We start from the raw sequence: 131,142 nt of genomic DNA, 5'->3' as shown, positions 1-131,142 counted from the left end.
TTATTATTATTTATTTTTTAAATCTTATTTCAATGCAAGCTATAGGTAATAATTTTTTTTTAAACTTGGATACATATAAGTAATAAATCTAAGCACGTTAAATATGAGTATTGCCACACGCGTCTCCGCGGATGTTTCTTTTCTTTGGTAGATTGTTTGAAGAATGATAATAATGGTTAGTACATGGCGCCAGTGAGACAAGCTGTGCACATAAATTCACGTACGCGAATTTTTTATGCCGCTAAAAGCGACACTTTGTGTTATAGAGTAGTAGAAAAGTATATTGTACATATATATAGATATATATGAGTATAAAATCGTGGCAGACTGCCTGGAGATGGATGTTTGGATGCTGAAATGTGTAATATAATGTATATACATATACATATATATACATATATACAGACTGAAGGCACTACGTTATACTTTAAAGGGGATGCAAAATTTTATGAGCCCTTTCGCTCGAAGAAATATTGTTAGAGAAATTTTTTTTATGCATCCACGAGAATCAACAGTTGTATAAAAATGAAATTAATGCTTGTTGCAAGCCAATACCCAAATCCTTTTAATCTGCAATCTTTCATTTTATACTGCTTATTGAATTCAATTAATAAAACTGCCATAAAAATATATACATGTATAAATGACTGTCCTGTGTGTTTGTAAAGAGACTAGACCACTCGTTAAACAAATTACAGTTTATATTTTTTTTTTTAAATTAATTTGATTACTAGTATTGCCTTTAAAGGCATTAACACTATAGACACGCATAACTATATACATATGATACATGTATGTATAAATATATGAGTGTGGCGCAACGCAGAGGTACAATCGATCGGCTTCCACGTCTGTTCCTCAACCGTAATGCACCTTTAATTCGATTTCTCGTAGCCCATTGTGTCAAATTGGATTGAACAGCGCGTGAAATATTTGCTTAGGACCGACAGGTATTGCCGACGGGCTTCCAACATCACTCTATATTATTATACACACATATATTCTTGACCTTCACACACATATCCGTGTATTTTTAATTATTTACGATTAAAAAGTGAAATTAGAAAATAAATATAAATGTAGCCTATTTTCTTAGCGTATTTGTCTACGTCACAAACTTTTATACAGTCTACAGTTTTTTTTTATAATACTGAAAGGAGCGAACGGTTGACTACCTGAAGGACCAAAACTGTGCATACATTTTATAATGGGCACAAGCCGTGTTTCACGAGCAATTTTGTCCCCTCATATATTCTTACTGAGCATTACAAAACACCTAATGTATATAAGTGGTATGTGGGACCCTCGTGAGCTGGTTTTGGCTCCTGAACTTACAAATCCTGACTACTATGAACCAGCTCAATGGTGGTCTGCTCTGCCTGCAGTACATAGCATTGCTTGGTTTAGTTACTACTCAAGAGGGTGCAAAAATATTTGCCATAAACATCAGAACGTCTGCCAGGTCACTCGTACTAAATATACTAAACTCTATAGATTATCTCTCTTATATATTGTTATTATATAATCTCTCTTGGTTTTTTGTTTACCGTAAGGACTAAAAACCAGAGATTTAAGTGAATAAATAACATATTTTATCTTTAAAATCTCTATTATTTACAGTACGTATTACGTAATTAAAGTTTAAAAAAAATAATTTTGTTTAATCTTTAAAGTACATTTTAATATTTGTAAATAATTCAATTTCATTCACAGTAATTTAAATGCCGCAATGATTTCATTCGTTTGTAATGGTAATGCTGATGATAATAATGCTCATAACAATTATGTCTACTGAAGAAGTTTAATTAGGTATTAAGATGAATACATTACGATGTAAAGTAAACAAAAATTATTATCAATTGTAAATAAACAGCAATGGGAATGAAAATAAATATATGTATAGTGTCACTATTTACAAAGGGTTTTATTTGATTGATTTAAAATATTTTTAAACGTGCGGTAGGTCGGAAAACAGAAGGTTTTACATATAAAAAAAAAGTGTATGTATTTTCTAGAGTCTAAAAAAAATAAACGAAAGAATAAAAAAAGAGTGAAAGAAAAACGAAAAAGCGATCAGAGTGTACGCACGCTTGTACGTGAATGGAGAGTTAACCGTCGTAATTTGACCGCTTTTATCGTAGTGAATGAATATTTTAATATTTTAATACAAAACACTATGAGGGATTTTACGTCGTCTGCTTTCCCTATTGTACGAGCAACGAAAACTCGTATTTCTTTCATTATTTTTTATTTTTAATATTTTTTTGTCTATGGGTCCAGTGCTAGAGATAGAGCATAGATGAGGACTAGTATATATAGGTCGTAAATGTCCCTTGGCTCATCACCGAGACACTCTGATGCGCTGTTCACCGGTTGTAGTTTATAGTGGACGGACGTGTGTTTTATGATTAAGACAGTGGGGATGAAATATTAGGGATGAAAGAGGGGATTTCATTTTTTGAAAATAGAAGGGAATATTATGGAGAGCTGGTGTATGGTGGAGGTGACGGGAGATGCGCGATGGGAGGTTGGTTCATAAGATTATAGTGGGAGACCTTAGTGTGAGGATTTGATACTCGGGGGCAGCACTAAACGGCTACGGATGAATAGAAAGCAAAAATTTCGTCGACTTCAGAGGTATAGCGGTTACTTTGATGTTTTATTATTGACCAGAGCTGGGTTCCAGCATACTGGCGCCATCTGTTAGCTAGTTTTCTAAGCAACATCAGACGTATTGAATAATTTTTAAATATTTAAATAAATTGCTAGTCAATGAAAAATCATAAATAGAATCGATAATTTTGAATAAAACAAAATTTCATAAAAATTTGGAAATTTTAAATATTTGTGCGATTGAAACATTTACTCAAAATTTTGAATTCGAGATTTTGAGTTTAAAAATAAAAAAATTTTTTTTTCTAGGTACAACATAAAAATAATTATGTCTTAACTATTTTAATCTCGTAAAAATCAGAGTAAGAAGATCAAAAACAAAGATTGAGAAAAAAAAAATTTTTCATTCAGTTCGTTATGAAAGCAGATCTAGATTAAAATAAAAAAAATTTCCTTTTTCACCGAAATTTATAAGTACCCTTTTTGGCGCCTCTTTTATTTTATTTATTTAGCTTAAAATTTATTATTTGTATATATTTTATAAATTAATGAAAGTTAAATGTGAAGGTGTGTGAAATTCGTGAAAATTTATTGAGATCAGATAAGAAAAATTTTCCATTGAGGAGTTTTTTTTTGTGTTCGTATGTATGATGAAAAAATATGTTTGACAATTTTATTTAGTGTTATATCTCATTTGGAATCAATGACCCCGACTTGGAGGTGAGAGGACACGTATAATTCAACTTGAGAGAAGGACGAACGACAGTGGTTTATTTACTATCGTAGTTTACGTGACTTGAAATTTTATTGTCAGTGGGCCAAGTCTGGACTGCGATTCTTCAACGTCTTCATACTCCTATTGTATTATTATATTACATATATATATAACTTCACAAAATAATAAACATCAAACCGTAACATTTTGATAAAGATCTAACTAAAGTCTTTTTTTTCGGAAAATATTTCTTATCATCACTCTATATATTACCGCATAATTTTTTTTTATTTTCAACTCATTCGATATACCTTCAAATGTTTTAAATTTATAAATTCTTTACGAGTTGTTATGTACAATGTAATAGTCAAAACAAAATTGAAGTATACTAGTAATTCTAAAATTATTAGGTCAATCATATAAGATTTAGTTAACTGTAAAACAAAATAATCCATTTGAAATTCTAGATCTCAAAACTATCAGTATCGATTCATAATATTCTAATTTTATCAATAGCTACTGACATATAAATTCAAATCAACTAAATGCATTTGATGTGGAATAATTTATCAAACACTGGATAAAAAATAAATAAAAAATAATTAAAATTTGAAAAATACTCTTGTTAAATTTTATCGGAATAAGTATCTAAGTGAATAAAGTTTTTTTTTAGCTATTCAGGGAGTAAGATGTTGATACACTCGATTAGGCAAATAACAATTACGGTAGCTAGAATTGTAGTCGACCATAAGGCCCGGAGGGAATAATATTAGGGAGCAGTTGGATCTCTAGCTACCTCAACGACACGAGTAATGAGGACGGATTACACGGGTGTGGTGGACTCGACACTAACTTCTGGTACCACAATCGCGGAATATAATGGAAGAGAGCTCGAAACTACTCAACAGAGCTACAGCTGATATGCCGGTTGTACATTAAATTTGACTTGAAAATCGCTCACAGCACCCACAGCCGGCAATTGGTTAACGTTGACAGTTTAACACTATATATATACATAGAGAGGAAGCTCAAACTATTTAACCCCCTGTGCATCAGCGCGTCTCTCACTACGTTAATATAACTTTATCGTCTGTCCACAGTTATCATTATTCAATTATCTATTCAAAAATATACGCTACTGAACAATATTATAACTAGATCTCGTCTACCCTCTGGAAACTATCAAAATATATTTTCAACGTGTAATTATCGATAATTCAATCTGAAGACATGATTGAATGGAAGAAGAATAATTTTATTTCTTCAATAATTAAAAATATTTATCTGCAATTGTCTTTCTTTAAATAATTTTAAAAAAATGTATGCATATATTTCATCATCTACAGCAACATTCCATCCAGACGATGATATAAACTGCATACACGTTGAGAGGTAGTTGCATATATATATATATAAATATACGCGTATAGGTACCCAAGAGAGAAGAAACAATGTAGCCTGGGGCACCGCAACAGAGAGTAGTTTCAGCAGCCGTCGCTATCTTACTACTTCTTAGTCTCTCACTTTCCTTCATCTCCTCTTCTTCTACCTCCACCTCCACCTCCACCGCCTCCTTCTTCACTTAATACTTCTCTCTCAGACACTTATACACTTATATACCGACTTCATTGTCTGATGCCACAAACGAGTACTACAAGAAGGCCCGAAAGTTCCGCGAGATAACGATCGATCCCGAAATATGCACAACGCCAATTTGCCGATCAAAATTATTATTAAGAGGTACCCATCCACCAACTCATGATATACCCGAACCCAAAGTTACGGCCCCCACTCTTTCATCCCCGAATACAACTCACACGAGATACATAAAGCATAAATATAATATACTATGCACGAAAATCGTAAGAGGGACAAACTGTAATAAAACTAAATAAAAATCAATTTTTGTCTTCTTTTTTTTTTTTTTTTTTTTTTTAATGAGTGAGTCTGTTATAGAGTATAGAAAACTATATGTATATATAAAAGTAATATATATATCGTAAAAAGACGGCGATGAAAAAGAGTATAAGGTATAAGAAAAGACTGTGTATAGTGAGGACTGATGAGGAGAGTAACGGAGGGTGTATAGGGATACTCGTGGGGCTAAGCCTGTAATCACGAGATTGCCAGGAGCTACTGCAGCCTGATTGTTATCTTGTATCTACACCCACCACTTTATCGCCGGCCATCTTATTACTCCCGACATATTGACGTCACGCACGTACGTGGAGTTTTCGGGCCCCAAACGCCTCTCATATCTACTAACACTACATACTCTATATCTACGTCTCTTACATCTATATACCAACATATATATATTCAAATTTCTTTTTCGTTTTTCTTTGGGGCTCCGAACGCCAACGAAAAATCCCAGGCTCTCTTCTTAACGTTAATTCCGGAGGTAACCCGATTCTTTTGGCTCGTAAACTCCCGGCACTTCCGATTACTTAACAAAAATTATCAAAAAACAATATTATCCATAAGTATAACGTGAAAAAAAATTAATTAAAATTGATTTTATGGATTTTTTTAATTTATATATAAATTACTAATTGATAATGAATGATTGATGTTAAATGACATTTAAATGAAACGTGTTGGATAAATAAATATAAAAAATTATAAATGATGATTAATAGACTGTCAGATGTAAAAATCACTGACAAAGTATTACAATGTCATCGTCGACGACTATTAGAATTATACACACTTACATAATAACCGCCTTCGTCGTACGAACCTATTAATTTACGTATCAATATGTATTTTTTATATTTTCCGCGCGACTAATACTTTAGACTGTCAAGAAGTGACTGACAAGGTAAAGTTACTCGATCATTTAATGATAAATAAAATACGCCCGAAAAAAATTATATTTAAAATGAATAAAATTGTTATACATGTAAAGTAGATGTAAGGTAATTGGTTCGACAGTGGTTTATTCCCGAGCCAACATACCCGCATATGTTTTTCAATCAATTGTTTTCCATTACGAAACCATCTGATAAACTGTCGTCATGCACATGTGATTAATAGTTTACCCAGTCAATATCCTGCTATAAATTTATTGCATTACACATTATCTTTCAACTTTTTCTACTCCGTTTTATTTAAATTTTTTTATCCTCATTAATATAGTTAATTTACGGAAAGTAGATGAAAAAAAAATCTGACAAAGTGGGTATTAAGTAAACGTCTGTCATTTATTAAATCAGCTGATGATGCAACATTAAAAAAAAATTAAGGTATGGTATTGTGCATCAGGAAGGGAATGTAGAACACGGTGGGATGAATTGAAGCACGAGACCCAGAGCATCTTTATCTCATTTTTATTTTTTTCTCTTACACTAGTGTATATAGTATCCACTTGGTAGGTTGGTACCTCACTCAGTAATTTTCTAATTATATACTCGAAAATAATTGGTTATTATCCTTGTTCCTGCTGATGATGCGTCAGTCTCCTGCGAGCCTTCGGGATATCACGACCACGACCACGTTTTTCTCACTAAAAAAATAATCTTCCTACAATGCTTCTCTTTATACATATATGTATGTACAATAAAAAATTTATTTTAAAAACTTTGAAGGTAAAAAAATTTTTCAAAAGTAAATTAAATATTTTTTAGCCATTTATAAGTTAAAAAATCAAAGTAAAAAATCTAGTTCTACTATAAGACATTAGTTAAGTTGTAGTTGGTAACATTCCACCGGTGACTTGTCAAAAGTAGTTTAAACTTTTTTAAACTACTGAGATGAAAAATCGGTGATCTTAGGTAGATGAAATCAGTCATTCTCGTTGTCGTAATCATGAGCAACTATCACGTGTTCATCATCCCTTGTCATAGTAATAGATGATGAGTATTTTTATCTCCGACTTTTTAAAGCCGTTTTAATCTTTTTATCCTGTATCCATTGCTCTGAAACTTGTAACACTGGAAATAGTATAAATAAAAAAAAAAAAAAAAGTTAAGATCAGGGCGCCATCCCTTCACGTCTTGAGCAAACTCTTGAGCCTTAAATCTAAAAAAAGTATGCAGAGCAGTATAGAGTCTTGAATTTTCTCAGTTGTCCCACCGTCGACACGTATATAAACCCGTGGATCGATTCTCTCGCCTACAAAACTCAGCCGAGTCCTTTTATGCTAATGCCGTGTTTATGCGTTGACAGTCGGTTCGCTTCCGAGCCGGGGGAAAGTATGCAAATTCCACGAGTCAAAGATTGAATTTCATTTGGATATGGCCACGGGACCTCCAGCAGCTGGACAAGACTAGTCTTATTTTCTCCATTTCTTATTTTCCTTTTCGTCTTCTTCCTCAAGGATCCTTGATCCTGGTGCTGCTATTGCTGCTACTGCTACTGCTACTCCTCTCTATTATCTATACTGCCAACACTACACTACTGAAGATACTGATACCTACTAGTAGCTGCTTTTCTCTTTATTCCAGCTATTCAGCTTAACTCTTGCTCGTTCCAACTACAGACACCAAGATAACCTCTCAGTACTGGTCGCTGGACAAACCAACAGAAATCCAGTCTCATATCGGCTCGCGCCATTCCCATGCTTCCTGCTTCAATATGCAACGAGTTCACGTCGAACGAACTCTTGACTTGTTTGTATATCCACTCACACGATCCTCCTCATGTCTTTATACTCACAAACACACATACATTAAGTACAAGATTTTGACCTCATGATCATACCAACAGGAAGACGACGCAGTCAATATGATACTTATGACCCCGTCACACACACACTTCCGTTCGTTCTTATATTGTTTATTTTTTCGTCGTTAGATTTCGTCATTTTTTTATTATAACTCGATAATTTAATCAATAAAAAAAAATAACAAAACCGAAAAAACATTTTAAACTCTTGTTAACAATCAGTTCGGAAAAAAATTCTGGTGTCAATTTTATCACTGGATATTTTTGAATTTTCTAACAGTAAAGACAAAACAGCCACTATTATGTCACAACAAAATGTCGTTATGTTAAGCATGAAGCGGCAACTCTTAACTATATATACATTAAATATTTCCTATCCATCCGTCACGGATCATTCAGAGACGACCCTACTGATACACACATACAATCGATAAAGATAATCTACGTGAATTGATTCCCGTTGATGTGTCAGCGGACGTAGGGAAAAAAAATCTAGCGTACCCCAAAGAAAATATATAAATACATATACGATTTTAGTGAGGATATTATGCAAGCAGTAATTCTGACATATTTTTATATTAATGTCCACGAAGACTAGTTGACTGGTCGATATATTACTCCGTTAATCTGTAAGGACATTTATATTAATGTCTGTTAAAAGTATACCTGCCACGATATAAATAAATTAACAAGAAAAAATACATAAAACATAAAATTAGGTGCAGTTAAAAAAAATGACGTGAATTATTTCTTCGATCTAAAATAAAATATAAAAAAAGTATTTGAAAAAACCAATCTCAAGATTTTTATCAATCGGATGCGCGACTACTGAACACAATTCATGTTTTCTCAACTCCACACTCCCAACATTTGACTTGATAATGCGTACATTTAAAATCCGTTCGATCTTTCGTTTCGATCAATCGTTTGACCTTTCGTCGCTTGCTACCTGACATTAAGTCAACCAATTTTTTAGGTATTTTATTATGCTTAGATCGCGCGTCGATCGAAATCATTCACAAAACGCCCCAACAATAATCGATACGTTTTGAATTTACAAAGAGAATAAAAACGCCGCGGCCTTACGACATCTATTTTTATTACTTTTTTCTTTTACTACATACATATTCTTTCATCAAACTTGCGATAAAAAATAATAAACTGCCAGCGTTCGTGATTTCTTTTATTTTATAATTTTCTTGCATAATTTGTCTACACTTTTAAAAGCAAGCGCGTCGAATCAAAAATTTATCTCACACAAATTTTTCAAATGAATATTCATATTAAATCCTAATAAAATATATTTTATTATTAACTAATTATAATAAACATTAATTATAAATTTATTTTTTAAATTACGTAATAACAAACGTTATAAATAAAAAATTATACAGACATAAGTTAAAAAATTCTCAACAGTTTCACGACAATTTAAAATTTCAAACATAAGTAGGCGGGTTATGATATAAAATAATGAGTAAGAAAGATTAGACTTGTTTATAACAAACATTTTTCGTCTTCTCAAATATATTTATTATAATGCTTATTTATATTATAAGTACCTATATATGATGAAGAGGCCTTCTTGTTATCCCCAAATACCAAACGCGGCTTATGAGTAAACACTAGAGAGCACACACGGCGAGACAACCCGCGGGTTAACACTGCCGATGGCCGACGGTGCCCTATAAGACCCACACCTTAGGGGGGCCCGAGCCCCCACTGGCTTCTAGCACCCTTGTTCAACCCATTACAAACAAGGCCCGACGAGAGACCCCAATGCATTATCTTCCCTTCGTATTATACTTTTTATCATACACCTTCTTACTAAAATATTATTCTACAGCTTTCTCTTCTTATCCTCTAAAACCGACACACTGTATTACATCTAATATGTTTGTATCACTATGGACCGGCAGTTAAAAACTCATCCTAAAATGGACTCAAGAATGCACGAAAGCGTTTATTAAATACGTTCACTAATTAAATAATTTATTACGCTAGTTTATTTTAAAATTGATGCGTATGATTTAAAAAGGCTTTTAATATTTTCTTATATTTTGACTGGTGGATCATCATTTTTTAGACTCAACTGTCTAACGAGAATAAATGTGTCTACTCAAACGTATTTCTGACCAAAAATATTGATGATACGTTAATGATAGTTGATAGTATATTAGTTTATACCGTTAATTTTTAAAATAGATTTTTTATCGTCTTCAAATTGAATTTTTTTTTCTAAACTATTTTTTTCTTCCGAGAGACAGAGTCGAGCTGAAAAAAAATAATTGAACAGATGTAGAGCTAAGACAGCCTGAGGTTATATCTAAACAATTGGATCGTTGACAATCGGTATGATTAAGAATTGAATTTAAGTATCCCTCAAGGCAATACGACCCATGACAATCACTTAATACTTTGGTTTACCTCAACAATAATATTTTTGACAGGACAAAAAAAATAAAATATTTTTTTTTATTTATTGATGCTCGTGAATTAGCAAAAATAAGATCTATATATGCATTTATAGATAGCTTGGTCATGCTGAGGACAATAAATAAGGGTGAATGGTAGCGAATCTATACGCTTGCGCTACTGCCACACTGAGTAGGTATATAGAGATTGAGTCGTTTCCGCTGGACGTGTGTTACCCTCGACGTATTACTAAGCCATTACCCCCTTCCGTCGTGCTAAATCTATCCGTCTAGGACGACAACGTGGTCTCTCAAACTCCTCTACATCACTATTACTACATCTCCATCTACAACTAGCATACACGCGTACAACCCTTAGTTCTACGTCTATATGTATATATATATATATATATAGACTATGCATTAGACTATAGTCGAGGAGGACATTTTACTGAACAACAACAGCGGCAATAACAACCACCAACACCGTGCACGACAACAACAGCTAGGAGAAGACGAAGAGACACTGGTCTGTCAGGAAGCCAAAATGTACAGAATGGTGCTCCACGTAGTCCCCTTATTCAGCTAGGCACCGGATCAGAACGAATCATTAGACGTACTCGAGGACAATGGGTGATATAAGCACACGCGGACCCCGCCGCCGGAAGTTTTGCGAGGAAGTGATTCTTTTTTTTATTTATCTCTAGCCCCTTCGGCAACTTCATCTGTCTTTTGACATTGCGTATACACTAAAGTATAAGAAAAAAATTTTGATGTCTAAATCCTACTGAAATAATAAAACTCCCTCTTCAATCTTTGTACAATACAAATATATAACCATGACTTACAAATAGTTCCTCCTTCTCTTAATATATTACCAGTAATTGTCATAAAACAAACTTTTTTTTAAACACTAATTACACACTTTAGTCTTGTGTTGTTAATAAGTTGCTATCTATTGTAAAAATTCAATTCTAGGCGCCGGACAAAAAAATCTGAATATATTTGAATAATTTAAAGAAAAAGATAAAAGTAATCAACACAAGCTTTGTTGTTGTAATTTAAAGAACCTTTTATTGTAACTATTAAGAGCAAATGACGGTGAGTTTTCAAAAAAAGAAGAAAAAAACCCCAAGACGTCTTTCTATATTTAATATTTGAGTGGACTCTACATAAGTTAAAATATTAGTAAGCGAAACCACCCTCGTTGTTGGACAGAGACTATCACAAAAATATTATGTCCATGTTCTAGTCAATGTTTTTTTAAAAGCCACAAATGACACCGATACCTCATTGTGTAACTAAACGTTCTTTTACAGAAACTCGAGAGATACCGCAGTCAAAATTTTCTTTGTCCCAGAGTACAAATTTCATCCCTAAATACGCAAATGGGATGAAAATATTCGGGGTGGCTGAGACTACTCCACACGATAGTTGGCTGGTTTTTGTTGTCGTAGTGGTTGTATTTGTAACAGAGGTGTAGTAGGTCTCCAAATTAGACCAGTGAAAGCGGCATAAATCAAAATATTAGAAAATAGTATAACATAGTCCGCAGTTTGAAGGATTTATGGGGTTTCCCGGTGTGTGTAAAAGAGGGCGTGTCATAAACCTCGTACACATTTTATATTTTTTACTCTCTTATGCCCATCTCCATAGTGCTGTCTCACTCACTGTTGGTCCCTCTCTTGTCCACCAATCTCACACGGACTTTTGTTTAAAAATATGATCTATCGCTTAAATACCTAAACTCGACAATTTATGACCCGGGATCTCCGCTTTACTTTTTACGTTTTTTATGCCCAAGTCCACCCTCAAGTGAATCCATGCGTGCATTTTTTTCTATATATATATAATATTTCATATATGTGTTATTATTATATAGATGATATTTTTTTCTATCCCTCGGATGGTGTTTCAGTCGTCAAAAAGTCGATGCAACTTTTTAGATCCTCGAAAAACCACTCGAACTCTGTATATATATATATATGATATATAAGAGGGTACGTGTGAGTGTTATGACTATGGCTATTGTAATTCAACTAACGACGCTTTTATTATTTCGACACACTTTCTATTTTCCAACTGTGAACATTTTTTTTTCTCTGTTTAGTTCTCGTTCGCGCATCAGTTTATGATTGTTCGCAAGAATAAATCATAATAGTCTATTATACATAGCCACTTGTAAGGTGGTTTCTTCCAGATGAACAGCTCCGGAATCTCAGAGAATTCTATATTTATAACAATAAAGTATAACAGGTTCAATTTATAATATTGAATTTTTAGTATTTCTTTTACAACATGTGCTATCGTTTCGTTTTTTATTTTTTGTTCACGGTGGGAATGAATTTTGATTTTTTTTTCAGGTGTAAAAAGATAAAAGCTGTCTCTAAAAAATGCTCTTTCTTTGGTGAGAATTACGTATTTCTTCTTCTAATGTCCAAGGGTTGCACGCACTTAAGATTATAGGTCAGATACACGTCGGAATACGTCGTCGAGATACGACGTGCCGAAAAAAAAAAAAAAAACAAAACCGGTTAAATAATATACAGCTGATTACATTTAAGATTTTGTTTAAACTACAGAAGCTGTGTAAAACATGATTTCCTTAATTTTTTGAGCCCTTGATTTTCTTGTTAACTCGTAAAAAAACAAGATTTTATTTTTGAGTAAACTAAGACAAAATGAGTAACCAAAAGAAAAAGTTACTTTCATTCAAGTAGGGAAAATGAGCCACTATAGAATTTTTTGGTTGAAAAAATTTTGTGCATTCACTATGTTTTTTTTTTTTTTAGATTTTGGAGCAAAAAAAAATGTATCCAAAATAAAATGCATAATCTAAAAATACTTTTAAGAAACGAAAAAAAAAAGCTAGATCTTTCAATAACGAATTTTTTTTTTAATTTCTAGTAAAATAAATGAAACTTTTATTTTATAAATAATTCATCACTTTCTCCGTTATTAAAAAAAGATAATAAGTTTAATTAATATTAATTGCTTCTAAAATTATTTATATATTAATTGTACTGCATTACAAAGGAGGTCAAATGGCATAAATAGTACATCATAGTATTATTAAAATTATCTAATTTGTTAAAGTCTCTAGTCGAGTAATATCACCCATTAATCAAATTATCAACGTGTTTTAAAACAAATGAAAAAAAAGTAATCACGCAATACTACTAAACTTAAATATTGCATTGAAAAGCACTTTAGTTACAATCGCGGCACTATTAAAGCCAACACGGTAGTCTATTACATTCCTTCAATAAAATAAAACGTTCTTAATTAAACAGAAGTAAAAAATCTCACTATGTTAAACAAAAAGTCAAATCGAAGTCATATCAATTCAGTGTTTCGCGAATATTTTATGTTAATTCAGCATATTTGTTTCAAAATAATCGGATTAGCACCCTGGTCAACAGATAAACGTAACTCTAATCAACCTAACTTAAAAAAATATAACAAATGCAATTTTTCATATGCTGGAACATGTTATAATATTTTATTTTTCACATTTAATATTTCCTTAAATTTTAATTTTTTAATTAATAAAGCATATAAACCATTTGACGATGAAGAAGCATTGCCATCAACATTGAGAGAAAAAATTTCATTTATTTTACCACTTATTGTAAACATGATTCCATTAATTTTTGTTATTCGTCAAAAATCTATGATAAGTATTATTAATCGATTCGAAATTGTAGATGAAAAATTAAAGAAATGTGATAATTATAGGAACAATAGTGATTACACTAATTATTTTACATTTATTGCTAACTTTGTACTATTCAATGGCCTATTTATAAAGCATATATATTATTTTTCATTTACTGTACTATTCATTCAAATTTCATACTCTATTATCAGTAGTGGTGTAATGATACAATACACAATATTTTTAAACTCGACTGCTGAACGATTTGAAAAAATTAATTCGTTAATTTCGAACCTCTATAATACTAGAATTGATGTGGCTCCAATACATATATTATCAACGATTCAAACACCGTTATCATACGAACAATTAATTCTTTATGATATCAACAATATAATACATGCCTATATTGAACTGTGTGAAATATGCGATAATCTTCAAAATTTCTATGGACTCCCCATTTTAGTAATAATTTTGTTTCTTAGTGCGGGAGGTGTTTTTATTTTGTACTTCATAATCTTAGTTTTGATTAGCATACTGCCATTTTCTAATCATCAGGTATACATGAATCTAACGCTTGTATCTTGGATCACTTTTTCACTGATAGCGCTGACTTCTAGTGTCACGAAAACAATGGAACAGGTGAAAATATTTAATAATAGTTATCAATTTTTCTTAAAAGAATTTTTTCAACTCTTTCTGCCAAGTGGTTAGTAAACTAACTTCTTTTCCAAAATCATCATAATAGAATATTTTTTCTAACTATTATAGTCCTGTAATAGTTTTGATTGTAGACGCAAAAAAATGTCAAGTAAATATGCCTATGCAGTATAGTAATAATTACATTAATCTGTAGTTTGTATGAAAAGCGGCGTGACACAAACTATAGAGTAATGAAATTATTACTATGTTACATTGGCATATTCACTTGACATTTCTCTCCGTGTAGATTGTGTATATGAAAGAGTTAAACAATCCAGAAATATAAAAAAGTGTATTCCTACTGAATTAGCCACCATTTTGATTAAAAGAGTCAATCTCTGAACTGTATTTATTTATTTCAGAGTCAAAAAACAGTTAAGTTGGTAAATATACTTATGCTGCGTCCTGTCAAAAATAATAAAATCAAGGAACAAGTAAGTAAATTTTTAATTGTGATACTAAATTTATAATAACTGAAATTGGAATTGTAATTGATTTGTTATGTACAGTTAGCTCAGTTTTCAAGTGCAATCGGGCATTTGAAGGTTCAGTTCACGGCTTGCAATATTATGCCACTAGATCGTTCACTTTTAGCCATCGTAAGTAAAAATGTATTTTTAATTCATTAAACTACATTAAAAACAACTTTATTTCCTATCGGGTTTTTTAGATCAGTTCTACAATCGTAACGTATCTCGTAATTGCTGTACAATTCCGTATGAGTTCAACTGCTGATTAATTAATTTATATTTTTATAAAGTATTTTAACATATGTGCAAATTTCTGTTTACGCCGATGATTTTATTTCCGACAATCAATGGCAATTGTTATTTTTTCGTTTTTTTTATGTTTTAAAAAATTGTAAATCGAAATTAATTTTTTTTTTAATTAATTCTACATTAATGTCACTGAATAATAAAAATCACTAAATAGAAGAAATGTATTATAAACAATGAGCTAATTTATAAAAGAGAAAGTCCTCACTCTTTATCTTCCATTAATTAAATTAAAAATGTAATGAAATAAATGACAAAAAACAATCACGCTATACTGTAAAACCTAGATAATACATTGAAAAAATTTTAGTCGTAATCGCGTCGTTAATAAAGTCATCACGGCAGTGTATTATGTCTTTTTAATAAAGTATAACTCCCTTTATTAAACAAGACTAATAAACATTGATATGAACAAAATTTTCAAGTGTGATCTCGTTAAACGTGTTCAAGTTAAATTTACTTCCTGGGATATTATGCCACTAGATCGTATACTTTTAACGACAGTGAATAAAGTTTGTTTTTTTAAACCATCAAACTAAATTCAAAAATATTTTTTGTTCCTATCAATTTTTCCGAATCACTTTCACAATCGCAATATATCTTATTATTGCTATCAACGCCATATAAATTTGACCTCTCCATTAAACATAATTAATTATTTTATTAAGTATCTCATCACATATGTAAGTGTACTAATTTACATCAAAAGATTTCTGTATAAAATAAAGACAGATTTATATTATTATTATTATTATTATATTAAAAAAAAAGTGTATTGCTAATAAATAAATAAAAGCCTAGCTTATGCTTTATATATAATATGTATGACCTATGTGTTAATAATTCAAGTTTATGTATTAATAAAAAATTATTGCATGATTTTAAAGCATAGTCAGTCAATCTACATTTGAAATAAGCAAAACGAACAGTTATCACGTAAAATAGAATAAAGTTAGATCTTTAAATCAACTATACTTCACAGGTTTAATTATTTTTTTTATTGCACGCCTTGAACGCAATTCTATTTAATGTGACCATTTGCAAATTTCTCATTAATTCGAAATTTTTGCTTTGATATTTTACTGTTATCAGTTAATAAGTTTGAATTTACTAAGAGGAAATATATATAAAAAAAAATCTGGAGATTTACGTAACGTATATGTGACATTTATTTTCTTTGAGCATAAATATATTCAGATATATGATTATGTATCGGCATAGATGTCATCTTTTACAAAGAATTTATTTGAAATTGTTTCTGCCACATTAATATTTTCACACGGGTTTTATACGAATATTTCGAAAATTTCGTTTTCATATTTACGACAAAAGTAAATACTGTGTACTGTAATTTTATTTAAGAAAATATGAATCTAGTAATGGAGTTATCAAATTTTGGCAATTTGAAGCATAAATCAAATTTTAAACGACACAGTTCAGTGAGTTACCGTCGTTTTATGTTTATTCAACATGTTTGGTTTAAAGTAATTGGTTTGTCGCCATGGGCAATGGACACTTCTATAATGTCACGCAAAAGTCGAAAAACAACTAGTGATAAGAATGACATATACAATTATTCATGCGCTGGATCCTGCTATAATATTTTATTTTTCATAATTAATTGTTCAATAAATTTCATAAACTATTTTAGTGAAGATGAATCATCAATAGAATTGGAATTTCAAAACGCGATATCAGCGTCATTAAATAAAAAAATTTTACTTATTTTATCACTATGTGCAAATGTAATTCCATTGATTTTTATTATTCGTCAAAAATCTATAATAGATATTATTAATCGATTTGAAAATTTTAACAAAAAATTAAGAAAATTTGTTGAATATGAATCAGGATTGAGTTACATGATGTATTTAATTTTTTTTTCTAATTTTTTAATATTCGGTAGTTTAGTAATAGTTGAAATGTATCAAGACCCATTAACACTAATACTCGAACAAATTTTATGGAGTTTCGTCAGTAGCGGAGTAATAATACAGTACATATTGTTTCTTCATATAATTACTAAACGATTTGAAAGAATTCATTCAACTATTTTAGAGTGGGATAATATGAGAATACGTGAAGATCAAGGGCAAGTATGTTGTGTTATAGAAACATCAGTATTATCTGAACCTGTTTTCAATAACATGGACAATATTATAAACGCATACATCGAATTATGCGATATATGTGATGGTCTGAAAAATCTTTATGGATTACCTATTATGCTAGTTATTTTATTTCTCAGTGCTGGAATGGTATTTATGTTATATTTCATAATTTTGGTTTTGATGAGTTTTTTAAAAGTTACTGATGAGACATATTTGTATATAACACTTGTATCATGGATCATTTTTTTAATTATGGTCTTGACTTCTACTGTTACAAAAACAATGAAACAGGTGGAGCTGTATAAAAACATACATATATTTTTATCCAATAAATCTTACTAACTTGTGCACCCAATTTTTTTTCAGAATAAAGAAACAATAAAATTAGCAAATCTACTTAAGCTGCGAGCCTTTACAAATAATAAAGTAAAAAAAAAAGTAAGGAAACTATTTTTTATAATGCTATTTATAATTACAAGATTACTCGAGATTATAATTCATTTACTATTCAGTTAGATAAGTTTTCGAGTGTTATTTCGCATTTAAAGCTTGAATTTACTGCTTGTGACATCATGCCATTAGATCATACGCTTATAGCAATAGTAAGTAGAACTTTTTTTTTTTTATTCATTATTATATTAAGGTAAAAGACCCAATACCCGATCACTCCATGTATATGTATATTTATATTTAATAAAATTTAGTAAATATAGATATACAAATAGATGGACTGACCAGGTACTAGTCTCTGATCGAGTATTAAATCTTTTACCTCATATTAAACTATTTTTTTTCCTATTGATATTTTTAGATTAGTTCCACAACTGCAACGTATCTCATAATTGCTGTACAATTCCGAATAAGCTCACCTCCTAATTAATTAATTAATAATGTTGTAGAGCATGTACAAATATGTGTTTGTTGACAATCAAAAATTTCTGATGTACTAAATGTCCGTGAGTTTATATCTGACAATTAATCAAAAATATTATTATTATTGTATCACGAAAATGATGATTGTGTTACTGATAAATAAAAAAGTACAAGTAGACGAATTTTTGATTTTAATTTAATTAATATGATCGATGTTAGTAATAATTAAAATTTCTATTGGATATTAGTATGAAAATTATTGCATGATTTTTACAGCAAAGTAAAAAAAATCGATTTTTCAAAATATATTTAATTAGAACGGATTTTATTAGTTATTTACTGTGACCGTTTCTAGAATTATCCGAAATCAATTCGAAATTTATAAACAAATAAAAAATAAATGAAAATTATCATATTCACTGTGATTAAATTATTTACCGAAATTAGATGTTTATTAAAATGATATTCAAATTTATTATTTTATTTTAAATCAGTTGTAACATCAATATCCCTGAGCTGAAAAAAGCAGACATACAGGCAAGATAATCTTTTATCATTAATCTGCTAATTAATTTAAACTTTTTACCCGAGTTATATCTTTTATTCATCATATTATCAATATAATGAAATAAATGAAAAAAAACTGCGCTCTATGAAGTAGAACTTGGGTATTTAATCGCAAACCTTTGGTGAAATACTTAGCATTCGGAATTGCGAATCTGTAAAGTGAACATGTTGATTGCCATACTATGTATGAAAATACATATTCAATAATGGAACTATTAAACATCAACAATTCGAAGCGAAAATCGAATTTCAATCGATTCAAATCAGCAGTTGACCGATATTTCATGATTATTCAATATTTTTGGTTTAAATTAATTGGATTGTCACCATGGACTTGTAAATTTTTTTTAAAAAACAGAAAAATTAATAGTGTTAAAAATAAAATATGTAATTATTCATACTTTGGATCACTTTATAATATTTTATACGTCATAATTAATATTTTGATTCATTACTTAAATTATATTGCGGCAACTATTGAATCGGAAAATAATGAAGCATTATCTAGAAGTATTTTCATTATTTTATCATCATTTCAAAATTTAACACTACTGATTTTTATAATTCGGCAAAAATCTATGATAAATATTATTTATCGACTCGCGGATGTGGATGAGAAATTGGAGAAATGGAATGATAATGAAACGGAATGTGACTATCACATTTATTTAACATTTATTTTAAATTTTTTTGTATTTGGTAGCTTAGAGATATCTCAAATGCAACAGTATCCATTAATAACGATATTAGATCAAGTTTTTGACAGTTTCTCTAGTAGTGGAGTAATAATGCAATACACAATGTTTCTAAATATGATAACTAAACGATTTGAAATGATTAATACGACTATTGCAGAATTCTATACTATGAAAATTAGAACAGATCGAGCACAAACATCTTATGTTATAGAAACATCAGTAATACCGGAGTCAACTTTTTATAGTATGGATATTTTTCATGCATACATAGAATTATGTGACCTATGTGATAGTCTTAATAATATTTATGGATTACCTATTCTAGTAACTATTTTGTTTCTCTGTGCCGAAGGTATATTTTTATTATACTTCATAATTTTGGTGCTGATTAGTTTTGTATCAGTTTCCGAAGGGACATATTTGAGTTTAATACTTGTCTCGCGGGCCATTTTTTTAGTTATGGTCTTGACATCTAATGTCACAAAAACAATGGATGAGGTAGAACTATATTTAATCTAATGAATCTATTTTCACCAAATAAATACTTTTTAATGTTTACGTTGAAATTTTTCAGAGCAAAAAAACAGTTAAACTTATAAATTTACTTATACTGCGATCTTTCACGAATCAAAACATAAAAAAACAAGTCAGTAAATTCTTTTGTGCAAAAATATTGATTAATTACAAGTAAAAGCAAGATTATAATCAATTTTTTATTTACAGTTAACTCAATTTTCTAATGCCATCTCACATTTGAAGATTGAATTCACTGCCTGTGATATTATGCCACTAGACCGTACGCTTATAACAGTCGTAAGTGAAGTTTATTTATTTTTTTTTTATTCTTAAACTTTATATATTAATGATTTTTTTTTCTGGTTTTACTAGATAAGCTCTACAGTAGTAACGTATCTCATTATTGTTGTGCAATTCCGTATAAGTTCTCTTTCTTCCAGTAATTCATAATTTTATGAAATATTCCAACTCGTTGCATTAAAAATTTCTGTATAAAATGTACGCGAGTTTATATCTAACAATCAATCACAATTATTATCATGTTGCTTATGAATAAGTAAATAAAATTTTAATTTATGCTTTATATTTAATGCATACGACCTTTGTTAATAATTAAAAACTGCGACATTAATAAAAAAATCACTATTTTATTTCAAAGCATATAAATATCGATTGACGTTTTAAAAAAGAATAACAAACATTAATCACGCGAAATGAGAAAAACTAGGTTTCTTTCAACTGGTTTTATTTCGAAATGTTTTTCTAGTGGTTTATTGTCACCATTTATTGAGTTACCAGAAGTTAATCCGAAATTAATAAAGATATGAAAACATCATAAAATTATTATGATTACTACACAGAAAAAAATAATTTCTTGGTGCAAATAATTTTTGCTCGGTTAAAAAAAATTTTTACTTGCCCTGAGAAATTTTTTTTGATTACGAATTGAAAACGAAAATTCATTTGAAGCGCAAAAAAATTTTCTTAAGCCGAGAAATCCTTTTTTTTCTGTGTTCGATTTAATGTTTCATTGAAACTTTATACACTATAAAAAATCGGGAGTGATTACGGATTTTATTTCAATCCAAATTCACTCTGTCAGTCGGAATTCCGGAGTTTAAAAAAAAATCAGTCTGTATACGGAGTAAATAATGAGCGTATATTTTAACCGGAGTGATCTCATTAAAATAAACTCCTTTTAGGAGCGAATTTCACTCCAACCCGGAATTTTAATGTCAAATTGAACCCTTCAGGGTCAATTTCACTCCAAGGTGATTAAATAAATAAATAAACATTCCTCCTATCCGCATTCATTCTGTATAATCTCGCGTTCATTATGCAATTTCTTTACACTGTATTTATTATAAAATTAACCGTTCAAAGTTATTGATGTGTTTGTTATATCATGTAACTGTAAGTATCTAAAATGTAGATTCGATTTATTGAGAGTAGATCAATGAAAAATTTTCAAGCAAGAGTTCAATGCACTAAACGCTTTGCGCTCCACATACTTAATGGAATAGAACGTTTTTTTTATGAAATAATAAAATTACTAATAGAGACTATTCTCGACTCATTTATATTTACGAGACTCTTATCGGAACAATTGTCAACAGGACATGTCCACAAACTAAATGCAAAGTAGCTCTTACGATAGTATTAAAAAAAAAAAATGACAAAATAAAATTATTCAACGTCTATTCCTAATGTTGACACGTGTGCGTAACCGGCTTTACGTAAAAGTATCTTTGCTGATAGGGTATCACGATAAGCCTCATCCAATACTCTGTGTATCATGTTTTGCGTCTCGTCATTGCGTTGAGCAACGAGAAGCTTACGTGAATAATGGATGCATTTTGGAGTTTTATCGAAACAAAAAAAGATTTAAAAGGAAAAAATCAATTCTATAGAACAAGAAAGAACGGCACATCAGTCACACTGTTGTTAGTTCATATATATATTCTTGTAAACGCCAGTGACAGATATAAAACACGAGTAGATATAAAATGTATACAAAAGGTTTAAAAAAAATAAAAAACTATGAACAAAAACGATCGTGTTGTAAATCTGTTTTAGAAATGGATTTATGTATCTTGGCGATCGATACCAAGCGACTCGATCATCAGGACTGAGGATGATAATGATGATGACGATCGTCTCGGAAAAACGAATGAATCCGGTCTGACCTCCAGTACGACCCCTTTGAAAAGTCACACACACTACAGTGTATATTAGTAGCGTTCTCTACCCTACGGCCTAACTAAAATAGATATTGATCGTGATCTCACAAACAGTTACGTATATAAAGTATAAACGAATATATTTAATTTAAAAACCAAATTTCAGTCCGACGCAACGACTAATCGATCGATCGGTGATCATCGTCCTGCTCATATAAAAATAACTAAAAAAAAAATTTATTTTTAAAAATAAGAAAAAAATTCTTTATAGATAACTCAATGACGAAAAAAAAAGAAGAAATTTTTGTTCGTCTAATAAATTGAGACAAATGGTATAGATGAAAGGAAAAAAAATGCATTTCTCAAAAAGTAAAACGAGATGTCAGAGAGAAGTTAGGGAAGAGGTACCTGGATATTTTTTTACGATCTCCCGCGGCACTTTTTTTGGTAAAAAAATTTAGTCTAGCGATCATGTTAAGAACCGAAGTTGCCTTGTCGGAACTTGTATAGTACTAGGAATTGGTGATGATCACTAAAGTCAACGAGGACGTTATTTTAGATTATCTGATCATCTTATATATGTGTAGACTCATCGATGATACTAGTATATGAAGAAAATTTAGAAAAGTTGAGAAAACAGAAAATTAAGAAAATAAAACACAAGGTGTGTTAAAGATTATTTTAAAATCTTAAATTTTTCTTTAAAAGCTATCCGGTCACGATCAATGGTACACGATCTGTATTTCTGTCTTTCTATATTCTACGCGTCGTTATCAAAAGACTCATCGAAAAAGATTATTATTGTTTACGGTAAAAGACGCGACAAAATCATCAGCGGCTCGTGCTACCGACCAGCATGTGTTACCATCGGCGACAATATTTTTATTTCTTTGTTTTCTTATTCTTGATATCTCCTTTGTTACTTTATCTTAAACAATTGTTTCGACATGTAACATGTTACGCATACAACCTTTCGAGGAAAGATCAACTAATATAATCTCTTACTTTTAATTTTAATTTACTAAATCACATGGACTTTGCTTTTAGTATTGTTTTTTCGTTTTACTTTGTACACATGTAAAATCCATTGAAGAAAAAATGGTTAGCTTATAGATGAAAGTGACGACAGATTAACCAAAAAGAAGCTCGTCATGATTCGACACTTAGAAGGAAATATTTTAAGATGAAAAACGTTTAGTGTCCTGGGGAGAGAAAAACGATCTTTATAGAATGGGGCGCGACATGTCTCGTGTCATGAATTGCGCGATTTAGTGCTAGCAACAATATTAAGTATGTCTACTTGATTCACGCCTCTCTCAGCGTGTTACAAAATATCATTTATAATGTAACTAGTTTTATTTTTTTTAAATTGAAACTTAAATACTTAAAAAAACATGTTACTCAGTAAATTGTTTTATTTTTAATAGTGAACTAAATTATCTTAAGAAAATTTTTTTTAAGTCTCACTAGTGACTGACTTTTGCGAATATAAATTTCCATTTGATGTCAATAGCTAATTAATTTTACAGAAGTTGAAAAAAATTATCTATATTTGAGTATCCAACTAAATTTTAAAATAAGTGGAGAGTTTTTGAAGTCTCAAAAAAATTTAATAAAAGTTTTTTTTAAATTTTGTTCATGTACCTGAAGATCGGAACTTTTTTCGCGCAACTGATAATTGAGTGGCTGAAATTTTCGGATGACATACTAACATCTATACCACACATTTCAGAAATTTAGATGCAGAAGATTTTTTACTTATCATTTTATTTTTTTATTTTTGTCCCGCGAAAAACATTCCGATCTTCAGGTGCATGAAGAAAAATGTTGGCTCAAAACTTACCAATTTTTATTATGCTGTCGATCAAACGTGAAACAGGGAGTGAAGCATCCAAAAAATTATTATGCTGTATCACAATACTTATTACTACGCGCGAGAACTTTATCGATAAACTTTAGTAACAATTACTTTCATACATTATTATAATAATTTTGATGTGGCATAATAATTATTTACAAGAGCAAAATAACTTCTTGGATGCTTCACTTCCTATTTCAAGTTTGGTCGACAGCATAATAAAAATTGCTAGGTTTCAAGCCAACATTTTTCTCCGTGTGCATTTTTGTTTTTTTTTTTTTTTTAAATTAATGGAAATGATTAGAAAGCATTGTATAGACCTCGAGCCCTAGTTATTAGATATAAAAATTGTACTCCAATAAATGACTTTTCTTTTTTCAAATAAATTTTTTATTTTTCGAGCAGGAAATAAAAAAACAAAAGTTTGAATTAATTCAAATAGTATAGTACAGCCTAACAATCGTAAATTCCATGGTAACATCTTACTTTTGCCGATCACGGTCTGTGAATTCATTTTTTCACCATTTTTAAACAATCAACAAGTTATTACATTATTACATACATTAAGCTGTCATGTTTTGCCTCGACGAAGCGAAAAATTGTCGACAGTAATCACAATCACTAAATCGACTATTTTTTACGATAGAAAATTTGTATCGCAAAACATATAACAAACACACAAACAAATTTAACTTTAGAACCCATTTAAAAAAATCCGAACAATAAAAACAATAAATGATAGTTTAAATAAAAAACCCACGAAATTGACGTTAAAAATTTTGAAACCACGTTAAAATTGATAATTAACAAAACATTATCTCGAGCGTGAAATTCTTGGACAACTTGGGCGTCAAGTCTGTGTATACTCAAGCAAAAAAAAGGTATCTCTGAAATGGACGAATACAAGTTTAAAAACACACCACAGATACATTTTAAGTTAAGAAATTTTGTAAAACAATAAGGAGCCCCGTAGCCTACTCTCTTTGAAAATAATATTTCACTGTCATGACATTTGTACCTCGTGCCCAAATATATATCCCGTCTGTTATATACACAATCAAAAAATAAAATAGAACAAAAAAACTAGCTTATAAACTCTCTATATCTAAAGAAGAACGGGTAAAAAAAATAAACAAAACTATTTAATTCTTATTATTCAATTTTTTCCTCAATAAAAGAGCACACACAAGATTCAGGTATAGATGCTAATAGAAACCATTGTTTTTTCTTCCACCGTTCTCCATTGTTTCTCTCATCAGTCCTTCATTGTTTTCACCGTCTCTCGAGTCGAGTCCATACCGAGTCCGACTCCCCGAGGAATATTTGCGGATCCCAAGAAGAACAAACGAAAAATAAAAAATATAAATAAAACAACAAAAGATCTTAAACTATGATACGCACAGGAGGAAAAAACACTTGTAACGAATTTTTAACTTCTAATGCAAAGAAACCTCCGATCTTTAATAATTATCGTTCAACCACTAACAACTTTTCGGTGATAAACACGTGTTTAAATTTTACACGCATTGTTTTCAGAATCATTATCATTTAATCTTTTATTTGCTGACAATAAGTGACTCTTAATTATTTCTACTTTACACAACTTTACTTTTTTTTTTTTTTAAATTTAATGAGAGCCAGACAAACTTAGAACGAAAAATAGGAAATACATATAAATTATTAGTGATAATGAAGTTCTTACTATCCAACAAAATAATGAAAAAGCAGCATTAGACTAACAGATACAGAACAAAGTTGTAAGAAATATCTCGACACTTGAATTGAATTTGAAAAGAAACGAAGGGACAGTTGATGTCGAGTTTAGCATCAAGTACTCCATCAGCATCAGTATCTAAACTGGATTTGCTTACGCAGAAAGATTAATGCCATGTCTCTGGTAACACGGCGTAGTCTCTGCATGCTTGAGTCTGAAACCTAGTGCTCCGAGGAAGAAAAATAATTTAAAAAAAAAAAAAAAAAAAAGGAAAAGTAAAAGTAAAACCAAAGTGACTGTTGATGGTACTGTTTTTGCCGATGCACTTACTCACTGGAGGAGGTGCCGATATCTCAACCGTAATTTATCATTCGAAGAGTTCGAGGGGTAAAGTGATGGGCCTGGAGAGCCTGAGGGGGCGCCATGTCTGAAACCAAGAGACGAGTTTCACGCAAGGTGTATCAAGGTGGACACAGCATTAAACACCACAGTAACGCCTTGTCTTTTTCATAATCATATGTTTCAGTTAAGTCTTCACTTATTCCTATCCTCTTGCTCTTCATAATTAAAATTAACCGGCTATTTAAAAATAATTATCTGTTTACGTTTCTTTGTTATTTTAAAAATGAAAATCGTGAAATCCATTTTCCACCAGGAAATTACTTTTTAAAATTTCTGACGGTTCTTTACCTTCTCTTCATGTCCTTACATCTACTCTCAAGTCTCCTGGGACTTGACTGGGGCTCGTAAATAATTAGATAGGTCTACGAAAAACAAATATATCGTTTCGCGTGGTGATAGATGACGTTGCTTGTTTAGTGGGTCGAGAGGCGGAGGCCAAATAACTCATACCACAATATACATCCATACATATAGACAGATATATTAAATTTATCAGTAGTAGTGTAGTCTGTAAGTTAAAGTCTAATACGCGAGTGGGTATACGAGTCTCCTCATTTTATAAACGCGCGAGGCATGCGAGTGCCGAGAATTTACAAGAGTTCAAGGGCAACCTGACCAGACCTCGTGGACCTTTTGAATAAGGTTTTGAGCTAACCAACGAGCCGAGGCAATTAGGCGTCACAGCGGGGTGCAAATCTTGTGCCGGTTCTATATCTTTTCTTTTTTTTTACCCTGGCGCTACATTCAATAATCTTATTTTTTTTTTTTTTCTATCATTTTTTTATCACTCCCACTAAGTGATTTTTATTAGACCATAAAAAAAATCATTTATCCATTTGAAAATATTTTAATTTAAAAAAAATTATTTTTAAAAATAATTTTAAGTTTTTCGCTTGGCCATCTTAGAACAAACACGCGAAGCTGATGTATAATTTTTCCCACCGACCCCAGATATTTTATCATCATAGAATTTTTACTTTACCGATCAAATATGTGTGAAGATAAAAAAAATTTCTAGCTTATCAAAATAAAATTTTATTTTAATGATGACGTAAACACGGGCAGGGAACAAAAGCTAAGACTGGTACTGACTGGCATTTAATTCCACAAGCATCAAGTCAGCTGATAAGAGCGCACGTGTGTTTACTTTTAAAATAAATACAGAAAAATGGAGTCAAAATTAATTTCATTTTTTTTTTTATTAAACTTGAGTGCAATATTAGTTATCGATCAGTGTCAAGGGTTGAATAAATATTCAGCGGAAGCTAACAAACCAAATAAGAAAAAAGATTTTGACTCCAAAGAGATTCCGGTACCTGTTTCAATAAAAGAACTAGATAAGCCCTATCGTATGGCTAAATTGAATTTAGTTTGGACTAAAGCGAAGCACGTAAGAAATTTCCAGGTTTTTAAATTATTTTCATAAATTAATTAATTAATTAATTAATTATTTATTTATTTCTTTTTTCAGAGACTAACTGACGTGAAGCTCCAGTCATTGTTTAGCGATCTAAAGATGCATGATAAAGAGGAATTGGTTTACAAGCATTACAAAGAAGAGGGCAAAGATACAGAAGGATTGGAAGCTGCCAGATTACGGAAAAAATTAATTGGGATAATGAGTACCTATGGTTTGTTGGAACATTTTGCAGAAACTGATGATCCAGAATTATTGAAGCATCATAAGCCGCTCAATGATGGTAGCAATTATGTAGCCAAGGATATGTTCAAAGATAAAAAACTTAATCAGTTGTGGGCTAAAGCTGAACATGCTGGTTTTACGGGTAAATTTTAAAATAGTATACAGACCTAGGAAGGAAATTTGGACATTCAAACCCGCGTCTATGCCTACGCGAGCCGAAGGCGATCTTTCACCAAATTTACACTGAAAGTTTAAATTTTTGCCTCTGTTTGTGGGAAGAATAGCATTTACTATTTTTTTTATCATTTGTTTTTTCATAAAAGAAGATAACGAATTTCTTCCCTTTAAACATGGCAGGAATTTGAAATTTCGGCGCAGGTATGGTGAAAAAATATGACTTTTGATAACTTATGAATTTCTTATACTTGAAAAATGAATGAGCGTGAATATAAAAGACATCAGATAAATTTAAAATGATAATTAAAAAAATAATATTTATAAAAAATGCACTTATTAATTTTTAAATTTTTTAAATGCGCATTTTTTTAAATTTAATTTTATTAATTATTTACTCTTTTCATTAATAATTTAAAATTTGTCTGATGTCTGCTACATTCATATTCATAAAAATGAATAAAAAATTTTTTAAATAAATTTTGTTGGTCTAGGTGAAGAACTAGAAGCATTGAAAGAAGAATTTTCTCATCATCAAGACAAAATAAATGAATATATGAGTATTTTATCAGATGTTGAAAATGGTGATCCCGAAGCTTACAAAAGTAATTATTTGTAATTGAATACAAATTTTTTTTTTTTTTTTATTAAAAATTTCGCATTTTAATTTTAAAAATTTAATTTAATAGACAGTATTGACGAAGATCATCCCAGTTGGAATGAAATTGATCATCAAGAAGAAAATGAAGAAGAATCAAATGCGATACCACTTAAAAAAACTGACTACATTTCTAAAGCTAATTTGCTACGGTAAAATATTTAACTATCGCTTTTTAAATAAAATTTTTACAAATATAAATGACACGTTTTGTTGATAATGCAGAGAAAAACATCAAGATATAAAAAGTGGATACGATAATTTGGATAAAAAGACCGCTGAAGGTCCAGACCATCAAGAATTTGTCGAGCCAAAAGTTCAAGGGCTATGGAGAGTAGCTAAAAGTGCCCAGTTTACTAAAAACGAACTAGAGTCTCTGAAAGTATGTATTGTTTATATGAAAAATTAGTCAATCAATTACTCGATAAATTTTAATGTTTATTTAATTTTTAGGAGGAACTTCATCATTATCAGACAAGACTATTAAAACTGCGTCATTTACACACACAAGCTGCATTGGACGCTGCTAGAAATGGAAAAGACTATGACCCTGATAATTCTACCAAGCAAAATATAAAAAAACACGCGCGCACTGTTGAAAAACTCCACATGGACATCGAATCACGAATTATGGAACGACATTCTGAGTTATAAATTACCCGCTGCAATTATTCTACTTTCTTACTAAGTGTCTATAGCACGAACTAAATATTAAATGCCAGTGAAATATTTTTTTGTATCATAATTAATTGAATGACATTTTTAAATAAATAATATAATTTTATAAATCAAATCATTATTAATTTGTTCACTCACCACGCCAAGAAGAGCTCCGAACGCGTTAGGCCATTGCTCAACTAGAGAAAAAAAAAGAAAATAATAACTTATTAATTAGTTAAATAATTTATTATGTATAAAAATTGATGTTGATTGAAATATACCTTAGCGGACGATAAATCAGCTTCAGGAACAAAAGAAGTAGATCTGGACTCGCAGCAATTTTCATTAAATTCAATGTTCGACACTAAAAACTTCACTTACGTACCATTACACCACTATCACTCATTACACCACTATCACTCACTACACCACTATCACTCAATACACCACTATCCTCATTTCACCACTATCACACACTACACCACTATCAGTTACTACATGACTATCCATTTTTGAATTTTTTTTAGAATGATAAATTATGAGTATGAATGTAGCAGACATCAGAAAAATTTTAAATTATTAATAAAATTAAATTTTAAAAAATGTGCATTTAAAAAATTTTTAAATTAACAAGTGCATTTTTTATAAATATTATTCACTTATTTACCCTATTTACTCATAATTTTAAATTTGTCTGATGTCTGCTACATTCACACTTGTTAAATTATAAAAAAAAAATATTTTAAAAAATTATTGCTAGTTTTTTTTTAATTTTCTACAAACACAAATTTTTAGTTTGATTATTTTTTAGAATCGATTCGTTGAAAAAAAAAACCGAAAATTATTAATTGTCTGTTAGCATCAGGATTACTATTTACTACACAATTATTACTCACTACACCACTATTACTTTTTACACCACTATCACTTATTACACCACTATCAGTTACTACACCAAAATTTAAATACTCACTAACATAAAAAATCAACATAGTTTATAAAACTTAATTTTTTTAAAATCACTCGAGAAAATTCTTTACTTTAGGCGCCAACCAGACAATGGTACCGACATTATCAAAGTATGATACTGAAGTTAGCCGACAAAAAATTCAAAAATTTTCAATTGTCTGCTAACTTCAGTATCATGGCTATCTTCAATATCATTTAAAGTATTAACATTCAAACGATTAATTTACGAAAACTTATAAAAATTATTATCTCTCTATTTATTTATAATATTTATAAGCAAGAACATTTATATAAAAATCTTTAAATATTAATAATTGATATTTAATATCACTGTACAAGCCTACAGCCCGTGTTCTGCCTGGCATCAAAAAGTTTACACACGAATTTAATCATTTAAACGGGTTAATTTATTGAAATTATTATTCACGAAGCTAGATATTAATTGATTTTAAGTAATTAAGTGTTAATTAATTATAAATACTCACTAAAAACAGGTAATAATTACTAAAAAGTGGGAGCCGCGTCGGTTCGTGTCGGAGCTGGCGCCTGAGTGCTGTAGCGTCTAACGACTGGTGAGTTGCGCAGTAACTAAAGTAGGAGAAATTCAGCGCCTCTGATTGGTCGAATTGAAAACTTATCATATTTGAATTTTAACTTAAATATTTAAAATAATTACAATAATTTATTTATATCTGTATTTATTTTCAGCAATTGAAAATTATAAGTGTAAATGTAGCAGACATAAGACAATTTTTAAATTCTATATAAAAAAATAATAAATTTAAAAGAAAATGCACGTACCTATTTTTGAATTTTCAGACGTGCATTTTAAAATTTTTTTTTATAAACATTTGACTTTAGTATTTCAAAGTTTAATAAATTGTCAGATGTCCTCTAAGTTTAATGAGTATGAAAGTAGCAGATACGAGACAAATTGTAAACTACAAATAAATCAATGAAACAATAACAAATATAAAAATCTAAAAAATGCACGTACTGATTTTTGAATTTCAGAAATGCGCATTTTTTTAATTTTATTTAATTTACATTTAATCCACTTATTTCAAAATTTTTTAAATTGAAAATTGTCAGCTACATTCACACACATTTGAGTTTACTGTCTTTTAAAAATTTATGTTAATTATCATACATATTTTATTTAAATTTTTATATTATATATAAATCCATTTAAATTTCATTACTTATTTAATATTATTATATTTATAAATATTATCAGCAGTCAATGCAGTTAACAATCGATAATTTTTAAAAATATTGTAGAATCTTTTTGAATTGTTAAAAAAAAAAAGTTCAGTGATTTAATTTATCACAAGTAATGAAAACAATTGATCGATGTTGCCATAGCAACTCCGAATTAAGTAAACACGTGAGAGTTAAACTCAATATTTAAATATATCTTACCAAGAATTTAACTTAAATTCATTTTAAAAACATGGCTATGGTTACTCAAGAACGCATAATCCCATCAACAAATACACTTGTCAAGTACGACAATCCTGTATTAGTTGTAAAGCATCCAGAAAAACCGGCTAAAGAAAAATCAGGAACGAAAAAAAAACCAGCATGTAAAGCCCAGGTTTCACCTGTGACTGTTGATGTACGACGTGAAACTGCTGAAATTCTTAACGGAATTTTACCGCCAAAAGAATGGGAAGAAGATGGACAAATTTGGACCCAATTTGTCTCCAGTACTCCCGCAACTAGATTGGATGTTATCAACTTACAAGAACAATTGGACATGAGATTACAGCAAAGACAAGCTCGCGAGACTGGAATTTGTCCAGTACGTCGTGAACTTTATTCTCAATGTTTTGGTAAATTTTCTGTTTTATTAAGAAATTTGTAAATCTATTTATAGTTAATGAATTTGGAAATTTGTTTATTCAACAGATGAAATTATAAGACAAGTAACAGTAAATTGTGCAGAACGCGGGTTATTATTATTGCGTGTGCGTGATGAGCTAAAGATGACGATGGCTGCTTATCAAACACTTTATCAAAGTAGTATTGCATTTGGGATGCGAAAAGCGTTACAGGTAATTTTATAATTATTTTCTTTTTATTAATTTCTTTTTATTAATGCATGAAAAAAATAAAATATTGCGTGACGTATTTTATGAATGGCTCCTTATATAATAAAAAAAATATCTAATTTAAATGATTGATTAAGGCAGAAGAAGGTAAAGAAGATTTAATTGCAACAGCAGAAGAATTAAAGCTACAAAAAACAGAACTTGAAAAAACAGTAGCCGAATTACGACAAAAATTCGATCAAGCTGAAAGACGTTCCGCAGAGTTACGTGAAGCTGAAGAAAAAAAACATAATGAAGAAATACAATTTTTAAAGAAAACTAATCAGCAATTAAAGGTAAAGTTTAGAAATTAAATTTCTTCATAGATAAAATATAATAATCTAGACTAAAACATAAATTATAATTTACAGACTCAACTGGAAGGAATAATTGCTCCTAAAAAATAAAAATAAATAAAGAAAAGTAAAGCAAGACTAATTATTTTTTACAATAAATATTATAATGTTAATTATTTAGTTGCCATATCTTTTGTTGTTTCAGTGATTATTTATATGCATGATATTTTTGTTTACAAATACACGTATTCAGCATTACAAAACGTATAAATATTGCTTAATAATGACATACAGTTGACAGTAATAAATATATTAATATATATATATTATACTTTCAATCTAAAATATTAAATACTTTTAATAAATGTCCAATAATCCATTCTCCCGTTTTCGCACTTTTAAAACCCATTTTTTTAAATATTTCACAAATATCAACCTTGTTATCCATGATTACAGTACAATAATAATTAAAATATGAAGATAACGGTGCAATCTATCAATAAATAATATTACGCCGTATACTGTTTGTTTTTCTGATTATTGTCAACTCAAACGCGTTAATTTAATCATTACGAAAAAATTAAAAGCCACAAGCGTCTGATTTTATGAGTAATTACTATTTTTTTTCTATCCGTGTAAAAGAAATCTTTGAAAAAGTATTGACTATTCTAAACTTCAGAACGTGACACAATGACAAACTTTTTTTAAACTTCTAAAAATACAAAGAAAAAAACAATCGATTTATAATTGATATTGAAGTTAGCCGACGTTTAATAATTTTTGACTTTTTTTAAAAACGATAAGCTATAAAAAAAAAAATTATTTAAAAAATTGCACCAGTAGCTTTCTTAATTTTCTACATGTGCATATTTTTAGTTTTTTTTTTTTTGTAATTGATTGGTTAAAAAAAAATCCGAAAATTGTTATCTGTCTGCTAACTTCAGGATCGTAACTGAATATTACACGTTTTTGACTTATTTGTAAACTTTTTTTTCGCTCCATTAAAAGTGCTAGGTTTAATCATTATCTTTAGTGGAAAATGCATCAGAAAAAACCGATCTTGAACTATTTCTGAAGGGTTTTTGTTTTAGTATATCTTAATAATATCAGGATTGACTTTCCTGTTGAATTTTAAAGTTTAAGAAACGTTCAAAAAATAATTTATCGTCGAATCACGTTTTGAAGTTTATAAGTCAACACTTTTTCAACCTTTTTCCAACAATTTTTTACACGGGATTTAATGAGAGACGTTTGCGATTGATTAATTAATTTAAATGTTAATTCTTGGTCCCTCGCTCAATGATCTCCAATATACTGTCGGATAGATTTTTCAACTCGCAAGCACTCGTAGTAATTATTATTATTATTATTATTTATTTTTATACATAATTTACTATAGCATATATATGAATCGATCAACAACATGTGCAACGACATATGAAAATATTGTAACATCCGTCACAAACATAATACTATTATAATAAGGCGCTGTTACTTGATTATTTTTATAAGTAACAGATGTAAAATTCATTTTACATTTAAATTTAAAATCTTGAGCGTTAAAAAAAAATAAAATTGCTTAGTTTATAATTGAATAAATTTACTTCATTTTTTAGCGCCCAAGATTTTTAATTTAAATTTATACTGATAAACTTTCCCGTTCATTTGGACCAAAAATCCATATAAAATTAATAAAAATATATTTATTATTTTAATTATAATAATATTTAAAATAATAATAATAATAAATTTGTCATTTGCACCCATAATACAAAAACGAATCTCCGGGCTATTCATCATATTTATTAAAATTTATATACTCAAATAAAAAAAGAAAAAAAAATATTTAATTGTCGTTAATGAATTGGGATTTAAAATCCCTTAAAATCTTGCTCTATCTACTTAACATTATCAAATAAATATAATATTTTTTTACACACTGTATTTTTTATGACTTTCATTAAACTTTTTTTCGCCTACTTTATAATAACATCAAAACCAATCAGTTTAAATTCATACAAATATTTATTTATTAATATATGTATTTACTTAAATTCTTAAAAACATTCATCCTTGAAATGTTTTATTTGAACATGGTCACTGGGGGGCAAGATCAGCAGTTTAAGAAAGTTATAAATATATATTATTTATGCCGGAATTTTTTTATTTCTGTGATGTCTGGTATAAAATATATAGGAATGTGTATTTGTATGATAGTTAATTAATTAACCAGTTGATATTTAATGATCAGTATAAACTTTGCTTGTTAGAAAATCTATCCCATAAAACTTTTAAGGATTCTCTGACAGTACCCCCCATTTTTTAAAATTTTCAATGACTTAACTGTCATAATCATATTAAAATTATACTAATTAATTAAAGATCTAATTAAAACCTTCATTGAAAAAAAGACAATTTTCCTAAGATATAGAATTTAAAGAAAGTTACTTACAAATGTTATCAATTAGGAGTTAAACGAAATTTGTTGAATAAATTTTAGCCGCCAAAATTTAAAAATTCGAATTATAAAATTAACATGAAAATTTTTTTGAAATTTATTTTCCAAATTTCGTTCAGCTCCAGATTCTTATAAATTGTAAATAATTTTTTTAAAAATCTATACCTCGGCGAAATTGCAAGTTGATGTTTTTCAATTACGGTTTTTATTTTTTTTTAATTAATGGAAAGTCACTGAAAATTTTTAAAAAGTGGGAGACAATATCTAAGAATGGACGTAATTAAAAAAGATAGAGGTTTAAATTGAAATAGAAAAAAAAATTTGTAACCTTAAAAACCTCAAAAAATATTTTAAAAAATTGATTAAAAATTTAGTTGTTAAATTGCTGCTTAGAAAAAGTATTAAAAAATCTATAAATACATAATTTCATACGTCAATTGCAACAATATTGTCTTATTAATTACAACACTTTGAATTTACTTGATTTTATCAATAACTACATTTATATATATTATTCATAAATTTAAATAATCCATTTTTATTATAAAAATTTGATCTTCAGTGACCTAAAACCCTATCTAAAATTGTATATATACTATACAATACTATCAATAATAATAATAATAATCATCGCACCAGACTAAATCAATAAATTTTAATTTCGTCCTTTTTTCGACCGCTTTCGTTTTTTCTTCTTTGCCGCCGAGGAATTATTGGGGCCCACATTTTTACCACCGATACTTGGTGCCGTTTCCGTCGTCGGACTCGTGCAAATAAACGAATCTGAGCTTTCAACCGCGACACTTGTTGACAAATCTTGCCCAGTCAAATCTTCACTCTCGCTCTCGGGCTCGCTGTCAGCAGCGACTTTACCGGTATCCACTTCCTCCTCCGCGTTGCTCAGCTCCAACGATATGATTTTTTCTCTCAACGTTTCGACCTGTTTAAAAGTCAAATATTTTTTATAAAATTATTTTAATAAACAAACTAAAATTAGCTGTCCAGCAAACTATAAAATATATACACATTAAAAATCTATAATCTATAATAATAAATTTAAGTAATTACTGATTCTATTCATTTTTTTTAACTTTACTATTGTTAGTAACAATCAATACTTTAAGGGGAACCACTAGTGTGAAATTTTGAAAAAATCAGTTTTTTTTTTTTACATATTTCGATAGTCTATAGCTTCAAAAATGGCATACTAAAATTTAAAGAGCATATCTCGAATAGTTTTTTCGAGTTACAGCTATCTGAAGAACAGCTGCTTATCGGATCTCAAAAATACATTTTTCAAAATTACTGCAGTTATAACCCGAAGACAAATTATCCGATCGATTTGATTAAAATATCAACTTCTTTTATATATGTTTCTACGTACCATGAACCTCCAGTTTTCCGACCGAATCAAAAATGTGTTTTTGGCAGGCCAAAAATCATCAAATTTTCGTGCGAAATTTGAAAGTTTTTTTAAAAACTCCGCGATTTCGTTAAATTTCAATTTTTTTCTTAGCCCGAGGGTCATGGTACGGGAAACACCTTCTAGTTTAATAAACTTTTTGGTTTTTTTTATTTCCTGCACTGTGAAGGTCGCTATCACTGCAGTGGGAGGACTTTTTTTGGAGCATTGAGAGATTGCGAATAACTCGCTAAATTTTGTATTCATTATATAGCCACAAATATATTCTTAAGACATTAAAACATTTCGTGCAGTAGTTTTCTTTAAAAAAATTCCCGAAAAACATCTTCTTTTCAGGCATTCTCACTAGTGGTCCCTTTTAATGACAAAAAATAATTACTATAAGACCGTTATAAATATTTTTTATCTCAATTACTTTGGAAGTAAAATAGTAATAATATATTTATTTATAATTAATTAGTGTGTGGAAGAAAGAAACAGACAGACACAAAGAAAAAATAACAAGTGCCAAGAATTTGAAAACCATACCAACGATAGTAGTGAAGAAATAAATAGTCATTACGAAACGGTGCTGAGTCAGTGCATTGTAAGTTGCATTCCTGGTGCATGTGTCGGTATCTTGTAACAATAAGTATCAGTGTATGTCAATAATAAATATATTATTGACGTTAATTGTTAATTAGTTAATTAATTAATTAATAATAATAATTATTTGTTATTAAATACAGCATGCAACAAAATAAAAGCCGTTGTGCAATGAGCAATCCGTCGTCGCGAAGAATCTGGCCTATCGTTTGTTGATTTTATTTATTAAAAAAAAAAAAAATTGTCAAATTTCTATTTTTGTTTTCACTTAAAATTAAAAATTAAATTTTTTCGTGGATAGAATATTAAATATTTAGAGTTTGCCAGTACTCTTTGGCGTACGACATGATAATAAAATATACAGCGAGTGAATAATGCAATAAAATGACAAATAAAATGGTGCATGATCGTCTCAAAAACAAAATGTGTTGTGATTTTGTAGTTGTTGTTGTTGTTGTTGATGATTTACTACCTCGCGCTCAATGAGCTTTTCGACGTATTCGACTGTTCGGACGCGACGTTCGCCAGTGACTTCATCCACATACTCTTCAGTACGCCGAGTTACCTTTTCATCCACTATTTTTTCGGATTCGCGTACGGCTTTAGGCGGACCCACCTTGCTGCGTACGGCAAGTTTTGGAAAATCCGCGCTAGACGGCCTTAATGTACCAAACTATATGATTGTGAGACAAAGAAACGACAACCCATTTGTTATCACCTCTCGGCATTCCATTTTTTATTTTTATTTATTTATTATTATTCATATTATTTATTAATGAATTAATTTCCACATTTATTAAAGTTAGAATTAATGAATTAAAAAATAATTTTTTAAAACGAGCTATTAGTAAGTGTGTTAACGTGAGATGTTTAACACAATCATTAGTCAATTATTACTGATAGAAAAAAAAATTTTAAAAACTTTTTAATTATAAGTTAAATAATTTGTAAAATAGTTTAATTTTTTAAAATACCTCAGCTATTTTTTCCGGTTGTTGTGGATCTTGAGGTAAAGTAGACCCGTCTTTTGCAGAAGTATCCATCATTTCACTCATTTTTTTAATCACCATTTGCGCTTGCAAAGCGTCCTGTCAATAATAATTTCATAAATTTAAAATATTTTATAAAAAATAAATTAAAATAATTATTTTTTTACTTGTTCTAATGATTTGAGTCGAGCATGTCTCCAAGCGGCTCTTTTTTCAGCACGGAGCGCACGCTGTTCCGCAGGACTTAAATGACTTTCTTCATCATCATCTGAGATCAATCCCTGTTTAAAATAAATAATCATCAGTAAAAATATATCCAAAATAAAAAATTTTAATTGAAAAAATTATTTACCTCCTCTTTCATCTTTTCTTTCATTCGCCGCTCAGCTTTCGCCGTCCTTACAATACTCGGGTAGCCTTGAAGAGAAGGTAATGAGCTTCGAGAGCTTAACCGGCTACTGTAAGGTAATCAATTAACGTACTAAAAGATTCATAATTTTTATACATATATGTATCATTTGTAATAAATTTATTTAAGTAAAAAAATAGATTTACAGAAGCCAGTATTGCTGAAGTAGAAGCGAGTTCACAACACACTAAAATACTGCTTAGAATAAAAAAAAATTTCTTTTTATAATTATTTTTTTGTTATTATTACAATTTATAAAAATTTTTTAAGCTTACATTATTAATTTAAAAAATACAATACATTTGTTCTCTTTATAAATTATTATAATTATCCTTTCACCTTAATTATTTTTTATGAGTAATAAAATAGTAGGTAAAAATAAAATTACTATTCTTTGACATTTTTCAAGCATAAAAAAGCATCATTAAAAATATAAATAAATTTTTAAAAATAAAATTACTACACATCTAAAATAAAAAAAGCATAAAAGCAAAATATAAGCATGCATTAATTCTTTTTTAAAAAACGTAGATTGTTAAAAAATAAAAATGACAATTTTATAAATATATTAATTAACTTATCTAGAGTTTCTTAATAAAATTAAGTACAAGATAAAATACTTATGACCCTTCACTACAATTCAATTATCTAACGATGTTAATAATTAATTAATAACTAATAAATCTATTTATGTAAAAATAAATGTAATACGAATATTAAAAAAAAAACACATATAGTTACATATGTACAGGAAAGTAGCAGAAGATGTATATGTAATGTGTAATAAAAATAATAACTAACAAAGTAAAATAATAAATTGCAGCTGGCTAAAATATAAAAAGAGTGCACCTCGTGTAGAGACAGTCTTCCTCGATGGTGCAATTAAAAATAATTAAGAAAATACTTTTACAGTGCTCAATTGTAGAATTAGCGATGCATTTTTTTTATAGCTGAGAAATAAATACTCGCTTACTTAGGTCTTCTATTATCATGTTCGATTATTTCTTCAGACTCTTCGAGACCTTCCATATCATCGATCTGAGCCCATGATTTAAATTCATCTCGTGTGAGAGTTGCTATTTTTCTCTCCTCTTCTTGTTTCAATTTTTCTACCTCATCTTGACTGAGGAAAGTGAACACTTTTTCTATAAAAAAAAAATTTTATTTTATTTAGTCTAATAATTTTGATGAGCAACTTACAGTCATAGCCTGACTGTGCGAATATCACTATCAAATTTGATTTGAATTTAATTGTTTATTGAAATTTCTACTCTAAAATTAACTCTAGAATCTTTTGTTTATTTTTATAATCATTGAAATTTAATGAGCTGAATCTCACCATTAATTCACAAAGTTATTGATTTCAATGATTTTATATTCATGGAAACTTGAAAGAAAATCTACACAACGTCAAACTTTTTTTTATTAGTCGTCTAATATATTTTATTCACTGATACCAAACTAAATTTTTTTTATTTTTATTATCATAGAGAACATGGCATAAACTAAATTTTTCTTATTTTCTCTTAGTTATATATATAATTAAAATATTAATTTAAAATAAAAATAAATACGATATTTTTTCCCGTGTAATTTAAATGTAATTCAAATGATATAAATAAATTGATTTATTTCGATACTTGGCAATAAAAAAGAATTAGAATCATAGATTTGCACAAATTCTAGTCAAGAGTTTTTAATCGATACCAAATTTAATGACATTAACTGATTCTATTATATAAATATGGCTGTTAGCCGACGTCTAATAATTTTTGAAATTTTTTCAAAGCGATAAATTAAAAAAAAAAAATATTTTAAAAAAATGCACTTATAGTTTTTAAAATTTTCTACATGCGCATTTTTTTAGTTTTTTTTTTTTTGTATTTGATTTGTTGAGAAAAAAATCCGAACATTGTTAATTGTCTGTTAACTTCAGGATCATATAAATAATTGTGTAACTCGAAATTAATCATAAAAAAAAATTAATTTTAGATTTTTTTATCTCATTTAAAAAAAAAATTAAGTCAAATCATGCAATAAATTAAATTAAAAAAAAAAAAAGATAATAAAAGGCTTAATTTTACACAGATTAATTTTTTTTTAGTAGATAATCCCAGATAAGAATTAATTGTAGCGGCGCGATAAAAAAATTACGACGTAAATAAATTTAAAAAATTAGTAAATTACCTGGTTTTGGAGATGGTTTGAGATGTTCTTCAACAGCAGTTTCAAATAATTTTTTCCTATCGCTAACAGACATTTTAGCTGGCGTTGGTGAGGGACTCGGCGACGGCTAAACAATTTTTAAAAATTCGTTAATAAAACTCAGAGCAAAAAATAATTAAAGCCATGAAATGAATAAAATAAAAAGTGTTAGTAATTATTTATAAATGTAATAATAAAATGCGTGAGTGATAAAGATTAAAATTAAAGATAAAAGCACCTGAAAGATAAATAAATAATTAAGTTAATAAGAAGTATTAGTTATTAAACATGCCAAGAAGACCTCACCTCAACCACAATATTTTTTCCATCAACAGAACGTGCAATCTGTATATCGTTAAGAGAGGTGGTGATACTCTTAGACCCAGAATAATCCTTCTTACACCCCGGACTTGTCAGTGGCGTCGGAGGGAGCCGAAAACGCGGTAACTTATTGTTGTTATCAGCGTTAGATATATTTTTTTTATAAAAATCAGCGGCTGGATAGTAACTAGATATTTCGTGCATGGAAACTGGACGGTTATCTTTGGCAGGCATTGAGTTAACGATAGGACTTGTTATACATTGAGTCGATTTATAAGGAGAAGGAAGAGTTGCAAAGGTAATACTTCGCTTAGCATTTGATTTACTCTTCGATTTAGCAGGAAGAGTAAGAGATTGAGATTGAGACTGGGATTGGGATTGAGACTGTAAGTGGCAATCTAGATTGGTCGTTGTTGCATGGGGTTGTGACTTGATAGAGGCAGTAGTAGAAGTACAAGTAGTTACTGATTGTTCAGTTGACGTAGGATCATCCACAGATGTACCGTATTCTTCTTTTAATTTTGAATGTAGCGCCTAAAGTACATTAGATTTTTTAGTTCATTTAGGACAAGGAATTTAAATATGGTACGTGACTTTTTTTTCTTAGTAATATATTTTTTTTCGTTTGCTTTTTTTAAATATACATTATTTATATTTTTAACTCTTTGAAGTATTCATCATAATGCTTTTCATTTTTAAAATACTCCATTACTCGGTAATAATTTTTTTTCACCATAAAATTTTGATTTATTTAATTTTTTTTATGCTGCAAAGAGTTAATTCTTAATATAAAATTAATATTTAATACAAATAGTTAATCAATGATAAAAATAAATTGACTATTGCCAAGAGAAATTCCTGCCTTGATGATCAATTAATTAAAGCAATAGGATTCCATAAATAATTTATTAATATTTTAAGCATTTATATATATATATATATACATGTGTGTGTATATATATAATTTTTTTAATTCACAACGTCAACGTTTTATTTAATTTTCCATATATATTTAGATAAATATCGTATATTTTGTAATAATATATAAACATCTGGTCCATTAAAGTTATATATCATATATAACATCGATAGAAAATTTGTCATTTGTTTTTTTTTTAATAATTACATTACAAAGATTTTAAAACTTGTCAATGATATGGGCTTGCACGTAACAGATTAAATCATTAATTAAAATTTTTTTTTTCACAAACATTTATATATTTAGTTTTCTAAACATCACTTTTTTAATTTTATAAATATTTCATTTGATTTTATTTTTATAATTTTTATAATTTTATTTATTCTTACGTACGAACGATATACTTTTTTTTTATATGTATATATTTATATATTATAATTGTTTCAATATTTTGGACATTTTTTAATAACACAATAAATGAATATATTACAGACTTTTTCACAACCTCGGTGATATTTATAAATTAAAAAAAAAAAATAAAGTAAAATAAAAATGACTTCGTTTTTTGTGAACAATAAATATATATATAATTTATAATTAATATCAAAAGACAATAAATACATTTGTACAGTACTAACATTGAAGATTATCATTATCATTATTATTATAATTATTTAATTCTTAATTGTTCATTAATGATAGATTGGACGACACAAGATTTATATTTTGTAGGAAATATTTTATACAGCGAGCGTCGGAGCGCTTAACTATTTAAATATTCTCGCTACAGCAATATTTAATATCAATATTGTTTAAAAAGCCAATCATCAGCTCAATTACATTAAAACATTACTTTTATTTCCGTCGTACCTGCGTCGCAGGTTTAAATCCCTGCCCTCTTTAGAACCAAGAAAGTCGTTTTCTTTTATGAAAAAACAACCCGAGTAGCACAGAAACAACTTTAAGATGTCTTTTAAAAGAACAAGACATTTTTTTTTTGTCTCAAAGTCAAGTTTTTTTATCTAAATAAAACGTACAGATGTTGGTCCTAGGAGCCATAGACAATTTGCGTTATTTTTCCTATCGTAAAAAGACATTTTAAATCAAAAATCGTTTAGATGTCTTATTTGACCACACGAAAAAAAGTGTAGTTGCTACAACAACAGCAGCTGTAATTGAGGTGACTACAAGTTTGAGTAAAGATTATTTGTAATGAACTTTTTGTCGTCACTTGAATAAAGTCTTTTAAACAAATATTTTTTCGGTGACATAAATTTCTGATTGTTTTTTCAACGTTTCAGTGTCTTATCGTATTTCAAAAAACGGTTTGAAAATTGACATCTTATAGATGTTACAATATCAAGTGTGCTATTTCGGAAATAATGAAAATTTGCGCATGCGCTATTTTTCCTACAAACAGAGGTTAAATAGTATATTACACGCCTAGGGAGAAAAGTAGGATATTCCAACTCGCGTTTATAATTGTCTGAGCCGAAGACTAACACGCGGATTGGGACGTCCTATCCGTGGTGTGTTTACGATTTTCACCAGATCTTCATCAGAAAGTTTAAATTTTAGCCTATGTTTGTGGGAAGAATGGCGCATGCGCCAATTTTTGATTTGTATTCTTACTAAAGAAAAGAACGACTTTCTTTCCTCTAAACCGGGTAGAAATTTAAATTTTTGGCGCAGGTATGATGAAAAAAAATAAATTCTAGCGGATATTTAAATTTATAACCAACTAATTTAAAAGCAATTACTGTAAGCTCAATTTCTTCTGTGAAGAATTATTAAATATACTTATTTGTCATTATTTATAATAATAATTTCCCACGTAATGCATATAAAGTTTGAATTAAAACGTAATAGTATTTTTCATTTAATTTTTTTGTCTATCACAGAAATATTCCCAATCATCGGCCAACTTTATTTAAAATAAAATAAAATAAAATATATTATTTACAGTCTCAATAAATAGATTTTTATCAATAAATTATTAATAACATTTTTATATGATAATTTATTTAATTTATAATATTATAAATTGTGGACTGGCCGATTGAGATTCCAAGATTTTACTCTTAATTTTTAATGGCAGTAACAAATGGAGCAACAATATATATCGTTATATATTTAATTGCATAATTTAATAACATTTATACGTACGGGATAGTACATTTTTTCTTTTTAATATATATAAGGTAAAAGACCCAATTATTCACACTGTCTATCTATTAAAGATATATATATATATATATATATATATATATATATATATATTTTTTTTTTTTTTCATAGCATAAGATAGGGCAATTCGGACCGGCAAGATATTGTGCCATATCTTTATTTTATTTAAAAAGTTTAATATGAAAATTTTTGACTAGATTTTTTTTTTAATTTTACATTATTTATAAATGTTTAGTAAAAAAGAAAATTGTATTTTCCATATAAATTTTATGACTTGTCAATAACTGATTCATTTCAGTCATCACATAAAATGCTTTGTGTATAGGAAAAATTTTATTAATTAACAGTAAAAAAAAAGTTGTTGAATTAATAAACGTAAAAATAAGAAATGCCGTTAAAAAATTTATATAATATTAATATGAAACATAATCAATAAATTATAGTATCTAATATACTTTTTTATAGAGTAAATAATTTGGGCTTTTACCCTATAGGTATTTTAAATACAGTTATGTTAATTAAAATGAATTTTTTTGGTTTGGTTGCTTTGTTTTTTTGTTTTTCTTGTTTCAATTTTTGTTTAGTAAAAAGATAAATTAACCGCAGTACAGTTTCCTGGGCAGACGCGTACGTAGATAGAGAGATAAATGATAGGATTGAACAACTCACTCCTGTCAGAGGGCGGCCAGGGTGGTACTGTCACCGTCCATCGTCTGTAAACACGTGAAACATGTCTCTTTTTTTGGCTCTCAATAAACCAGAGCATGCGTCACTACAAACACTGATATGACAGTAACACGATCCATGCGCCATTGATCATGGGATTTTATTTTTTATTTTAATACAGAGGATTACATTTTTTTTTTACCAATGAACGAATGATAAATACGATTATTAATAATGGAAAATAAATAGCGACACTCAGAAAAGGTAAAATATATTTTTTAATTTATTATTCTTGTTTCAAGACAATATACAGGGTATAGGTACCGTTTTTGGACACTTTAGGCCAAGTTTTGGACACTTGAAAGATTTAAATAATATAATTTTTAAAATACGCAGACATTTAATTTTTTTATATTTTTTCATTAATCAAAATAAAGTACTGAATGTCCAAAAATGGGCCAGTGGCCACAAATGGTACTACCCTACTAATTTTTTCTGTTTTAGTTTCTGGTAATTTGAATTACTGCCGTCTTAAAAATTTTCAATCAATTGATTTTTTTTTTGCTGCATCAAACTATCTCTCGATAAGTTTTTGTCATTAAATTAAAAATTGTTTTTTTTTTTCAAATTCAAAATTAAATATTCAGGCAATAAGAATAAATGTTTTCTTAAATAGATAAATTAATAGTAAGCAGATCTTGAATCAAGAATAATTAATATCTGAGTGCATATGACATGAATTCCCTAGTGACAAAAAAATAGGCACATATGGGTGTGTAGTTTTAAAATAGGTCCCTCAAATTATTAAAATTATTTTAAAAATAAAATATATACCAGTTGGTGCAATGTTTGCATGCTAAAAGTCGCTCAATGGCTTTAGAACATCTATTCAAACTTCTAAATAATCACAGGTACACAATAATGAAGGTCCTTATCAACCGTCAAGTGTTTGGTGACAACAGAATATTCAAAATCAAATATTAATAATAATAATAATAAAATAACATCATCTAGACATTGAATTTCTCTTGACAAACATTTAACTATTTGAGTAAACCGATGAAAAGTGCTGCCATTTTGATTTGTGCAAGTGATTTTGTATTTTTGTTATACAAATATATATGTATAACTGTATTTAATTTAAATTTTAATTACTTATATTGTTGATGAAGTGCTACCGTTTATTGGAGAAGCTACTAGTGCAACACTCATGACATTAAAAATTATAAATTTATAGTGGGATCACTTTGAAGATGAGAGCAGTTATTTATACATGCATCTATCATGCATAAAAATTTAAATAATTTATACACAAGCTATCGATCTAAAAATATATACTAAGTAGCTTTATAAAAAAATAATTCAAGTACTTACAGTGGGATTCTGTGGTGCCAGTGTGTGTTTACTCATTACAATAGTCGTAGTTTTAAGATCTTTTGTTCCACCAGGTGACTTTGGTGGCACAGGAGTATCAACAGGACTATTTGGTTTATTAACTAATGATTCAGCTGCCCTTACTACATCCATAACCTATGCAAAAAAAAATTTCTAGGTCTAATAATCTACTTGCACTATTTCGCACTAATCATTTTGTTTAAATAAATAAATTTTAAATATACGACTAGCCATAATTAAACAAATCCATGCTCATCAATCAGCAATAGATTGACTGTACAACTGAAATAAAAAACTACGTACTTTTTCAGGAGTTGATTTTTCTCTGTGTTCAATCAACGCCCGTTCGCGCTCCTCTTGTTCCCAAGCGACGAGCTCTTCTTTCATTTCTTGCTCTTGTCTCAGTGTCGCGGCCTCTTCGTCATCTCGGTCAAGACTCGAGACACTCTGAGACAAAGACTTTAATCCTTCAGTCGGTGAGGTTTCTTTGATATCTTGAGATCTTCGTGACTCTTTAGACTCTCTTCCGGACAGTGTCAGCAAGTGCTCGACTTCGTTTTTATCGTATCCCTTGCACACAACCAGAGTTATCGTATTGCCAGAGCAACGAAGAATATTGACCGCTTCTTGATGCGTAGCTCCCAGTAATGATGTGCCATTGACTTCTAATAATCTCATGCCCACCTAAATATGTTTATAATTAAAATTAATATTATTAATCACTCAATTTATTTTTTTAAATCGACATTAATTGAGCCAATTTACACCAATTTAATAATAACCATCATAATGTAAATTAACAGACCTTCAATCTTCCGTCACGCTTAGCAGCACCGCCGGAATTTATTTTCGAAATAAATACGCCCTCGTCTGTATGGTCTAGTGGATTTCCTCGCTGACCACGAAGTCCTCCTTTTATGTGCATGCCTAATTTTTCACCAGGTTCTTTAACTATCACAAGTTCCTAAAATTTAATAAACAATTTTATAAAACTGCACTTAAATTTTTTTTTCAAATAAATAATCAAGAATACAAAAAACATGTGAAGAAAAAAAAATACAAGTTAAGTGAGCACGTAAATAAGCATCACATTATTAGCTCCAAGCAGTAAAAAGCCGCTTATTAATCAAATTATTATTTTATTATTGATTATGTAGTCATCTAGAGTAGAGGAAAGTTAAGTTTAGATACAAAAAAAAAATAATAATAATAATAATAATGATGATGATAATAATTTAATCGAGGGATGTAATAGGGATACATTCATCAGATCGATTACTTACTGTTACTGGGATGTACTCTATTTCGACCAGCTTGTTGGACAACAAGTTATTAAATTAACGTGACAGATAAACGATGATTTAATTTATCTCGCTGAATAATTACACTGTAAAAAATTAGGAGTGATAGTGGATTTTATTTAAATCCGAATTTACTCCGTCACTTGGAATTCCAGAGTTTTAAAAAATCACTTTGCATACGGAGTAAATATAGAATGTGTTTTTTCAGCTGAGTGGTTTCGGAGTTTTAATATTAAAATAAACTCCTTTCGTAGTGAATTTTACTCCGAGAGAATAAAATAAACAGCCACCCACTCCAGATTTAATCCGTGTTCACTCCAAATTTTTCTCAGTGCAATTAAATATTTAAACTTAAAATAGTTTTTTGTGCGCCTCGAACGCGAAGCGGAGCTTTATAACCGACTTGTCAAGATCGCACGATTTCCTCACACTAGAACGCTATATATTATTTTTATATTACACTTACACGTTATGAAAAGTACATAAATATAAAGAGGGAATACTAATGAATAAGCTTGATACTTTTTTCAAGTTTTCCGATACGAATTAATGTAAGAAAATCTATCGTAACGTTCGTTGGTCTGTGGTTCAAAAAAAAAGGTTGTAGCACGGATATCTCAAAAACGACTTAATTTTTTTTTTTTACAATCTTCAGAATTGTGCAGAAAAGGTTCCTCTCCGAAATTCCTACTGCAGCTCTTCTATGTGGCACTTTATCGTGTCGCACGCTTATCCATTATTCTATATCACCTATTTCTGTACACTTATACACGTCGTAAATTATTACTGTTAAAACCGACAATTTTACATGTAAATAAACATACTGCAGCCATTTTTATTAGGAATGAATTTTCCAAATTTTTTTTTTAATACAATAAAATATAAGTAAATTTACTGTTCGAAAGTATTAATTACAATATCCTACGATTTAAAAATAATTTAAAAAATAAAAAAAAAAGCTGCTTATAATTATTAATCGAAGACGCGTGCAAGTATGTGGCATATTGCGAAGCAACTAGTCGTGAAAGCTCATATAATTATAAGTATTAAATATAAAAGTCGTAAGCTGTTGGTAATTTTAATACATCAGTACCTGATAATTTTCTGGCAACGGGTCGTGCTGCACAGTCAAAACAATTGATTCTCCAGGCCTCAATAGTTCCATGACAGCTTCCTGATGCGTGGCTTTAGTCACATCTGTTCCATTGACTTTCAATATCCTGTCACCCATGCGAAGTTTGCCAGATTTAGCAGCTATTCCTCCAGGTACAACCTAAATATTTAAATAGTAATTAATTTATTTAAAATAAATTTATCTATTTATTTATTTATAAAAAAGTGGGACACTTACATGAGATATAAAAATACCAGGTTCTTTAGCGCCGAATGGCGTGCAAGAGTGATCGGTGCCACCGATGATGCTAAAGCCGAGCGATCCTTCCTTCATCAGTACAACGTCCTAATAACAATCAACATCATTAATAATAATAATTAAATAAAGTTAGTATTTTAAATCCATGAGTAGATACTGAGGACGAGATGGCCAACGGTGGAGGATTTAATAAAGAGGATTGGAGTTTGTGAGTTGTAGCGTCTAGTCTAGCAACAGAGCTTTTAAATAATTTATCGTGTGCGTTGGAAATCTATGGTAATGTGATGTCTGTGTCTCGATACACATTACAATACATATTTATGTACAACAGAGAGAAATACAATAAATAGATAATAATAATAATAATAAAAATAATAATAGTAGTAATAGCAATAGTTATTATTGATGTTTAAAGTGTCATGCGTGAAGCTGCAAGCATACCTCAATGATAACTGGCTGGACCAGATGATTGTCGGTGACACGTGTAACAACTGTCTCGGTGAGTGTACTCTTAGTGATGGTCTCGGTAACTTTACCAAGTGTAGTGGGCGCCGGAGGAAAGTTAACGTCTCCGGGTAAGTTATCAGGCTGCTTGATAGTCACTGTAACGACTGGACCCTGCTGGGAGTCTGGCGAGGGCGAGGAGGTCGGAGGTCGTAGGAAGTGAGCGGGAATCATGGCCTGAAATTCCTCGTTGGTGATTGGCTTCGGTACCTGTATGTCTTCCTGCGGTGATGTCGCTCTTGCTGGTTCTGGTTGGCTGGGCGTTGTCGCGCCTGATTGTCGAGATGGTTGATGCTGCGATTGAGGTTGAGGTTGAGTCTGAGACTGAGATTGAGGTGACTGCGGTTGTAGCTGTAGTTGTTGCTGCGACTGTGAAGCTGGTATAGTTTGCCGAGGCGCAGGCTGAGGTGGATTGACAATACTCGTAGGACTTATCACTTTGGCGTTATTAGAACTGTCGCTCACGCCGTTCATCTTGGGAATGCCGTTGACAGGTTGTTGCTGTTGTTGTTCGGGTTTTGCAAGCGCGAGTGGCGCCGGTGGTGGAGGAGGTGGCGTTCTTGCTGTCGGACTTGGCGAGAGTGTTTTGTCCGCGTCAATAGAACGTCGATACCCGGCGTAACCAGGTCGATTCGCCATATAACTGTTAGCAGTATAGAGCCCAGTGTAAGGACGTGGCGTGGATGCGCCGATCAATCGGGGAGATTTTTCCGAAGGAGTTACTTGCATCAACGAGCTCGCCTGGGAAATAGGTATCTCTCGTTCAACTACCAGCCTAACGAACCTTTCGAGACCTGTTAGCATCGACACAGCTTGCTCGTGTTTTGCTTCGCTCATTTCGACCCCATTGATCTGAAAAATTAATTATGCTTCAGTTGATTGAGTAGCGTAAGATCAAAAAGTTATTTTTAATTAGTTGTAACAAGAGAGCAATGCTAATTACTAATCCCCATAGTCATATCCCCTTTTTTTTTTCACTATTACTTACCGATACAACTCTATCGCCAACTAATAATTTGCCGTCTCTCTGTGCAACGCCGCCGTCGGTTATTCTTGATATAAATATAGCCTGCGCAGAGATAAAATTAATTATACGTCAATACAGATTATTTACGCTCATAGCAATATTAAATAAACTTACATCGGTATTGTCTTTGAAAGGCAATGAACCTTTTCCGCCCGCAATACTGAACCCAAGACCATTTTGATCTCGTATTAATGTTGTGTGCACAAGCACCGGTACTAATGTCTCTTCATTACTCAATACAGGCAAAGGCTCGGGAATTTTCTTTGTCTAGAAAGAGAAACCATTTTTTTTTTTTTTAATTTATTTATAAATAAAAACAATAAATAATATTAGATCAATAAATATATATATCTTACTTTGACGTAATCACGCGACAAAGTATCGCCGTTTTCTAGATTATGAGACAGAGCAGTCGACGACACATAAGAGGTAGCACTTGGAGCACGACTGGTACTCAGACTCGAGCACACAGAGTCTTTCCTCGTTGACTGCTGAAATTAAAAACAATAATTGCTTTTCCCACTCATGCACTACTAACTCACTAACGACGCTGGCAATAATAAAAAAATTTAAGACCAGTAAAATAGAGCGAACGAATAAATAGTAATTATCAAGTAAATAAATTAACCTGTTCAGATGGTGGTACTATTCGCGTGACCTCTCTTAGTATAACAAGTACAAGGACTCTTCCACAAGCTTTTAAAACTTCAACTGCGTCGTAGTGATCAACATCAACCACTGAAACCCCATTTACCGAAATAACTTTGTCGCCAACCTTCAACCCTGCTAAATCGGCTGGACCACCTATTGATGTAATCGATCCAATTAAAAAAAAATATATACTGCTATTACAAGAACCTTCAAAATATAATAGCTCTATTTGCTTTAGACTTTATTAGTATATATGTATAAAATATAATATCTAACAATACACATATATACATTTATATATATAGTGATTAGTATGATAAAACAAACCCTCAGTAACTCTGGAAATGAAAATCCCCTCATCGTCTCCTTTGAATGGCGTCGAACCAATGCCTCCTGCAATCGACAAACCCAGACCGCCTGTTGTTCTCTCAATATGAATCTCATACTGCTCTTCTCGTACTTCAAGTGACGGTTCCGCGTCTGACGTTGCTCCTGAAATATCAATTATTCTATATTATATTATCGTTGTTGTTATTATTATTTTTAATATCATTATTTTATTTTACAATATGAAATCAATACATTATTATTGATTGGAGTACAAACAAAACAGAAGAAAAAATATTCAAAACCAATAAATAAATTCCTACAATATTTAATTGCAATTAAATTCACCTCTTAAACGGCGCGTTTTTACAAACATTCGAAAACGTTTCGGCATTTTAAAATTGAATTTTTTATTTACAGTACACTGTAACCATTGAATGGATATCAAAACCAGAAACAATTTAATTATGGACAGGAATTTCAATTATGATTCACACAACATTCTGCCTCACAGTTAATCACTATTTCCGTTTATGTGCTTGTTACATATACAGTACAAATATATATACATATATATGAATGCGGGTATGTATCAATACTACGACGATACTATGATACAATTATACGTCTACATCAACAGCCGTATCATCGGAGATAAAGATAATGTATCAGCGATAAGACATGAGTAATTTAATCGTATCTTATCATCTTTACTGACGGTTCAAATTAACCTGGGACTTGTTTTGATGTGTGTATATATATATACGTTGAGGTAAAATTAGAACAAGGTTTTTTTTATGTTACGGTAAGATGATCTATTTTAATTTTAATGTCAATAAATATTTTTCTAAAAGCTATATTATTGATACACTGATTCATACACGGAAAATAAAAAACTTTTAACTATCGTAAGCGTATTAAAATTTTATTTATTGATTACGAAAAAAAATTAAAACCTTGATTGAAAAAAGGACAACGTAGTAGTAATTTCGCCGAGGTATTTAGATTTTAAAAATATTACTTACAATTGATATTAAATGAGAGTTAAACGAAATTTGGAAAATAAATTTCAGTAAAATTTTCGTGTATCAAATCAATTATAAAAAAATGCATATGTAGAAAATTAAAAAAACTACAGGTGCAAATTATTATTTATTATCTTTTTAAAAAAAATCTAAAAATTATTAGATAATGGGTAAATTCAGTATAATAATTTTTAATGTTTAAGTTACGATTTTTCCTGCGTAGACAATAAATTTTAATATTTATTCTATAATTATTTACGTTTTAATTATAAATTAAAGAATTACTATTTAGAATAAGTATTTACTGATGACTTTAATATAATTATCATTATATTACATGAGTGTGAAAATGTCAGACAATTGTCAATTTTTTAAATTTGAAAATAAATGAATAAAATGTAAGTAGAGTAAAAATTAAAAACTTCATATTTAGATAAATACAAAATCCGCAAGCGCATTTTTTTCAATTTCATTATTTTAATTAATTTACTTATTTATTTAAAATTTATAAATTGTCTCATGTCTGCTACATTCACACTCATTATATTACTTGTCGCTTCTCAATTTATATCGTTAACTTTTTCCGCGTAGCAAATACGATATAAAAAAATATAATAATAAATAATAGTTTACCTTGACTGTGAATGTCGTAATTGTCGACAGACTCGGTAGGAAGACTTGTGGATACGGATGTCTCGTCGTTTTTCTTCATCATTGCCTAGATTAAAAGACATATAAATATTAAATGTAATATTTATTTTTAATATTCAAGTCCAGCGGTTAACCATTCCAGTTGTGTCAGCGGTTTACAATAACAGTAAGTTATACGCAAACTATAAATTAAAAATAATAACTCTACACGCGATACCTAAGTTTTTTTCTACCTCATTTCACAATATTTATATTACATATTTTCTTCTTCACGCTTGTTCCTAAATAAAATATTTATTACACCAATAAACAATAAAAATTAATAATTAATAATTAATAATACGAACATAGAAAGAACAATAAATAATTTAATTAATAAAAGCTGAATGAAAACAGTGAAACGTTCAGTGCGAACAAAGCAGAATGTCTGATGGATTTATTATTATTACCATTATTATTTTTTCTAACATCAACAAAACAATTGTGTAAATAAAATTTACGAGCAATTTAATAAAATAATTTTAACATCATAATTATAAATATTGATCTGGTGATTGCAATCAGCACCAATAGTATTTTGTTATATATATTATATATTGTAGTATAGTGTATAAATAATAAATAAACAAGTAAGAGAGAGTATAGAATTAAATTGACCATAGACACTAAAGAGTACAACCAACGAGCCCAATAATAAGACTTAGTATGAATATAAATTTAAATTATAAGAAGAAGAAATTAAATAATAACTGATGCAGAAGCAGCCAAGTAGACACCACATAACGACAACCATATATTAAATCAAGTACGATAAAATATCACTAAAACGATAATAGTAATAAATAAAAAACAGTGAATATGAATTTCCATAAAATAACACTCACTATGACATTCACAATTAAAATTTATTTCAGCGCTAAGTTAAACCTACACTGTAAAAAATTAACGGAGTAAATCCGGAGCGGATGACTGTTTATTTATTTATTCCGCTCGGAGTGAAATTAACTCCAAAGGGAAGTTTAATTTAATAATCAAACTCTGGTTCAAAATAAAATTCAAGGCAGTGGTACAGTTCTACTCACAACATCTTTACTCGCGGGAAGTAGCTACAGCTACTCACTCACAACTACTCAGCCTCAACTCTACTCACAATTTTTTTTTACTCAAGTTAAATTACTCAATTACATCTTTACTCAGCTACAACTCTACTCATATATTTTAGCCTATCGATAAAATAGCAATTCTTTGTAAGTAGAGTTGCAGCTGAGTAAAGGTGTCGCTGAGTCTAGTTGAAGCTGAGTAAAGATACAGCTGAGTAGAGTTAAACCTGAGTAAAAAAAATTGTGAGATGTTGTGAGTAGAATTGTAACACTGCCAAATTCACTCATAAATAGAGTTATTGTAATATAAAAACTTCAAATCTGAGTGAATGCAGATTTAAATAAAATCCAGTTCACTCCAAAATCACTCCACTGAAAAAAAAACTCCCAATTTACTCCATATGCGAAGTGATTTTTTTTTCAAACTCCGCAACTCCGTGACAGAGTGAATTCGGATTCAAAATCTGCGATCACTCCGAATTCACTCCCGATTTTTTACACTGTATAAAGCATTTCATTAGTAAAAATATTATTTATTTATTAATAATAACACGGTCGTGCTGTCCTTGTGAGCACGAGTGCAGGCGGTGCATTAGTTGATAATCATGATGTTGAAATATAATAAAGTTAACATGAAAAAAAAAATTGACTCAAGTGTTATCAAATGCTGACCTGTGCGATGATGGAAGCGACTTTATCCTTGTCAATTGCGGGGTGTATTCGTTTGTTTTTCAGATGATGCGGGGTATCACGTCGATGCAGCCTGTTCGGCTTTCCCGTATTAACCCCACCCTCACAATCCGTGTCTTCAGATATTGTAAACTCAACCCGTCTATGTGACATATCATCATCATCACCCTCGGAATCATCCTCACCACCCTCCTGCCTACCCCTAGTAGATACTTCTGACACTGAAACCTCGACATCAACAGCGTCCTGCAACAGGAGCCCCATTCTCACAACACACCACTCACACTACTCTCCAACTATTTACCCTTTTCATATTATTTTATATATATTTACTCTTGTTATTTATCAACATCCCCATTATTTTATTATTTACTTATTAATAAATAGCTTAAATCAATAGTATATATATTCGCACTGAACGCATACGCCTAGAGCTTAAGCTAAACCCCACATTGTGTTAATTAAATATTTACAATTATTATCAACAACATATTGATAAATTTTACTGGTTAAATATTACAAATATACATCTATAATTTAAACATAATTATTTATTTTTAATCAACTTACCGGAGACAATTGTTCTGATGGCTGATGATGGATTTCATTTTCACGATCGTTAAATTTAGTAACCGGGTCTTCGTTTGACGTTTCTGACGCAGCAACTTTAACTTGATTCGATAGCGCACTCTCGTCAGGTTTTCCTTCGCCGATAGTAGTTGTGACAGGATGCGAAGTTTCTGCTTGGTCTTCTTCATTGGCGTGAGTCGCGTCTACATCAGTTTTGTCGAGGCCAAATGTTTGAGAGACGTCCTGAGCAACCAGATTAAGTTAAACGTTAAATTAAGACGCTCAATCAAACAAGACAAGCAGTTGATTAAACTTTTATTAAATAAACTCATGTTAAATCCCATACCTGCTCTTCCGTTGATCCTGATCTACTATCGTTCTTTCCCTTGCTAAAGAGCTTGTGAGCTTTAGCCTTTAATTCCTTCGGATGAGGAGTATTCTGCCGCACAAATGGTGTCTGAAATAAATTTAACTATATTATTTTTTATTTTATTCTAGTTTAAATTAGCAAGTAATTAGTTAATTATTAACTCGTAACCCATTCTCATGCACTTTATTAAATAATTATACAGTATATTAATAAGCATGCATTAAATAATTATACTTATTAAATAAATTAAATAATAATTTTTATTCTTCAGAATAATAAGTCTGTAGAATTGATAATAAATATTAGAAAGCCCTTGAACTCTTAGACTTTATCAGTAGACTCGTAATTAGTGACATAATAGCTCAGAGAAAAATTATTATTGTTATTAGATTTAATAAATTAGATTATTAGTAAAGAGATAAATTTATAAAATAGTATAATATATCCATATATATTTTTAAAGCATACTTACGTATTTATTGGCATGCAAATTGAGACCCAGTTAATTAACTAATACCAGGTTTATAAATTAATAAATAAAAAAAAATGATAAATTATTAATAATAAAAGAAAAAAATAATATATGTATATTTTTTAAAAATAAAACATGAGTAAAAATAAAAGAATTGTTAAAACTACCAGGCACTACATGCAAAAATATTTAAATACATTTAAAATACTGCTTGTTATATTGTGCATAAGTATTAATAATTAATAAAATAAAAAACAAGTTAACTCTAAGTTGGTAAATTAATAAATTTGTACAATTCAACATTTGAATTAATAGACTCGAATGAGTCTGTGGTATTCATGCAACAAAAGTGACGGAAAAAATGAGCAAATTCAGAGTGTGCAGAGGCTGAGTGCTTGGTTATGAGCACCATGCTCACCTCCTTGTCGGCCTCTGGCCCATCATCAGTGAATTTAACCGAGTGTGTCCTCGATGCTTCTTTTTCTTGCCAATTCTCATCGTCGCTGCTGGCTAACTCCCTCATCTCATTATTTTGAACCGCGTTTCTCATTCCCACTATCATGCTCAAGGGTCCTCCTTCTGTAAATTATTTTAAATTTAAATCTCAAATCACTTATTCAATTAATTAATTAAATTAAATTAAATTAGTATGTAGTGGTTATTTTTATTGATTAAAGTAAATAATTACCTTGTAAGCCTGCTGCATTATTCTCAAGCTGTGGTAATAGGAAACAAGTAAGGACTTCCTGACCAGTATCCTCATCAATATCCGTTTGGAAAGTCAACATCGGCTGCGCTTGATTTTCGCTTAGCCAAACAGCTTTTAAATTTAAATAAATTAACGAGTACGGCAAGTACTGCAACCTAAATAAATACGTGTTATATATATAATTATATCAGGATATAAAACAACCAGGTACTTTTTTATTTTGTTAAGTAGATAAATAATTTAATGGATCGTTTAATCATTTACCTATTACGCGACACATCGAGTACGTGAAGAGCCGTACACTGTCCAACCTCACTAGGTAAATACTGTAGTTTATTTTCACGAAGCGATAATACGCCTAAATTCTTTAGATTTCCAATTTCCGTTGGCAAGTACTGCAAACTATTACGATCGACATTTAAATTGTTTAAATTATGAAGGTTGCCAATTGAAACTGGTAATTCAAATAAAAAATTTTCCGTCAATATCAGCTCTTGTAAATTTTCACATTGACCGATGTTTGGATTCAAACTTGTCAATCTATTTTGGTCAACTTTTAAAATGGTCAATTTTTTAAGCTCGCCAATACCATCGGGCAGTTTTTCAATAACATTTTGAGATAAATGTAAATCGGTTAATGACACGAGGCCACGTATTTCTTCTGGTAAATCTTCTAATCGATTTTCCGAAACGTCAAGGCACGCGAGGGTGGTTAATTGACCGATTTCTGGGGGCAAGTGTTGCAGCTGATTTTGATCCAACCATAATTCTTGAAGTGCTGGCAGTTTTCCGAGATGCGGTGGCTTTAATAATAAAAAATATTATTCGTTTTTTTTATGACTCTAAAGTTAGCAGACAATTAAAAATTTTTAAATTGTTTACAAGTAAAACAAAAAATGTGCATATGTAGAAAATAAAAAAGACTAAGTGCAATTTTTTCAAATATTATTTTTTTATAATTTATCGTTTTGAAAAAATCAAAAAATTATTAGACCTCGGCTAATATCAGTATCATTTTTTTTATGATTAAATCATAAATTCAATTTTAAGATTATTGTGTTTTCACAAATACTCTCTTGATCTATATTCAATTTTATCGACGTCCAATTTATAGGAATTATAAGTTACAACCAAAGTTTAATTATTTTAGCTGACGCGCGGTCTGCTTGCGCTAATTAGTACAACAAAGATAACTAACGAAGTTAATTGTTAAATGGTTTATTAATTCGATAATTAAATAATTAAATCTAAAATATTTCAAAGGCAATTTGAGATTAGATTTATTGGTAAATTAATTAAGAGCCGAAGCAAATTAAATAAAATCAATTTTGGTGATTTGGACTTTATCGCGTAATTTTGAAAATTTTTCTCTCGGTTTTATTTAATTTTTTTTTGTTACCATAGAAAGTCATTCGTTTCATATTTGTAAATATATAAATATTTCTATGTATATATTTCCGTCATAGTGAGGGGGGGGGGGGAAGTCTATCATTTGCGATGATTAATAATAAAGCAGAGGTAAAATTACACAAGAGTCCATCTTTTATTTTCAATTAAAAAATAATCTTTTACATTCCAATTTTCGTAGAAATTTAATTTTTTTTTTTTTAATGACTAATGTCAGCATTAAACAATTTGACTAATGAAAAAAAAATTTAATTGAACAGAACGAGGATAAAAAGTTTAATGATCTATTATGATAAATATTGATGAGACATAACTATCAAAAGTAATTAAAAGTTAATTAATAGATATCTAAAAAAAATAAAAACAACAATTAACACAGACGGGCTTGAATTGCACTAATTCACATTTAACGACTGTTTGATTTTTATTTTATAGAAATAAACAAATAGAGCGCAGTAAAAATATAAATAAATAAAAAAAAACTTACTAATTCTTCAATTTCATTGTCACCTAAATCTAGTCGTTCGAGTTTACTCAACTGCGAAAGTGATTCAGGCAAGTTTTTAAGTAAATTCTCTCTCAATTCAAGCGACTGCAAAGATTCCAAACTAAAAACAAAAATAAAACCCCATTAAACCATCAAAACTACACGCTTATCATAACAAACTTAACCGTAAATCACTTTTTATTAGGCAAAAAGACATTTAAAGTGATTCATTACCTTCCGAAATCCAGCGGTAAACTAGTGAGTGACATATCATTGAGGCCGAGTACTGTGAGATTTTTCAGCTTCACAAAGCCCGCCGGTAGTCTGCAATAAAAATAACAAATAAAAATTATTATTATTATGGTATAACATCAAGATAAATAAAGTATTATCTAATATATAATAAATGCGAACCGTGGTATTGGATTGCTGCTGAAATCCGCCACCTGTAGAGCTCGTAAATTCCTGATGTTCTCAGGAATGTCAGGTATATCTAAAACAACAAAACCAAGGTCGTAAAATTATTATTGTTACTTTTCATTGTTATTGCGATTATTAATACCGAGGCTCTTTATGTCGACGTAGAGCCAAACACCTGGTGAATTATTGTGCAATGCGCAAACAAACAATTAACTGGCAAACATTTTGCTTTTATTTATCGTAACAACGCGATGCTTCCCTAATATTTCAAAGTTTCATGGGTAAAATGCATTATTAACTTACGTATATATTTAAATCCTCTACTTTACTCTTAAAAAAATATTTATCATTGAATAATATTAAAAAAAAAAAAAAAAACAGTATGTGCATGAGAGTTTAAAAATAAAACGAGTAATTGGTAGTGAAAATGTTTTCGTAAATTCAGTAACACAACGGCTACCCATATTAACTGAAATCGAATGTTGTTTTACCATTTAAGCATCAACGACGTCCCTGATCACACCTTATAAGTAATATACTTTCTTTTTATCAACTTAAAACCACCAAGAGTTTGTTTTCTGTCTATAAAATAAAATGAACTTATCGCAATTACTAGCGTGGGATTTACCATAATGTTTAGGTATTTTTATTTAGCTAAATAATAATTATAGTTAAATAAAACGTAATTAATCTCATTTCTGATATCAAGATAAATTTTCTCAACTTAAATCAATCGGGTCTTAACCTGTGATTGATCGTGTAACAAAAATTTTTAGGCACAATGACTTTAGATTTAAATTTCATCGCGAAACTTAAAACGTGACACAAATATGACTTTCATCATATGTGTGTATCGACAAATTTAATCGCAACAAAATTGTGAGTCAAATTTTTATCCAAATGATCCGAACTTCGTTCACTGAATTAATTTTACAATCGAAACTGATTTACGTAAATCAAGTACTTGATAGAAGATATATCTGAAGATTGGAACGTTTCCCGCGCAACGAAAAGGAGACTTAAGGACAGAAGGGGGATTGGCTAACATACTTGCACTTATACGAAACGTTTCCGAAATCTATAGATCCAGATTTTTTACTTTTCATTTTGGTTTTTTATTTTTATGTCACGAAAAATGTTCCGATCTTCAGGTACATGAGATAAATTTTACAAAAGGTTTAATATAGTAAAAATGCAGTCGAGTTTCCATCAAAGTCTAATTCAAAGACGTAATAAATTAATTTTAGAATTCATACGAATTTACTGGGTGAAAATTTGGTAGAGCAAATTCATGATAAAAGTCATATTTATGTCAAGATCTGAGTTTCGCGATAAAATTCAGATCTAAATTAATTATGAACAAAAAATTGTTTTTTACACAGATGGTAATTAAAGATCGCGGTATCTATAATTTGTCGATAAAAAATATTTCGAATAAAAAATTAGTATCCCTGTGTTGGCGTGTTCACCAGAAAACAATAGGCCTATTAATCTCTGCTGGTGATCGTTCGTCTTTATTTGTGAATAAATAAATAAATATATTCATCTGCAAGAATAAAGAGTGGAGTAAAGTAGAGTAGAGTCGAGAGTAAGAATAAATAAGAAATAATAATAGAAGCAAAGAAGAGGAACAGAACCTGGACAAGCTTCCTGGCTGGCGTGTTCTTGTACTGTTTTTGTTGGTATCTTCTCGCTCACGCGAGACAGCCAACCTTCGCCTTGAATTCCACCCGACTTTCTAAGTTCGCCGCGGGTCAGATCGTTGCCACAACTGCTGCGTGCTCTCACGACCAGAGACCAAAAATAAATTGTACATATCCTCAGCTCGTGGATCAAAAGAATAAATAAACCAAAACAACGGCTTAAACTTAGACCTAAAAACTCAAATGTACAATACCAACAACGGGATCATGCCACGAGTTTATACTAATTTTTTAACGTGTCAAATCCCGCTCGTACAATGAATTAAAATGTCTATAAATAGACGGCCATAAATTAAACCCACCGAGAAAAAATATAAATACATTTTTACAAAGAATCGCAATGAATTAAATTTTATTTTTTTTTTTTTTATTCTTTTCTTATTTTATTTAGCGTTTATTTAATGAATGAAATTAAAGATTCATTTGACAGAACAAAATGTCATTGTTCGTACACACATAAATATATGTCACCACATACAACAAATGTGATATGTATGTAGATTATAGTTGGTTACGTGGCGTAATGACGATGACGCGATTACAGTAGAGCGTAATTCCGCAAGAAACAACTTATGAAGCTTTGGCGTAAGTGGAATCTCAGTAGACATCTACGAGAGTCCCTTGTAGCCTCTTGTACAGTAATCCAGTCTATTTTCCCCTACATCACATCACCTTTCATCTCACTGACTCAATTATGTCAGCGATATTGCGCTGAACATCTCCGAGGTATGACTTAAGTGGTTGATGAAGAGTTTTAACCCCTCTGTTCATCAATATACATCCTATTATATGTAATAATAGGGCAAAGTACATCGTGGGTGCCCTTCAAGGCATAAGGGCTATCGATGTAACTTAAACGCAATTAACTGGAAATTTAAACTAACTCTCCTCGCAATACATGACTCTTTAAACTCAGTAGCCACATCGTCCGTCGTATCCTTTAAATCTAAATTATACCGCTACTCGTGAAGGGACCTGGCATGCCGGAAGTACGCTTGATACTCGAGACAATAACACGCGACAACTCGTTAATTATAATTATAAATGAATTAGAAATAAATATTAAATCATTACATACTTTTTTTCATTTAATTACTGTTTTTATGTTTAAATATTTAATCAACCGAGTCATAATTAAAATTTAATTACCAAAAAATTTTAATCTACAGTTCGAGGGTCTTGAGAGAGAAAAAAAATTTTTTCATGCTCATTAGGTGAAACTAGCGTATAATTAAGAGCCTATACCTTTTAGTTTTTATGACCGCCTAAGTGAAAATGATAAGTAAAAAATTAGTATTTTAATAGGAATTAAAATTAAAATTAAAAAAAAAATAGTAGCCTTGTATAGAATAGCATAATTTTACATCAATTGTGAGTGTCGCACCTGTTGGAATTAATGCAACTACACGATTTATAAATTATCGCAACTGCTGTTATATATTACATGTACTGAGATACCTGGACGAAATTGTATAGCAGTTAGCAATCTTTACTCAACCCAAAGTTGAGATAATGCGTAATATACATAATCACGTAATGTACGTATGTATTATAGATAATATCAGATAATATTAAATATATATAAATATATTTGTATTCACTGTAAAAAACGGAGTGAGTAAGGATTTTATTTAAATTTGAATTTACTCCGACTCTTAGAATTTCGGAGTAAAAAAAATTACTCTGCATACGGAGTTTTTTTTTCAGCAGAGTAATTTCGGAGTGATCTGAATTTTATTTAAATCCGCATTCGACCCGATTAGGAGTTTTAATATTAAAATAAACTCTGTTCGGAGTGAATTTTACTCCAAAGGGATTAAAAAAATAAACACACTCGCAAATTTTTTATAGTGTAGAGTAAAAACTTATAAATTTTGATGCAGATGTAGATATGAACGTATGAATATCACGCATAGGATAGAAGGATGTGATAAAGTTTTAATAAAAGCAAAGGGTAAAACTGCGCGGGCGCAAACCTGTTGCCACTGTTGTCTCCAAAGCTTTTATCTCTTCCCTATGCAAATGTAAATAAAAAAATAATGATAATAAAAGTTAAGAGCACGGATACGAGTACGTACACACGAGAAAACGTCGTCTAACGAGTTCCTCTTTGGCTCTGTACAAAGATCGTTTTAATAAGATGAGATGAGATTTGTACAGTCGTGTGCGGATACGGGTGTGTATATTTGTGTGCTGATCTTGTGCAGCTACGACAGATAGAAATTAAACTACGACAGATAGAAATAGTTAATTTATAGTATACAAGTCTACATGAAGTTAACTAACAAACTAACAAACTCCGTATATTAGTATGTATTCTGTTAGATATCTAATGCTGTATTGCTTTGGCACAAAACTTTACTGTTATTTACTCGGGCTAAGATACAAACACTATTCCTATAAATTTATAACTAATTTATCTAGAAAAACTATACCGTCAAATAAATGGTAAATTAACGTCAATGTTCGTTAATTATTGATTCAACAAACCGATAAATAAAATTTAATATTTAATGTAAAAAAAAAAAGACAAAAAAAAAAAAAATACCAAATAAAATTATATGGTAAGTTATGAAATAGTTTTAAGTAAAAGTGAATGTAATTAAATTGTTTGAGGTTGTATGCTTTTAATGGAATTTAAAAACACACCCTGGTATGACGTACCGATTGAGGCCACTTAGTTTTATACATCAGATGCTTCTTGGAAAAGCTTTAAAGTAGAGCATCACGGAAATTATATAGATATTTTTCTGGGCAAAACCTCAATTTTCCAACAAATCGTCGTTTTATAAATAGAATCACTGAGTGTTAATATATATATATATTTATTTATTTATTTATGTTATTTTTTCATTTGTAAATGTGTGTTTATTTGTTAAAAAAAAATTTTAAATAATTGCTTTATACAAAGTAGATGTTTACACAACGTTAGTTAAATTTATTCTTTGGCAATCAGCGGTTGTGGTTTAAATGCAACCAATAATATCAATTGCATTTGTTGCACAGACTGTGGGCGTAGATTTTAAGGGATAATTGTAAAATATAGTTTGACATAACATGTCAGTCTAATTGTGACGCAACAGGCTCATGAGAACAGACAGAGAAGTATATCTAGATCCACATCCATATTCGATAATGGATGTATGCAATTTATGCAGAGTGGCTTGTGGTGGTATAATACGATCAATGCATTGGATCTATTGGACGAGTAGTCGAGAATCCCACACACGATTTTGCTGACGAATTTGCAATAACAAGCCAACTCAAATTATCTAGTCAATCAGTTTATAAATATAGACTACACTAGATACAACTATACCTATAAGTTAAGTCTTTACTTCCTCTGTACTCTTGAGAAAGTTTAAAACTTTAACATGCAACGTCATGTTATTTGCCATTAATTATAGTGATTGATCGATAAATTTATAAATATAAACATTTATATACATTAAATAAAAGCAATACTTTAAGTACGTTTATTTGATTAAAAATTTCTATCTATTAGTGATTGAAAGAACTCGGTAATTAAATTAAAGCGGTTTCTTGTTTAAATTTAAATTTTTTTAAAGAATCGATGTTATTTATTGATTTTACTCTATTGACTTTTTAAATGTTTTATGACTCTATTAAATTTTGTTGAAAACTTTCAATTACGTTTTGATATCCCGCATTTATGAAATTTTATAAGAGTTCAAGAAAAAATATATATATATATATTACGTTAATAAATAAAGTAGTGGATTAACTAAAAAAATTTTCAGAAAATAATGAATGACTTTTTGGGTAGAAAAACTTATTTCCTTGAAGGAAAGTAATTAAAAAAAAAAAATTCCACTTTATGATGAAAAAACTATTGAGTGGGATTCATGACTAATGAAAGAAAAAATACGCAAGCGACATATAAATATTCTAAATTGAGAGAAAAATATAAAATGTTGACTTTGAAAGTCGTTTCTTTTGAGAAAATAATTTCTCTCAATATTTTAGTTAAGAACATACAAGAAATCATAAAAATTAAGTTCAAAAAATAAAAATCGAAAATTTTTGGGTCACTACTTTTTAGAACTGGGGTATATCGAATGCGAAAGTTTATGTTTTTTTAATCTGAATAATAATAATAATTATCGAGCGATTTTTTTAGTTATTTTTCACTGAAATTAAAAAGAAAGCGATTTTTTTTTACGCAGTTTTTTTTTATATCCGAAGTTCTGACCTCAAGCTTTCTGATTAAAATTTCTAACATTTTTTCAGATAATTAGAAGAGAAATGAAAAATAAACCGTACGAACCAGAGCTGCTTCGATCGTTTTAATTTTTTTTTTTTTTTTTTTTTTTTTTTTTTAATTAAAATTCGTACACGTTCAATACGAGTACGCTCTAAAAATTATTTCATTGAACCAAATAAAATTATTTGACGAGTTTTTATTCATAAAAGCCAACTATTTTTATATTAAAGAACTGAAAGCTTTTTTTTTCTATAAATTTATAAAATAAAAATTGATGTACACAAATATATAAAAGATGAATAGAATTTCAGAGACATTTAGCTTGATGCATACGGCGGAATATCTACCTGATAACAAAAATAAAATAAAAAAATTGTCACGAACTAGTTCACATCATCAATGGGAAGACACGACTTTAATCCTACATTCCAAGTGTCTGCATACTGATATTACCAACTAAACGGCTTTATCGACAATGCGATAGATATTTTATTGAAAAATAAAGCAAAAAGAAATAGTATCAGTACTGAAGAAATAGAATATTATATTCTACAGGTATCTTTCAATATTTTAAAAAAATAAGGAAAATGTACATGTACATTGTACACTGTACATATACTCATTATTAGAGAACATGTTTTTTATGTCTAACAAAATAATCTAAAAAAAAAATTTACATAAACTTTATAAATTATTTTTATCAAAATTCAAATAATGAATCCTTGAGGTTCAATTACGTATATATTTATTAGTAAATATATAAATGAAAGCTGCCGTTTTATATTGACTTTAAAAAATTTTTAAAAATATATTAAAAAAAAATTGATATTAAAATTTTTTTTATTAAAAATGGATACTGCATATCGGATCATATTTCGTATAAATATAAAGTTAAAAGTAAATGTCAAAGGAGCTCAAGAAGACTCTCAAGTACTTTGTTATATTGCGGATATCAAATCAGAGACATTTAATATAATAAGAGGATAAAAGCATCGCGAGCGAGGTTCTGATAGGAAACTTTTAAAAAATTAATTTTATCATCGTAACAAGTATTGTTAATAACAGAACCAGATTTTACAAGTTAAAAGTTAAGTAAATTGAAGATTTATATCTTAATGTTACAAAAAATAAGATAAAATATAAACAGAAATAGAAATAACATAATCATTCCATTTACTCGCAGCGTGTTACCTTAATATTATTACTACATCTACATATATTTTATCAAGATCATTTTCATGTCACCACTTTTTTTTTTTTTTTTTTTTTTTTTTTCCAGAACGTTGCCGTTATATTAAATATTTTATCTCTTATTTCCCTCGATCCAACTAATGGTGTGCTAATGTCGGAACCAGGAATAAATTTTCTCACGATGAAAAATAATCGGACGTAAAACACTCGACTTCCCTCATCAAGTTGAGTCTGTAGAGAGGTGTAAGTTGTTTTATATTATTTTTATTTATTTAGTATTTACTGTACAGTGTAGTATAGGTATATAATTCAAGATAGAGTACTAAATGTAACTGAAAACGTCCGGGAAGCACGAGACCTAGTATAGAATGGGGAAAGAACGCAATCCAATTGTACAGAACCTTATTTAGTTTCCTCGGGTAACTAATTATTATTCATATCATGTTTCATCGTACGGTTAACTTTGTTTTACTTTCATTTTGTTTAGTCTTCATCGCATCACTATTTTTAATAAAAAATAAATTTTGTTCATAATAATTATTATTATTTATATATTTAATTTAAATATATAGGAAGGGGCAAAACTAAGTTTTTGAGAATCTAATTACGCTAAATATTTTTTTCTTAATAATATCCAAAATAAATAGAAAAAATTTTCAATTGCGATTAAAAAAAAAATTTGATTTTTGCGGGTAAAATGGGGAAAAGGGAAAAAAAATTTTCTGGATATTAGATAAGTTTGATTAAATTAAATTTTTTTGTCATTAATTTATATAAAAAAAAAAAAAATTACATTTGAGACAATTACTGAATGCAAAGGAAGAAAAAAAAAAAATTTTTAATATTTTTTATCATCAAACAATGTAATTAATATCTTCGACTGACAATCGATTTTTGAAAAAGTTTAACAAAAAAAAAAAAAAAAAAAAAAAAATCAAAATAATGGTCAATTATATTTACAAAAAAAATTTTGGAAAATTTAAATAATGCAATTTTTTTTTTTAAATTTTCGGGGTACCTCATTTTACCTACCCTACCCCGTATTGCCCCCCTTCCTTAGTTCATTAAATAATTATTTACTTGCGGTCTTAAAAAAAAAAAAAAAAAAAAAAACGTAAATAAAATAAAATTTTTTAATTGCAATTTGATGAAAATCCTGAAGAAAAAGAAAACTGAGATTGATTGATATTTTTGTCAAGAGGGATTGAAAAATAATTGAGAAAAAAAAGCTGACACACACTTGAAGCCATCATTTAGTATGACTGACTATTATTATTATTGTTGTGAGCAGAATAACAATAATTATTATTATTATAGCAAGTAAAAGTGTATATTTGTTAGGGCTTCGACAGCGTCTCCACGCGCCCCAGTTTACTCAATCCACCCCCTGTCTGTCATCACCCACCGACACACCAATACACTCTTGTCTTCTTCGATCGGTTTTCAATGTCCTCTTTACTACATACTCACTGTAAGAAGACCAATGGACTCTATTTATTACCCCAATGCCTATATCACATTCTTCAAACTATTTTTTCTGCTCCCATTTTTTTGTGTTTTATTTTTATTCTTTTAATAAAACAATAAATTATAAATATCAATATTCTTTCACCTCTATTATTTTCACCCCAAAATATTTATACAGCAAATAAATCTTATAAATTACAAGCTTTTTATCCTCATCCGCAATTCGTTATCACTCCTAATTAAGGAAATATTATTATCAGATTACATTTATATATATAAAGGTATTGATTTCAGGAGAAACTATTATTGATACCCAATAACAAGACGATTAAATTGAATTGTAGAAACACTCAAGAGCCAACTGCTCTGATTGTGCCCAACTGGGGTATGAACATCGAATCGAATAGTCTACTTAGCTATACAATCTACAGACAAGAGTATAAGGGAACAGAATATTCTACAAAAATATTGTATATTATATATACGAGTTGACGTAGACGATTAATATGACCTGAAACACAAGCAAGTTACACAAAAGACGATGGCAACAGAAGATGAGCTTTACTGATACCCAACACTTGATAATCTTAGAAGACAAGTGTTCTACATGAACAAAGAAAGCTCACTACCAACTAGTCTCTACTCGAACCACCAGATTTGTACTATATGCCAAATATATATACATATATCTTGCACGTCTTTCAAGTAGTCTAATTATCAAACTTTCAAGTAATCTACTGCGTATTCAACCAGCTATCAACACAGATGCCTCACTCATTCATTCACTAACTATGTACTACAGATAATCTGATGGATGCTCTATATATATTCCTATATTATTATTATTATACTGAGAGGATCTGGTTTACCAACAAACTTTTGATATTCAAGGTATGTATATGTATATATGTATGATTTGCTAACAAGTATAGGTAAAATAAAATGAAAATTTATTATTTAAGACGCCTGGGGTAGTAAAGACTGAAATTATCGAGTGTATTTCTATTTTTGTAGACGGCTGATACATTACTTTGGAAGTAAATTAAAATCTTACACTCACTGAGACATAAATAGATTCTTATTATAAATTTTTTTAATGACATGGCTAAAAATAAATTTCAATAACCATCGTATTATTGAAAATGTCGATTTATAATTATGTTTATAAAAATGATCAACCGGATGAAATTGAATAAATTGATCAAGATCGAGATAAATTTTAAGATGACTGGGTGGAGCTGATGGTGAGTATCCAATGTAATGTAGTGTGTAAAATGAATAAGAAAGAAATAATAATAATAATAATAATAATAATAATAATAAATAAGAATAAGTATACGATTGAGACTAAAAAAGATAATAATAAAAAAAGAAAGGAAAGAATGCTAGCGATGTAATTCTTGTTGTCGATGGGCTACCCACGCTGAAGATTAATCGCGCGATTAAAAAAAAAAAGACTTTAACGCTTGCGAGTAATAGACGGACAATAGAATCCATCCAAGTGTGAGATATATATTTAGTTCAACACCAGTGCAGTATTAATGTATACAAACATACCGAAGTAAGTGTCTCAATCTTCCGAATGTAACGTTAAGAAGGACCACTAGTGTGAAGTTTTGAAAAAATCTATTTTTTTGCATGTTTCCTTAGTCTATACCTTCAAAAATAACATACTAAAATTTAAAGAGCATATCTCGAATAGTTTTTTTGAGTTACAGCCATCTGAAGAGCAGCCGCTTATCGGATCTCAAAAATACATTTTTTCAAAATTGCTGCAGTTATAATTCGAAGACAAATCATCCGATCGATTTGATTCTAATTGTAGCTTTTTTTTTTATATATGTTTCTACATACCATGAGCTTCCACTTTTTCGACCGAATCAAAAATGTAATTTTGGCAGGCCACAAATCATCAAATTTTCGCGCGAAATTTGAAATTTTTTTTTAAAAACTCCGCGATTTCGTTAAATTCCAATTTTTTTCTCAACTCGAGGATCATGGTACGGGAAACACCTTCTAGTTTAATAAACTTTTTGGTTTTTTTTATTTCCTGCACTGTGAAGGTCGCTATTACTTTCTTTTGAAGCGTTGGGAGATTGCGAATAACTCGCTGAATTTTGAATATATTGGTTCAAAAATTTTATCTTGTATTCATTATATATCCACAAATATATCCTTAAAACATTAAAACTAGTGGTCTCCCTTAAATTACACTAAAAGCAAAGTAAAAAATCTACTAGATGACTAGATTTTTTAAATGTTTCGCTTATAGATGCTGATATGTCAGCCCGAAAATCTTAGGCCATCCTAACCTCAGGAATTATTCCTTAAGTCACTCTTAAGCAGTCGAATTACATACATTTTTTTTTCATTTTCGTTGCGCGAAAAACATTTTTAATTCCAATCTTCAGGTACATAACGATACAAACAACATTTAGCATTAAGTAGTACACTAAACTACTCTGACGCAATCATCAGTGGATTTCAAGCAGCAAGAGGATTTAAAGTTGAGAGAATTTATGAGATAATATATAACGATTGTATAAAGTACCGGCGCACCTCTCTTTACCGTCTATCATTTTCTTAGATTATTTTTTTCCACACCTTACTTTTTATTCTTTCCAATAGATTATCGTTTTTACCATAAAAGTTATTATTACTTAAAAAAAAAATGGCGAACTGTAATAATTTAATTTTGAGATAGAATATTTATTTTTTCTTACCTTCAAATACTGTTTTAAATAAATTATTAAACGATAAATTATTATGATAAAATGTAAAGATTGATGTTTAATAAAATTTATTGATAGGAGGAACGTTCAAGGTTCATGAAGCTCAACCATGTGTACAACTTCCGTCGTCCGTAAGGGCCAAGGCTTTTCTTGCACTCTTTACAGACGAATGCGAATAAAAATAAGGTTTTAATATAAAGGTCAACCGAAGTAAAATCGGTAGCTTGGGAAAATTATTAATTATTTATTCATTCACTAGATTTTTTGACCTTTCGAATTCCCTATAATTTAGTCATTTTTACTCGACTTTTTATTACATATGTGGAATTTTATAAACGAGATATTAAAACTCTGAAATATTTAATATAAATTTATTACTGTTGATTTTAATGAACTATAAAAAGTATCAAGTATCAAGTAATCTATCAACTGTAAATTTGTTTACGGACAAAATTTGAAAACAAGCTTTCAAGTTTAACTTAGTGATGTTTTTAATAAATATTTTAGTATACTATTAAGTGTATTTATCAGCTCATTATAACTTTAGTAAACTGTCATTTTGTTGAAATTATTTTAATAGTTATGAAATTTCTTTAAAACTTTACTTTTAATTAATTGAATTTTACTGCAGATTATTAAAACATTTTAAGATAATTATACTTGCAATTACTGTACTTATTAAATGCAAAAGTAAACAAATTTTTAGAGTAACCCATTTTACCCGAATCTAATTTACAAATACGAAAAATAATATAATAGAACAAAAATTAAACTAAATATTTAAACTTTAGAATATACCTTGTACTATCAAAATATTTAACTTGATTCTACTGTTCAAATATTGTACGCAAGTTAAATTTATAATTCAATAATATTCTACAATGTGCAGTACAATATAACACAGATAATATTATGTAAGATAGTAAAATACGTTAGGAATACTCAAAAGGGCTTAAACTTTTCAAACAAAAGATTAAACTCACGCAGTTGTCATAGGCTTTAGAATTTAAGGGTATTCTCTAACAGTGTCCCCACTTTTTAAAAATATTCAACGACTTTCAACTGTCATGATTGTGTTGAAATTTCAGTAATTAATTTTAAAAAATCAAAGCATTAATTAAAAAAATTTGTTGGGAATACTGAAAAGTACTTAAACTTTTTAAGGACATACTCAGGTAGTGCCCCCTCCTACTTTTTAAAAATATTCAACTAACTTGAACTGTCATAACGGTATTAAAATTTCATTAATTAGTTAGTAAAAAAAACAATAAAGTATTAATTGAAAAAAGAACAACTTCTTTACAATTTCGCCAAGATATAGATTTGAAAAAAAAAAAAATTACTTACAGTTGTCATCAATTAGGAGTTAAACGAAATTTGGTAAATAAGTTTTACACTAAAAATTTTGAGATTTCGAATTATAATATTGACATGATTTTGTTTGAATTCATTCAAGAAATTTCCTTCAGTTCCTAAGTGATAAATACTGTAAGTAATTTTTTCTTTGAATATATAATTCAAAAAAATTTTAACTACGTTGTCCTTTTTCAGTTAATAATTCAATTACACGCAGAAAAATTTTTAGTAAAAATTATCCAAAAAGTTTAATACTGTAAGGACATGTGGTTAGTATCTAAATTTTTCCTATGCACATTGTGAAATATAGTACTCGGTAGCAAGTAAATAATAAAGTGCAATTTATACTAACAACATTGTACAAATTTGGTTACTGACTAAATGTCCTTACAGTACCAAACTTTATGAGTAATTTTTACTCAAAAATTTTCTGTATGTAATTTTAATTAATTAAAAAAATTTTAGTGCGGTCATGACAGTTCAAGATCATTAAATATTTTCAAGAAGTAAATGGAGGAAGGATTGTCTGACAATGCCCTTAGACAAAAGTCTTTGTATTTAAAATTCAATATCAAGCATTTATAAAAGGTATTCATACTGAATACATACAAAGTATATTTTTAGGCAGGATAAAGACATGCAAAACCACGCCTGCCCAATTATCCCTAAGGGGTTAATATCGAGGTCGAGTTTAAAAAGAGTTAAACGAAAGGCTGCACAAGGCTAATGTTGAGGTTAATATTATAATTGCATTATTCCATTTTATTCACTCATACCACACATCGCTACATTGTTTAAAACTTTTAATTTTAATCAAATTTACTCTCCCAATATTTTAAAACTCAGTCACGGATAATAATGAGTTAAACTTTTTAAAAATCTATAAAACAATAATTTGGTGTAAAGTAGGGTAAAAAATGATTATTTTTTCATTTTCATCAATTTCCAATTTAAAGTGAAAATTGAATTTCTATAATTACTAAACTACACTCTCCGTTGATTTAATAATAAAGGGCTCAAAGTTCAACGGGTGACATATATGACCTGACATATATTTTTTTAAATTAATTTAAAAATACCTTTAAATAGTTATTACATACATATACATATATATTAAATGTCACGTTAAATGTAATGCCGTTGGCCTACTTAAAAACAAATCCTGCACTGTGTTACTCTCTGTGTATCGTCCTCTAGAGTATATAGTAAAGTCTACGCTACCATTTAATAACTAGTGTGTTATATGAAGTAAATGTACTTTGTGTTGATGTTACGTTAGCAATAAACGACCGTGATATATATGTACACACATACATAAATACACACATCTAACTGTGTAAAATTTATCTTGATTAGTATTGTGTGACCTAATTTGCTTTTTTTAATTAATATTATATTTTTATTAAAGAAGCTCAGCCTTTCATTCCCTTGTTTCAAACAAAAAAAAAATGATAATAATAGTAGATTCATAATATAAAAAAAAATTCTTTTGTATCTATTGAATCAATGCAATTGAAGAGCCAGGCACAATTATAATTAACTTATTAATAATTATCAGGAACAATAGGAGGACTCGACTCATCAATAGTTAAACTGTAAAATAATTATGCATAGATAGAGTAGAAATGGAATTTATATCCCCAGGGTAATTAAATAACTCCGTGGTGTTCTACACAATGTATTAATTTACCTGGCTACTGCATACCTACGGAATATTTTATGATATTGAATCAACTAGCCAGTCCCTTTACTGCATTTTCTACGCTTCGCGTACATCAGTAGTAAAGAAAACTATTTGCTACTGCATACATAATGTAATCGTGCAAATTACACCGCTTATTATCTTTTAACTCATCCGCGAGTGAATCCAACTTTTAAATTTAATAGTTTTATATATACCTGTTTGTATTTGGATGAATAAACACAAATGGTTGAAATTAAAGAAATGAAATATTATTACATATTAAATAAATAGATTTTTATACACGATTTTACGAATGTAGGATATGTAAATTTATTTCATATTTATGTTTATATATATCTATATAGAATGTTTATTTTAAAAAAAATTTTTTTTTCATATTTTTTATCATACATAAAAAAATTGTTTGACATTTTAAATATATGATATTTTTATCGTGTTACTCGGTGCACTATTATTATTATTATTTGTTTTTTTTTAACCACAAGGCATTTGATTAAGGACTTAGTTTAATAGGTTATAAAAACGTTTGACTGTAATGAAAGAGCACGATTGATTTATTTTATTGCACTTTACAGGTGCCGAATAGTTTTAAGTACCATTGAAAATTTTATTATTTGATTTAAAAGAAAAAAAAACTTCTAAGTTTATTTTTTTTTAATATTTCATTTTCTCCAATCTATTTTTACTTTTCATATTTATTTTCATAGAGTTATACTTTGGAATTTAAATGTTTAAAAAATAACTTGAGCAATGATTAATAAATTATTGATCTAAATTTAGCTAAATAAATTAGTTTGGATATTTTTAAAAGTTTTGAACGTTTGAAAAAAAATTTTTTTTGACTACGATTACACTGAAGATAGAAAAGTCATTGAGCTTTATATTAGAGATGAGTAAACTCATTACGAATATTTTTTTGCCAAGTAATTGAAAAATAATTTGTTTCATTTGACAGCTCATAGTTTGAAAAAAAAATTTGCGAAAAAATTTAATGCAGAAGTGGTGATAAAAAAATTCCATTTCTTAGAAATTTGCAGGACATCAAAATTAATGAATCACAAAATTTCTATCAATAAAAAAAAGTTGCAGGTTTTTTTTTTAATTTCTCCGCTAAGGAATTTTTCAAATTTTTTTTTTTCTGATAAAATTTCATTATTTAAATTTTTTAAAACTTTCAAAACGCTTTTGCTCCGCCTTGATGATTAATAATCTATATATACATATATATATATATATTTATATTTTTTTTTTGTTATAAAAATAGTTAATGACAAATCGACAAGACGAGAAATAATGTCATCATTGCGGCTTATAGAAATAGCGTATGCTCATCGTATAAAAAAACTACTCATCGTGATGCGACACGAGTGAAGCGGAAATACCAGTTGCTTGGTCGATTGTAAAAACATCTCTGCTCAGTGAAAGTTTTTTTAGCATCACGAATTTTTTTATTTACAATACTGAATACAAAATAAATAAGTTAACGTCATTGCAATACCTGATAACTAAAAAAACAAACTTATCGTCATTTCTTATGTTTCATATTGAAGAAATATTAAGAGAAAAAGGAAAAGGAAATAAAAAATATCAGCTATGAAATTGTTTGAAATTTCTAGCTCAATTTAGTTACAAAGATTGATGGAATGGAATAAAGACTCGTTTCTTTTCCGCAGAGGGATTTCAAGAAAACGAATAAGTGACTCTAAAGAAATAAAGAGAATATAAGAAAAAAAAATAAATAAATAAAAAGAGCTTCAAGTATAAAGAAATAAAAGTATGAAGGAGCTATGGGTAAATTCACTCTAAGTGAACTAGGACAACCTGTCTACTTCACTACCTTGTCGTTGTCGACGTCGTAGCTATGACAAGGAGAATAAAAGGGAAATAATCAAGTTGAAGCAGTCGACAACGACTTCAGTGCGACTGAAAAGTCGGTAATTTTATTCTATAATATAAAAATCTCACCGAATAAATACTATTTCAATAGTTTAAATTTTATAAATTACAAACTTTTCTAATTATCTATTTACGGATAAAAGTTACCATCGAATTTAGAGCACTACATGTAGAAAAAATGTATCTTGTGTCAAGAAAATATTTTGGAAGACGAACTTTTTCGGGAACAAAGTCAAGAATTTCTTCAGCCAAGAGAATTTGTCATGATCAGAGGAGATTTCTATTTTATGTGAGAAAAGCAAGGCTTTAAAAAAAGTTTTCTTTAATCAAAAATATTCACTTTCATACAGAAAAAAAATAATTTTTGGGCGCAAGAAATTTATAGTACTATGAATTGAAGACAAAAATTTTCTTAGTACAGTAGGACCTCGTTATAAGACTATTAGTTTCTATTCTGTCTTGGTCTAAAAAAATTTTTGTTTTCAATTTGTAATGCAGAAAATTTCTTGGGCTAAGAAATATTTTTTTCTGTGCAGTCGAGAACTTTTTTTTAACAGAAAAAAAGTGCAGGCCCTTCTTAAGACTGGGCCATATTAACTGAATTTTTTAATTTTACTTTTATTTTAATTTATTATCAATTGGCATCACAGAAATTTTTATAGCGAGTGACATTAATATTCGAAAGATAATTAGAAAAGTAAAATTCAAAAATTCTGTTGGTTATTATATTTAAAAAAATTTTCTTAGTGCATATAATAAATTTATATTTATAAACATTCCTCCTGACAATACGACAATTATTTAACTTAAATAAAAATTTCTCTCACGTGTTAGCGCCAAGCAAACATAATTCGTCGGTCGTACATAAATAAAAACCACATTGCCAGAGTTTATTTATTTAAATCGTGAGCAACATTTTGAATCTAATCGTTTCAGAAACAGGAATCTATCTTTCAAAGTAAGCTCAGTATCTAAATCTCAGCATTAGTTTTAATGTAAAAGTAAAATTGTAGCAAGTGAAGAGAGTATATAACGGAGCTTTACCAGCACTTAAAACCACTGAGATCTACATCAAGTGTAATCGTCTTTCTCGTCTTGCTCTGCTCTTGGTCTTCGTCTACTTCTATCATTATTTATCATTACTATAACTATATATATACATATATTTCTTTAAAGATGCCTATACATAAACCACAAACTCCGCACATCAACATAAACCAGAAAATTTACCGTTACCGTATTAATTTTAATAATAAAAATTAAACTTCTTTATTTAACGTCAACCTATAGGTTATTTTAATTAAATCATTGCAATATAGTCATGCTCACGAACATTTACTCTGCCTATATAATTTTGAGCACCCTTACAACAACACGCAAATATTTTTTCGATAAAATTTATCTACAACTTAGAGTGAATCCGGACCAAAATCGAAATAAATACGAAAGGATAAAAACTGATTCTTTTTGTTTTATTTTTTATTTAAAAATTACTCGAAATTGGATTTTCCTACCCCCATAATTTAACACTATCTAGAAACGGAAGAGTAATTATTCATCCATATCCAGTTTTACTCACAATTAACGAGCAAAATTTATTAAATAATTATTTCCATGTATATTTAGACTTTTTTTACTCCAAAAATTTGACGTTTTAAATTCCCGCGCCTATTAATTACTTGAAAAATAAACATAAATAACTTTTTACATCTAAATATTATTTTTTCGCGTGAGCAATGTTACCCAGGTCGACGGTAACGTTTACATTAATTACTATAATCATGAAAATATCAATCTATTATTACTTGTTACACAATTTTATCTGGGAATGCCGCGGTAACTTATCGGTAACAATCTGTGCTACAATATGAATATGATAAATAATAAAAAAATTCAATAAGCACTAAAAACTGAAGTACATCTTTACATAAAATTCATGTGTATATTGAGCGCACATACATTGTGCTCATATATACACGTAATACTTATTGTATTTTATGCCATGGTATGGTATAGTAATATAATGTAAGAGTGTGTACATACACTTCAGGTCTTTACTTTCTCGCCACATGTCTGACAAGTTTGTGACGCTCAAGCTCGTACTCGACGCGTCAATGCCGGCGTGACCATGTGCTACAATCCATTATATTATCAAAGTCGTTCCGCAATAATCGTCAACTCGGTGCAATGAAATTGTCCGATACTACCCAATACAACTAAACGGAAGTATACTCTACATACATATTTATATACATATGTACATACAACCCGTTTCTTGGGTTCGGGCTCAACAAACTCTCTTACAGAAGTCTTTGTAATTTAAATATCAATAAAAAATAAAAAACTTATCATCTATTTTCGCTTTTGTCGCTTATATTATTGATAAGAATTTGATCATAATAAGAATAATTCATCCCAGATAATCATAACCGATAACAAGACAATTAATATATGACAAAAGAATTCGGAGCTGATAAATTTATATTCCGAAATCTGATTAGATTCAAAAAATAAAAGAATTCTAATAGCAACACACAAAAATAAAAAAAAAAAACTCACCATTTCTGGAGACGTCAAGCTCGACAAGATTTTCAAAATTTTGAATATCTGGCGGCAGCCGATGAATTTCATTGTCACTGAGCCCAAGTTTCCTTAGCCTTTGTAGCCGAAAAAAATTCTGTAATTAATTATGCCGTTAAATATATATATAAAGAACACAGTTTATATAAATATTATGATATTATATCTGCGGTAATATTTATCATAGATAATAATCAATGTACATGTGTAAGTGTATGTATACATTAACTGCGCATTTTTGTTTAAGCGACAACTTGTTATGAAAAAAAAATTTTTTTTAAATTAAACGTCAAATATAATAAACGTCACGAATAAAAGTATATGTAAAAAATATACTGCTAGCAAATATATGATGTTAGAGGAATTGGAGAATAATCTAGTGTATGTTAAGGTGAAGGGGATAGTAAAATTAATAACGAGTTGTTAACACTGTCCTTGATGATCATGATTACACTTGGTGATTGTGATCATATACTATACTATAGGTAGTTAAATGTTGGCAGTAGGTAGCAAGTAGTGGGTAGTTTGTACCTTAGGTAAATCCCTGATATGATTGGCGTCTAAAAGTAGTTCCTCTAGACTTCTCGAGTACCTGAGGATATCCTCGGGTACGCTTGGCAGTGAGCAGTGACGCTTGTCAACGTATTCCACCTGCCTGTTACACCCTTTAAAGATTGGAATGCAGCGGAACATGGTATGTATATACTAAACTAAACTCAACACACAACGTTTATCACACAACACTGTTAATCGCAACACCAAGCATTATTGTCACACGAATTATAACCACACTACCGGTATTTAAATAACTTTATTTATTACTCTGACATATTTTACTTATTAGTTATTATTTTGTTGGCTATTTATTTATTTAATTGTGTGTTGATCCTGATCAAGAGGACACTAAAAGTAGCGGGCGGCACGACACACACTTTCACGCCCTACTCGGCTTCAAACGCGCTCGCTTCTGCCTTTAGATGTCTGACGTCACCACTGTGGCTTCTCCAAGGCGACGTTAAACTGGCGCGCGTGGCGGTGGTTTTTTAAAGTTTCATCTGCGCGGGAAAAATTCAAACTTGAAAAGCCGTCAAATTATTGGGCAAAATTTAACGAATGTGAATGAAGCAGACATCAGACAAATTTTAAATTACAAATAAATAAAGTAAATGATTTTAAAAATAATATTTATAAAAAATGCACTTGTAAATTTCAAAATTATCTAAATGCGCATTTTTTTTTAATTTTATTTCATTAATTATTTACTCTATTTATTTATAATTTTAAATTTATCTGATGTCTGTTACATTCACGATCATAAAATTTAAATAATTAAATAGTAAAATTGTTATTATTATTAATTTTAAGTGTAATTTTAATAGAATCGTTTTATAAAAATAATAATAATTTTAATGTTATATTATTTAAATAATTTTATTGAAAAATAAAAATAAATTTTAAAACGATATTGAAGTTAGCCGATGTCTAAAAGTTTTCGGATTTTTTTTTAAAACGATAATTTATAAAAAAAATATGATTTGAAAAAATTGCACCTGTAGTTTTTTTAATTTTCTACATGTGCATATTTTTATATTTTTCTCATTGGTTTGTTGAAAAAAAAAACTCCGAAAATTTTTAACTGTCTATTAACTATATAATCCTGAAGTTAACAGACAATTAACAGTTTTCGGATTTTTTTTTTCGATAAATCGATTACAAAAAAAAAAAAAACTAAAAATACACACAGGTAGAAAATCAAAAAAACTATAAGTAAAATTTTTTAAAAAATTTTTTTTTAAAGTTATCGTTTTAAATAAAATTCAAGAATTATTAAACGCTGGCTAACTTCAGTCTCATGTTAACTTCATAATCATACTTTAAATTAATAAATTAATTATTTTATTAATTTATAATTTTTAAATAAAAATACTATGATTTTTTGTTTGCTTAGTCACGTGTCACTATGAATGACAGGTGAAGAGAATTAGTTGGTTTATAACCTCGAAGAAATTACAAAGTAAATAAACATGGAATTGATCTCGAATTATTTAGAAAGTTACGAAGGTAGAGATAAATTATTAAGAACATTATCGTATGCAGCAAAATTAGCGACTGTGATACCGAGGTCTGAAGATGATAAGAAAAAATTTAAAATTTTTGGAAGCCAGATGAGTAATTGTCGGATCATCCTTCGGCTTCTTGATGACATACCCACTCTTAATTATGCTATCAAATATGATTGGACAAACAAGGTAATCATAAAAATATATATATATATATATATATGTATAAATAGTATATTTATGATGAATAAATAAATGCTCAATATTTATGAGTCGGTGGACTCGAGATGATAAATTAAATTTTTTTAGATGTGTAATTGACGTGTGTGATGTAACAGGCAACAGATCCGTATATCAAATGGCTGGAGATGATTGAAATTATCGTTGATGTCGTTTACTCACCTATTGAAACGATTTGCTGGGCTGGAGAACATCAGTTAGTTAATGTGGATGTCGATAAATGGGACACCATGTCCACGTGGTTTTGGATCCTGTCCCTGTATATTTCTTTGATGACGTAAGAAACCTCTAGAGCTCTTAAATTATCTTTCTATACACAATAAAAAATATACAATACTCCTTTTATAGCTTTGTAAGTTATATTTATGATTGTATTACATTGTCTAGGTCCTTGCGTAAATATAAACTGCTGTTGAAGCAAAAGGACACCAGTCTCAAGAATAAGTCTGGTAATAAAGCTGAAGAAAAAGCTTTGAGACATAAAATGCACAATGAAACATTAGTTTGCATCCGTATGTTACTGGACATGAGTTATGCAATAAGTTATCTTCCAAATGGTACTCTTTGGGGCGGCAAACTGTCTACTTGGCAAGTTGGAGCACTTGGAACTGTATCATCACTTATAGGACTCTATCAATCACTTAGAAAACGTCTCCATTAAAGTTTTATGTATAAATATACCTGATTAAATATCAAAGTATTTTCATTTTTTTTCTAAGACCGTTCTCAGACAGTGTCCCGCACTTTTTAAAAATTTTCAATGACAACTGTCAAGTGGATCAAAATTTTATCAATTGATTTAAAAAAAATCAAATCATTGCTAAAAAAAAAAGGACAATTTCACTGAGATATGGATTTTAAAAATTTCTTACAGTCGATATCAATTGGGAGTTAAAATTAAAATTTTATAAAATTTACTTGAAGATTTTACTGAAATTTATTTTCAAAATTTCGTTTAACTCCCAATTAATATCAACTGTAAGAAATTATTTTTAAGATCTATTTCAGTGATTGTCCTTTCTTCAATACTTTAATTTTTTTTAATTAATTGATAAAATTTTGGTACACTTGACAGTTGAGTGACTGAATATTTTTAAAAAGTCGCGGCACTGTCTGAGAATGCCTTTCATATCAACTGATTAATTAAATTGTAAAAAAATGAATTACAATAATTATAACTTGGAAAAAACCAAGAGGTACAAGTGAATTAATTAAATATTTATTAGTTTAATTAATAAGTAATTGGGTAGTAAGTAAATAATAAATGTTTAATTAAAAATCTAAAAATAAAATTATATGAATTAAGAGAACATTTATTTATTGTTTTGAATAAAACATTGTAACGATTACATTAAAGTTATCGAAGCGTACAAAGCTTTTTTTGTTATTGTATTTCATAGAATAAATGAAACTTAATTAAATATAAAGAAGCTCCTAAATAAAGGAGTACAGTTGTAAAGATAACAATTGTTATAAAATAATTGCCAGTACGAACGCATTTTGAGTAAATAAAAATAAAAATAATAAAAACACATTAATAATACATTCGATTGAATACTGACTGAATTAACTCAAATAATTATTGAAAGCTTTAAATTATGCACCACAAAAATAATTATCATCACCCTGTATATCGTACTTTTTATTTTAATTTAAAAGTAATTTTATTTCAAATCCTTTGACTTTTTTTTATAATAAAATTCACCATTATATCATTAAAAGGCACGACTTATTAAAAGTTTTTGTTTTAAATCAGATGATTTAGATAAAAGAGGCATGTTAAAATTTTTTTTTATATCATGACGATAAAAGCTAGCTCATGAAATTTATATTTTTAAAATACCAATAACATAACTGTGAAATTCATTACATTAATTTCCAGTCAGAAAAAGTTTACTTTTCACTTTTTATTATTTTTGATTAAAGTAAAAGCTTTAGTTTTATTTATTCTTTCAAGTACTAGCTGCGTTTCTAATCTCAGTACTTTGAATTTCTATCCTAGTCTAATATTTAAAAAGAAAATTAAATATCAATTATTATTTAAATAAAAAGTTTAGAAGTAAATTAAAGGAATAGAAGAAATGAAGGATTTAAGAATAAATAGGAAAGCAAACGAAGGATAGAGTAGTAATTAAAAATAAAAGAAAGTAAAATAAGTATAAGAAAAACTGCGATTTTAATTTATTCAACAAAATTATATCAAAAGTTAAAGAACATTTTTTTTTAATTTAAATTTAAACTGAGCCTAAATAATTTTACGCTTTATTTCTTATGGTACCAAAAGTTTAACAAAATTTAATAACAAAAAAAAAAAAAGAACAAAAAAAATAAAACATTGGATAGAATTATTGATTAATAATAATTATCATAATCGCAGACCGTATTGTTTTGTCATCATAAATCTAATCAGTAAAGCACTGAGCGGTCGCGAGTCGCGCACACAAAAATCACTATAATTACTCTCAATATCATAAACGATGGTCACGAGTTCTTTTTATTACTCCAATTTTTTCGGCTGACTGTTGTCATACCCAAGAAATTAAACGTAAAACTAGTTAGACATTATCACGATTCAAATTCACCCGCGGGTCCAATAATTTTCAACTAAAAAAAAAAAGTATTTAACGTGATTAATTACTAATAATATTTTAACGATTTGACGTTGATAGAGCACGTAATATTGTAATTATGAAAATATTATTGACTGTTATCAGAAATAACCAATGGCACTAATTTCTTAAATTATACATAACTTAAACTTTAATTAAACAGCCATTAGATCATCTGTTTCTGTTTATAAAACATTTATCGTGTGGATACTCAATTCGCTTATAATATATTACGCAACGGCGTAAGAACAAAAAAATATATATCAAATACATGATCGTAATGACTTGATTTTTATAATTATTAATGGACATAATCCGATTGCTAATGTGGCTTCTGATGCATGAAATAAAATAATTCATCATAAAAGCCACATTTTTTAATGATCATCAATTAACTACCATTGCCTTAAACCTGATCGTCTTAATATTATATTACCATCATATATTATTAATTATTAATTGTTTTTTAATATCATAATTAATATATAATCATAATTTGATGTTAATTAAATTTCCCGCGGTAAAAAAAAAGAAAAAAAAATTTCTTCCTATTCGATAAGAGAACCAGTCTCTTGAGAAACATAAATAAATAATAAAATACTTTTATTCTTGGCATTATTAAATGCACTGTAGAGTAACATAGACTAATTAACATGATTTAAACTAGGCATATTAATTATAAATCTCAGTAACAATTGCCTAACTATCACTATGTTTTCAAAGACGCTATTTTTAAATCTACATATGTTAGGACTTAACGCCGTCATAAAGCTGATCCGCGTTGATACAAGGCATACGTGCCTTAGTTTAAAAAAAAAGAAAAATACAATTAAGTGTTTAAAAACACTTGTTATAATTAGATAACGATTAAACACGAATCCAGCGGCGCGAGCGATTTTTTTTTCGTTTAGAAAAAATTTAAATAACAGAACCAGGTGTACGAGAGACGGAGTTTAATCCTAAACCGGGAGTCAGTCCAACAACTTGATTTGTCTTTGAGATGCGTGTCAAGGGTTTGTGAAGACGCATTGACTCCATTGAGTGCTGCCAGATCCAGCAATTGCGGCAGAAGTATCTAAAGCAAACCTAAAATCAAAGGGATCATCCATTATTCATTAAGGATTTATTTATTTTAAATGAATAACTAATTAAAATTTCGTTTTTGTTAGTTGATATTTTACCTGCTCGCGACAGAAGTAAGGTCCTTGTTGAACATAGCAGCCAGAGCACACTGAGTCTTCAAGATACGGGTCAATTTGAACGACTTTTCTAAACTTGGCGGTCTTTATTTCAATGAATGCTGCAGCAACGGCTTTTCTGTATGACCGTTTACTGCTAAATGTAAGGCGGGCTGATCCAATTGGATATTTATGTTTATCTGTGTCAATACCTAATTAACAAAACAATAATTATGTGATTTATAAATTATAAACCAAAGTATTTTTATTATTAATTAATGATACGTACCAACATAAATTACTTCATCAAACATATCGTTCATAATCGTAGCGAGTCCTTCAGCAGTTACCATACCGTGGAGCGCACCAACAAATACTGTTTTGTCCGGATCCAATTTCTGCGATGAGGATTTCGAGTAGTTGCTGTCATTGAGACCCCATGGAATGACCTGGACATCTTTACCTTTGATGCGTTTCGAGGATACTTTGTACAGCAAACGAGCTCCATTTTTAAAGTCTTGGGTACAGCATGACAACAAAGCTCGCACCTCTTTTTCAGACTCGAATATGATGTATCCAAATCCTTTAGGTTCCGGTGCAGAAGGATGGTCTTTTTTCGGCCATTCGACTTTGATTGGTCCAAATTGTTTGAAGGTCGCTACAAGAATGGACTCAGTGACATCCCAAGGCAATCCACCGAGAAAAACTTTCGAGGAATAGCCAGTGGGTTTTGATGAACGTGGAGGAAGAACCCCGCTCCAAGTGTAAGTTGCTTTGGAGAGCGCAGCAGCATTGCGATGGAACCTGGCAGCGCGGTCCAAAGAAACGTGTGGTTCGTTAAGTCCAACAGGTGAGCTAATTGGTACCATGTGATTACCAGCAGTACTGCAGCAATGATGATGACGAAGTGCCTGGTCGCGATGAGAATGAGCTGAAGCGAGATACTTCTTCATTGCCATACGTTGAAGAGCAGTCGCACGGTTATTTTGACATATATCAACGATGCCAGAATTTATTGTACCATGTGGATAGCATGAGTGCGGCGTGGATGAGTTTAATGACAGACAAGTCATTATGTCTGACAGTGAACCCTCCATGCTGCTGATACCGCTGAGATCTGAGTCTGACGGTGAGGTAGATCGTGATCCATTGTAACTTATTACATGGGGATATTCCATTGAAGGGCTGCTGCAGTCACTGTATGGCGAAGATCCACGAATAGGCCTTCCATAGTAAGGCGGTGTGTGAATCGATGACGTAGGCGAGCCAACATACGACTGATAACCTGAACGCGCTGATAGCGGTGATGATGTCAAGTATGAACTGCTATTAGCACTCGTTGAATAACTGTAAGCTGAAGAGTAGACACTAGTTGGTGTGCCAGGACTTCCAGGCGTAGTCATGGAATTCGGTGTATTCGGCATATCGATACTTGGTGATGATGTGAAGTATCCACGGTCTTCATCGTAACTCTAGAAAAAAAAAAAGTAATAATTCAAGATTATATACTTTATGTTGTAAGACATTTTTTTAAGGGCGAATAAGAAATACAGTAAATAATATTAAATACGTTTGCTGTTGGTAAATTAGCCTTCAGGCACTATCGTTGGACATGATCCAAGATAATATTCTGCGTAATGTTCACCCTATGGACTATCTCAAGACCTCATCCTTAGATATTTTATAATCATAATACAAGTAATAACTGTATGAGAATGAAGAAAAACGAGAAGACGTAGGGTTAGCTCTTTGATAGCAATAAAGCTGTTTGGCTCAGGCCTTAAGATGCATACGTCTTGGCTCCGGCTAAAGATCGGGTCGTCCTAACGTGTCGTTTTACGATAATTTATTTCATCCAATCGCCATTGTACTTTTATTTACTATCCTAATATCTCGTGTACTTAAATTTTCTCCGAACAAAAATATTTGTATGTGTACACGATCCCCACATATGAGATGCATTTGATCGTTATAATTTTCTCAACGATACCAAGTATCTACTTTTTATTTTATTGATGCTAATTTTTTACGACAAATTTACTATCCTCACAAATTAAATTAATAACTACAATAAATATCTATTTCACAGTGTTAAAACGAATAAAAAAAAAAAAATGACGGCTAACAGTAAAGAAAAATAAATAAAAAAACTGGGATAAGTCAGTCTAAATGTAATTAAGTAATAATCTATCTGACATTGGGCATTGGGTTACAATATCGACATGAGCAACTCCAACCACCCATAGCCTTAGTGTATATAGAATAGAATTTATATTGAAACGTCATGTACAGATGTGATTCTTCCGAGTTTCGCTATCACACTGCAAGACTTTAAAATTGTGAAAATAAAATTCAAAGATATTTTTTTATTTTTCCAATAAAAAAAAAAATTTTTTTAAAATGATAAAAATCAACAAATAAAAAAATTTTTAAATGCGATTGTGAATTATTGGAACTGATCCAACCAATGATAATTATTATTATTATGATTGCAAGAATACAGAAGGTATGTAGGCATCAAAGACTACAAAATTCTCAAGTTACTTTTTTTACATAATTTTTTTGTCACGAAAAATGAGTGTGAATGTAGCAGACATCAAATTTAAAATTATAACTAAATAGAGTAAGTAATAAAAAATAATATTTATAAAAAATGCACTTATTGATTGAAAAATTTTTTAAATGTGCATTTTGTTAACTTTATATTATGAATTATTTACTCTATTTATTAATAATTCCAAATTTGTTCGTCTGCTACGAACACTCATTACGAAAAAGTTTAAATTCAAAAAGTTGCCAGTACTATTTTACGGTAGACATATTAACATTTATCGAGAGAACAAATGAAGAAAACTGTTGCTTTCATACCGGCGTTGTCATAGAAAATGTCGTAAACAAAAGCCTTAATTTATTTTATAATAAATTATTTAAATAGGATTTAAATTTAAACAATAAATATAATGAATAATTTTTTTTTTAGATTGGATTAAATAATAATAATAATATACTGACCTGGTATTTATTGTAAGGACGTGAGGGATTACTCTGTTCATGATTTTGCGAGTGCTGTTGCTGTTGCTGGCGATGTCGATATCCCGGCGAGTTTATTGACGATTGACTGCCCATCAACGATCCTCTAGGCAATCCGAGTCCAAACAAGTCGGAAATAGACATGTCTTCTGTCCAAATCAAATCGTTAACTCAAGTAAATCGTATATATATATAAATATATGAATTAAAAAAATAAAATATTTATTGAAAACGATGAAAAAGTACTGCTGAGTATTTTATCTTAAAAATTACTGCTACAAACTTTGTATAACAAACGAATAATCACCAAGTCCAGTGTGAAATTAACACTCCAATCAGTGATGTAATTTTATATAAAATAATTTAAACAAAAACACATCACTAAGCACTAAATTTCTTTTTTTTTTAATACTTATCAACAAGTGTAACTATATAATTAAATAAACAAAGTATACCTTCAAGATTTGAGTCCGAAGTCTGATCATAAGACGTGTCTTTACGGGTATGGAATGGCCCCGTAGGAGTTGGCACATCCAGCAACAAACTTCCGAGTGCTTTAAGCGGCTGGTGAAGGTTGTCCCGGTACTGATCAATTCGTGATTCAGATCTCTCTGGTTGCTGCTGTTGCTGATGCAATTGAAAGGAATCTCGGTCACGTTCGCGACGCTGCAGCAGTGATTCTCTCTGGGGTGGACGAATTTGATAAATAGAATTCTGTTCCCTTTCATATTGGTCTCGTTCCTGAAGATCATGTTGTTGACGTTTGATTTCTACTTGAGGAAGTTGAAGCCCTTCGTAGTCACGTTGGTGCTGCTGTGGCTGCAGAAATTCATGATCGTACTGATCATGTTGCAGTTGGTGATTTTGAACTGGTTCACATGACAAACTAGACTCGGATACTGTTAACCCATCAGCTGCATTGTTGTTTTCAGCATCAAAGGACATCGCCAGCTGTAATTTTACAAATTATTATTTTTTCAATTAAAAGTTATTGAATATTTATTTTAGTGTTAAGTAATTAACTCAATAGTTGGCTATTAGTAAATAATTTTATCGAAACGAACCGTGGGAAAATTAAAATCAAATGAATTCTTAGTATCAATGCAATCCGGTGAATTGTTTTCGAACATGATTGTCCAAAGTCTTAGGAAGATATGATCGACTGGTAGCGATTGAAGAATAGAAGCAGAATGAAATAGAATAGAAGAAAAATGCGATTAGGGAGAGGGCATAGTCTAGGTACTGAGAACAAGGAATTATAGTAAGTGTGGGAATGGTTGCAGTTTGTGGTCTGAGTATTTAGTTAGAGCTATTACTTTCCACGAATTGATGTAAAGAAAAAAAGAGCTTACAAGTCTGCGTATGATAAGAGGTCGCTAGTAAACTTACCGCCCCTTAATTATCGGGCAAAAATTTCACGTCTTCTTAGAAAACGACCTTATGATATACGATCTAAAAACTTGTGTACACAGAATTTACTTGTATGTATTACTATGGAAACTAACTAATTATATTTTTAATTTTTTTCGTGATGATGAAAATTTTGGGAAAAAAACTGCTCACGTGAAATAAAAAAATTTTATTTTATAGTGAAATAAAATCTATTAATATTTTATTTTCTTTTGCCGCCTTCTAAGCCGGGAATTTTTTCAACCACTTTAATTCCAAGAAAAGACAATACTATAGAAAAAAGACTAAATTATATAAATCCGACTAAAAAGTTATGAAAAATTTTTGCTAAATAATTTAAGCAAAGAAAGTCATCAGTTTTTAAATTCAATTTGAAATTTATTTTATTCAAATGACTGCTTAATTTTTAGATACTGAAGTTAACCGACGTCTTATAATTTTTTTTTTAATTTTCTACATGTGCTTTTTTTTTTTTTTTTTTTTTTTTTTTTTTTTTTTTTTTAAATTTATTTGTTGGAAAACAGACCCAGAAATTGTTAATTTATGATACTGAAATTAGCTGACGTCAGGTAATTTTTGAATTTTTTAGAAGCGATAAATTGTAAAAAAAAAATGATTTAAATAAAATTGCACTTATAGTTTTTTTAATTTTCTACATGTGCATATTTTTCGTTTTCTTCTTTTTTTAAATTAAATTGTTGGAAAACAGATCCAGAAATTGTTAATTGCCTGTTAATTTATGATACTGAAATTGGTTGACGTCTGATGATTTTCGAATTTTTTTCAGAAGCGGTAAATTATAAAAAAAAATATAAAAAAAAATTGCGCTTATAGTTTTTTAAATTTTCTACATGTGCATTTTTTTCCTTATTTTTTTGTAATTGATTTGTTTAAAAACATCCGGAAATTGTTAATTGTCTGTTAATTTCCGGATCATTAATTTTTCAATCAAAACTTCATTTCAATTCATTAAATACGTAGAGATATTAATATATAAAATAATACTAACACTTTAATATTTAATTTTCCATTCGAGTTAAAAAGACTTATCCCTTAAGAACAAAGAAAGAATAAATAAGTTGTTAAATCCCTATTCCCGGTATTGAATCCCCAGAACAACTGAATATGAAACTTTTACTTAAACAAACAATAAATTATAAAATTTACCACCGACTAAAATATTATATTTTAAATCCTTTATTGATGTTTTTGTTCACACAACAAAAACACGATGCCGGTCTTTGGTTTAATGTGTTCCGGCGTTGGTAATTCTATCCTCGCCTACAAGATTTCGAGACAAAGAATAAGACCAAGACGCAATACAATTTTAATTTTCCTTTTCACTAAAGTTTGATATTTATTTGTGTATTATAATTAATTTATTAATAAATAAACCTATTATTTAAAAATAACTTTTTAAATTTATTTGAAAAATAAGACTGTACCTGCTGGAGAAGACTCGGCATTTCCGTTGTTCCTTTGTTACTTATCGAAAAAAATAGCGGCGTCAACAAGTGCGTTTTAATCTTGATACTCTCCCCTGGTGGTCGTGTTACGTTAACTTGCACAAAATAATCTCAACAAGTATGTAATATTTTTTACAAAATAAAAACAGACATTATCAAAATCTATATGAAAAAATAAATAAATACGACACAAAGCGGCACTGAATAATTAATTTAAATTAAATAGGATATTTATCCTATTTAAAAAAAATAGTAAGTCGCGAAAATAAGATTTTATTTGAATTTAATTTAATTACTTATGTAAATTTTTTTTACTGCCTGTGGTCCTCGTCCTGAGACGTGAGGACGACTGTGACGACTCAAGTAAGGAATTGAATTACTGGATTCAATGTATAAGTATATTATGTCTATATACATATATGAACTTATGAGCTACAAGTACACATTCTTCACCACTTCGTCGCGCTAAGCCAACTGAATCAAACGACTAGTCCACTGGCTGACAACGCGCGCAATTTCAATTTGTAAATGCTCGGTTTCTTTGAACAAAAAACTTCATACATGCGCAGATATAGATGCGCAGAGTTTTTGCGTACATTTGGTTTAAGCGCGAGTATTTGAAAATAAAATTTGAGTGGATGTCTATTACACAAATACTGAAAACGCAAATTTATTGATGATCTAAATCCCGATGTTATAGATTATTCAATCTATATGACACTCTTTTTCTTACCCACCGTAGATTTTTAATCAAAAAGAAAGTAAATTTAAATGTTGAACTTAAGATTTTCTACAGATTTTTTGGTTCGTTGACAAGTCCTGATTTTCTTTAGATTTTCTATAGATGTTCTATGTATTTTCTATGGATTTTCTATAAATTTTCAGAAAAAAGGATTATTGATAGCTAATTACATTAACATTATTTGAAAAAATTAGATTTAAAAATATTTATTTACGTTTTTATAAAATAGATTTTCTAAAAAGTGTGCACTTAAGTGGAATTAAATTAAAGAAACTAGTTTATAACAATAATTTATATTTATAAAAAAAAATATGAAAAAAAAAAAAAAAAAAAAAACAGCATTTTATTAAATGATTTAATATTCAATATGCGCTGTCGAAGAGTCTAACATCTCAACCTCGGAGTCCATTTCACCAGACGAATAGTTAACGTCATTAGGACGTTCAGTTTGACGTGGTGCATTTTCTTCAGATTTACCAGTATTATCATCACCCCATGATGAAAATAAATTAACACGCAATTTATCCATTTCTTGTTCCGGAGCTCCTGCAGTTCCGGCTGCTGAGTTTTCTGTTGTTTCAGTGGGTTCCGTTGTCAAAGGTACTTCTGGGAATTTGTATTTTGGCATTTCAGTCGGCGCATCTGCAATAATTATAATCAATAATAAATCATTTATTCATTAATTAATTATTCATTAATTGGCAATAAAATAGATTACCTGGGAAAGGTGGACTTTCATCAATCAATTGTTCTAAAACATATCCTAGCATTGTCGTAGTAAAAGTGTCATCTCTCCTAAGACCAAGTGCTCGATGAAAAGCATCAACAGCTTCCTGTGTATTACCAATAAGTGCATGAATGAATCCAATTGCTGAATAAGTTGACGGATTGAGAGGATTCAGAACCAAAGCTTGTTGATGATAATCCAAAGCTTCCTCATATTTTTTTAGTTTTCTACATGTGTGTCCTAAATTATTGAGAAGCGGTTCCCATTTACTGGGTAAAACAATATTTTTTCCTCCGATCTGAATTTTACTCAATGCTTCTTTAAATTGCCGCTCTGCTGTCTTATAACTTTATGTAAAAAAATAAAATCTTTTATGATATTTATTTTATAATTATTTAAAATAGTTAAAATACTTTACTCTAAATTAGAAAATGAAATAACTCCAGTCTCATGTATGACAAACGGATCATTGGGCGCGATACTTTGAGCTTGTTGGAAAAACTTATCAGCTAGTTTAAGATTATTTGTCAGCCCACACTCAAGTCCGATGTACAGAAGAGGAAGATGACAGCCTTTCATCAATTGTGATGCTTTAAAATAGGCAGCCATTGCTTGATCATGTTCATTTTCTACAGCAAATGAGTGACCGTATGCCAGCCAAGCTGGTCCGAATAGTCGATCCAGAGCTGTGGCTTTAGCCAAATATCTTCTTGCATGATCACTTTTTCCTGTTAATCATCAATCATTAACTAACTACTTCATGACTTTAATAATTAAATGTCAATAATCTTACCAATTGCAAAATAATAACATCCAACAGCAAACCATGCTAGAGCCATGTCAGGATACAAGTCGACAAGCTTATGAGCAAGATAAAATAACGCTGTAATTTATTTTAGAAAATTTTCATTAATAATTATGTGGCATTATTAATAACTGAATAACTAAATAATATCGACGAACCATTAGTTTTTTTTAGTTCTACTAAACAGGCAATGTGAACTGGTAAGCAACAATTGTGGTACGGATCTTTTTTTAAGATTCTATACAAAAAAAAAAAATATTGATAAGTTAATTGCATTCCGGTAATTTATCACATTTGGCTGCAATTGATGGTAAAATATGACACTTCTATGGCAAATTTGCTGCAATTTATGGTAATTTACCGCGAAATTATGGCGTTCTTACCGTAAGCACCGAATGTTTTTTTAGTTTTACAGTTTTTACACCGCAATACTTCACTTTACGGTATAATACCCTAGGCTTGCTGCAATTACCATTCTCGTACTGCAAATTTACGGCATTGTTACCGTAAAAATGCTGGGTATTATCGTAGATTATGGTATTTTATCGTAGAATAGTGCATTTACGTTACAATACCGCAGGCTTATGGCAAATTTACGATGAATATGCCGTAAGTTTACCGCAAAATATCGTGTTTTTATCGTAAATAACGGGATTTTTGCCGTAAAATACCGCAATTTTTCGCAATGTTATAAACAACGGCAAGTTACGGTAATTTGATCTGCCAGGGAATTAATTACTTAAAGTATAATATTATAATAATTATTCTCACGTTTCAGTTAATGAAAAACACTGCTGATAATCACAATTATAATACAATCTTTCAGCTTTTGCTACTTGCATATCTAAATTATCCTGCAGTCGGTCTGTTACAAGAACACCTTTTGTACCACAAGTTATTGATAAATCTTCCATAGGTGCTTGATATTTTTTTAATTTGCTCTCATACAATAATTTAAGCAAATCACGATCTGCTTCCGAACACTGCTCGTTGAATGGCAGTGAATCTAATAATTCTTTTTCTGTTGAAATAATTTTTTTAAAAAACTTTAAGATTCAAAGTGAAGTGATGAAGAATTATTATTATGTACCTTCCGCAGCTGAGAGCATTTGGTTTTGTACTAACGCTTCAAATGCTTGATAAGAATAGACGTCGTAATGTAGAGCTTGTTTATAACAGTCTGCAGCTACTGATCTGTTATCTGTAGCTTCGTGTACTCGTCCTTTAACGTAAAATATCGAGCTCTGTACCTGATTCAATTATTAAGTAATTAAAATATTAATTATTATTTTTATTAATTTATTGACTATTGAAGACAGTAGTATTTAAAATGCTTACATTTTTCGGTGCATCTTGCATAAAATTTGTGTGCTCCATAAAACTAACACCCGTCTGTGACATACTTGTACATAATTCCGTTTCATTTATAATCTGGAGAGCTTCTGTGAACTCTTTAGCTTCAAGTAGACTTCTTATTGTTAAATAATGACACATTGAATCAGTCTGCAGATATAAAAATAAAAATAAATAATAATATTAACTATAAAATATTTACAATGAATTATTTGGATTTTCTAAGGATAGGAAAATGGAAGTAGACGACAAGGAGGAATGTACCAAGATCAGGTGTGGCGACCTAAGAAAAACGCAATACAGAGTTTGAGCTGCGAAAGAAGAGGATTAGCCACATATGATTCTGACTAGCAGTAAGAGGAAATTCAGGGACGAGGTAGTGGAGGCTATGAACAAGTGGAGCAGAAAAAAAGGAAGAATAGCTGACTCAGGAAAATAAAAGCGCTAAGTGGGAAGACGGTGAAGATGATTGTGGAGTACGTTAAGGAGTATGAGCAACAAATTGATACAAAAACAGGGAAAACGTGCAAAGAAGTGAAGGAAAATCAAGAATAGTCAAAGGAAATCAAAAATTAAAACTAGAAAGATCAAGACATTAAAATCCCATCAAAAAAAATCCATAGGGAGTGTATGGGAATCCATATAGGGAAGTATGGATTTATATAAGATTCCATAAGAATTAATATAGAAGTATATGGATGTATATAAGAATCCATGTAGGGCATTATGGGTTCCTGGATATCATATAGAAACTAGGGTATATGGATTACTGTACAGTGAAGGAAATAAATAAATATATTTTAATATTTACCTTCTCCAAGCCACGACTTCTGATCAAATGAGCAGCTCTGTGATATTGTTTCATCAAGTACATACATTGTGCTAATGTACAAATATCCCTGGGTTCTTCATTGCTCAAAGAAACAACTTTATCAGCCCAAAATAACGCCGCGCTATACAAATGCTGAATAAAATAATAACGTATTTAATTAATAATTAATGATCTTGAAGTTATCAGACATTTAAAAATTTTCGGATTTTTTTTTAAACAAATCAATTAAAAAAAAACTAAAAATATGCGCAAGTGGAAAATTTAAAAAGCTATAGGTGCAATTTTTTTTAAAATACTTTTTTAAAATAATTTATCATTTTTAAAAAAATTCGAAAATTATTAGACGTGGGCTAGCTGTAATATCCTTAATAAATGAGATATATTTATATACTGATATAAATAAATTTATTAATTTGTTTACTTACTGAATCAATATAAGATTTGACTAGCTTTCTAAAATTGTCTAAATTAATATTTTTAGTGTCATTTAAATTTTGCATTCCATTGCAATCAATGTCGGACTCCAGCCGTGACATTTTAAATATTTTAATTCACCACAATTGTCTATTTTATACAATTTACTGTAATTATCAATAAAAATAAGTAGAAAATTTAAATATACATTTCATTATTAAGGTTATGAACCGGTAACTAAAACATTCTTATTAATGAATATCAGGATCTACCTTATCCACATCAATAATTAAAAAATTGCAACAACTAAACGCTTCAATAAATAGTTTACAATTTTCGGATTTTTTCTTTCAACCATTTAATTTAAAACGAAAAAAAAAGTACAAATATGCACATGTGGAAAATTAAAAAACCTATAGGTGTCATTTTTTTAAATACTTTTTTTTTATGTATAATTTATTGTTTTTCTAAAATATGAGTGTAAAGTGTAGCAGATCTGAGACAAAGTTAAAATTACAAATAAACGAACTAAACAATTCAAAATATAAAAATTTAAAAAATGCACATACTGATTTTCAAATTCTATAAATGCGCATTTTCAGATTTTATTCGATTTACATTTAAATCTCTTATTTTGAAGTTTTTAAAATTGACAAGTTTCAACTACATTCACGAGTGAATGTAGCAGATATTAGACAATTTATGAATTTGAAATAAATAAATAATGAAACAAAAAAATTCGCATACGGATTTTACATTCATCTATATATGGATTTTTCCATTTTTATTCTACTTACATTTTACTCATTTATTATAAAATTTTAAAAATTGACAACTGTCTAGTACATTTAAATTCAAAAATAATTAGACATCGGCTAATTTCAGTATCGTAAATAAATACGTAAAATTATAATTAACAGTTGTTTATTTATAAAATATATCAATACAAATACATCAATTAATTTATTTAAATGCTAAGTAAATTTACTTTAAGAAAAAGTTATCAGTTTCTCATTGAATCTTTGAATGACAACATCCTAAGTTAGTAGTTATCAAATAAATGTCTCAAAGATTTATAGTTAAATGAATAAATTAAAAGGCAAGTCGTTTCATTAGTAAATACATATGTTGATCAATTTCAAATCCATGGAGATTGTTTGCATCGCCTTGGAGCCTCATCAGGAGTCCACCGAAAGAAACGTAAGCAGAAAGTCGACTTCCTGGTTCGTTGGTGGCTTCATCACCTTCCATGCGATAAACTTTTCCAGACATGACGTATTCGAAACTATCTGCTCGAGATCCACCTGGTAACTGCTCAATTGCTGCCCAATCTCCTCCATCAGGATAACCGTCTTCTCGGAGTGTTGTTGCGAGAACCAGACGAAATTTATCACCAAGTTCCATGGGGTAGAGCCAGCTGTTGATGTCCAGTATAAGATCCATTTTAAATGACTCGGACTCACAGTGCAATCGACTTACACGATCGAATTTTTTTCCCTCAGGATCTATGTCCTTAACGTTGAAAATATCTTCAAATAAAACTCCAGCCATCTTATTGTTTGTTTACTATTTTTAACTATAATAAGATTTTAATTATTATTATTAGTAATATTTTAAATTCATTAAATTTTAAAAGTTACAATTTAGCTACTAACAATTACTCAAAGGTTAGGTTGTGATCCATGTGTTTTCAAACATATAATTTGTGAAATTTAACTCCTACAATACTGGCCAATAATTCTTGAGGGGTAGCGTAGAATCGGGAAAAGAAAAAATGTCTCAAAATAAAAATGTATATGACTGCTTTCATACAAATGTAAAAATATAAAAATAAAAAGTTGTAAAAAAAAAATTCAATAATTAAAAATATATATACAAATAATAAAATGTAAAATTATAAATATGTATTGTAAAATAAGTAAATAAAAAAAAATCCCTATAAAAAATGTCTCTATATTTGAAAATCACTAATAAAAATATGGTCACTATTTAAAAATTACTAAATAATTTTAGGGCGTGTTCAGAATTATACTCTGGAGGTGAAGAATTACCTATCCAGCTCCCTAAAGTTGGCGGGGGAAATTCAATTTTTGGCAAATTTTTTCTAGCAATTCGTTTGTTCGTTGATTGTCCGTCAATGTTCGCTATAAATAATTATTTGTTTGTTTTTTATTTTTTTTTAAATAAATTTTTAAAAATTTATTTTAAGTTAGCGGTGACTATACTCATTTTCAATGCCTTTTATTTTGTTTTTCCATTTATCTTGATTTGTTTGTTAATATCCCACCAAAAATAGCGTTTGTTCGTTTGTTTTTATATTTATAATTAATTATTAAAATTTTAATTATGCCAGTTTTTCTAATAGTAGTTGGGTGCATGCGCAAATATCTACTCTAGGTTTTAAATTTTCTAAATAAAATTTATTGTGGCTGATTGACATTACTATCCGGTAAATACCTGAATACCGTTATGATGTGCTAAATGATCAACAGGATTTGATGATTACTTGATAAGAATACTCATTTAATTAAAACATAAATAATAATGAAAACAATATAAAATTTTAAACCTAGAGCAGACACTTTCGCATGCGCAACACTATTAGATCAACAGGCATAATTAAAATTTTAATAATTAATTATAAATATACAAACAAACGAACAAACGCTATTGTTGGTGGGGAATTAACAAACAAACCAAGATGAATGGAAAAAAAATAAAAAGAATAGGAAATGAGTATGGTCACCGCTAACTTCAAATGAATTTTTAAAAATTTATTTAAAAAAACATAAAAAACGAACAAATAATTATTTATAGCTAACATTGACAAACAATCAACAAACAAACGAATTGCTAGAAAAAATTTGCCAAAAATTGAATACCCTCCGCCAACTTAAAAGAGCTGAACGACAGTCGGTGAAAAAGAACACACTATGGCAACAGTCAGTAAAGTGAACTTTTGTTATTTTAACAGAGTACACATACATGACATGACTCATGTTTGTGTGTCTAAATCAGCTGATCGAGGTTATATTAAAATTTTCTAGCGATCCAAACCTACAAAATAAGTTTACTCAGTGTTTAATATCCAAAAGTTATTATCTTATAAATAATACAATATAATTTTTATTTATTTTTAAATTCTAAAAATTTCTTTATTAAAACTAAAGTAAGTAATCAGCAAATTTTACATTTTATGCCTAATTTTTTTTATCTAAACCTTTATTCTTGTACTTGTCCTGTAAATTTTTTTCTACATTTATAATAGTACATTTTTATTTTGTTTATTTTCATCCAAAGCCAGTCAATTACGTTTGAATAAATATTTGCAGTAATTAAACTTTATTATTTTATATTTACATACATTAAAAATGTAAAGGTATGATTTTTTTTATCATACAATAATATTTGGATTTAAAGTATTAATTATACTTAGTATTAAATAGTTTCAAATTAATCAAAAAATTTTTAATGGTAACATTTAATAACTATAAACAATTTTAATTTTTATTACCGGTTACTTAAAAAAAAAAAATTGAATCTTTCATTGTAAATATTCTGAATGTTGTACTAATCAATTTTGTATCATTAAATTAATTAATTGACCATAATATTAAAGTTACATTTTTTAAAAAGCTATAAAAATTATTTTATTAAAAAATCTACAAAAGTTACTTCTAAATTTTTTTAAACTTATTTATTTATATTTAAATAAAAAAAAAATATATATATTATAATCTTTATTTACGATTATTGACACATAATTATTTTACAGAAACACTGACGATAGCACAGGATCGTCCAGAATGATATGAAGGAGCTAAATTATATAAACATTCACGTGAATGAGAAATGTATGACAATCAAACTAATTTGTAGGCAGTTTTAAATACATTATAAAATTTACGAAAAGCTTACATACGTGATTGTGTCACTCCTAAAGAAAATACAGCAGTTTGTATTAAATTGTTGGTGCGATGTCGGGCTGTATTTAAGCAGGTACTCAACTATTTAAAAATTAAACTAAAAATAAATACAAATTAATTTAGGTAGAATATTTGTGACGTTAATTGATATTACAAATTTGAATACTTATTGAATTAATATTTTTGGGTATTAATTATTGAAAGTAATCAAAATTTTTAATTAATTTCATGTAATTTGTTATCATATAGATTTAATCTTGTAAAGAATCTAAGTTAAAGTAAAAGTATTTTGGTCTAAATACACCATTAGTTTGAAATATAAGTAGCTTCATCTTTGAGCATTGATTGATTAATTTATTAAATAATAACTATGGAAAATATTTATATATATTAATAAATCAATTATTTTTTTCAGAGGATCATTGGTCGAGAGATTACAAACACTTATTGCAAGAAAAATATCTTCGATCCGTATATGGTGACATCAAATCTCTTAAGATCATTTAAAAACAAATTCACCGTGTGTTATTGTTCAAATTAATAAATATATTTGGCAATACAGCAGATTCATTATTAGCGGAAAAATACTTAACGATGGTAGCAATTTAATTGATAAATACATCATAGAAAATTCTCTATTACCTTCAGATAAAAATATCAGTAACGGTTGTATTAATAATGATTTAAATTCATCTAAATCAATTAAACTTTTACTGGTTCCAGAAATCGTTGGTAAAATAAATTTTGATAATAAGAATATTATTAAAATATATCCGCCGTGGGATGTTGTTGATCCAAACGAAGTATTGCTCAATATTTTTTACTTTATTGTTACTGTAGACCCTAACGTTACTAATGACAATCACAACAATGACAATAATAATTTGAAATCAGTTGAGGAATTTAATCGTCAATGTCTCAGAAACGAAAAACTTGCGGCAAACTATAGCGTTAAAGTTAGTCATTCGAAACCTAGTTTTATGCTATATTTATTTTCTAATTAGAATATTTATTATTTTATTAATTGTATTTATTATTCGTTATTATGAGTTGACTTCATTACGTATACAGTTTACCCGCGGTTTCAACAAAATTTATAACTTATTCGTATCTACGATGTTACATATTTGTTTTTCCGCTTACGCTATATTGTTATTTTTTTAGAAATTTATTCACAATATTTTATTTATTTTATCGCGTCATAACAAAACCATGGCGAATACCGGCGTTTTGCCATTTGTTCGTGGCGTTGATTTTTCTGACAATGACTTTAGTCAAAAATTTCCACCTTCCGTACGTCTGATGACGGGTATCCAATGGTTGAAGTTGAATAAAACAAATTTATCAAAAATACCTGAAGAGTTGGGTAAATTACAAAAGCTGGAACATTTATCATTGGTTAAAAATAATTTAGAGCGTTTATATGGTGAATTAACGGAGCTGGGGTGCCTCAGATCGCTTAATATACGACGTAATACTTTGAAGACCAGTGGTGTCCCTTGTGAACTATTTGATTTAGAGGAATTGACTACTCTCGATCTTGGGCACAACAACTTGAAGGAAATACCTGAAGGACTGGAAAGGGCAAGGTCGCTCCTTAATTTGAATCTTAGTCACAATCAAATTGAAACAATACCAAATGCATTGTTCATTAATTTAACCGACCTGTTGTTTTTGGATTTAAGTTATAATCGACTAGAAACGTTACCGCCCCAAACAAGACGTTTATCCAATCTACAGACGTTGAATCTGAGTCACAATCCACTTGGCCATTTTCAACTGAGGCAATTACCGTCATTAATGAATTTAACAACGTTACAAATGTGTAACACACAGCGTACAGCAAACAATATTCCCTCCAGTCTAGAAAGTCTAACGAATTTACAAGAACTTGATTTATCACAAAATTCATTACCGCGGGTACCAGATGCTCTTTATCTGCTTCCAAATTTGAAGCGATTAAATTTAAGCGATAACAAAATCACTGAAATTTCATCGGCAATCGAAATGTGGCAAAAATTGGAAATTTTAAATCTTTGTAGAAATAAACTCAGCGCATTGCCTGCTTCGTTATGTAAAATCTCAACACTGAGGTGTCTCTATGTAAACGATAACCAAATTGAATTTGAAGGGATTCCTCCTGGGATTGGTAAACTATCATCGCTACAAATATTTTCTGCAGCAAAAAATCATTTAGAAATGATACCCGAAGGACTGTGCAGATGCAGATCGCTTAAAAAATTGATTCTATCTTCAAATCGTCTTATCACTGTACCTGATGCTATTCATTTGTTAAATGATTTGGAACAACTGGATTTAAGAGACAATCCTAATCTAGTTATGCCTCCAAAACCAACAGAGATCGGAAAAGGTTCTGGCGTTGAATTTTATAACATTGATTTTTCACTGCAACATCAGTTAAGGCTTGCTGGGGCAAATGTTCCTCCGCCGATGCAAAATTCTGGAAGCAAAGATCCAACAGCCCGAAAACTCCGTTTGAGAAAACGCCGGGATCAAGAAGAAGCTGATCAAGATCAAGCTAAAATTTTGAAAGGTATGAAAGATGTCGCGTCGACAAAGGATACAGATAACGACTTAATTGACTGCAAAACAGAATCTTTAAAGCCTAAAAGATGGGATGAAACTTTAGAAAAACCACCATTGGATTACTCTGAAATATTTGATGATGATGCAGGTCAAGTACCAGGACTTTCCGTCTGGGAAATCGAAAACTTTCTACCGAACCAAATAGAAGAAGTTGCTCACGGTAAATTTTACGAAGGAGATTGTTATATAATTTTGAAAACAACTTTAGATGAAAGTGGATCACTGATGTGGTCAATATTTTTTTGGATTGGTGAAAAAGCTACACTTGATAAACGAGCATGTGCTGCAATCCATGCTGTCAATTTACGTAATTTCCTTGGTGCTCAGTGCCGCACAATACGAGAAGAACAAGGAGATGAATCAGATGATTTTTTGATGTTATTCAATTCAGACATTACATACATTGAAGGTGGCAGGACATCATCTGGGTTTTACACAGTTGATAACACACCAGTTATTTCGCGATTGTATCGAGTACATTTAGTGGGAGCTTCAATTCATCTGGAACCGGTTGCAATTAGTCCAGACAGTTTGGATCCAGACTTTGTTTTCATTTTTGATACTAACCGTAAAATTTATCTATGGTATGGTAAAAATGCAAAAAATACACTGAAGTCAAAGTCTAGACTAATGGCCGAAAAAATAAATAAAAATGAAAAACGATTTCAAGCTGAAATTGTCACCGAAATCATGGGGCTAGAATCAAATGATTTTTGTTCATCTTTAGGAGTAGATAAATCTTCTTTATCAGTTAAGAATCATAATAACTCCGATCTTAAATTATCAGTACCTCACTTATATCAAGTGCGACTTGGCATGGGTTACTTAGAACTTCCACAAGTTGAAGTTTCACGAAACAAATTGATTCCCTCGCTTTTAAATAGTAAGAACGTTTATATAGTAGACTGTTATTCTGATGTTTTTGTTTGGTTTGGTAAAAAATCAACCCGACTTGTCAAAGCTGCAGCAGTAAAACTCTCACAAGAATTGTTTAATATGATCGATCGACCTGAATTTGCTCTGGTGATGAGACTACAAGAAGGCAGTGAATGTCAGGTTTTCAAATCAAAATTCATTGGCTGGGATGAAGTGATTGCTGTCGACTTCACGCGGACAGCGGAATCAGTTGCTAAAACAGGAGCAGATTTATCAACTTGGGCTAAGCAGCAAGATACTAAAGCAGATCTAACTGCTCTATTTATGCCGCGCCAACCCCAAATGTCTCCACTTGAAGCTCAACAACTGATGAATGAATGGAGCGATGATTTAGAAGTTATGGAAGCTTTTGTTTTAGAAAAAAGGAAATTTGTTCGGTTGCCAGAGGAAGAGTTGGGACATTTTTTTACCGAAGATTGCTACGTTTTCCTATGTCGTTACTGGATGCCACTCGAGCTTACGGAAAATGAGGATGGTCAAGAGCACCTCGAAGATGATTTCCAATGTATTGTCTATTTTTGGCAAGGGCGAGATGCCGGTAATATGGGATGGTTGACATTTACATTCAGTATGCAAAAAAAATTCAAAACTTTATTTGGGGAAAAATTGGAAGTCGTCAGAACTCATCAACAACAAGAAAATTTGAAATTCATGGCTCATTTTAAGAGAAAATTCGTGATTCATCAAGGAAAAAGAAATCAATTAAAAACGCCAAATACCAATCAAGTTGAATTGTTCCATTTGCGAAGTAACGGAAGTGCTTTATGCACTAGACTCATTCAAATTCAACCTGACGCAAGCTTATTAAATTCAGCATTTTGCTATATTCTAAATGTTCCATTCACAAATGACGATACAACTGGAATCGTTTACGTATGGATTGGATCAAAAGCAGATCCTGAAGAAGCTCACCTGATCGAAGAAATAGCTCAAGAAATGTTCAAAAACCCTTGGATTAGTCTTCAAGTGTTAAATGAAGGTGAAGAACCAGAAAACTTTTTCTGGGTCGCTATAGGAGGTAAAAAAAAGTACGACACTGACGATGACTACATGAATTATACCCGACTATTTAGATGTTCTAATGAGAAAGGATATTTCATGATTAGCGAGAAATGTTCTGATTTTTGTCAAGATGACTTAGCTGATGATGACATAATGATACTTGATAATGGCGAACAAGTTTTTCTATGGCTTGGCGCATTTTGTTCTGAAGTGGAAATAAAGCTGGCTTATAAATCTGCTCAGGTATATATTCAACATTTACGTGCGACACAGCCAGAAAGACCGAGAAAATTGTTCCTCACTGCGAAGGGCAAAGAATCTCGTCGCTTCACAAAGTGCTTTCATGGGTGGAGTTCTTACAGAAAATCACCAGTGTAGTGAGATATTTTTAATTTTTACAAGAACTATAATCGATAAAATATCTCCACTGTGCATTAAATTTGTCGCTTTAAGCACAATATGTTTAAACACACAAATTATTTGTTATTATTGTTTTGATAAATTTACGAGATGTATGAAAATATTAATTTAATTATATCGACCTTTGAAAATTACAAAAATTAAAATTTAATTTTAATAAAATTATGTACGTTAATACAAAAATAAATTGTAATCTTAACAATATTTAATAAATGAATATATATACATATATAAGTATTAAATTATAAATTAATAAAATTTGTTCAGAGAAAAATAATTTTGTTTAAATTTTTAATAATTATAGTTAATTATTTAAACTTTGTTTAAAACTTGTACTTAAAAAAGTCGATACCTATAAACAAATGGGAGTCATTATCTTACTGAAATTAGCTGATTTCTCATAACGGATTCTTTTTAAAACGATAAATTAAAAAAAAATATATATTTCAGAAAATAGCACTCGTGGTTTTTTTATTTGTCTATACTTGCATTTTTTTTTTTTTTTTTTTTTTTTTTTTACTTAAGCTGCAGAAAAAATAATCCAAAAATTGTTAGTTGCTTGCTAATTTCAAGATCATATTTAAGATTAAACGATGAGTATCAATTATAATAAATACCTTAGATATTTGAATGCTTCAAATTTCACAAATGAATACACATTGTAATTATTTATCGTTTTAGAATTGATAATGTAATTACCAATTGTAAATTTTGAAAATTAAAAAATTTTGAAACAAATGAATAAAATAGAAGTAGAATAAAAATTAAATAATGCGTATTTAGATGCGCATTTTTTTCAATTTCATTATTTTAATTAGTTTATTTAAAATATTTAAATTATCTCATGTTTGCTACTATTCACACTCATAATTTTTTTCTTCATATTATATTGACAATTATTTTATATAGTGACGCGTTAAAAAGTTCAAATTCTTTGTTACCGCTATATTGGGGTCTGGCGCATTTGCATATTGCAACGGTTCCAGTATTAAGTTTAAAATGGATGCGCTTGCGCGCGCATAAAATTTGAATGTAGCGGAATATAATAAATTTTTATTATTGGTCGGGGAGTGTTGAGCTGCAGATGGCGCTGTAGGTTTATTCAGAGTTATTCGTTAAAATATTCAGTGAGTAAAAGAACGCAACCGCTGGTGTTAGATCTGTTGTAACTTGGACATATTCAGTAATTATTATAAATTATAATGTAGTAGTAATTATTATTTAGTTTATTTTTATTAAATTAATTATTAAGTGCGTGAATATTTAGTAAAAGTAATTGTTTAGTGTCGTGAGTGTAGTGATGTGATTAATGATGTCCCCAAGAGTGAAAGACAATTTAGTTTGATCAGAGCTACAGGTTCTTCATTCTACAAATGCTGTTTCACACAAGTAAGTCTTATTATTAAATAAAAATGATTATTTTGAGGAAAAATTGTCCAGATTTAATGAGGTCTAATTTCATTATTGCTGATATATTTTTTAAATTCAGATTTACATTGATATCTATAGATTTATGCAGATTAATTTTTTGAGATGACCCGGAAATTTTTTTTCAATGAATGTGAATGTGGTGGATATGAGACAATTTATAAACATTAAATAAACAAAATAATTATTCAAAATAATGTAATAGAATAAACTGTGCGTACAGATTTGTCAATTATCTGAATATGCTTTTGATATTTTTATTCCACTTACGATTTGATTATTTATTCCAAGACTTAAAAAGTTATCAATTATTAGTTACATTCTAACTCGTTTTTTCAATTCAAAAGTTTAATTTCAAATTTGATATTTTGCTTTTTTAAAGTTTTGATTTGCGTAGATCTTCAGATATCTAAATAATGAATAAATAATAACATTTCTGTAATGCTAACTGATTAGATCCTTATTTTTACAAGCAATATATAATGCAGTTTGTGAGTGATAGCAAGTATAATCTATAAAATTCACATCTATTCCTCGTTTTATGAGTATTTCAACAATACCATGATACTTTTTTTTAACGGATTTGCATAATAAGTTAAAAGTACTCATTCCCTGGCTAATGTCAATCTCACTACACTTTTTTAAAAGTTCCTTTGCCAATTCACTACAGCCGTTATCAAGCAAATTACTAAGTAACCTCAGATAATTTGTTTCAGTAATATTGTTATCCGATACGTGGTCTACTAGCAATTTAAGAATCTCTTTATTATTCTCTCTTTTGGAATATTAAATGATGTCAAACAATGGAAATTTACTTTATTAATATCAGCTTCTTTCTCTAGAAGTATTTAAACAAGTTCAACGTTGCCATAATTAACTGCCCAGTGGAGCGGCGTGCTTCGATACTTTTCGTAGGCGTTGTTCACTGGGACATTTTTACACATTAAAAAATTAACTGCATCATACTGTTTAGTTCCCAAAGCAATATAGAGTAAGTTATATCCGTATAACCATTCTGAATCACTAGGTAACTCTAAAGAATTGATGATACTCTCGAATTCCTTTAATTCTCCCTTAGCGATTGCAACACATAAGTCTCGCTCCAGTTGTTCAATTTTGTCAAGATTTTCCATAGTTTAACTTGTATCTAAACAAAACAAAAAATCATCCGTTCATTACTAAATGATAAGGTAAAAACCCTACTACTCGCCCACTTTCCATTGGAATGTTTAAACGCCTTAATATATGTTAGTAAGTGAAATAAAATACGTCATACTCTAATACATTTAGTTTCACAAATAATTATTCATCAATGATGATTTTTCTACTGTAAATATTTTTCTAATAGAATTATAAAAACGTATGAATCACTTATAGTGAGCGAGTAGTGGTGCTGATCAGGTTTAAAGTTTCCTTATAAACAAGCAGCATAATTAAGTTTTAAAAAAAATTTTAGTTACTAATAGCTCACGATGGGACACAGGAGTGCTGTCGGGTTAAAAGCATTTTCTAACAGGGCCTTCTATTTTTCAAAAATATTTAATGATTTTGAACTGTCATAATCATTATGAAATTTTATTAATTAATTAAATAAAAATTAAAGCATTAATTAGAAAAAGAACAACGTAGTTGCAATTTCACTGAGATACAATTAAAAAAAAAACAATTACTTTATTCGAAGTATAAAATTGATATCCAGATTTCTGAAAGTTATTTAACAAATTTTATTTAGATTCCAATTGATAAAAACTCAAAGTAATTTTTTTTTTAATCTATACCTTCACGAAATTGCAACTACGTTTTTATTTTTCCAATTAATGTTTTAATTTTTTTGTTTTATTAACTAATGAAATGTTAATACCATTGACAGCTGAAAATCGTTGAAAATTTTTCAAAAGTGGGAGGGATCTGATAAGAGACCTTAGTCAAAGATACTGAAGTTAGCTGACGTCTATTAAATTTTGATTTTTTTAGAAGCAATAAATCATAAGAAAAAAAAAGAATGTTTCAGAAAATTGCACTTACGGTTTTTTAAATTTTCTACAAGTGCATTTTTTTAGATTTTTTTTTCTTTTGTAATTGATTCGTTAAAAAAACAAATCCGAAAATTTGTAATTGTCTGCTAACTTCAGGATCATCTTAACCATATTCGTATAAAAAATATCGCTTAGGTTATGACGATGAAAGTAACAGACAAATAAAATTTTCTTTATTATTACCTAAGCAGCACAAAGAAAAATTGCTGACTTTTAGCTAAATTTAAGTGAACAATTGGTTACATGATAACGAATTGTCGCCCTAAACTTAACAAAAGTTGGCAATTTTTCTTGTGCCGCTTGGGTAAGTAAACAAATAAAATTTTCAAACTTATATCAAAGACTTGAAAATTTTCATATTTATGCATACCTTCTAATAATCATTTAATGATCATTAATTTGTTTATTGAAAATGAAAAATCGTTATAACGTCTATAGACGTTTGCTTTCCTTTATGTTATGTTTGCAATTTTCGTTTTAGAAGAAATTTATAAGAACCAAAATTAATAAAGTAGATCCTTTCGAATTTGAATGACAGTCGGTGAAAACGAGAACGTCACGGTAACAGTCAGTAAAGTGAACGCTTAGTATTTCAACAGAGTTCACATACATGACATGACTCATGTTTATGTGTCTAAATCAGCTGATCGAGGTTATATTAAAATTTTCTAGCGATCCAAACCCACAAAATAAGTTTAATCAGTGTTTAATACCCACAAGTTATTTCATAAATAATACAAGATAATTTTTATTTATTTTTAAATTTTAATAATTTCTTTATTAAAACTAAGGTAAGTAATCAGCAAATTTCACATTTTTTGCCTCATTTTTTTATTTAAACCTTTACTTTTGTACTTGACCTGTAAATTTTTTTCTACTTTTATAATAGTATATTTTTGTTTTGTTTATTTTCATTCAAAGTCAGCCAATTACGTTTAAATAAATATTTGCAGTAATTAAACTTTATTATTTTACGTTTACATACATTAAAAATATAAGGGTATGATTTTTTTTATCATACAATAATATTTGGATTTAAAGTATTAATTATACTCAGTATTAAATAATTTTACATTAGTTAAAAATTTTTTAATGATAACATTTAAAAACTATAAACAATTTTAATTTTTTATAACCGGTTACTTAAAAAAAAATTGAAACTTTCATTGTAAATATTCTGAATGTTGTACTAATCAATTTTGTATCATTAAATTAATTAATTAACCATAAAATTAAAGTTACATTTTTTAAAAAGCTATAAAAATTATTTTATTAAAAAGTCTACAAACGTAACTCCTATACTTTTTAAAATTTATTTATTTATATTTAAATAAAAAAAATTTACATTATATATCTTTATCTACAATTATTGACATATAATTAATTTACAGAAACAATGTCGATAGCACAGGATCGTCCAGAATTATATGAAGAAGTTAAATTATATAAAAATGCACGTGAACGAGAAAAGTATGACAATCAAGCTGATTTGTACGCAGTTGTAAACACGTTACAAAATTTAGAAAAAGCTTATATACGTGATTGTGTTACTCCTAAAGAATATACAGCAGCTTGTAGCAAATTATTGGTGCAATATCGGGCTGCATTCAAGCAGGTATTCAATTATTTAAAAATTAAATTAAATAGTACAATAAATACAAATTTACCTGAAGATCGGAACATTTTTCGATTAACTAAAATTAAAAAAGTTGATGTAATTTGACTGCTTAAAGGTGACTTAAGGGGTAATTAGAGGTGGCTGCAATTTTCTGCTAACATACCAGCACCTATGCGAAAAATTTCAAAAATATAAATACAGTAGATTTTTTATTTTCATTTCGAAAAAAACGTTTTGATTTTTAGGTACATAAATACAAACTGATTTTGGTATTACATATATTTATCATTGTGATTTTAATTCAAATTTAAAATTTGAATTCCTATTTAATTGATATTTTTTGTAATTAATTATTAAAAATGATCAGAATTTTCAATTAAGTTCATGTTAAGAACCTGAGTAAAAAGCATTTGAAATTATTTAACTACTATTTAAATACTTGGCTCAGTATTTAAAATATATTAAAAAACAAATTTGAAAACTTGCTTTTAAATCACATTCGTTTATTTTTACATTTAAATTATTAATTAATAATTAATAAACAAAAGTACATAAAATTAAAACTAATTTTTAAAATTAATAGGTCCAAAGTGATCAATTTCCAACAATAGATGTGTTCGCTAAAACATATCGCCTTGATTGTCCAGCAGCACTTGAGCGAATAAAGGAAGACAGGCCAATAACAATAAAAGATGACAAAGGAAATACATCAAAATGTATTGCTGATATTGTATCTTTATTTATTACTCTGATGGATAAATTGCGTTTAGATATTAAAGCTATGGATGAACTACATCCTGATCTGCGTGACCTCGTTGATACTATGAATCGCTTGAGTATATTACCAAGTGATTTCGATGGTAGACAGAGAGTTGCCGATTGGTTGCAAACATTGAATAATATGTCTGCTTCCGATGAATTGTCTGAGACACAAGTCAGACAATTAATTTTTGATCTTGAAACCTCGTACAATGCATTCACCAAGGTCTTACATAATTCTTAAGTTAAAAAATATTAATTTTATATTAAAAAATTATATTTTTAATCGACATAATACTTTGTTCTGTAATTTACGATTACTACACGTTAAGATATTGAAATATAACAATAATTATTATGACGTAATCAGTTTTAATTTTATATTGTATCATTTTTATTTTAGTCAACTGCTTAAAAAATTATTTTAAAGCTCGATTAAATATATTTATTATGGGTGTGTTAATCGTGTTCAAATCGAATCGAATATAACTATTCGATTCGAAATGCGAGTCAAATATTCCGAATTTTCCAATAATTCGTAACTTCAAATTACTCGATTCGAACGAGAAATTTTGAGCAGCTTTCAAATATCCAATTTTAATGTAAATGAGAGCTTAGTTTTTTATAGTAACTGAAAGTAATTATTTCATAGATTATTGGCTGAGTTCTATTGATCTCTGAAAAAATTTGAATTATTAGAAAAAAATTTTATAATTTTAAGCCGTTTAAAAGAAAATTTTCTAATTATTCGATTCGAAGTTTCAGATTCGAAGAATCAGATATTTCGATTCAATTCGATACGAATAATTCGTAACTTCAAACTATTCGCACACACCTGATATTTATTAATTGGTAATTTTTATTTGCCGCTAATAAATTTTTTTAATAAGAAGGAGACATTTTTTTAAAAATATTTAAATGATACAATTGGATGCTAATAAATCGAACTTCATGTATCTGATAGTCAACTCAACTTTTAAATCATCCAATTAAGTAAATACGCTCTCGCTTTTATTGAACTTATAAAATTTATTATTAATAAATAATATAAATCAGCTTTAAGATTCTAAGAATATGCACTTACTTATATTTTTATGACTAATTAAATAATATAATTAATGTACATAATATCAATGACTCTGTATAATTCATTTTTGTTGAATATATGGTTCATGAACTAAACAGTTTAAAGATTTATTTAATCGTTAATATATGATATCATTTTTAAATAACTTCGGAAAATAAAACAAAAAAGGAAAATTTTTATTTTCAATAATTTTCGAAATTTACATTTTTAATACTTTGTTTTACTGTTTTAAATCACCGCATATAAATATTTTTGTAGAATTTATATAGAAAAAATGATAAATGACCTATATTTCATCGAGACATTTCCTAACTCTATCGAGAGTCAGAAATAATTCAATTAAATTTATTATTTATCGGTGATAGTTTTATATAAATATAAAATTATTTTTTAAAATGACCTAACATTAAAACTTTATCTGTGTAATAATAAAGTAGGGCAAATAACTTGAAAACTTCTTGGCTTTACTTCAGTTTTCTTTTTTTTTATAAAAAGAAAACATTTCTCCAAGCGATTAATCTTTAAAATTATATATATTTTAAGAAATATGAACCAAAATTAAGATGGAAAATTTACGTCAACTCTAAGATAAAAACACTAGAGTATAAATTTTTATTTTTAATTTTATAAGTCGACTTTTATAATAACTTCAATTTTTGAAAGTATCGACTGTATTTCAATTAAAAGTTGAAATATCTTGAGCACAATTCTTCATCATCCAATTACTTTTTTCAAGTGATTCATCATGCAACATAGTTTCACGTCATTTTGTTCTTTCTTTAAATTAAAAAATATTTTCTTTTACTTCACAGCAGACAAGTCATCAAAAGTTTTATCATCAACTATTTCTTTGAAAAAAACTCCTTAATTACAAACTATTTTTATATTTTGCTCAGGATTTTTAAATTATTAATTAAATTTTTAAATTATAATCAATAGTTAGTGCAGTGTAAAAAATTTTCGGAATGAACGCGGATTATATCCGGAGTGAATGCGGAGCGGATCATTGTATTTATTTAATTTCCTCTGAGTGAAATTTACTTCGAAGAGAAGTTTATTTTAATATCAAAACTCTGAATTGGAGTGAATGCGGATTTAAATGAAATTCAGTTCACTCTAAAATCACTCCGCTGGAAAAAACGAATTCCCCCTTTACTCCGTATGCGGAGTGATCTTTTTGCAAACCCTAGAATTCTGAGTTACGAACTGAGTTCGGATTAAATACACTGATAAGAAAATTAATTTGATTTAAGAGAAAAATTTGGAACTAAGAAAATCATTTTGAAGAATTTCATTGTCTTGAATCAAGAAGGAAAATTGTTGAATTACATAAAGTTTACTTAAGCCAACACGAGCAACTTGCAGTCACTACGTGACTGCTCGAGTATTACTACAACATTTATTGAACATGATTTGAATTTAATTGCTTATTAAAAGCTATACTCTAGAATCTTTTGTTTATTTCTGTTATCATTAAAATTTAATGAGACAAATCTCATCATTTACTCGCAAACTGATTAGTTTCAATGATTGTATAATCACGGGATTGTTAAAAAAAATCTACGCATGGTTAAATTTTTGTTATTAGTCAACTAATATATTGTTTTTCTCTGATATCAAATTTAATCTTTTTAATTTTTATAATCGTAGAAGACATAGCATAAACTAAATTCTTTGTATGTTCATTCAATTATATATATATATATGCAGTCATCATTAGTGACAGAATAATTAAAATATTAATTTATTTGAAGAAAATAAATACGATTGTTTTTTTTCCGGCTTAATTTAAATGTTATTCAAATAACATAGATAAGTTGATTTATTTCGATACTTATCAATAAGAAAGAGCTTAAACTATGAAAAGGCACAAATTCAATTCAACATTTTTCCCTGATTAAGAAAAATGATTTGCTCTATGTTAAGTGTATATTTATATATTAGTCGATTCAAATCGTTTTGAATTATTCCAAATCATTTTTTAAAATCCGGGTTCTAATGATACTAAATTAAATAACATTAACTTATTTTATTTTACAAATATCACGGGAACAAAATTTTCCTTATTCTCTTAATAATATAATAATGTTTTTAGATGGAGAATTTTTCTGTTGGATTCAAAATAATCAAATTTTTAAAAATGATTTTCTTGGCCCAAGAATTTTTTTCTTGAATCAACTTAATTTTTTTATCAGTGTAAAATTCGTAATCACTACGAATTCATTCTCGTTTTTTTACAGTGTGTCGGTTTTTATTGGTGTTGTTAATGATATATTTACTAACGTACGGATAAAATAAAGTTTGTTAAAAAAAAAAAAAAACTAGTTTAGAGTTTGAGTGGTGATGTTAAGAGTATATATCGGTTGATTTTACAGTAGCGATTAAAAGTTTGACAGTATCGTTAACGTAGCGGCTCAGGTGGTGCATGAATTCGATATACATTTGAGTACTTTAGAGCACACTCTCGTGTAGGAGTTTATGGTGTATCTGAAAACAGGAGATGTGTAGAATAGTTTCTCTCTTGCCGGTTAATTTGCGTCAGAGCTAAAATAGGGGAAGGGAGTACGCCTTTGATGTTCCACGAGACGGACTTTTGGAATCGTATTTACGTGGTGGGCACCCGGTATGCAAATTGTGCGGAGGGTTAGAGGTAAAGTGAACCAGTGAACGAAGCCCTGGTATTCGTTTCCGGCACCATTACCTACCGTCGAATACGAGCCACGAAATACAATAACGACTTGGAACTATTGACCAAACTAAACTAAATTAAAGCCAACTAAACCAACAACAACTCTACTAACTTCTCTAGACAAAGTATATACAACAGAGTCTGAGAATTGCTGACGACGGTTTTGTTGTAGTTTAAGGATTTGCATCGCACAAGAGTGTCAGCTTGACGCCTTTGAAATGCGCAATATATTTGGATTTAATGTATACACTCATCTACTTTTGCTCTTTTACTTTTTTATTTCAAAAGAAAACACTGTCGTAATTAAAGTATTAACAAAAATAATTATTTACGTAAATAATTAGTTTTTTATTTTATTTATTTATTTATTTAAATTACTCACAGGAAAATTACAAATTATACTGCACTGAATAAAAGATTTATTTGAGCCAAAGCAATCGTATATTTGGATAACATATTTGAGCTATTTAATTGCGCGAAATAAGTGATTTATTCGTGGCAAAAAAATTATCCAATTGCTGCAAATAAATGTTAATTGGGCCATGTGCTTCAAATATATCGAGTATCGTCAAATTTTCTGTTATTCATCACAAATTTAATATCTTTACCACAAATATATCATTTACTCACCACAAACAAGTGATATATTTCGGTCAAATTATAAAATTATTCGAATTAACTGTCATATTTAGTTGTACCAAATATATTTATTTGTTATTAAAAAAAATTTTTAAAAAAGCCACAAATAAATTGATTTATTTGGGACAAACATTTCTTTTTTTCAGTGTGAATAAAAAATCTTTTATTAAAAATGATGTTTCAGATTTAATCTATAAAGTATAAAATATTTTTTTTTTTTAGACCAAGTAAACTTTCTGATGAATTCCGCTTAAAAAATAACTTGAGATATTAATAAATAATGAGTATATATTTTTTAATGCATAGTAATTTAATGATATATTTTCATTATACCACAAAGATTATAGTAATATAGAGAAATGAAGATCTGAAATAATAAAAATATAAGAATAATTATAAAGTTTATCTAGATTTTTATTATTATGCAGAAACGGGACTCAAACTATTTTCGCTTGTAAAAACATGCGTTTGAATTTTTTTTTTCAACCCTTAGGAATCAAACAAACGATCGACTGAAAAAATATTCTAGAAAAACATAAGAAAATATTTTTAAAGCAAAAATATGTAAACACTCACTGTGATTATTTCAAGGTTTTAGATTTCCATGACCCTGTAAAAATTGAGATTTTATAGGCTTTTTTTTATAAATCAATCTATCGTATCAAATAAGTTATTAAAAAATATTTTTTTTAATCATAAGTCACAAATAGTTTTTTAAACTCAAAAATATGCGGAATCTTCTGTGTAGTTTTCATTAAATAAACATAAACTTGTGGCTTAAAGTTGGCATTTGAAAAAAATTATTTTATCTAATATATTAATTATACAAAAAAAAAAAAAAAAAAAAAAAAAAAAGAACAGTTAATTCATGGCAGTAAACTAGTTCACAAGTTACCATTTTTTAAAAACTACTTCGCCTATTTGATTAGAAAATTTTATCTAAAGTTTTAATTTCATTAAAAATTCAATTTATCTTCAACTAAATATATTCTCCTGTACAATATATCTAAGTGCTGGATTAAATTTTCACATATTGCATTTAAGAAGTTTATCTTCCTTGTACTCTTGTCAGTACATAGTTATCTTACGGAAGTTTATATAATATAAGGTAGATAAGTAAATGGGTAACGGAGATAGAGGCAAACTTTTCATTACTCTAAATATATACATATATATTTATATATTATAAACGAAAGAAAACTTATATGTCCCAAAAGACGTTACGCAAAATCCAGGGCTTGAGCCACCAGTCTATTTTCCAGCGATTTATTTATTGCCGGATGTAGTCTCTCGCCTTGGGCAGTAATACTTTAGAGAAGAGAAAAGATTGAAAGTCCCAAGCGATTCGTAACCAGTAGCGACAGCGTTGGGAATTTAACGTATACTTTTTTTTATTTGCTAAAATGAGGACACACATCAAAGAAACATTTTTTTTTTTCATGCATTTATTCATTCGTAATTTTTTTTTCTCTATAAAGTTAAATTTGTTTATAAAATTTGACTTTATTCTATGAAATATATAAAGAGATGTATTACTTGCTCTTTATGGTTCAGTAAATTTATGAAAAAGACACAAAAGTGGCTGGATAATAATCTAAAAAGTGGGATTCAAGCCAGGTTTACATTTGTAAGAGTTGGACACGATTTTTAGATGGTCCGTTCTCAAGACGTATTACCGAGAACACGCTTGAGATATCTGAAATTGATCCGGCAAGTCGAATAAAACGAGTACCATGCGGAAAATATAAAAGTGAAATATCGTTTTCTATATCTTCGATAGCTTTGCGGTATCCCTCAAGACCTAGAATCTCATATTTTTTCCTTTTATTCTTTCATTTTTTTCTTTATTATATTTTTTTTTTATCTTGATTCCGTGTTTTTATCCGAGATTTAATATTCTATCTTGACATTAAATCTCTTTTGCAAACTATTACCCATCAAAAATTGTAGCAGCAGCTTAATTTATTAATGAAATCAATTAAAAAAGTTAATTACATATTTTCTTATAAAAATTTTACTTTCAAAGTGGCTTTTAAAAACTGCTGTATATGAAAAATAATTACATAGTCCTGCTAATTGCTGGTGACATTTAAATAATTAATTAAATAATAAAAAATTTGTAATAAAATTAAAATAACTAGAGGGTTGAAAAAGTGATGAAAAAACTAGATCTCTCACCTCTGCACAATAACTAGGCGTGACCTCCAGTGAATGTGGAATGCACCAAGTGGAATTCCCTGGTGTATGTCGCGTCGTCGCTTGGACCGGGAAAGTCTCTTTTCACCACTGCTCATTCCATTCTTTTTATTCTATTTAATTCTTTTTTTTATTTCCTTATTCTTTATTTTTTTATCTCACTACATTTCCTCTTTACATCATATCTTTTTTTATTTATTTATTATTATCTTTTTTTCAATTCGTTGCTTAAAAACCATATCGCAACGTGTATACGTGAGATGCCTTGGGAAAATACTCGATACCCCGTGAAAAAGACAGGCTGATAATAGCCCCTACATGTATATATAAAAGAACGAGGCAATTTTCAGGACAGTCATTGGCATCGACAAAGCGCGTTATTGACGACCGAAAAAATTCCTATTCGTGCCAAGAATCTATCCAACATAATTTACACTTGACTAAAACTTTTTTTTAGACATTAGGAAAAAAAATGTCATTTTTTTTTTTTACTCATTTACTTTACTTTGTTTTTTTTTTTTATTAATCCATTTATACTCTTTTGTAGATTGTTATTGGGTATGTTGGTAGGATTTATTATTATTTAGCTATTTTGTTTTTATTTTATAGTTTAAGGATAAACAGAATTGTACAAAGGCTTTATTACTCTAGTCGAGTGATTGTGATACCGATCGACAAGGCAAACGTTTCCAGCGGTTAATTTCGATTCTCGATTTTACCCAAGGGAACTCATTCGTGCGAGTCGCGGGTTAGACGAAATAGCCGCGAGCGGTAGTCGGCGCTCACACTCCGCCGGACCAAACCGAATATGTTTCCCTTGGGATAACAAACTGACGCTATGGTAACATTGTGAAATGCCGTATGTTACTATTGTTGCCAATATATCCTGGTAATTCATGCCTTAAACGCGTGATTTCTGTTACTCGCATTTACTACTATTTATGTATATATTTATATATATATATAGACTGATTCATTAATCTTTTATCTTTATTAATTAATACTGCTGTGCTTAGGAAAAAGGCAGTTAGTTAATTTACTGTCTTTCTATCTTACCAATGCTAATTTAGCATTAGTTAAGTAGAAAAGCAGTAAGTGAAGTTACTGCCTTTTTCCTAAGTACGACAGAATAGGTTTGCACTGTAAAAAATCGAAAGTGAATTAGATATTTTATAGAAACTCAATCCGCATACGGAGTAAATAAGGAGTTTGTTTTTCCAACGGAGTGATTTCGGAGTGGTCTGGATTTTATTTCAATTCACATTCACTCCGAATCGGAGTTTTAATTTTAAAATAAACTTACCTTTGGAGTAAATTTCACTCCGAAGGGATTGAATAAATACCGTCATCTGTTCCGCATATAGGGTAGGGCGGGGCTAGTTGATCACTTTTTACTTTGAGCTTCCATTACTTTAAGACTGTGTATCGGATTTAATCGAGTGACATGTCGTTAGGTTCATAATTTAGTCTTCTTCAAATGGTCTAGCAACCCAAAAACGATCCAATTGCAAATTTCCAAGTTATTCCCGGAAATACGCGGGTGCTCCAAATTGCTCAACGTGCCCCACTAATGAGGCTAGTTGAGCAAGGGTATGAGGCTAGTTGTGCAACGGATGAAATACACGGAGTGACTTACAGAATGGTATATGAAGGCCAAATAAAATTGTTGTTCACAAGCAATTATTTATTTATTATAATTCTTCATACTTAAAATTATAATAATAATAATAATAATAATAATAATAATAATAATAATAATAATAATAATAATAATAATAATAATAATAATAAATATAAATATAACAATATTAATTATAATTATGTTATCTACTTATTATATTATTAGAATAACTCTGGTAAAATCAAACAAAATTAACACTTCCTAATCTTTGGATCATTATTATACTTTTTGCATTTAAAATGATATATTTAAGAATAATTATTAAGTAAATAAATATTAAATTAAACTAGTGACAAATTATGAGACCAGAAATATTGCTAGATGATTAAAAATCTCAAATTATTAATCATTTTAGTCACTATCACAATTGATACAAACATAGGTCAGACCAACGTTCGGCACACATTTAATGTGCGACCATTGTTGACAAATCTGGCACTGAATGTACGCATCCTGAAATGTGATAATAATAATTATTATTATAACATCAAAACGAATTATTGTAATTGTAACACACTATGTTAAATCATCACATGTACAAATAAATTGAAAATTATTAATTAAGTAAAGAAAAATTTAACTTGTCTATAATAAAAATCTAGTGGGGCTAGTTGAGCAAGCAGTCAGCGCGCCTTGCTCAACTAGCCCCAATTGGAGCAACAAACTAAAAGTTAGGTTATGATAGAATGATAAGAATTAAAAACAAATAATCATATATAATTGAAAGAGCAATAACTACATTATGCTTGGATACTTACGTGATCACGAAAAAATTTTTTTCAGCAAGTGTAGGAGAAAAAGTCTAAACATCCGTTTTTTTTTTTTTGACACAAAAAAAAAACAAAGCGTTCTGTCAGCTAGTCTGCGCACTGGACAGCCGTTATCTGTCGCGTGCTGTGTTCTCCTCCCGTAACCCCTTCTTTTCACCATTTACACTTTTGTTGTAAGTTGTTTAGTTTTCGAGATATTTCGATTGCACAACTTGCCCCTATGATCAACTAGCCCCGCCCTACCCTACTTCAGATTTAATTCGATTCGCAAATTTTTTACAGTGTCAATGACCTATTTTTTATCTTACTAACTGTTGAATGATACTCTAAAGTTTTAAAACATATATTTAGTAGTTTTTTAAAATGAAAGACAATTATTGCTTGTAACAAATTGATCTATCGAAAAATTTTTTTTCGATTGGTGGTAGATTTTTTTTTAAATTGAAATCAATTTAAACAAATTTTCAGGAATAATTAAACTAAAACTATCTCCGTGTTTTTAATTGAAGTGATAGCGTTAAATCTACTTGATTTTATTTTTTAATCAAAATCAATCGATTCCAATCGTCTATAAATTTCAATCATTGGTGTTGAGTAAATTTTCACGAGTTAATAAATATTGTCAAAAGTTAGGTGACATAGAACTTTGTAAAAAAATACTTTTCAAATTTTACTAATTGATTACTTCACATATTTTCAATTCGGCAGAAATATTTTTTTGTAAACCTTTCTTAGCAGTTTTCGTATTCTATTTTATTATTTTTGTATCTCCCCAAATATAATCCAAAGCATCGGCTGTATCTCGAAGCAACATTTGTCAGCGATTCGATGAATTTACGAGCATGATTTTTCTTTACTTTTATCTTGTTTTTATTTCTTCTACACTCTTACCTTCCTTCATACTTCCCAAAGTTATTTGTACTCGTCTTAGTACCAATAAATCACTTTTAGCTTCGTATCCTTGAAATTTAATACACCGGCTAAATCTCCGGTAAGAATTCAAGATAAATTTTTTTTATTTATTATTAAAAAAAATATTAATTTTTTTTTTCATTCCTGAGGATGAAAATATGTTTTAAAATATTTTTCTCATTCTAAAATAAAAATTAATAAGAAAAATAACTTCCTTCGGGAATCGAATCAGGTACCTTTCATTTATTATTAAAAAGTTTTTAGCTTAATTTTTTTATAAATTTATTTATTTCGTGTTTTTTTAAAGATAAGATAAAAGCCCCTATACCTGCTCAGTACCATTAGTCGCTCACTTAAATTGTTTAAGGCGTTTTTTTTATAATTTTTATAAAAAAAAATTACAACTAAAAATATTATTATTGATAAATAATTATTTGTGAATCGAAATATATGAAAATATGATGTATCAAATTATTTTATAATAGATTATAAATTAAAATTAAATGACTGTTTTCAAAATCGCGCTCAGCCGGGCATTTTTTACTTTAACGTTCATTCATGAGATTAAATTTAAGTTACGTCAAATTTTTTAAGAATTGTTATATCTATATCTTATTAAATACATTTTTAAAATTCATAAAATTTTGTATTATGAAAGAATAAAGTAGTATAATTTATAAATTAATTGTCCAAATCAATAAACTTATCATAGTTTAATTGATATTGTCTTTGAGCGACTATAGGGTCACGTGTCGATCGAGTAATGGTATATGACAACTTTTAGTAAGCGCCTATGGGTACACTCAAGAACCTTATTTAAAAAATTAATAATAATTAATTATCAAGATTATTCTTCACACTAAAATTTTATTCTAATATTCGAAACTTCAAAAAAAAATTTGGTTTTTCATTTTATTTATTAATTTACATTGAGTGATTTAATCTGACTCCAATTAAACGTGAACGGATATAGGGGTTTTTACCTTACTTAAAATAAAATTATCATTTATTTAATAAATAAAATTATTACTTTTCATTACAATGTATAAAATAATAAGAATAATAGTAAAATGTTAGTGGTTTTTTATATTAAAAACAGTGATGAGGCGGCTGTGATAAAAATTGAAATGAGCGGTAATGGGCAACGAAACGTGTATAACAGCCGAGGGTCCTGTTCTTTGGACAATCAAAGTTGCGTTGGGTATATTCGTGCGCGTGTCCAACATCATATCAAGTTGCACAAAACTCGTTAAAATTCCGCCGGTCTGTCTGTTCTTGCATCCGCACAATGCGGAAATGATACGCTGCTGTGGCATTAGAGGGATGAGATGATAAAAAAATAAAAGCTAAAACAAAATGGAAAGAAAGCAAGAGAGAATGAGAGGGTAGTCTGTACCTGACTTTTTCATCTTTTTTCTCTTCAACATTTTCCTTTTAAATTCCTCTTCACTATCTCTGTCTCTATCTTTTTATCTCGGATTTTTTTCTATTTTGCTATTTCCAATTGTGGATTACGCTGTCTCCGCTCGTCAGACACTTAACTCTCTTCACTAATAGGTCAGAAATCATCTCCGGTTCTGTAATTTCTTGCCATTTTATTTTATTTCTTCTCTTGTTCTACTTCTGGTGCATGTAATGCCATTGTTTTAAATACTGAAGTAGTTATTATTAAAACTTAAAATTAATAAAATAAAAAATAAATATATTAAATTAAAAGAAATAATTTTATTTGAAATAACATTACAAAATAAAAAGTTACTATTGTTATTCATTTATTTATTTAGATTTAACTTAAAAAGATGGATGTTTTTTATATGAATTGTTTCTTATTGTTTTAATAATATTTATTATTTATTTACAAAAGTTTTGACATAAATGAATTTTACAAATAAATAAATATATATATATAAATATATTTTACTGTCACAAAATATTACTGAAGAAATAATTGTTCTTAAATAAATTCGATGGCAGAAATTTTATTTTTGTTACTAAAATTTGTATGTGTTGCATCTCGATAAAAAAGTTAACATGAATTAAACATTTGTCGGAAGAAAAATATTTATTTCTTTTAACTTTCATCGAAAAGTTTATTACCATATACCATCTGGTCTGCATATATATATAAATATATAACGTTTGAAATTTTATAATGAGTTATTGGCAAACGAGTACACATAAATCATGGTAAAAAATAGTTAAAAAAATATGAGTAATTGAAATAATGCACTGAAGAGTTTTAATTTTGAATCGATCCATTTTTTTTTAATTTCATTTGCTCCAAGTGGATATAAAATGTGAAATGTTACTCGTATTTGAAATTCGATGAAAAACGATATCCATGATTGGTATGTCCAATATGTATAATTGAATTTCGATCTGTACCCACACAATACACGTAGATAGGTGATGAGATGCAATTATACCGTGGTCTAGTAATTACTGCCCAATTGTATTGTGAATGTGTGATCCCACAATCTCCTGCCTAAATTTTCTATCTCCACTTTAGTTCAATTTTTAATTAATTTCAATTGTTTTTTTTTTTTTTTTGATATTAATTAATTTTTAAAAAATGTTTCATTAAAGAAATTGTGTTGTGTTTAAAAAAAAACTATAAGAATTTTTAGCTTTTGATAATTTATTGTCTCATTGCAATCATGATTGACAAATTAATATTGAACTAGTTTATATTTATTATTTTTTTTAAAAGCTATTAGTAAATAATACGCATGCTTTTATAAGTGGGTGGAGAAGTTTTGACAACTTTATGGGGTGCACAGTTGTATCAAGAGCTTTTATAATATTTCGATTACGTGGGTTATAACCATTGAACAAACTTTAGGGGTCCATGTGTATATTGAACGAATTATATGAAAGCACCAAAGGGAATTTTAATTCACGTAAAAAGTATTTATTTTATTTTCAGTGCTGAAGATTTTTTATTTTCCTATAAATTTCCATTTAAATCAAATTACATATCAATTTATTAATTCATGTATTCATTCTCATTTAATTATCAATTATAATTGATGTTTATTTCATTACATTTTATATTTACGGAATACTATTTCTATTTAATGGATATTTAGTCAAATTTAATTAGTGTAATTATAATTCAATAATTAACATCATTTTAATTAGATTATTCAAAAATTTAATATCAATTTATTATTTATTGCATTGAAATTTTTTTTTGAGTATAAGAAATTACTCAACAAATTACTAGTAATTAAAAATTAAAATTTTTAACAATAAAAAATCTATTAAATTAAATTAAAAATCCTTTATTTTTATTTTTTAAAAAAATTTTCTTTACAAAGCTCTTGATGTTTTGTTTTTATTGATTTTTATTAAAAAAATTTATTAAAACTTTTGACAACGTGCAGATTTATGAAATCATTAATTTGCAAGAATTGCATTCAAAACTATTGAATTTATTTTTAACTATTATTCTGTAATAATTTTTTGACTTATCAAGAAGGATTAAAAAGTTTTAAGTTTTTATAACTTTATCTATCATTCAATATTTAGCTCAATTAGTTTTTTAAGTAAAAATTAATTGTTTACTTTGAATCTTTTAAATCATTTTATGTTCTTTTTTCTGGTTTTTTAAATTGAAATCTGTTTGGAAATACCTAAGTTATTATATATACGAATGGTTTTTATATCAGTAAATGAATAAATCAAAATTTCATAGGTACTTGAAATCTGTTAAAGTGATGAGCGATGATAAGAGGGCTAAAAAAACGATATATAGGTAAAACCGTTAAAAAAACCGCCGGAGAGTTAAAATTTAACAGTGCGCCAGGATTTAGGGTGAGGCTCCAACGTTTTATAGCTCATTTTTCACGAGTTTATGTTTACGGGAAAACCACACACCAAACTACCCTTATTTCACTGCGTTTAAAGTGCTTTTCACAGCACTGAAAAATTTTACATGTTAAATATGAATTTTAAATTCATTTTTACTCATCCGAACTTTACTTGGAAATTATTAAAATATTTTTTTTTAGTTTCTCAGAGATTTTAAGACCAAAGTTTTATTTTGTTGTATTATTAAATAGATGTGACCAGCAAACTTTATCATGTCCATTAAAAACTTCATTTGGTCAATTCATATTTAATGCAAATTCATGTTCAAAATTCTGCTAATACGACTGAGTTGAGTCTACTAAAAGCTCATGAATCTCAAACAATTTTGATCAATATTGTATTCGAAATATTGATCTGGGTAATCAGAAAAAAAGGATTTCTGGGCGCAAAAAGTTTTTACTCGCGCCAAGAAAATTTGAATTTGCGCTAAGAAATTTTTTGGATAAAAAAAAAAATTTCTTATGCTAAGAAATTTTTTCTAGTCCATGAAAAATTTTTATTTTCATTTTATAACAAAAAATTTTTCTTGAGCTACGAAATCCTTTTTTTCTGTGTAGGATAAAGTTAAACATGATTTTACACTCGTTTGAAATGCAGAAAAGCTATATTTTTCATAATCAACTGCATTGAAGTTTTGAGTTTTGGACTCAGACGATTACAATTTATAACTAATGGCGAATGCACAAATTCGACTGTCAACTTGAATAGATACAATGAAATATTGCTATATAGAGGCTTACAACAAACAAATATAATTTTGATAGGGCTAGAATTAAGTTAGAAACTAATTTATTGAGCAGACACAAGACAGTTTCGTTCCTAAGGGAGATAGTGATCATATTCAACTCACTAATTTGCATTGGTCCAAAATTGGCTAGTTTCGGCTGACTTATTATAGGCGATGAAATTTGTAGTTTCAATGCAGGTAGTAATATGAAAGGGTTTTTATTATAAAGACTAAGTGTATAAATTGATTAACTAAATAATAATCACCTATTAATTGAAAAAAAAATTTTAGGAAGAATAAAGTTAAATACCCGAGTCGAAATCTAAGTCGAAAACCTATAATAGACTTTTTAAGACAAAGACATAAATCGTGAAATGAACGAACTCAAAATTTCTTTAATTGACCCTCTGGTAGTCCCACGCTGCTTCTTGGACCCAATCCACCCTTGGGTGTCATTAGTCTTTTGGAGAGATGACTGGATCACTTGCATCAATTTTTTCAATGATTATGTCCTAAAAAGTCTAATATAGATTTTCAATGCTCATTTAGGTTCAAAGTATGCCTTAGATTTCAACGGATAGTTTTTTTATTTTTAAAAAATATACATATTGTCCATAATCTTAAAAAAAAATGAATCAGCCCTTATGAATTAAAAGTGTATATATTTTTTTAAACCCCAAATTTAACTTCCTCCAATGTTTACAGCGTTGAATTTATACTGAGATAAATTATGTAAATTATAATCGCTGTTTTACTTTTCTTCTTTTATTTTAAATTCGTTTTTTTTGACGGATGAAAATATGCAGGAAGAAAATTGCAGTTATCTCAAGATAAGAGTAATTGTTATATGAAGCTGAAAAAAAAATATTGCAAAGAATTTTAATTACTTTAGACTTAAATTTAAGATAAGATTTAAGAGATGAGAAATTTGTTGAGGTATAATAAAAAATAAAACTCCATATTGCAATTACTCATTGTTTTTTATAATTTTTAAATTGACTAATTACACTAAAAGCAGAAGATTATTAATTTAAGTAAATTTATCGAGTTTGATGAAACGCAAGACTCATGTTGATGAATATTGAATATCGATCGAAAATAATAAAATCACTCGAACAGAAACCATAAGATAATTAAGTTAATTGTAGTAGATGCTTACATTAGAATTAAGTGGATGTCTGCCATTGGCTTTAGGTGAAATTCACTATATCTTAGGAGTCTCTGAAATCGCCACTTTTATTTGGTATTAATATATCTATATATTCGCTTGGAAGACGGCTCAAGTTTCATTTCAAAGTTTCAGTGGTTAGCTCTTTATTGCAAGAAACTTTAAGTAAAACCAAAGTCAAAGTGACATTCTCCTTTGCTGAAGACTTCATACAATGTATATGTATACATAAGCACAAATGTTCTATATATATATACCTGCTATTCCAATTTCAAGTAACTTAGGCATCTTAATCTTGTAACTTTGATACTTGTGATAAGAATGTGTTAATTAATAAATTACTCGATAATATAATTAATATAAATTGACAACTATTAACAGTTATCGAATTTATTTTCTTAATTTTTGAATCTTTAAAAATTTTCTTAAATTTGATTTTTTACGAATATTAATTAATTGATTAATTTATGCATAGGTATAGTAATTAATTAATTTTATTTTTAGTGTTTTATTGAAGTATTCAAAAAAATTGATTTTTATTATACGCATGAGTTTTATAACTTTTATTTTTATCTTATTGATCGTCACAAATTGCAGTAAGCATTAGTGCGTCAGTTTCAATGTGACTGTCAAGGTGGACAGTCCGTCTTATTGTTAGTCCACAAAAGGGTGTCAAAGGGACAGTGAGTGGTTTGATGAAAGTCGGAAATTTTTGTGATTTTTCTTTTCAGATTTCTTTGAATTGGTAATCAAATTTAACTAACTGTCAGGAACATTCATCAATTTGAGGATAATTAAATGATAATGATAACATTGACGATCCATAATTTTGATGTGGAATGGCAACTACAATTATTTTAGGATTGATATCGTTATTGGGTGAGATTGTTATGATAATTAGATAAAACTTGTTTTTGGTTGTGTGCTTTGTAAATAGTGGTTCATATTTTATGCGTTGGTCGGTTCCATCTGTTGTAATAGAGAAAAAGAACTGACAAAACTAAAATAAATAGTGTTCTTGTATATGTTTTTATAATTGACGAAATTAACCTCCGCTAAATATTTACTAAATAAATAGAGGTGATGAAAAAAATTAGTATCAGTTCTGATGGTGTAAATTTGTGATAAGTATAAAAAGTATACATACTACACTACACGGAAAGAAAAGTATAGGAATTACGACTATAAATTATGGAATCAGTTTCTATAATTATAGGAATGTTTTTCATAATTATAGGAATAGTTCCTATAATTATGGGAATACTAAAAATTTCTTGTCAGCTCAGAAAATTCAAGAAAATTCAATTTCTGAAAATAAAAATTTAAATTTCAATATAATCTCAAATTTCGAAAAAATTTCTACACTATTTTGCAAAAAAAAATTTGATGATATTATAAGGATGGTTCCCATAACATTATGGGAATGGTTCCCATATTGGTATAGGAACTATTCCCATATCATTATAGGAACTATTCCCATACCATGATGGGAATGGTTCCCATAATGGTATAGGAATTTTACCCGTACTATTATAGGGGTGGTTCCCATAATATATAGGAACCATCTCTATAATAGTATGGGTATAATTCCTATACCACTATGGGAACTATTCCTATAATGCATCGGAAAACTTCCCATTATTTTCTTTCCGTGTACTGGAAAAAATTTAAGGATCACAAAAAAATTTCAAATTCTTGGGCGATTTAAAGAAACATATTTGAGGGGGGTAAAGTTATTTCAAAAATAAAAAACGGAAAATAGAACTTAATTTCTTATTGGTAGAATTTGAATTGATCAAGAATCGATTTAGACGTGTACATCTAGATGCATCTCAATGTTTGTATTAAATTATGATACTTTGAGAAAATACACTAAATGTGAAAAATTAAACTATATAATTTTTGAACTTTTATTCTACGTTTCAAATATCTTGAAAACCAATTATTTTTTAAATAACGGTATGTAATAAAAAATTATTACAAAATTTTGTATGAAAAATTAAACTCTTTATGAATCGGGTTCGATTGTCTGTAGCAGAAAAAAGTAGGATACCGTAGTGTTAACAACCTATTAAAAAAATTTCATTCAAGTAGAATCTTCTAGATTTTGTTCAAAATATTTATTAATGAGAAAATTTGCATACCGCTTGAAAAATATCAACAGATACGACAGAAAAATTACAAGCTGTCAAACTCAGTGGTTTTTGAGAAAGTATTATAATAATAGCAGTCATAAGACGTTTATTTCCAAACCATTTTGCAGCATATATAGCTTCTCTACATTCTTCAGACTTAACAAAAATGAATAATAATGAGAACAGTATACATTGATTACTATAGTATATATAATCTTTCAAATTACCTCCGCCATTAAAAGTGAACCACTCCATGCGTACATAAACGTCTGAACTAATTTTAATAAAATATAAGACAATAATATTAATCCTTTTCCAATCGGTATACTATCCATCTATTAAAAAGATTAATACATAGATTTAAAATAAGACTCGATAAATTGAGGCATGGCGTGCAAAACAAATCATTCTGAATTCTTTTTTTTTGTAATAATTTTACTCTTAAATTACATTTTATTTGAATGAGTGAGCGAATTATCATACATGTTTAAAATACAAAAAAATAATTCTTTAATTTTTGAGGTTATCCCATTTTTCCGAAAAACGAACAAAAAATATTCAATAGCTTTTCGAAAATTTGACGTATTTTCATTATATATAACCCTATTCAAAAGTTTCCATAGACCCCACTTAAATACGTCAAAAACCGCATAGAAACTAATACAAGTCTATCGGATTCTATGCGGTTTATCTATTCGAGTGGATTCTATGGGAACTTTTGGATAGGTAACTCAAAGTTATAAAGTCCAGCATATTCATTTCAAAGAAAGTGTATACTGTTCGGATTTCGATACTACATTTATTTAAATAAATTATTTTGACACGGAGAGAAATTTATGCTAACAATTACAATATATTATGGGAATGGTTGTCATAACGCATGGTAATCGGTTTTTTTCAAATGTCGATTATAAGAACGGCGCCCATATATATAATAGTAATCATTACTATAATATTATAGTAATCGTTACCATAATACATGGTAACTATTACCATAATAATTTGGTAATAATACCCATACATTATGGTAATGATAACTATAATATATGGTAACGTTCACCATAGTACAATAGTAACGATTACCATAATATTATGGAAATAGTTACCATAATATATAAGGTTTATTCCCATATGCACTCAGGTACCGTTATCATATGGTTATAGGATTGGTTCCTATTTGCTTATGGGAATTATTCTTATGAGTATGGTAATCATTACCATAATTCTTTCACATGCGATATGGGAACTATTACCATAATGATGGGAATCGTTCCCATGATTATAGGAGCTTTTCCCAGAAAGTATGAGCCGATATTACATAATTACAAGTAATCATTACCGTAACGGTATGGGATGATATTTCATAAACGTACTAGGAACAGTTACCATAAATTTCTCTCCGTGAACATACCTTGGTAGCTGAGAATGCTACTGTACAAAGTATAATAGCATTAGTAACCATAATCCATAAAATAATGGGTCCATAAATTTTTTGCAATAAATCACGACATTTTATTATCGTCTGATATTGATTAACACATTTACGCACTATATTTCGACAATCATAATCATCGTCGCCATCTAAGTTATCAAAGCAATCAGCAATTTCTCGTAACTGTCCAATCATTTGGAATACATAAAACGTGAATAGGCAATCGACACTCATTGTAATTAACCACAGTGTCATTGTTGCTAACAATTCAATGACAAATTCACAGTTGTACAATGTGTCACCTGGTACTAGTGACCAAGGAAATACACTTGGATACAAAAGTGGATACTTAATAGGACTTATTTTGTGCGACAATTGGCTAATGACTGATGAAAATGGATCAATAATACGCACTCCACATGATATTGAAACTAAGATAAGAAATGTCCACGTCAAAGGACGAACAGTTGTAATATTATTTAAAATAACCCATGGTAACTGTTTACTGTTCAGCATTTTATTGAAATACAAGTCAAGAGTATTGTGTAGATCTATTGCGTCTTTACGATTCATAACAAATGATCCAACCTAGACCGTACAATAAACATACACTTTTATATTTTTTGTCATAAAAAAATATTTAAAAATATAGTAATATATATTTTATATTTACCTTAACGATTGTTGATAAAAAACTAGTCATTATACTTAATCCTCTTGTGACAAGTGCGATATTAGTGAAATTAGCACGTACGTAACCAATCATACCGAAACACATAAATACATTAATAATTATTTGAATATATGGGATAAGGTTGTAAAATGTATTTGGTTTATCTAAAGGCCATAAACCGACTGAAATAACTAATTTTTTAATAACTGTTCTGTATATTAGATAATCTGATATTTTTTTATCAGCCATTCTTTTTTTGAGAAAAATTAATCAAATTGAGTAAGAGAACAATATGAAATGGTTAACGTTTTCAGATGACTTCCATTGAACTCTTCGGCTGAAATACGTTTTTATAGTGATATATCGAAGTATATTAGGTAAATTCGAAGCGCATGAGTAGATGCAATCATATTTCATAGAAACGATTTGGCAAAAAGAAAAATTGTAATACAAAGTTGCTGAGCATTATGACAATCGTTTTTTTATTGATCGGTGAATTTATAGTGAGTTTGGAGAGTTAGTCTTCATCGAACAGTCCGGCTGAATAGGTTTCGTTCAGTACTTACTATAAAGTCATTTTTGCAAATGCTCTGTAAGTCCTTTGAACTTTTAGTATAATTCAACTTCTCTATGGAAACAACTTTTGTGTATTTATTTTACTGTTTTTCGTGATATTTATACAAATAAACTTATTGCTAATTATTTTTAATTTCATGAACTCTATGAGGCGAGAAATATTTTTTAAATTTATTGTCGGTCAGAATACTATTAAAATGTTTTATAGTGGCAACTTTTAAACATTTTTTATAATCTCATAAAATTTAATTGATAAAATTCATTCTTAGTTTCAATTATTATCGACAAGCATTTAGCGGTCAGTTATTAATTCTTATGGTTTTTAATTATTTTTGTTTATTATTTACATTATGACATACATTTTTCATAGTGGCTTGCTAGTACTTAGTTCTGTATATTCTATAATTTTTTCTAAGGATTTTATGGTTGACATCAACGATTATCGACGTGAAGATCAACCTGAATCTAAAGAACTCTGAAAATAGCATAGCTATCTAGGACCTAAAAACGTTGATATTTAATTGAAACTCGAGTTTC

The 131,142-nt window shown here is 29.0% G+C and overlaps 10 protein-coding genes across 19 annotated transcripts; 5 read left to right on the top strand and 5 right to left on the bottom strand.

Annotated features, from left to right (window-relative positions):
- The first annotated feature begins 27,529 nt into the window (after positions 1–27,529).
- On the top strand, positions 27,530–29,723 carry LOC103571519 (alpha-2-macroglobulin receptor-associated protein). The gene is made up of 6 exons (XM_053737344.1): positions 27,530–27,852; positions 27,934–28,246; positions 28,773–28,883; positions 28,968–29,088; positions 29,162–29,318; positions 29,390–29,723. The coding sequence occupies exons 1-6, from the start codon at positions 27,631–27,633 to the stop codon at positions 29,588–29,590; spliced, it is 1,125 nt and encodes a 374-aa protein (XP_053593319.1). The 5' UTR covers positions 27,530–27,630; the 3' UTR covers positions 29,591–29,723.
- Positions 29,724–32,018: 2,295 nt separating this feature from the next.
- On the top strand, positions 32,019–33,065 carry LOC103571520 (33 kDa inner dynein arm light chain, axonemal). Its single transcript, XM_008549707.1, has 4 exons — positions 32,019–32,400; positions 32,477–32,622; positions 32,757–32,954; positions 33,030–33,065. Exons 1-4 carry the CDS (start codon positions 32,019–32,021, stop codon positions 33,063–33,065), a joined length of 762 nt encoding a protein of 253 aa, XP_008547929.1.
- Positions 33,066–33,145: 80 nt separating this feature from the next.
- Positions 33,146–79,466, bottom strand: LOC103571521 (protein lap4). 8 transcript variants are annotated; one of them, XM_008549709.3, is made up of 31 exons: positions 78,981–79,466; positions 78,429–78,546; positions 59,589–59,667; positions 59,409–59,498; positions 59,175–59,295; positions 57,545–58,083; positions 57,260–57,435; positions 56,990–57,150; positions 56,076–56,186; positions 55,730–55,972; positions 55,142–55,405; positions 53,352–53,436; positions 51,694–51,858; positions 51,344–51,519; positions 51,072–51,203; positions 50,830–50,982; positions 50,677–50,757; positions 49,626–50,540; positions 49,164–49,271; positions 48,906–49,085; positions 47,317–47,475; positions 46,815–47,195; positions 46,491–46,646; positions 41,330–41,878; positions 41,006–41,111; positions 39,792–39,963; positions 38,762–38,867; positions 38,577–38,690; positions 38,395–38,508; positions 37,893–38,093; positions 33,146–36,352 (listed from the first exon to the last, which is right to left on the bottom strand). In XM_008549709.3, the coding sequence occupies exons 1-31, from the start codon at positions 79,140–79,142 to the stop codon at positions 36,068–36,070; spliced, it is 6,402 nt and encodes a 2,133-aa protein (XP_008547931.1). In that variant the 5' UTR covers positions 79,143–79,466; the 3' UTR covers positions 33,146–36,067. The 8 variants fall into 8 exon arrangements, with proteins under 8 accessions (XP_008547931.1, XP_008547930.1, XP_053593483.1 ...); XM_008549708.3 differs by having other exon boundaries at positions 51,072–51,206; positions 78,981–79,464; XM_053737508.1 differs by having other exon boundaries at positions 49,899–50,540; positions 51,072–51,206; positions 78,981–79,461.
- Positions 79,467–80,292: 826 nt separating this feature from the next.
- On the top strand, positions 80,293–82,803 carry LOC103571523 (peroxisomal membrane protein 11C). The gene is made up of 3 exons (XM_008549711.3): positions 80,293–80,698; positions 80,848–81,026; positions 81,137–82,803. Exons 1-3 carry the CDS (start codon positions 80,474–80,476, stop codon positions 81,408–81,410), a joined length of 678 nt encoding a protein of 225 aa, XP_008547933.1. The 5' UTR covers positions 80,293–80,473; the 3' UTR covers positions 81,411–82,803.
- A 1,472-nt stretch (positions 82,804–84,275) lies between these two features.
- On the bottom strand, positions 84,276–90,948 carry LOC103571524 (cytoplasmic polyadenylation element-binding protein 1). 3 transcript variants are annotated; one of them, XM_008549714.2, is made up of 6 exons: positions 90,422–90,948; positions 88,022–88,517; positions 87,549–87,715; positions 84,826–86,008; positions 84,540–84,748; positions 84,276–84,444 (listed from the first exon to the last, which is right to left on the bottom strand). In XM_008549714.2, the coding sequence occupies exons 1-6, from the start codon at positions 90,440–90,442 to the stop codon at positions 84,277–84,279; spliced, it is 2,244 nt and encodes a 747-aa protein (XP_008547936.1). In that variant the 5' UTR covers positions 90,443–90,948; the 3' UTR covers position 84,276. The 3 variants fall into 3 exon arrangements, with proteins under 3 accessions (XP_008547936.1, XP_008547934.1, XP_053593480.1); XM_008549712.3 differs by lacking the exon at positions 90,422–90,948 and adding an exon at positions 88,631–88,853 and having other exon boundaries at positions 87,549–87,712; XM_053737505.1 differs by lacking the exon at positions 90,422–90,948 and adding an exon at positions 88,631–88,849.
- A 469-nt stretch (positions 90,949–91,417) lies between these two features.
- On the bottom strand, positions 91,418–95,571 carry LOC103577363 (cell division cycle protein 16 homolog). Its single transcript, XM_053737290.1, has 10 exons — positions 95,327–95,571; positions 94,881–95,033; positions 94,055–94,219; positions 93,807–93,966; positions 93,488–93,737; positions 92,875–92,954; positions 92,705–92,794; positions 92,330–92,639; positions 91,903–92,258; positions 91,418–91,826 (listed from the first exon to the last, which is right to left on the bottom strand). The coding sequence occupies exons 1-10, from the start codon at positions 95,435–95,437 to the stop codon at positions 91,540–91,542; spliced, it is 1,962 nt and encodes a 653-aa protein (XP_053593265.1). The 5' UTR covers positions 95,438–95,571; the 3' UTR covers positions 91,418–91,539.
- Positions 95,572–96,222: 651 nt separating this feature from the next.
- On the bottom strand, positions 96,223–97,239 carry LOC103571526 (DNA-directed RNA polymerases I, II, and III subunit RPABC3-like). Its single transcript, XM_053737384.1, has 2 exons — positions 96,971–97,239; positions 96,223–96,891 (listed from the first exon to the last, which is right to left on the bottom strand). Exon 2 carries the CDS (start codon positions 96,864–96,866, stop codon positions 96,408–96,410), a length of 459 nt encoding a protein of 152 aa, XP_053593359.1. The 5' UTR covers positions 96,867–96,891; positions 96,971–97,239; the 3' UTR covers positions 96,223–96,407.
- Positions 97,240–98,342: 1,103 nt separating this feature from the next.
- Positions 98,343–104,428, top strand: LOC103571527 (protein flightless-1). The gene is made up of 3 exons (XM_008549716.3): positions 98,343–98,484; positions 99,091–99,314; positions 99,657–104,428. The coding sequence occupies exon 3, from the start codon at positions 100,454–100,456 to the stop codon at positions 104,162–104,164; it is 3,711 nt and encodes a 1,236-aa protein (XP_008547938.1). The 5' UTR covers positions 98,343–98,484; positions 99,091–99,314; positions 99,657–100,453; the 3' UTR covers positions 104,165–104,428.
- A 3,883-nt stretch (positions 104,429–108,311) lies between these two features.
- Positions 108,312–111,149, top strand: LOC103571529 (vacuolar protein sorting-associated protein 28 homolog). The gene is made up of 3 exons (XM_008549718.3): positions 108,312–108,461; positions 109,062–109,285; positions 109,872–111,149. Exons 2-3 carry the CDS (start codon positions 109,067–109,069, stop codon positions 110,289–110,291), a joined length of 639 nt encoding a protein of 212 aa, XP_008547940.1. The 5' UTR covers positions 108,312–108,461; positions 109,062–109,066; the 3' UTR covers positions 110,292–111,149.
- A 16,648-nt stretch (positions 111,150–127,797) lies between these two features.
- On the bottom strand, positions 127,798–130,278 carry LOC103571539 (odorant receptor 4-like). The gene is made up of 5 exons (XM_008549729.1): positions 130,030–130,278; positions 129,336–129,944; positions 128,152–128,259; positions 127,934–128,080; positions 127,798–127,857 (listed from the first exon to the last, which is right to left on the bottom strand). The coding sequence occupies exons 1-5, from the start codon at positions 130,276–130,278 to the stop codon at positions 127,798–127,800; spliced, it is 1,173 nt and encodes a 390-aa protein (XP_008547951.1).
- Positions 130,279–131,142: the final 864 nt, after the last annotated feature.

This window comes from Microplitis demolitor, chromosome 3 (genome assembly GCF_026212275.2).
Source record: "Microplitis demolitor isolate Queensland-Clemson2020A chromosome 3, iyMicDemo2.1a, whole genome shotgun sequence".
Classification (NCBI taxonomy): domain Eukaryota; kingdom Metazoa; phylum Arthropoda; class Insecta; order Hymenoptera; family Braconidae; genus Microplitis; species Microplitis demolitor.
This window is presented reverse-complemented; position numbering and strand designations above follow the sequence as displayed.

Excerpts from the sequence above, each read along its gene's own strand:
- LOC103571519 (XM_053737344.1), top strand. The coding sequence starts at position 27,631 with ATGGAGTCAAAATTAATTTCATTTTTTTTTTTATTAAACTTGAGTGCA. Across the intron at positions 28,884-28,967 it reads TGATCCCGAAGCTTACAAAA|ACAGTATTGACGAAGATCAT; the intron begins GTAATTATTTGT and ends TTAATTTAATAG. Across the intron at positions 29,089-29,161 it reads TCTAAAGCTAATTTGCTACG|AGAAAAACATCAAGATATAA; the intron begins GTAAAATATTTA and ends TTGATAATGCAG.
- LOC103571520 (XM_008549707.1), top strand. The coding sequence starts at position 32,019 with ATGGCTATGGTTACTCAAGAACGCATAATCCCATCAACAAATACACTT. Across the intron at positions 32,401-32,476 it reads ACTTTATTCTCAATGTTTTG|ATGAAATTATAAGACAAGTA; the intron begins GTAAATTTTCTG and ends TTTATTCAACAG. Across the intron at positions 32,955-33,029 it reads AAACTAATCAGCAATTAAAG|ACTCAACTGGAAGGAATAAT; the intron begins GTAAAGTTTAGA and ends TATAATTTACAG.
- LOC103571521 (XM_008549708.3), bottom strand. The coding sequence starts at position 79,142 with ATGTTCCGCTGCATTCCAATCTTTAAAGGGTGTAACAGGCAGGTGGAA. Across the intron at positions 55,973-56,075 it reads CAGGATCAACGGAAGAGCAG|GACGTCTCTCAAACATTTGG; the intron begins GTATGGGATTTA and ends CTGGTTGCTCAG. Across the intron at positions 51,520-51,693 it reads CATTTCCAGAGTTACTGAGG|GTGGTCCAGCCGATTTAGCA; the intron begins GTTTGTTTTATC and ends TTACATCAATAG.
- LOC103571523 (XM_008549711.3), top strand. The coding sequence starts at position 80,474 with ATGGAATTGATCTCGAATTATTTAGAAAGTTACGAAGGTAGAGATAAA. Across the intron at positions 80,699-80,847 it reads AATATGATTGGACAAACAAG|GCAACAGATCCGTATATCAA; the intron begins GTAATCATAAAA and ends GTGATGTAACAG. Across the intron at positions 81,027-81,136 it reads CTGTATATTTCTTTGATGAC|GTCCTTGCGTAAATATAAAC; the intron begins GTAAGAAACCTC and ends TACATTGTCTAG.
- LOC103571524 (XM_053737505.1), bottom strand. The coding sequence starts at position 88,696 with ATGTTCGAAAACAATTCACCGGATTGCATTGATACTAAGAATTCATTT. Across the intron at positions 87,716-88,021 it reads TTCGGACTCAAATCTTGAAG|AAGACATGTCTATTTCCGAC; the intron begins GTATACTTTGTT and ends TGATTTGGACAG. Across the intron at positions 86,009-87,548 it reads GTCCTTACAATAAATACCAG|AGTTACGATGAAGACCGTGG; the intron begins GTCAGTATATTA and ends TTTTTTTTCTAG.
- LOC103577363 (XM_053737290.1), bottom strand. The coding sequence starts at position 95,437 with ATGTCACGGCTGGAGTCCGACATTGATTGCAATGGAATGCAAAATTTA. Across the intron at positions 94,220-94,880 it reads GAAGTCGTGGCTTGGAGAAG|ACTGATTCAATGTGTCATTA; the intron begins GTAAATATTAAA and ends TTATATCTGCAG. Across the intron at positions 92,955-93,487 it reads TGTTTTTCATTAACTGAAAC|AATCTTAAAAAAAGATCCGT; the intron begins GTGAGAATAATT and ends TTTTTTGTATAG.
- LOC103571526 (XM_053737384.1), bottom strand. The coding sequence starts at position 96,866 with ATGGCTGGAGTTTTATTTGAAGATATTTTCAACGTTAAGGACATAGAT.
- LOC103571527 (XM_008549716.3), top strand. The coding sequence starts at position 100,454 with ATGGCGAATACCGGCGTTTTGCCATTTGTTCGTGGCGTTGATTTTTCT.
- LOC103571529 (XM_008549718.3), top strand. The coding sequence starts at position 109,067 with ATGTCGATAGCACAGGATCGTCCAGAATTATATGAAGAAGTTAAATTA. Across the intron at positions 109,286-109,871 it reads ATCGGGCTGCATTCAAGCAG|GTCCAAAGTGATCAATTTCC; the intron begins GTATTCAATTAT and ends TAAAATTAATAG.
- LOC103571539 (XM_008549729.1), bottom strand. The coding sequence starts at position 130,278 with ATGGCTGATAAAAAAATATCAGATTATCTAATATACAGAACAGTTATT. Across the intron at positions 128,081-128,151 it reads GTTCACTTTTAATGGCGGAG|TCTGAAGAATGTAGAGAAGC; the intron begins GTAATTTGAAAG and ends ATTTTTGTTAAG. Across the intron at positions 127,858-127,933 it reads CTGTTGATATTTTTCAAGCG|GTTGTTAACACTACGGTATC; the intron begins GTATGCAAATTT and ends TTTTTTTAATAG.